The following is a 144,179-nucleotide window of genomic DNA, read 5'->3' as shown; positions in this document are numbered from 1 at the left end:
TTTCCAAAAGTTTTTAAAATAACGTGTTTTTTTTGCTTAACAACTTTAGGGACTTTAAATGTATCTTAATTTGTTGGTTTATTAAGTTGAGTGTCCAAACATTTTAACCAATAAATGTAATCATCACCATATTTGATAATTTTGTGTGTAAGCATTGGGGATGTACATTAATTTACCAGCAATTGTCTTTTCCCTTTAGTTCCCTGTGTTTATACTGCCTATAAAAATATGACGTTATACAATACAAATGACCAATAATCGGCTGATAAACAGACAAAATGACCAATGGCAGACCAGTACAAATTTTAATTGACCAGTGGTAGGCCAATATTTTCTAGGGAGGGTTATGACATTGGGCTGTTTATTTCACTAATCTTCAAAATTTTGAATTAACATATTTTTTTTGTTTGCACAAAACTTTGGGGACTTTTTAAAATTAAGGTTGGTTCGTTCCAGGGATCTAAAGGGATAAGACAATGATTGATAAATTGACTTACATATCCAATAATGATATATAAAATTACCCCTTCTGTAGATGAATACTAGTGGTTAAAACATAGGGACACTCAACTAAATCAACTAACCAATGAAAATTCAATAAAAGTTCCTAAAGTTGTTAAGCCAACAAATCAGAAAAACCTTATTATAAAACTTTGTGGACCAGTATATTAAACAGCCCAATGTCTCCTCCCTCCATGGGATCGAGTATTAAGTTGGGTGTCCAAACATTTCAACCATCATCATTAGTGATGTACATCAATGTATTGTCCATTCTTTTATCTCTTTAGATTCCAGAGTTTTTTTTTGCTAAGAAGGGCTACATTGTAACATAATATAAACTGACTTATAGTAAAATCCAATACCTCGTCTTTTTTTTTCATTTCAAGTAAAAAGAGGGGGAGGGTTAAAATGAACGTATGGACATTCTGCTAAAGAACATAAAGTTGCTATACTTTATAAATAGTACCTAACTACTACAGGAATCACCATGCAAAGATTTAAATCAATAGGAAAATTTCAACATGCCTAAACTAACAAAGAGAGCTAACCTACCGATTCTAATTATAGAAAAGCTTCGCTTTAAAACATATCATAGCAAGGAAAATAAAAACAACTCTTTAATGCAAACAACTTTATTCAAAACAATATAAAAAATAAAAGAACAATTAATAATTCCTAAATTACTAATTGTGGCCAAACCATTATTCTTAAATCTTATATCAATCAATTCTGGGTCGGTAAAGCATGCCTGTGAAAAGATCCAGGTTTTTTTTCCAAAATCAAATTAAAATCTTTACATAATAGTTATTGGATGTTTGTCTGTCTGTCTTTTGAATGAGGGAGGGTTAATGGTTCTCCCCCTTTCTTCAACCCTTTTATCTTGTATATTTATAAAGATCTTAAGGGATAAGACAATGGACAATAATAATAATAAGAACCACGTACATAAGTTTTCAAAATTGTATTTGATAAATAATTTAACAAAAATCACGCAACCTTCATCAAACTAAAATCTTCATATAAGAATAATAGGATGTTTGTCTGTCTGTATTTTGAATGAGGGGAGGTTGATATCCCACCCTTCACCCTTTATCTTGTATATTTATAAAGATCTTAATGGATAAGACAATGGACAATAATAATAATATTAATTTGTTAGTGGCGGAATCATCTAATGAAAACTGTTTGAAATATCAATCTATATTTACTTAAAGTACCCAAAGTTCTGACAGACAGACACATGCACAGACATCCTGTTACTTTTATATAAAGTTGCTTCACTCCTCCCAGTCTTTAGGGGAGGGTGAGGGAGGTTAGAAGAATATCCTTAAACCAACCTCAAGACATTGTTAAAGCCTACCTGAAAAGTTAAATTATTCTGACCAACGTTTTTAAAGATTTTAAGCTTAAGATTCAAACAAATAGTGCCAACGCCCCTTAAGGTATAATGAAAACTTTGGAAACTGGCAGTTACTAGAAATATCAATCTAGATTTAATTAAAGTACCCAAAGTTCTGACAGACAGACACGTGCACAGACATCCTGTTACTTTTATATAAAGTTGCTTCACTCCTCCTAGTCTTTAGGGGAGTGTGAGGCACAGTTATAGAATCTTGACCACAAAGATTTTTTTATCCAATCTTAACAAGTGAGGTATTTTTGGAAAGAGGAATATATATAGAAAACGCCTTTGTAAATTAGAAAATGCATAATGGTCTACTGCATTATGAAAAACGCCTAATTGTTGATTTGAATTTATTTTGTTTAATAACTTAATAAAAAGAGTTTTTATGTGCAGCTTTGGTAATGAGTAAACCTAAAAGTGCATTTTAATCAATGATAGGGTTGAAAAAAGTTTTAACTTGTTTTATAGTTTTTGATCACTAATTTTATATCCATTTATCTGGTATGTATATCAAAATCAAAAAGAACTATTTTCTTTAGATTTTTATACTTTGCAAAAATGTCTTGATAAACCTTCCCTTGACCATAATGGTTCAGCACTTAGCAAGCTCTTTTAATACACACAGACAGACAGACACAATACACAGACATATACAAAGACTCAGAGATATCCTGTTACTTTTATATTAGTATACCTAGTATTGTTTTTTTTAACACATTTTTAAAAGCGAAGCTTTTCTATAATTAAGGTTGGTCCCTCTGTTTTCATTAATTTAGGTATGTTAGAATTGTCCCATTGATTTCAAACTTTGCTTGGTGATTTCTGTAGTTAGGTATGATTTAGAAAGTGAAGCAACTCTATAATTGTGTCAAGAATGTCTGTACGTCCATTTTGAACATGATTTTTAACTTTTTTAATGTTAGTGCGATATAATGATCCGATTAATCTGAGATTTGGAATTCCTTAGACAACAAAATACAATGTTATTAGCAAAGCATCTCTATAATGAAGTTCTCAAAAAGTAATTATGTCCTTAAATACAGTGTGTTTTTTTTTAAAGCAATTTTACCCCACTTATAGTTATCAGAATTTAATGATTAATGGCTCAAATAATCAACCTTTTGCAAGAATGGCTGCTAAACACTTCAAAGTTGAGATAAAGAGCTAAAAATGTATACAGATACTATTAGGGACATGTACTAGAACATATCAAAGTTTGAAGGTCATATCTCAACCAGGGAGGGAGTACAGCCCCCCCAAAGTTGACTACAGAAAATCCATTTTTTTAAGAAAAATGCGCTAAAACCATTTTTATATGTTGACACCTAAATTTTGAAATTTAGATTTTACTGTACTTTTTAAATAAAAACTGAAATATTTTTTTGTTGTTCTATTAATTGCCTTAAAAACAAAGAAAATAAGCCATTAATCATTAAATTCTGATAACTATAAGTGGGGTAAAATTGCTTTCAAAAAAGTTCTCATAAAAAAAAAACACACTGTATTATACTGCATTTAAGTATTTTTTCAACAAATTTACTCACAATTTTGTTTCAAATTTTATATATATATTCAGTTCTGACACTCTACAAGTGTTAATGTTTGTTTGTCATACCGTTTCAGAGCTTTGCTTTTGTGGATGTTGTCATCCTTGTTAATTATAGAAAAACAACTCTATAATGCAAAGAAATGTATTTTAAAAACATATTTATACAGAGAACAATTAATAATTCCTAAATTACCAATTGTGGCCAAATCATTATTCTACAATCTTTATATCAATTAATTCCGGGTCGGTAAAGCATGCCTGTGGTAATATCCAGGTTTATTTCTAACTCAAACCCAAATTTTATAATTTGGGGGCTAAATTAACAAAAATCTTAGAGGGAATTAAACTTTTTTATAACAAAAAAAACTAATTTTATAATAACACTTTAAAGAAATTTTATCCAAATTTAGCTACAGGCTTGCTTTGTACACAAATCAAATCAAAATATTTACAATAAGTATTCAAATCTATCTTTCAATCTATGATTATCATGAAATTTGAAAAAAAAATATTTCATTTTTTTAAGGAATTAAAAGTAGATTTGAATACTTATCAAAAATATATATAAACTTATATGCTAAATACAAGAGGGGGGTAAGTTTTGACACATTTGCAGAAACAGTGTGTATTAGGGTGGGCCCATTTCCCCCTTTTTTTTAGATTTTACTGTTATCATAAGTTGTGGCAGTAATATATGTGTATGTTAAGCCCCATTCAAGTTTCAAAAGTGACTTGGCTCTTATGGCTGCCTGCAAGCGGGTGTATAAAAAGTGCCCACCCCCTTATAAAACAAAAAATTTAAATTCCTTCAAATACAGGCATGTTGCATATCAAAATGACCGCATTGAAATGCTGATTACGAATCTGAAAACTGTTTTGAAAAATATTCCTCCTAGTTCGAATAAGATCTTATCAATTACCTAAAAACAGCTGATTTGTTAAAAATTGTTCATTTTAGTAGGTTATTTGAAAATCATTTTAGACTGAATCAATATTTTTCAAAACGGTTTTCAGATTTGTAATCAGCATTTCAATGCAGTCATTTTGATATGCAACATGCCAGTATTTGAAGAAATTTCAATTTTAGGTTTTATAGGGGGGCACATTTTATACCCCCCGCGCGCCTGTTGTTTTTGGATTAAAAAACATCTTTTAAGTTTCACAGGTTTTTATACTTGCATATTAACCCTTGCCTATGTCTACTTATGTGAAATTCCAAAATCGACCCACCCTAGTGTGTATAGGCTTTGTCTTTGGACAAAGAGGATAGGTTATTAGGGATCAAATCGTTCTTATTTGATAGATTTCCCCCAACTTTAGGATTTTTTTGATGGGCCTCCAGGTTCAGAAGCTGCAGGCCTCCAGGTGGTGTCTGGACAGGTAAATATAAAAATTAAATTTTTTTTTGAAGAGTTAAAGGTCAACTTATAAAACAAGATATGCATCTTTTTTCTTAAAGTATGTAAATAACATTGAAAAATATGCAGATTTTAAGTTTTATAAGTTGACCTCTAACTCTTACATTTTTATTTTTGCCTGTCCAGAGACCACCTGGAGGCCTGCAGCCCCTGAATCTGGAGGACTGCAGCTCCTGAACCTGGAGGCCTATAAAAAAAAATCTCAAAATTGGGGGAAATTTATCTTATAAGAATGATTTTATCTTTAATAACCTATCCTCTCTGTCCTAAGATAAAGCCTATACACACTGTTTACGCAAATGTGTCAAAACTTCCCCCCCTCTTATATTTAAAAGTTATAAATAGCGCAGCATTAAATAGACTATCTTTTCATAAATAATCTTTTAAAATTTCAATATCTTCAATACTTAAGTAGATTAAATAATGTTTCCTTTTTTGAAATCCTTCAATAAGAAAGTAAGATACAATCAACCTTATTGTTGGCTGTATGTTAGTTGGACAAACCTGACAACATTATTGACACCCTAGCTATAGAGTTGCAGCACTTCATATCATATTAAATATCTATAGTATTGTTTTATAGATCAAATAGTTAAAATTAATAAAAGTTTAATTACTTTAGCCAAAAAAGTAATAAATTCTTTAAATTTGGTTTTATAGATAAGATTGTAAGAATTTATAAAAAAAATGTGTTGAATTCCAATGGCCAACAAATAATAATAATTTTTTTTTTTAATTTGGACAATTTCTATAAAACAATACTAGATATGTATTTCCATCATGGTTTAGAACTTGTTTGAATACAGCTCAGATGAATTAGATTCTAAGCCATGATGGAAAAAGTTTACAAACATACATATAGGACAGTATAGAACATAACTAAAGAAAATAAAAGTAATTAAATATCATGAATATCCACACCTTACCAAAATCCAATCAAGAAATTTAAACAAGAAAAAAATCTAATTAGATAGTAAACTATTTCTCCCTCTAAAGTAAGTACATTAGATATTCAAAAAGCTACTTTTTTATATAATCATAAAAAAAAATTTATTCTTAAGTTTTTCAATTTACAGTGTGTTAGAAATAGTCAATGTTTAATCTTACTTAATTACTATCATTGATTAGATTAAAGGACGCCTGCAAGAAATAACACGCTTTAACTGCTGAAAGACTGCCACAAGAAGATCCAATACCCCAAATTATAAGCCTTCAGCTTCAATAACAAAAAAGTTCTAGGCATTTCAAAATAGCATTTGAAAGATTTCCAATGCTCATAAAAGAAAAAAACAATATTAAATTACGTTGCCTAGACATAAAATTATAACCTTATCTTTGTCAGAAACTTAGATTGCCTGTAACTGATTACATTTTTACAATAAAAACACCACATTTCATAGTCAAAATCTATGAAAAAAATTCGATTTAAATTGCATTTTTAAACAAAAATCGTAGCGGAAACAAAGGGGTAAACTAATACAAGCTTAGCTGTGATTGGTTGTTAAGCTGATTCAGCCTTCTGATTGGCTACAGTACATTCCGTACAATGCAAGTAAAACTTAATTTTTTTTAATGATTTTGACTATAAAAATGGGTATTTTTATTGTAAAAATATAATTAGTTACTGGAAACCTAAATTTATGACAAAAATAAGCTTATAATTTTGTTTCTAGGCCATGTAGTTTAATTTTAAAGTTTTCAACATGAGCATTGCAATTCTTTCAAAATTATCATTGTACATAAAATGTCATTTTAAAATGCCTAGAACTTTTTTGTTATAGAAGCTGAAGGCTTCAAATTTGGGGTATTTGGTCTACTTGTGGCAGTCTTTCAGCAGTTAAAGTGTGGTATTTCTTGCAGGCTTCCTTTAAGGGAGAGTATGTTGAATATTCATGAGAAGTTATTCAAATTTTTATGTATTAATCTTGGTAACTTTTATAGACACAGAGCAAAGGACTGTGATCAGGAAAGATTCTGCGAAAGGAAGATTCTGATCAGTCCTGAAATATTATTTATTTTATAACCTCTCTTGCATTTCCTAGAAGCTAAGGTTGAAGCAACTAGTTTATGTATAATAAAATAGATTAGTAAATTAATCAATTAAATTATTTTTTAAAAATTTTCTTAACTAATAACAAATAGATAAGTAGAATGATTAGGATGCAAATAATTAGAAAGCTAAGAGAGAAATATTTGATTAATGAATAAAAAAAGTATTTTTCACTATTGACCTTATACTATCTTTAATACAAAGTAAAATGATGTCTGTCTGTCTGTCCCTTAAGATCTCAATAACAACTGAACCGATCGGATTCTACTCTTCAGGGTATATACCTATTGGTCATGTGGTGGTTTAAAAATATTTTTTTGGGGGGTGAGACACCCCTGACCCCCCCCCTCCCAAAAAAAAATAAAAAAATTCCCCCCCCCCAAAAAAAAATAAAATTTCTTGGGAACACAATAGACTATGAGCAGCACCAGTAGTACTTTTTTTTTTATTAAAGGGTAAAGCTCCTAGAGGCTAGGGGCAAAGCTGCTAATTAAATTATATATTAGTTAAAATAGATATATCTGACATATAGATAGATATAAACTTTTTGATATATGCATAGATAAATAACCTACCAACCTTTATGTTGTAGATTATTATATCTCACTTCCTCTCTTGGCTCCTAAAAATATTATGTTTTTAAAAATTCATTTGAACTAGAACATTTATTGTTTATATGATACTAGAGTTTAAGAATAATGATACTAATTTTTAACCTTCAAAGAGTAATCTATAAACCTTCATATCCTTTACTAGACGGACGGACGGATGTCCGTTTGGACAGACAGACATCAAACTACTTTGTATTATTGATATAAATGTTTATGCTTTTAATAGACTGTTAATTCATATAATACATATTTTGACTGTATATACTGCTACATAATAAAATAATATTATTGTATTTTGTTTCTTTTCTTTTTTTGTGATCATTTACTTACTGATCAAAATGTTTTTTTTTTTATTTTCTGAAATTTAGATAGACAGACACATAATACTATATAAGAATAATCAAATTATATTTATAGATTAATTTAGCTTACCAAGTCCCCTAAGTATTTCTGCTACTTTAGCTTTTCTGGTTTTCTTTTCTTCAGAGTCCCATAAACTTTTTTTAAGAGTCCCATCTAGAGCTGTTTTACCTAGAAATTTGATAATTTATTAGACATGTAAATGATATGACTGTAGATCAAATCTGCAATACAAATGGGGCATTAAAGAATAAAAGTCAAGAAGATGAATATTGAATATAAAAAACTAAAGTCTCCTTTACAAGGAGCTTCTTTTCATAAAGTATAAAGGAAATACATCTCTCAGAGGTGTGTACTAGGGTTTGAAGGGGGATAATCATTTAGAATATATTTTAGAAAATAAAAATTTTTAAGTTGAAGGGCGAAGGAAACAAAATAAGACAGAACAACTTATATCAAACAGGGGACATGCACATTTTTTTTGGGAGCTGAGGTGTTAGGAGGACCCTTTCCCCCAAACAAATTAAAAATGCAGAAAGGGGTCTGACTTTTAAGAGTTAAGTTTTAAAGGAAAAGCGCATCACAATTGGCAAGGAAATACATAATGTAAGTTAAAGAGATTTAGTAAATAATTTTTTACCCTGTAAAAGAGGGTTTGTGATTGTTTTATATTCATTATCATGGATATTATTTCCACCCTCCCAAAGATATAGATAGATAGATAGATAGATAGATAGATAGATAGATAGATAGATAGATAGATAGATAGATAGATAGATAGATAGATAGATAAATAGATAGATAGATAGATAGATAGATAGATAGATAGATAGATAGATAGATAGACAGATAGATATATAGATAGATAGATAGATATATAAATAGATAGATAAATAGATAGATAGGTAGATTGATAAATTGTGTAATTTAGAGTAGAATTATAGATACACAGGGAAATAAATATAGAAAAGTATAATTTTGTAATATATGTATAGTAAGTTAGATAGATAGATGTATGTGATGGAAATATAGTGTTATAATAATATTATGTAACTAACCAAATATATTCTTGGCATTGATATCAGCTCCATGTTGTATTAAGAGCTTCACAACATCAGTACGTCCATACTTTGCTGCCCAGATAAGACTTGTCCCTCCTAGAAATAAATATATTAGATTTATTATATTGTGTAGTTTAGAGTAGAATTATAGATACACAGGGAAATATAAATAGAAAAGTATAATTTTGTAATATATGTATAGTAAGATAGATAGATAGATATATATGATGTAAATATATTATTATTATAATATTATGTAACTAACCATTATTATCCTTGGCGTTGATGTCAGCTCCATGTTCTAATAAGAACCTCACAACATCAGTATGTCCAGAATATGCTGCCCAGATAAGACTGGATTGTCCTAGATATAAATATATTAGATTTATTATATATTGTGTAGTTTAGAGTACAATTATAGATACACAGGGAAATAAATATAGAAAAGTATAATTTTGTAATATATGTATATTAAGATAGATAGATAAATAGATATTTATATGATAGAAATAAAGTATTAACCCTTAACGGTCGGGGGGGGGGCGTTGAACGCCCCCCCCTCCGGTTTTTTCTATCTCATTTTCTGTGTGTGAAAGATAAAGAGCCCAAACTGCTTGACTTTTTAAGTTTGGGTATGACACATAACTGAGAGTTGAAATTTTTTGAATATCTCCATCCTGGCGGGCACAGGATGCCAGCAAACCTGGCAGGGTCATTCAGGTAAAGATCAAAAATATTTTTTTGACTTAAACAAAGCATTTTACCTTACCAAAATACTAAAATATCCTCTAGTAGTACATTCTTATATTAAATACAGGTGTTCAAGTCAATTTCAGGTTCCAGGTATGATCCTGCAGGTCCTGATCCTCCAGGTCTCCAGAAATCTTTAAAAGGCTCCTGTGGCCGCAATTTTTGACTTAGAGACTTCAAATTTTAAACTTAAGCTTTTCTTACATGTCTACATAATGTATTAAAATTTCATAAAGATCCGCCGCCGTTTTCCCGCCGACCGCCGACTGCGGCAGCTGGCAGCTGTTAAGTACAGCTGCGGCCGCTGAAATTTATGTTTTGATATTTCAAACATAAAATTTACATAAAAATAAACATTTTCTGCAAAAAAAATTTTCTTCTAGCTTCAAAAATAAAAAAATTACAGCCGTTTGAAATTTTTAAGTAAAAAAGGACCTAAAAACAAAGGTTGTTAAATAAAAGGGTGAAGGAAGCGAAAATTGACCTTGACTTACTTAAGGTCGAAAATTCATCATAACACAGGGGACTTGCACAAAAATTTTTAGCCCTCTAGCACTAATAGGAACTGAGATAATAGGGGGGGGCGTTGAACGCCCCCCCCCCCGACTGATTAAGGTGCGGCAAGGGGCCCGACTGTAAAGGGTTAATATAATAATAATATTATGTAACTAACCATATTTATGCTTGGCATTGATATAAGCTCCATGTTGTATCAAGAGCTTTACAACATTAGAGTGTCCTTTCCATGCTGCCAACATAAGACTTGTATATCCTAGATAGATATAAATATATTAGATTTATTATATATTGTTTAATTTAGAGAAGAATTATAGATACACAGGGAGCTATATATAGAAGAGTATAATTTTGTAATACATGTATAGTAAGATAGATAGATAGATATATCTGATGGAAATATAGTATTATAATAATATTATGTAACTAACCCCATGTATCCTTGGCGTTGATATCAGCTCCATGTTCTAATAAGAGCTGCACAACTTTAGAGTGTCCTTTCTGTGCTGCACCCATAAGACTTGTATATCCTAGATAGATATAAATATATTAGATTTATTATATATTGTTTAATTTAGAGAAGAATTATAGATACACAGGGAGCTATATATAGAAGAGTATAATTTTGTAATATATGTATAGTAAGATAGATAGATAGATATATGTGATGGAAATATAGTATTATAATAATATTATATACTAACCAGATACATCCTTGGCGTTGATATCAGCTCCATGTTCTAATAAGAGCCTCACAACTTCAGAGTGTCCATCCCTTGCTGCCCAGATAAGACTGGTCCGTCCTAGATATAAATATATTAGATTTATTATATTGTTTAGTTTAGAGTAGAGTTAGAGATACACAGGGAAATATATATAGAAAAATATAATTTTGTAATATATGTATAGTAAGATAGTTAAATAGATATATGTGATGGAAATATAGAATTATAATAATATTATGTAACTAACCACTATTAGCCGTGGCGTTGATATCAGCTCCATGTTCTAATAGGAGCTGCACAACTTCATAGTGTCCTTTCTCTGCTGCCCAGATAAGACTTGTATATCCTAGATATAAATATATTAGATTTATTACATTGTGTAGTTTAGAATAGATTTATAGATACACAGAGAAATAGAAAAGTAATAAGTATATGTTCGTGGATAAGTTGGGTAAATTAACTAACCATGATTATTTGTAGCTTTTATTTCAAAGTTTTCAGTTAATTTTGTTGTTACCTCAATGTACTTAAAATATTTACCCAACACCCCCCCCCCTCTACTACTAATATTTCAAAATTAAATTGAAAAAATGAAGGTTAGCCATAACTCTTGTATTAAATGTCTGCAGAGGATTCCTAAAACTGAAGGTCCTACCATCAGGGAGTAAGGGAGGGGACAATGGGCAATTAATTCAATTTAAGATCGATCACTGAAAAGCAATGAAAACCAGATTTATCAAGAAAATATTACCAAAATCGTAAAGGGATCATGGTAACCTAATTTAGAACAAAATTAGTTCTAAGAAAAAAATCATTTACTTGAAAATTAGATTATCAATACATCACAATGTAGTAAACATTCTGAATAAATCACTAGAAAAATCTTGTTTAGAACTACCTCAACCCTTCTCATATATTTTTAACTGACACCTAAATTCAATCGGTTCTTAGATTGTATAATACATAAATATCACAGTAGAGTTTCTATACATGAAATGACATTTTCTTTTGGAAAAAATATTTATAAAAACCGGCCATTAATAACAAATTTTTCGGTCTGCATATTCAAAACTAGCTCAGCTAGTTAGCAGGGCATTGATGCGCAAGTACCCAAAGTCAGCCAAAATCTGCTGTATTTGTGCACATTCCCATTAAGCAAGTACCCAAAGTCTGAGACTCCTAAAAATTGAATATTTGATCCATTGTCCCCTCCCTTACTCCCTGCCTAACCATACAGGGCTAACCTATAAAAACTAACCAAACAGGAGACCAAAAATTAAAAAAAACTAACTCAAAACCAACCCCCTCTCTTATATTCAATTACATAAAAATGGTTGGATTAAGTGGTCCCAGAGGCAATTTTGGGAAACTACTGAAATTTAATTCTTTGATATTTTATTTCAACTAGTTCTAGAGTAATAAGTTTTGGTATTTTACTTAACCCTTTACAGTCGGGCCACTTGCCGCACCTTAATCGGTCGGGGGGGGGGGGGGGGCATTCAACGCCCCCCCTAATTATCTCAGTTCCTATTAGATCTAGAGGGCTAATTTTTTTTGTGCAAGTCCCCTGTTTTATAATGAATTTCCGACCTTTTATAAGTCTAAGTCAATTTTCGCTTCCTTCACCCTTTTATTTAACAACCTTTGTTTTTAGGTCTTTTTTTATTTAAAAATTTCAAACAGCTGTAATTTTCTTATTTTTGAAGCTAGAAGAAAATTTTTTTCCCAGAAAATGTTTATTTTTATGTAGATTTTACATTAGAAATATCAAAATATAAATTTCAGCGGCCGCAGCTGTACTTGGCAGCTGCCAGCCGCCGCAGTCGGCGGCCGGCAGGAAAACGGCGGCGGATCTTCATGAAATTTTAATACGTTATGTAGACATGTAAGAAAAGCTTAAGTTTAAAATTTGAAGTCTCTAAGTCAAAAATTGCGGCCACAGGAGCCTTTTAAAGATTTCTGGAGACCTGGAGGATTAGGACCTGCAGGATCATACCTGGAACCTGAAAGTGACTTGAACACCTGTATTTTATATAAGGATGTACTACTAGAGGATTTTTTAATATTTTGGTATGATAAAATGCTTTGTTTTAGTCAAAAAAATATTTTTGCTCTTTACCTGGATGACCCTGCCAGGTTTGCTAACATCCTGTGCCCGCCAGGATGGAGACATTCAAAAAATTCCAACTTTCAGTTATGTGTCATACCCATACTTAAAAAGTCAAGCAGTTTGGGCTCTTTATCTTTCACACACAGAAAATGAGATAGAAAAAACCGGATGGGGGGGCGTTCAACGCCCCCCCCCCATACCGTTAAGGGTTAAATGTAAAGACTGAGTTAAAGGAAGATATTGATGTAGGATGGTCAGTTAATTTACTTACACTAATATGTGTCTCAATAACTTATGGACAAAAGAATGGACATGCAGATACAGATATTAGAGGTTAAAAATGTTAGTAACTTACCTTTTTTATCCTTTAAATTGACATCAGCACCATTGGATATATAATACTTTACTTTCTCAAATAATCCTGCCTTGGATGCATCAAGAAGATTGCCAAGATTTATTTTTTCATTCAACAGATCTAAATATTTATAATTAAAAAATATTGTTCGTTACTTTAGGATAAGTTAATTTTAGAAAGATCTCATTATTATCCCCTTTGGATTTTTTTCAATTAGGAATATTGTGGTAACAACCCCCTTCACCCCTACCCCCCCCCCCTCCACCTCCCCCCCAAAAAAATATTAATCAGGCTCTCAGCACAAAAAAAATTTTAAAATCTTGTAAAAATGTATAAAAAATGATGTAAATGATGTAAATGATATTCATGGTACCAAAAAAAGACAAATATAATTTGCACTGTTAACCTGTTATAATGTTCTTGTATTCTTCGTACTTCTCCTGAAATAATTAAGTTGGTTTATAATATTTATTTTCTTTGGTATTTAATAGGAATATGATAAATTAGTAAATGTTTCAATCAAAACTTATCTACACCTTAATTTAGTAAAAATCATTTCATTAAAAATAAAGTAAATCTTACATTCATTTCATCAGTCACATTACAGTTATAGGCTCTGAAAGAAAAATAAAAGATAAAATTACAAATAATCTGATTTTTAAAAGAGTTATGACTGAGAAAAAATTTCATGGAATATTTATAATACTGTTCTACTTTTCTAAAGTAATATGTAATAAGTTTTAAAAATCTTAATTTCATCCATTTTTAATTAAAATGTGTACAGCTGTAGAATTGACAATTTGTCAACACTGAAAATATCTAACTTCATATGTCTAAAACAATTTTTGTCCCATTTAGCATAAATGGATTTTTTACATTCCGAGGCATTAAATGATGGAGTGATAGCCCCAGGGAAATTAGAATGACTTTGTTTTTGTTTGTTGAACCATTCCTTTAAATTTTAAGTTGTAAACATTTACTTGTTTCTTTTGGATTTTTCAATTTTGGTTCCTGTGACATGTGTACAGAGAATGTGTCAAACATTTGGTAACAATCATTAAAAGTTATTTTGTCAAATTAATTATTTAAAGTTGGACCTCTTTGCTCACCTTAATTGGTTGGGGGTAGCAGATGTTCCCCTGATATTTCAGCTTGTTATACAATTTTATGTATGTCCCCTGTATGAATTTCCAACTACAAGTCAGTCAAAGTCATAATTTGCTTTTTTCACTCTCTAATATATTTCTAAAAAAAACCTACCTTGATATCTCAACCACATCCACTGGAGATAGGTGGCTCTGAAAATAGGCTTGTTTAAGCTTTAAAGATATTATTTAAGGTCAGTGTAAGTTGGCTGGTCTCAAGAAGGTTTAGACTATAAGGCAAGCATTAATTTTAACTTACATGCTGGAAAGGTCTCTGATATAAACAAAACAAACTCTTTTGAAACAAAATAACTTTTTAAATGCTTATAAATAGAGTATAGATATAAAATATTCATAATCAGACTAAAAATAAAAACTCACAGGATATTGTTTGAGCAAATCAGTGTCTTTGAAGTAGGTTCTAAAAGGCTCCTTGACAATAATACAAACAGTCCCCATTTTGCATCCTAGGCTTTCTGTATAATGGGTGATGGAGAAGTAGTCGTAAGGAGTCTAAAAAAATTTTAATGAAAAAAACAAGATTTTGAATAATAGATTTTGAAGACTAATGAAAAGAAGACAAAAAATTTATTAAAATAACTACCCCATTTGTTTCATTATATTTTGTTCTTATAGTCATTGTTTTTCCTATATTTTCAACAAATTCCTTCTTTATTTCAACAAATTGGTCGCGATCAGGTCTAAATATAAATCATTAAAATTTAAATGTCATCTAGGAAGATGTATTATACCAGAATTTGGAGTACTTTATCACTATTTGAAAACGTATATAATTTTATCCATTCGCTTACAAAAGTAGACAATAAAAATAAAAAGTTTTAATAAAACATTACAATTTAAAACAAACTTTTTACCTATTTTGCTCATGTACAAACCCAAGAACATGCACCAATTCATGCAATATGATTCTACCTAAGAATATACATTTAACTTTTGAGTTAAGAAAAAAAACATTTTTTAAAGCTAAAGAAAAAATAGAAATCTCTTCTAAAGTAATTGAATTATTTGTCTAGATAGATATTATTGAAAAACATTTTATCCATCATGTATCATTTCATCTAAAAGAAAATACCAACAGTAGTTCTTTTTGACCTAATGTAAAGAAAATCAAAGAATTTCTTAGCCTTTATTTAAAGATCCAGATTCTATCCTAACTTGCTACTTTAGCTGACAGTTTATTATAACCTTCTTCACCAAAGCAGCCAGGCTCTCCAAGATTTAGTCCACTGTATGGATGATTATATCCTAAAATTTTCCAATATTAAGTCTATATTGTAATATAAGATTGACATTCATTATCTTAGAAAATTTAATTAACTCTTAAAGACCAGACCCTTGGTAAGACCTTGTAACATATTATTCCCTCCAAAACCTCTATGAATATTTTGAAGATTGTAAGGAAAATTTTATAATAAATTAATAGTTTTTTTCTGGTTAAAAATTACCAATTGAACCAAAGCATTCATATTTATTCTGTTTGTGAATTTTCAACTCTTGTGTAAATGTCTGGTTTGCCAATTCTTTATCAATGAATTGTATGCAACCTAAATTAAACAACTATTGATGATATCCATCCAAATTTTGCTTATTATGATTTTGTTTCTATAAAAATTTTGAACATTTAGAATATTAATGATTAACAACAACAAAAGAAGAGCATATAAATCAATAAAAACAATTTATTTATTTGGTGTAATTTTTGCTGAACAGACAATTTTTTAAAATGTACAATGCACTATGGCCCACTTTGTGTGTTAATGTCAGTCAATCAAAGTTTTATAAGATAGCAAACAATTAAATTGAAACATAGTACTATGGAACCAAAATAAATATTTATGTATAAATGACTATATGGTTTTTATAGTATCAATTTAAAATTTTACCTTTAGGTAATTGATCCTCTATTATTTTCATTTTTGACTTTATTAGGTTCTTCTCATTATCTGTATACCTAGGTAAATAATTATGCAAACAAATGTTTCTACCAGTAAGAAATTTTTTGTTTGAATGCTTACTAGTTTATTTTCTTCATATTAATGGAATAAAAATGTTTGGCAGCATATTATTTAACTTTTTGAGCTTATTCATTATTATCCCATAAAACAGCCTGTAGTGGGCTGCCAAATATATTCAATTGTCTAAGTTCAAATATTAAGGAAGAAATAAGCATCTTATAAACAATAGCAGAGACTGAGAAGGTAAGATTGTTATTATCAAACATTAACATTATCTTAATTGTAATATCTCAAAAATCTCTTTTTAATCTCTCTGTCCTCTACAAGTTGTTAATCAATTGAGCAGGGGGAATTTTCAACCAAATTTTGTAACCCCTATTTAATCAAATAGAGCTAGAGAGCTAAAAAAAATTTAATATATAGAAGTTACAGTGCCATTGCAATTTAGCCCACTTAGGATTCAATCTACAATATTCAGACCAGTGAGATGTAACTCAACAGAATTCAGCCCACTTGGGATTCAATTTATGGAATACGTCCCAAACCGGATTTAAAACACAGAATACAGCCCAGGTGAGAAATTGCTTTGGATCCTTAGAACCTGAATCAAATAAAACTGCATCCTGAAATTCCTCAGGTATTTGAAACACCCTTGTAAGAGGGTTTGGTCACAGGATTTGTAGGCTCTCCTCTTGGCATGGCCTTTGACATTAAAGGTGTGTTGTATCCATGCTTGTTGCTGCCTTGGTGCACTCATCAGACTGAATCTTCTTGATCATTGAATAATGATTGCCTGGGTGGGAGTGTCATTTCTTTTTTCGTCCATAAACTTCCCCATTAAAGGTTTTAAAAATTGCAGGACATTTGTATTTGGACCCATCTTTGCCTCCTCTTCTCCCCTTGAATTCCTTGTTGGCTGAATTCAGTTGGGCTGAATCCAGCTTGGCTGAATTCAGTGGGGTGAATCCTTTGTTTGGGCTGAATTCCAATGGAACCATTAATAAACTTTTTTATTATCTTTTATTGGTTTATATTTTTACCTTCTTCCATAATCCCATTCATCCATAAATTGGAATGGTATAGTGCCATTATACCATCTGTAACTTGTATTCCTATAAAAGAAATATTAACCTTATTCATGGGGGGCTCCAAAATTTCTTAGATTTCAATAAAACAAAAAATGGTATTTGAAAATTTAGTACATTGTACATACAACTAAAATGAAGGCAAAACAACCTTGTATTCCCTGATTTATTTCTATAAAATTAATCTTACCTGACAGCACTATAACCAGAATCATAATCAAGATCACCTATTTCATTAAAGCAATAAATTATGTTGTGAGCAAAACATCATATAAATTAATATTTACAGGGGCTTATTAATCAGATTTATTGTGATAAAAAAATTTTACTATTTGACAAAATTTGCACACATTTATATAAATGCACATTGTTTTTTGTATTAGATAAAAAGTAAATGATTAAAAAGTTAAAGGACATTTATGGCTAGAAGTAGTCATGGAATCAAAATGATGCTAAATTACTTTTATTTAAGTCATTCAATTAGCTAAATATCATGGAGGAGGCAAAACTTATAATCCTTAGTAATAAATCAAATAGCTAGATTATAAAAAAAAACAAAAAATAATAGATATCAAATATATTGTTTTGAAAATTCATTAAAAATAATTTATTAGTAATAACCTAATGATAAATCATCATAGTCCTGAAACTCATCTTGTCCAAAGTTATTTTCATCACTTCCAGCACTTTCATTACTACTTTCATTTCTAAATGTTTTAAGAATTAATTATTATAAATCCAATTATAAAATCATTAAATATTTAGCAATGAAATAAATGAATATGGACTATAAACATCTGTTCTTTGATATGATTTTTGTATACAATCCAAAATTTGAATGCTACTTCACTGAATTGGTTATGGTAGCCCTTACAGATTGGGGGGGGGGGGGGGTCATAATGAAGCGGCTAAGGAGTGGCCTGACTGCTATGACTAGAAAAAGTAATTTTCTCTAAAGATACACATGAACCACCAGAAAATTTTTTTACATCTTTATCTGTAACAAAAGCCGAGATAGAGGGGGTGGGGTCAATATGCTCCCCCCCCCATCTATTAAGGTGGGAATTGGGGCCCGATCTGTAAGGGTTAAATGATAGGATAAATAGAATTTATTATTCTTATTTCATATTGCTGGAGAGTTGGGTTACTTTCTTTCATTCCAGTGCATTTGATTTTATTAATTTTAACTTCTAAACAATATTATGACAAAACTTTGAACATGAATGTTAAACAATCTAAAGGGTGTGCATAAAAAAATTCAGACCTTTTTAAAATTTAAGATTGCGCGGCTTGTGTTAATAGTAGAAAAACGTTATGCATACCATTAGAACAGTTATGAAGTCTATTTTTTGAAAATATAAAAACGATTTCTATGCTACGTCTAATTTAGGAGCTATGTAGTAAAATGTCCCAATTGGCTTTAAACTTGACTTGCGAGTAAATCATTAAAGATTAAATTAAAGGGTATGCAAATAAAAATGCGTACATTTTTAAAATTCTATTTGCTCAGCTTGTGTTAATAGTAGAAAAACGTTATGCATACCATTAGAACCGCTGTGAAGTCTATTTTTTGAAAATATAAAAACAATTCCTGTGCTACGTATAATTTATGAGCTATGTGGTAGAATGTCCCTACTGAATTAAAACTTGACTTGCGAGTAAATCATTAAAGATTAAATTTTTCCACTTTTCTCACATTTATAAAGCTCCTAAACTAAAAATAGCACAAAAATCGTACTTATATTTCCAAAAAATAGTGCTTATGACGGTTCCAACGACATACATAGCATTTTTCTACTATTCACACAAGCCGAGCAGTTTGAATTTTAAAAATGTCCGCATTTTTGCACACACTTTCTTTTTATCTTTAATGATTTACTCTCAAGTCAAGTTTTAAGTCAGTTGGGACATTCTTCTACGTAGCTCCTAAACTAAAAGTAGAACAGTAATGGTTCTTATATTTCCACAAAATAGACTTCATTGCGGTTTTAATGGTATGCATAACGTTGTTCTACTATCAACACAAGCTGGGCAATTTGATTTTTAAAATGTACATATTTTTTTATATACTTTAATCTTTAATGATTTACTCGCAAGTCAAGTTTTAAGGCAGTTGGGACATTTTACCACATCACTCCTAAACTATGCGTAGCACAGGAATCGTTTTTATATTTCCAAAAAATAAACTTCATAGCAGTTCTATTGGTATGCATAACATTTTCTATTATTAACACAAGCCACGCAATCTAAATTTTAAAAAGGTCTGCATTTTTTTTTGCACACCCTTTATAACCATTGTTCTTAACCGTATTAAGAAGTACCTTATTTGTTTTGGTCCAAGTCCTATAACCTTTAGAAGTTCTTGCAACATTGAAGGTCCTGACATTTAAATTAGTTTAGAATTAAAAGATTTTATCAGTGCAATTAAAATATCATTTATAAATAATAATTTTAAAACAACTTTATTAACCCTTACAGATCGGGGGGGGGGGTCATATTGACCCCCCCCCCTCTATTTTTTCAATGTCATTTTTTTTGTAGGTATGATAGAGAGTTGTGACTTCATGACTTTTTAAGCTTAGTAATTATACGTCAACAAGAGTTGATTTTATTAGGATATCTGGTCTGTGTCGGTCGTGGTGTCCGGTCAAAGTCGGTTGGGTAGCACCAAAATTTAAAAAAAATTCTAAATAAATCTCAATTTCTACATTATGACTTTGTATGTAAGGTAGAAACCTAAATTTTTTTTGGTGAACGAGAAAAGTGGTGTTATGACCGTTTGACCACACCCTGACCGACTTTATGACCGATTTTTGTCCAGCTTTTACTACAGACATATATCATGAATATTGTGGCTTCTATTACAGCTAGAGACCTATAAATTTTTTTAGTAAATCCTTGAGCAATAATTAACAGATAAAAATATTAATCTGTAACAGAAGCCGAGATAGAGGGGGGGGTCAATATGACCCCCCCCCCCCGATCTATTAAGGTGGGAATAGGGGCCTGATCTGTAAGGGTTAAATAATATAATTTTTTTTAAGTTTAAAAAATCACCATTGGACTGAAAACAGGCTGGGTGTCCAAGTGTCATAGATGCATTACATTGACCTAAAATAATATATTTATAAAAGATATGTTAGTACAATGACAAATTTACCAGAGGACAAACATACTAGAGGGACATCTCTAAAGTTTTTTTTGATTAGGAGATTTTATTTAAATATTTAAAGACTATTTTTATTATGAAAATTAATGTTGGACAAAAAATCTATCTAGGTGAAACAAATGTTTATATAATTAAATATTATAAAGCGACCTAGGCCATCTCAGTCAAATCAAGAATGTTTATAAGGGTGATTCACTGATGGACATTTTTATAAAAAACAATTGTTGGAGATATGCACATGATTAAATTAGAAAGGCAAAAGAAAAATATTACATTCAAAAATTCATTCCAGTTATACATAAATTATATTACACACTACTTAAAATTATGCAGTCATTCTAATTCTAAGGATCTTTTACTCTTAGAGTTTAAACTTTGTTTGCAACAAAATAAGCAATTCTATATTGTAACCTAGACTATATGAAAGAAACTTAAAAATCCTAGAGTAACTTAAACCCTACTAGTATTTTGTTCCTTTGAAAGTCTTTACAAAATAGTAACAATGTGTAAGACTATATCTCTCTCTTAATTAATGCAAATTTTTAAATTTTTAAAAAACTTACTTTACCATCCAGAAAACTTTGCATATTTGTCCCTTAAAAGTTTTAAGTTTGACCTAAAAGTATTTGTTGCACAATTGTGAGTGTACTGATATTTTCTGTGTATGACTTGATTTCTTAAATAATTTGGAAAGTTTAATCTTTAAAAAACTGTATCAATCCATCTACTTACTTTTCCATCCAGAACACTTCATTGAGATATCTTTCTTGTCAAAAAACAAACAGTTGCCACAATCTTTCATATCCTCCACTTCAACAAACTTAATGGTGTCTGAAAATTTAAATATTAATTAAAAGAATTAAGGCTAATATGAAGTAAATAAATTTTGTAATAAATATAAAGTTTATGTTTATTATAAAATCAAGATTATGATCTATCACCAGTGAACAAAAAACAAAACCTTGAAGAGCTTCTATTAGTTCCATTTGCTTTTTAACAAATGTTTTTTCCTCATCTGAATAACTACAAAGAAAAAATTTAGATAAAAAAGGACAAATAAAAGGGATGTACAAACTTTTTAAATTTGATATTATTGAGAAATAAAATATTACATTTAATGATAGCATATTGGGAAGGAATACTTCACAAGATCTTATTATGGTGCATTTCTAAACTAAATCTTTCTCAATAGTTGTGCATGGTATTATGACAACCAACCCTTTAGTTGCATGACCTTTCTCTGTGCATGGTATTGAGTTGCACCTTTTATTGATCAAGACATTCCCCCTATTCCAACTATTCATGACACACATCTGATTCAGCTGCAGATTTAGTGTCAAATTTACACTCTTTATTTGCCACATTAACTTTACCTCCGACCATATCCATGTTCATCCATAAACATATACATCACTTTTCCGTCAGACAACAAAGTTGTGTTGGACCTATAATAAATGTCTAACTTAAAGGAAGCCTGCAAGAATTACACCATTCAAACTGCTGAAAATAAGGTAGACCCTACAAATTTTTTGCCTCTCATTCCAGTTGTGTGGAATGTAGAGTTTTTTTCTTTCAAATAGCACAGATATGTTATATTGGAATATCAACCATTATCTTTTTCTAGAACTGTTTTACAGATACAGCAGTTTTTGCCAACAATTGGTTTGTGCCAACAATGTGTTCATAACTATTTTAAATATCTTTTATAGAGAAAATGAAATTTTTTACTGATTTTTACTTTTTACAGTGGGTGGTTGGTGGGAAAATAGTGTAGCTGTAAATGTATTATGTAGACATGTTAAAAAGCTTAAGCTTAAAATTTTAAATCATAAATTGCAGTCACAGGAGGCTTTAAAGATTTCTGGAGACCTGAAGGATTGTACCTGGAACCTGAAATTGACCTGAACACCTATACTTTATATGGATTTACTACTAAAAGATATTTTAGAATTTGGTAAGATAAAATGCTTTGTTTAAGTCAAAAATAAGTTTTGCTCTTTTAATGTATGGATGGTTTGCTGGCATCCTGTGCCTGCCAGGATGGAGATATTCAAAAAATTCCAAATCTAGGAATACCATATTTAAAAAGTCACAATATAAGATTTTATATGATTTTTGGAATAATGATTCCTATTACAACAATAAGAATATTATAAGGAGAGCATTTCTATAATCAAGTCCTAAAATGTAAGTATGCCCTTTAGACAGAGTCCTGTATCTAACAGTTTTGCAACAAATTTACAAGCATAAAACATATCACCTTGTACAGTTTTCAGGTAAATCAGGAATCAGAGAATCTAAGATTTGAAAGAAATTAAATTATTATTTTTTATATTTTTGCTGAAAAATAATAAGTTCTTAACTTTTGTTTTCATAAATACTTTTTATATATCTAGTCAATGATGTGTAAAAAAAACTGTTTATTTGAAAATTTAATTCAAAGCAGAATAAGAAAGCTTTTAACTTAGGTTTAATTTGAACAAGTTAAACTTTCTAGTTTATAAACTAAAAACCTGTTCTGATTGGAGTTTTCTTGGAAGCAAGAACATTTCCTCCTAAAATTCATAAAGATAAGTGTATATTTAATCCTAAAGTAAAATCCTCTCCCATCCTCTCCATTTCTTAACAATTCAAATTACAGCCAAAATGTTTTTATATTTCTAAAATAAAATTGACATAGAAGACATTTTCTGGAAATATTTTTTGAGCTTATAAAATAAAATAATTCTACAGTAATTATTTATCTAAGGAATTTTTTATCAAACTTAACAAAATATTTTAGCCTTCGAGTTTTAATAGGATTTGGGATAATAAAGGTGAGCATTTAACACCCCCCCCCCCTTGACCAATTAAGGTGCAAAAGGGGTCACACTTTCAATAGTTAAAACCTAAAAATGTTGTTATTTTTACCATTTAAGATATTACACTTTCCTAATTACAGACCAAACATGACAAACGTAGTCATGAAGTAACTTTGCTACTCAAATTATACAAACCTTGGTACAAGAGTAAGCATATTATGTTAACCCAAAGTGGGTGAAACTGTTTCATAGTTTTTTTTTCTTCTGAAATAATATAAAAAGTGACATATCAACTCAATTTAATATCAAATCAAAATTTCTACAGTAACTCAATGTCAAACAGCAAGCCACCTTTATAACATAAACAAATAATTGTAATATGTTCTTCAAAAATTTTTATACCAAACCCCCCCCCCCCCACCCAAATAATTAATTGTAACATTAGAACATGAATATATTATATACTTTTATATAAAAGTAATATTTTGTCTATGTCTATGTTTACCAAACCTCTGAACCAATATGATTCTCCTTTACAATTCATAAGTACTCTCTCATAGGCACATAGGGCACCACCACCCTCAAAAGGTTAATCATCTCTAGAAAGCAATGCAACCCCCCCTCCCCCCTCCAATAAAGGTGTTTTACTGTATACTTTTGAAATCAAAATTTAAATTGTTAGGCTAAACTAACACCTCTCTCCCCCCTCCTACATTCACATCTTGGGAAAAAAGATATCATTGCAAGGTTGTTCATTTATAAAATTCTGGATACAAGAAGAGTAAAGTAGTACACTTTGATAATGCTTGCTTAGATTTTCTGAATTAACAAGCTTTAGATAAGTTTTTGATAGAAAAGTTGCATAATTTCACATTTAAAGGCATAAAATTTTGTAACTATCTTTCATTAAATTAAATTCAGAGGCACAAATTGTTAAGGACAGGGAGGTCATTTAACCCCCCCCCCCCTGAAATAAGGTTAGAAAAAATACAGTTAACAACATCATTGTTCACACATGCTTAGAAAGCTAGTTCTCAATAACTGAGACATAAACACTAAGTCATATGAGAAGAGAATCTTGTAATAGACATATTACTTTAGAGATATTTTTAAAGAACTGTACAAATATATTTTTTTTATATCAACTTAAAAAATTGATGTAAAAATAGTTTCTCGCATCATATTAAAGACAGCTTTCCACAGATATGAAAATTAAAAATTCTGAGATTAATAATTATACTAATAATAATTATATTGGTTCTAATAAATATATAATACAAAGTAGAATGATGTCTGTCTGTCTGTTTGTTTGTAACAAAGGATCTATCTAACTGCTGAATTGATTGGGTTCTCCTTAACAGGGTAGCTTCTTATAAGAGCCCCTAGAGGCATCTAGGGGCGTAGTTGCTAGTATGATATAATAAAGAACTGCATGTTTAATTTAAAACATGTTTTTGGCCTAAAGTTTGTGCTTTTTTATTAGTTAAATTTTTTTTTTAAAATAAACTACTCTAACAAATCTCTATTAAAATATATGCTTGAAAAAAACTGGCCTAAATATAAGTAGACAAAAACATATGCACTCTTAAAATAATTATAAACAGAAAATAATATGAAGTAATAAACAGGAAAGAAAAATCAAGAAACTTATTTTTATAGTTTTATATTTACATTTTTAATGATGATTGACAAACTGACTGTCAAAGTAAATTACATATTGAATGCTTAGAAAAACAGGAAATTTATTATAGATATTATTATCAACAAAATTTTGAAAATTTGACCAAAATCACCCAAGAAATATGTGAAAAATCAAAAAAGTACTTGTTTTCTCATCTACAGATACAATAATCTCTTAGAACGACAGAATATATAATTTTGATTCCCTTTTCTATAAAAAGTTTTAAGATTATATCAAAAACACCAAAGAAATAGAGAAAAATTTGAAATTATAAAATAGCCAAAAACGGCTTTAAAGAAGTCTGACCACCATGGATGTTTTTAATTAATTTAAGTTAATTGATTATGGTCCATAATAATGGTAATGACTGACTTACATTCAGAATAAATGAATTATAGAGCAGCTTCACTACTAAAAAAAATCTGAATAACTTGATTTGTAGTAATCACAACTAAATTTCCTAATAATATCATTGCTTATCAACAAAACTTTACTCTACAAAGATCTTCTTAAAATTAATATATTTCATAAAATTATATTGAGTGAAATATAAAAATTATTAAAATTTACATAATGAAAAAAAATTTAGGTCATTATTAGTAATTACCCCTGAAAGTAGTTAGATAAAATGTATATTTGCTGACACAATATGGGGCAATATATGTTATGACCCCAATAGATCACACTGTATACACATGATTGTTTTATTCCTTGCTTCAAAACAAGATCCTATCCCATCCTAAATAATACATGTATAATTTGTGATACAAGATAAAATTATGCTAGATGTTTCTGCATAATTCCAATTTTCTCTCATTCATTAGAATTTTAATTATGACCTTGTCAACTTAAGGTAATTTACATTCACATACGAAATACTTTTAGTTAGTTTATAAAAGATTTTATAGTATTATATTTATATTCCTTCCCAAATATTAATCAATTAACAATAAACAAAAATTTTTTTTCTTCAAAAAAAGGGTTATCAAAAAGTAGTCTCACTCCCATTGTTCAATTGACCACATATATTTCTTTCCAACAAAATTATCACAATTTCTTAACTGTAGATACTTGCCCTGTGGGGTTCTCTTAATATTTACTTAACTAAAGCATCACAAGAAAGACTATTTAAAAGTTATAAATAAGAGGGTGGCATTGTTTGTCCCACTATCAATTATGAAGAATATTGCCACTGTATGTAAGAGTACAAATCTAGCTTGAAAACATATGTGAAGCTTTAATAGGACACATCACATAGTAAACCCTTTAAAATAAAAAAAGTTCAAAGAAAAAAAGATGAATATATTTGTATACATTATTCTACAATAATTCTTATAATTTCCATCTTTGTGAATACAATTCTAAATGTCTCAAAATTAAATTAAACTATAAATATACAAGTACAAAAAATTTATGCAGTTTATTAATATTATTTGTAGGAGGAGGGAAGGGTTTTTTTTATCTCATTTTCATCTATCTCTATATTTATATATCAATCCATATATCTGTATATCTCTACATCTATCTATCTATTTTTCTATCTATCTATATATCTCTCTGTCTATATATCCATCTATCTATCTGTCTATCTATCTAAATAAATGCTATTTACATTTTCGTTTTTAGGGCCTTTATTTGATTAAAGAGGGGGGGTTGACTTGGACATAAACCCTTAACAAGTGCTATCCGGTTTTTTCTATCTCATTTTCTGTGTGTGAAAGATAAAGAGCCCAAACTGTGTGACTTTTTAAGTTTGGGTATGACACATATCTGAGAGTTTGATTTTTTTTAATATCTCCATCCTGGCGGGCACAGGATGCCAGCAAACCTGGCAGGGTCATCCAGGTAAAGAGCAAAAAAATCTTTTTGACTTAAACAAAGCATTTTATCTTACCAAAATACTAAAATATCCTCTAGTAGTACATACTCTTATGAAATATATGTGTTCAAGTCAATTTCAGGCTTCAGGTATGATCCTGCAGGTTCTGATCCTCCAGGTCTCCAGAAATCTTTAACCCTTTCAGATCAGGGGGGGGGGCTCAAAGAGCCCCCCCCCCCCTCTAGTTTTTCCAATCTCATTTATTTTGTAGGTAAGATGGAGAGCTGTAACTTCATGACTTTTTAAGTTTAGTAATTATACATTGGCAAGAGTTGATTTTATTAGGATATCTGGTCTGTGTCTGTCGTGGTGTCCGGTCAAAGTCGGTTGGGTAGCAAAAAAAATTTGAATAAATTCTATATAAATCTTAATTTCTACATTATGACTTTTGTGTATAAGGTAGAAACCTAAAATTTTTTTGGTGAATACTTAGATATCAATGACCATCTGAGAAAAGTGGTGTTATGACCGTCTGACCACTCCCTGACCGACTTTATGACCGATTTTTGTCCGGCTTTTACTACAGACATATATAATGAATATCATGGCTTCTATTACAGCTAGAGACCTATATTTTTTTTTGGTAAATCCTTGAGCAATATTAAACAGATAAAAATATTAATTTGTGCCGCCAATCGCCATTTTACCGCTGTAACCACCGAAAATGGCGGTTTCCATTATTTGCCGTTTTTTTGGCGATGATCAGAAAAAGTAATTTTTCTGTTATGAAAAATAAAAGTTCGTCCAAAAATTTGGTCATCCTAGCTGCAATATTGGCCGCTCTACAGCTGTTTTAAAATTTAAAATACGGCTAAGGAGCGGTCTGACTGCTATGACTAGAAAAAGTAATTTTCTCTAAAAATACACATGAACCACCATAAAAAAATTTTACGTCTTTATCTGTACCAGGAGCCGAGATAGAGGGGGGGAATCGGGGCTCGATCTGTAAGGGTTAAAAGGCTCCTGTGGCTGCAATTTTTGACTTATAAACTTTAAATTTAAAACTTAAGCGTTTCATACATAACGCAATAAAATTTCATAAAGATCCGCTGCCGTTTTCCTGCCAAACGCTGACTGCGGCAGCTGGCAGCTGCCAAGTACAGCTGCGGCTGCTGAAATTAATATTTTGATATTTTTAATATAAAATTTACTTAAAAATAGATATTTTTTTCTGCAAAAAAATTGTCCTTCTAAATTCAAAAATAAGAAAATAACAGCTGTTTGAAATTTTTAAGTAAAAAAGGACCTAAAAACAAAGGTTGTTAAATTAAAGGGTGAAGGAAGCAAAAATTGACTTTGACTTACTAAAGGTCGGAAATTCATTATCAAACAGGGGACTTGCACAAAAATTTAGCCCTCTAGCTCTAATAGGAACTGAGATAATAGGGGGTGGGGGTGTTCAACCCCCTCCTGACCGATTTAGGTGTAGCAAGGGGCCCGACTGTTATGGGTTAAGTAGAGTGTCCAAACATTTCAACCAATAATTGTAATCCATAGAAGGGATATTTTTGTGTATCATCATTTGGGATATACGTCATTTCATCAGCTATTGTCTTATCCCTTGTAATTTTCATTGCTTGAATAGTTTTTATTTTCCAAATTTGTATCTAGTTTTTTCTTTGTAATGAATTTTTATGCTTTTAGTATTTTTGTATCTTTTTGCTCTTTTAACTCTCTTTCTATCTCTCCTTCTCTTTTCTCTTAATCTCTTTTTCCCTCTTTCTTACTCATTCTCTCTTTCTCCTTTTTTCTCTCTCTCTTGGTCTCATTCTCTCTTTATCTATCCATATAAGTCTCTCTCTATTTCCCTCTTTCTTTTTCTCTATCTCCTTTTCTCCTTCTCTCTCTCTCTCTTTCACTTTTTCTCTATCTCTCTCTTTTTCTCTCTCTCTCTCTCTCTCACTTTAACACTTGTTTCAGGATCCACCAAGAGTCCATGGTCAATCATCTGTAAATATACGCTGCTAAAATTTATATAACACGATATTTAAAAAATCTATTATAAAATCAAAAATACTTCAGAAATATTAGTAATCATATAATTAAAAAATTACAAAGCAGAAAATTCAGACACTGAAACACACCAAAACAAAGTCAGTTGCAATATACTCGCTGGAGCAGGAGCACATCCCTGTCAGGTGAGTGTCACATATTATTTTATTTGAAATATTAATGTTTTATAAATATGATAAGTGATTTTATTGTTTGAATTAGTTACAAATATAAAGTTAATTAATTGTTGTTATTCCTGTTTAGTAAGATTATATACTTATCTGTCGATACCACCAATTAGCACATATTCAGAGGTAATATATTATTATTGTAAGTCTATGTATTAAAAGATATACAGAAATGGTGAAATTGGCTTTTAAATACACCATAATATATCGTTTGTGTAATAGAAGTAACCTAATATAACTTTTGCCCACTAAAATGGAAAATTATTAATGTTTGTCCTACAATTTAATTAGCACAGTGTGAATAGAACAATAGAGTTATTAGTGTAGACTACACATGGTAATTACAAGATTAGAGTGTACAGGTAGAACATTTTTGCAGTTAACTAATAACTCTGAGCCCTTCTGGTGGAAGATATAATCCATATTTATATAGGTTATTTGGGCTGGACTGGTCGTTGCTTCCCTGGAAAGCGCAGCTAATAACATTTATTTATTAAGGACAGCTAAATCTGTGGATTGGGCTAGATTGTTTACATAATATTTACAACTATTATCACGGTTTGAGCACAACCAGGAAGATTGTTCACTAATAGTTTTGTTGGATCCTTCCTAGCATCTAAATACCTAATTCTCTAGTGGCTTTTTGTGGCAGTTAAAGATATGTACATAATGTACTGGATAGAAGGATAAAATTAGTAGATTAAGGTGTCATACTAGTTAAATAGTTAAATAGGAAAGTCACCTAACTTTGCCCGAAATCCAGGCTAGAGCCATTTGTATACACCAATAGAGTAAAATTAGAGTCCGTTGCTCCTCAGTTTAATCACAGAAATTGTGAAATAATAGTTGACTATGATCTGATTTGAAACTCCAATAGAATAATACTAGAATTTAGTTTGTAAGATATTAGTCATAACCCTTTGGATAGAGTACAGAATATTAAAAAAGATGTATTCATAGTCTTTATAATTTCAGTTTCAAGCTTGAATTGAATCACTCCCACAGAGCAAAAAACTGCATCAATATATCAAATTTTAAAAATGTAATATTAGTCTGATTTAACTCTATTATATAATATGTACTCAAATATTGGCACCACCAAAATTCGGCGCCCTACTTGGGCTTGATCTGGCACCTAGTTAATTTAGAACCGGCGCCTCGTTCTGTCAGCTGTAGCCGGCGCTTCGTATTATGTTCCGGCGCCCCTTTAAGCCGTAACCGGCGCCTTTAAACTGTTGCCGGCGCCCTTGTTAAGCCGTAGACGGCGCCTCGTATCCTATTTCGGCGCCTTTAAACTGTTGCCGGCGCCTCCTATTATATTCCGGCGCCTTTAAACTGTTGCCGGCGCCTCCTATATATTCCGGCGCCCTTGTTAAGCCGTAGCCGGCGCCTCGTATCCTATTCCGGCGCCTTTAAACTGTAGCCGGCGCTTCGTATTATGTTCCGGCGGCCCTTTAAGCTGTAGCCGGCGCCTCGTATTATATTCCAGCGCCCTACTGATTAAGCACCGGCGCCTAAAGCAGATCTCAATATCGGCGCCATCTTTATTGGCTACTTACAGCTTAGCATCATTGATTTATTGCTAGCACATTTGAGTAAGTAAAAGCCAGCGCCTAATGATATCATATATATATATAAATAATTTATGTTGATGATAATATATGTGTAATGTTTAATCTTTAATATGATATATGCTATGATCTATGTTTAGTTTAATCATAATTTGCTGTTAATAAATTGTGTTTTATTTATATGCATGTTAATTTATTAGCCGCGACTCGCAACAACACTCTCTCTCTCTCTCCCAATCTCACAATTTTTCTTGCCTGTGAATCACAGAAAATATTCATGTTTGTAGTATGTACATATATACAGGGAAGAAGTGGGCATTGGATTGTTTATCATACTAGTCCCCAACGTTTTATATTGATGTTTTCTCAATTGTTCACTTAATAACTTTGATTGAATATTGATTTGTTGGTTTATTGAGTTTAGTGTCCAAATGTTTCAACCACTAATTGTAATCTATTGGTCAATGTCTTATCCCTTTAGATCCCTGACAGATATTGGTACTGGCTTGATGGGGCCCTGTGCAGTCATACAATGAGATGATGTCCAGGGATCTAAAGGGATAAGACAATGGCCATTAAATTGATGTGCATCTCCAATGATGATACAAAAAATAACCAATTCTGTTAATTACAATTAGTGGTTGAAATGTTTGGACACTTAAGTTTATAAACCAACAAAAAAGTCCCCAAAGATCTTGGGCCAATAAATAAGAAAAAATTAATATAAAAGTTTGGGGACTATTGTAATAAACAGCCCAATGTCCACTCCCTCCCTGACAAATATACTTGGGGCCCTGTGTGATACAATAGGATGATGTAACACATTAATTTGGGATAATTTTATTTATCCATGGAACAAATAATTCTCCCCCTTGAATATTATTTGAGTCCCCAAAGTTGTTAAGCCATCAAATAAGAAATCTTTTATTTCAAAACTTTGGGTACAATTGTAATAAACAGCTCAATGTCCCCTCCCTCCCTGACAAATCTAGTTGGGGCCATGTGTGATATAATGGGATTGCCGTAAATTTATGTGCATTTCGAATAATGATAGACAAAATTACCCCCTCTGAAGATTCCAATTAGTGGTTGAATATAACCCTGATAGATACATTTTTACTTGAGAGGGGGGGGGGGCTTGTGATGCTCAATTAAACATTAAAGGCTTAGTTAAAAGAAAAATTATTATGTCATAGCTATAAATGGACAAATGGATTTATTAAAACTTGGATATTACGCCAGAATTTCATGTTTTATAGTAAAATTAACTCTGTAGTGGGCTAAAATAACAATCTCCCCCATCTAATTCTTTTACCCCTTCCCTCCCTCTTACTGGATAAATGGCCCAACCAATAAATGTGAGGGAATATTGGAGGCTAAATTGACAACAAGTTTTCTCCTGTCATAATATCCATGTATATTTTACATCCATTTAGCTACATTACTGAAACTGGGTGCGGCTTTTACTAAGATTGGATACACAGATTTATATCTATAATACAAAGTAGCTTGATGTCTGTCTGTCTGTCTGAAGCTTAAGATCTCAGTAACCACTAAACTGATTGAGATCTACTCTTCAGGGAATATACCTAATGGTCCTGTGGTGGTTTTAAGCTATTATCTTGAGGGTTGGGACACTACCACAATCTTCCAAAAAAATCCATCCATGTCTTTTTGTATCATCTGTTTTCACAAAAAAAATTCTGTATTTTTTTGGTGGGAGGAGGTGTTAAAAAATGAGAGGCTAGGGGCGAAGCTGCTAGTATAAAACAATGTAATACAGAATAATTTGGGGCCCTACATTATTGCACTGATCAAAAATAAAAAAAATCCTGCTTGGGGCCCTTTATGAGCCAAGTAAAACGTTGCATAAGTTGGAATTTTTATCTTACAAAACAAGATTTACAGGGGACATGGAATTGTAATATTCAAAGAATTTTTCTTCATTTTTATGTTTCTTAAGATATTGACAAAAATAAGAATAACTGAGTTATAATAATTATTTCTTGCATTGTATTATAAACAGCTTTCCGCAGATATAAAATATACAATTATAAGATTAAAACAAGTTTTTTTAGCCCAAAGATGCTGAACCCACAGGCTAAAAAATTGGTTCTAATTTTTCATATTTTTATATTCATAGAAAACTAAATATTTTACATATGGCTGAAAACAGGTTCTAATCCACTGGATATTAATCGGTTTTGAAGTGATATGGTAAAACTTTGATAGTTTTATATTAGAAACCCTCTCTCTTGAGTAAAGAGAAAATTTCCATTTTTTATCAATTAGTTCTTTTTATATAAACTTTATCTTTTGTTATAAAATACATGTCTTCATTTTGGAAAATAATTTTCTTGCCATACTAGTTTTCTCTTTCTAATTGAGCTGAGGCTCTAGTTACATAATCATCAGGGATCTACAGGGATAAGGGACAATGGCCAATGAATTGATGTGCATCCCCAATGATGATAAACAAAATAACCCCTTTTTTTAGATTACAACTAGTGGTTGAAAAGTTTGGACAATCAACTTAATGAACCAACCATTAAAAATTTGATTAAAATAAGAAATCTTTATTTCAAAACTTTTGGGACTAGTGTAATAAACAGCTCAATGTTCCCTTCCTCCCTGCATAACCATGCATTATTGCTAGATACAAGTTTTAGTAATACATCATCTGTGAACCAGCCAACTCTTAACATGAGAAGACTTAATTTTGTATGTTAAAGTTAATTATTTAGCAAAAGTGAAGGTTTTCTATAATTAGAGTCAGTCCATCCGTTTGTCCATAAGCCCATGGAATGGTTAGCTCTTTTGATTATTTTGGACAGGTTAGAATTGTCCTATCCAATTCAAACTTTGCATGATGATTCCTACAACAGTTAGGTATGATTTAAATAGCATAGCAACTCTATAATCATTATCAGAATGTCCATACATCCATTTATAGTATGTTGATTTTTAACTTTTTTTGACAAAAAATTTTCATGTGATGTAATTGATTTTTGAAATACTGATTCCTAGGACAACAAAGTACAATGCTATAAGCAAAGCATCTCTATAATTAAGTCCTAAAAATGTAAGTATGTCTTGAACAGTATCCTTTAATTAAGTAATATTGCAACAAATGGTTCTGAGAAAATAAGTATCATATTTTAATAAACCTTTGGAAACTTTAAAAAGTTTGAAAGCGGTTTAATTTTAAATTATTAGGTGGAAAAGTAGATTTTTAAAAGTTATATACCTAACACCTGTTGGGGGCTGTAACCTTGTTGGGTCTATATTTGTGGTTCCCTAAACCTGCAGGGCTAATATCTGCTTTATTATGAAGTATCCAAATATGTAGCACTAGCAGCTACACCCCTAGAGGCCATTAATGCCCCTTGCAATAGAGGGAGGGGAGGGATAGGGGAAGGTGATTTTCACTTTCAATTTTAGTTTTGAAAAAAAAAAGTTGCAGCACCCTATTAGGAAGGTAAAACTAGTAAGTCATACAGTGGATCTGCCTAGCAGGACTTTTCTGTTTTTTTTGGCAATTTTTTTAAAGAGGTTTGTGTTTCCAATAAAATAAAAAAAGAACTGTGAAGTAGAACCATATTTGTTCAGTGGTTAGTGCAACCCTTTAAACAGGCAGAAAGACTCTTACCTTTGCATAAGGATTAAAGATGAGTTTACCTTTGTAGCAGAATTTTTACATTTAAACTTTTTTGACCCTTTAGAATTCTTTAGAATGTTTTAAAACTTTAGTTTCAGGTATTTTAGAATTTATGTTATTGAATGTAAATAAATTTATGAAAAAGAAATTATCATATTTTTAGTCAATGCTAAATTTTTTTCTCTCTTTATAAGGTTTTCCTGTTGGTCCTTGCACATCAAAGTATATCCTGTTCAACAACTTCTCCTCCTCCTGATGGTATACCAACTCCTGAAGAAACAACTATAAGTGAACTAGAAGCAAGAGCTTTAGAGTTAGGTAATGATTTTTTTTATTTATTTCAAAAATCAATTCTAGATATCAATTAAAAACTTGCATATGGTCGAAATAAGAGTAATTGTTTATTCTTACCTAAATAAAATTTTATTATAAAATTAAAGAAAATTAATTTGTAAATGTATAAAACTTATATTTTATTCCTAAAATTGCATACATATGTATGTCACACAAAAGAAATTGTTAAGAGTAGGAATAATTTTTATAGCACTTTTTCATGCTTGTTTCAAATAAAAAGATTTGTTGCCCTCTTATTTTGGTATATACCCTGGTTTATTGTTTTTACTTTAAGATTTGGTTGAAGCATCTAGAAATGGTGAAATCAGTAGAGTCAGAGAACTAATAAGAAAAGGTGTTAATGTTGATGCTTATAATAATGAAGGTAAAGATTTAAATTTCTTTATGTGCAAAAAAATGTTAAAATTTTGTTTAAGATAGCATAATTAGTATTGCAAATTTTATATTTTTCTTTTTTTTAAGTTTATTTTCTTTTTAAAAATTTTATTAACCCTTTAATAACAACTCCAAGAATTTTTGACATACTCTATGCTCTACTTACTATAGATAGTTTGCATGGAAATCAAAAGATTATTTTGTTATGACCACTTTGACAAAAAAATGTGACTGCATATAAATGGACATGTCAACTTTCTCATCCATTATTAAATGATATGAAATAACTCACATTTAAGAAAAATATTGTTAGAAAACTTCATTTGTTTTCTTAATTTAAATGTAAAAGTTATTTTAAATATAATCTCGAAAAATTGTAAAAATTTGTTTTTTGTAAAGTTCTTTATCTAAAAGCAGAAATACAATTTAAGTTAATTAATTTTGACCAATAGGATAGGTGGACTAGAAACTACCTGCACTCTAATTGGGTGAATGATGTACAACACTTAAGTTTCTCCAATCAGAGCGCAGAGAGTTTTCAATCACAGATATCAAAATTAATTAACTTAAATTGTATTTCTGCTGTTAGATAAAAAAAATTACACAAAAAACGAATTTTATAAAAAATCCTTAAATTTTGATGCAGTTTTCATATCTTCCCCTAACATTAAAATTCCTTCCAACTTATATATCCTACTGTACACTCTAAAAAATATTTTTTGTGTAAATTCTTATAATAAGGTAATGTCTATTTGTCTTGCTGTACTGAGGGATATAACTAACTGCTGAACTGATATGGTACTCCTGTGAAAGATAAAGCTCCCAAACTGTTTGACTTTTTAAGTTTGGATATGACACATAACTGAGAGTTGGAATTTTTTTAATATCTCTATCCTGGCAGGCACAGGATGTTAGCAAACCTGGCAGAGTCATCCAGGTAAAGAGCAAAGATGTATTTTTGACTTAAACAAAGCATTTTATCTTACCAAAATACTAAAATATCCTCTAGGAGTACATCCTCATATTGAATACAAATGTTCAAGTCAATTTCAGGTTCCAGGTATGATCCTGTAGGTTCTGATCCTCCAGGTCTCCAGAAATCTTTAAAAGGCTCCTGTGCCCATTTACATAAAGATAAACATTTTCTGCAAAAACAATTTTCTTCTAGCTTCAAAAATAGGAAAATTACAGCAGTTTGAAATTTTTAAGTAAAAAAGGACCTAAAAACAAAGGTTGTTAAATAAAAGGGTGAAGGAAGCAAAAATTGACTTTGACTTACTTAAGGTCGGAAATTTATTATCAAACATTATTATTTTAGCCCTCTAGCTTTAATAGGAACTGAGGTAATAGGGGGGGGGGAGCATTGAACCTGACTGATTAATGTGCTGCAAAGGCCCCGACTGTTAAGGGTCAACAAAATTTTACAAAATAATTTACTTTAATTGTAACTATCTTTTATTCTTACTAGAAAATGGGGCTAGGATAATGATGGTTTTGCTAAACAATACTTTTATTGAATAATATCTATAATCCAAAGTAATACAATTGTAGCGTAGCCGAGGCAAAGAGAAACAGATCTTTTACTAATGATTATATATTAATTAAAATACAAGTTAAATGATAATATAGATATTAATAGTTCACAATATAAACTGAATACACTTTTGTCTGTGTCAATCCCAGAGCAGTAACCTGCTTCAGGAAGTAACAACACTAGACTGAGCTATATTTAATAATATACATATATTCTCTGGGAGAGAAATGTACTTTTTACAACACAATGTCTGTCTGTCTATCCGTCTGTCTGTCTGTTTGTCTGTTTGTCTGTTTGTCTGTCTGTCCGTCTGTCCGTCTGTCCGTCTGTCTGTCCAGTGATGGTTTTAAGCTATTTTTTTAGGGGGTGGGACACCTCCAACACCCACCCCCACCCCAAAAAAAAATCCACCCCAAATTTTTATTTTTTTTTTATTTTCATTTTTGAATTTAAATAACACAAAAATAGGTTCATCGAACTGCTTGGGGCACAGCCCCTAGAGGCGAAACTGCTAGTTTTTATATATTAGACAAATATATGTTTATCTAGGAGAAACCAGTCTTATGCATGCAGCATTTCAAGGACACACTGATATCATGAAGATTCTTCTAGAAAATGAAGCTGATGTCAATATACAGGATAATAATGGTTAGTTACACAATTCATTGTAATAATATTTGATATTTATTAGAACATGGAGCTGATGACTCTTCATAGGAGAATAAATGTTAGCTACACAATAGTTTTATTATATAATATTTTTATATATTAGACAAATGTATGTTTATCCAGGAGTAACCAGTCTTATGCAGGCAGCATGGAATGGACACACTGATATTGTGAAGATTCTCCTAGAAAATGGAGCTGATGTCAATTTACAGAATAATGATGGTTAGTTACACAATTTATTTTAGTTGTATTTATCCATCTACCTGTTAATTATTTATAAGAACATGGGGTTGATGACTATTCATAGGAGAATAATGGTTAGCTACACAATACTTTTATTGCTTAATATTCTTATATATAAGACAAATGTATTTTTATCTAGGAGTTACTAGTCTCATGTGGGCAGCATTTCAAGGCCACACTGATATAGTGAAGATTCTTCTAGAAAATGGAGCTGATGTCAATATACAGGATAATGATGGTTAGTTACACAATTTAATTTAGTTATATCTATCCATCAACTTTTTAATTATTTATTAGAACATAGGGCTGATGACTATTCATAGGAGAATAATTGTTACCTACACAATACTTTTATTATATAATATTTTTATATATTAGACAAATGTATGCTCATCTAGGATATACCAGTCTTATGTGGGCAGCAAAAGAAGGCCACACTGATATTGTGAAGATTCTTCTAGAAAATGCAGCTGATGTCAATTTACAAAATATATATGGTTAGTTACACATTTTTTTTTAGTTATATCTATCCATCTAACTTTTGATTCTTTATTAGAACATGGGGCTATTCATAGGAGAATAAATTTAAGCTCCACAATACTTTTATTGTATATTATTTTTATATATAAGACAAATGTATGTTCATCTAGGATATACCAGTCTTATGGCTGCAGCAGAAAATGGTTACACAGATATTGTGAAGACTCTCCTAGAAAATGGAGCTGATGTCAATATACAGGCTAATAATGGTTAGTTACACAATTTATTGTAATTGTATCTATCCATCTACCTTTTAATTATTTATTAGAACATGGGACCAGAATATTCATGGTTTAGCTACACAAAGAGTTTTATTTTTGGGGATGCTGCTTTGGGGGTTTCTCACCACCAACACTGGATTTGTTTCCAAAAATTAAAAAGACTACACATTTAGTATATTAGTATAAAATATTTTTATATATAGGAGACAAATGTATTTTTATCCAGGAGAAACCAGTCTTATGAAAGCAGCAAGGGAGGGCCACACTGATATTGTGAAGACTCTTCTAGAAAATGGAGCTGATGTCAATTTACAGAATAAATATGGTGAGTTACACAATTTATTTTAATTGTATCTATCCATCTACCTTTTAATTATTTATTAGAACATGGGGCTGATGACTATTCATAGGAGAATAATTGTTAGCTACACAATAGTTTTATTTTATAATATTTTTATATATTAGACAAATGTATGTTTATCCAGGAGATACCAGTCTTATACTTGCAGCAGGAAATGGATACACTAATATTGTGAGGATTCTTTTACAAAATAGAGCTGATGTCAATATACAGAATAAATATGGTTAGTTACACAATTTCTTTTAGTTGTATCTATCCATCAACTTTTTAATTATTTATTAGAACATGGGGTTGATGACTATTTATAGGAGAATTATTGTTAGCTACACAGTACTATTATTGTATAGTATTTTTATATATAAGACAAATATATGTTTATCTAGGAAGTACCAGTCTTATGTCTGCAGCATTTCAAGGACACACTGATATCGTGAAGATTCTTCTAGAAAATGAAGCTGATGTCAATTTACAGAATAATGATGGTTAGTTACACAATATACTTTAGTTATATCTATCAATCTACCTTTTAATTATTTATTAAAACATGGGGTGATGACTATTTACAGGAGAATAATTGTTACCTGCACAATACTTTTATTGTATAATATTCTTATATATTAGACAAATGTATGTTCATCTAGGATATACCAGTCTTATATGGGCAGCATGGAGAGGACACACTGATATATTGAAGATTCTCCTAGAAAATGGAGCTGATGTCAATTTACAGAGTAAATATGGTGAGTTACACAATTTATTGTAATTATATCTGTCCATCAATCTTTTAATTCTTTATTAGAACATGGGGCTTATTATAGGAGAATAATTGTTACCTGCACAATACTTTTATTGTACAATAGTTTTATATATAAGACAAATGTATGTTCATCTGAAAGATACCAGTCTTATACTTGCAGCATATAAAGGCAACACCTTTAAGTTTTTATTAGAACAGGAGACAGAAAATTATTCTTAAGATACACAATACTATTATTGTATAATATTAATAGATAATAATATTATTAGTTTCACAATATTATTTATTCTTCTACAAAATGGAGCTCATGTCAATTCAAGGAAAAATACTGGTTAGTTACACAATTTATTGTAATTGTATCTATCCATCTACCTTTTAATTCTTTATTAGAACATGAGACCAGAATATTCATGGTTTAGCTACACAAAGAGTTTTATTTTTGGGGATGCTGCTTTGGGGGTTTCCCACCACCAACACTGGATTTGTTTTCAAAAATTAAAAAGACTACACATTTAGTATATTAGTATATAATATTTTTATATATAGGAGACAAATGTAATTTTATCCAGGAGAAAACAGTCTTATGTTTGCAGCATTTCAAGGCCACACTGATATAATGAAGATTCTTCTAGAAAATGGAGCTGATGTCAATTTACAGGATAATGATGGTTAGTTTCTTAATATTATGTTGTTGTATTTATCCATTTACCTTTTAATTCCTTATTAGAACATGGGGTTATTTACTATTCATAGTATATATTTTTTGTATTTTAGAAGCTAAAAGAACCATGATTTTAGAAAATTTGTACTTTTGTATCTATAAACATAAATTTCAGTGGCAGCAGCTGTACTTGACAGGTCCAGCAGCAGCTCTGGTAGTCAGCTGAAAATTTTTAAATGTCATATAAGCATGTTAGAAGTTTAAAATTTGATGTCTCAAAATTATTGTTACAGGAGCCATGACCCGGAGGATTAGGACCTGAGGATTTTACCTGGAACCTGAAATTGGCTTGATTTCCTATATTTCATAATAGGATGTTCTGTGCTTTCTTTTATCTTCTAAACAAAGGAGCTACAGCTTTGATTGTAATCAGAATTTTCTACTATTACCTCCCACCCTGTATGTATCTGTTTACAATTCATCTTTTCTGTTCAAACTATTTTTGGTCAAATATTTAGTTGTGAATCTAAAATGTGTATTATAGAAATTAATATCTCTAGGTGACACAGCACTTGACTGGGCAATAATTGGAGGGCATACTGAAACTGCAGATGTACTTATAGAAAATGGTAAGTTTACATAAAGTCCCATTCTTTTTAAGAGTTGGTTTGTAGAGGAAGGAAGGGTGGCTGGTTCTAAAATAACCGTTTAGCTAGAGGGCTTTTTTATAGTTCTGACTTGCCTCCTTACCCATATTATCTAGCAGCCCTAATCTGTAGGTCCTTTTTGTACTTAAAGAAACCTATAAATTGGCTCCAGGTAGATAAAGAACAAAATTTTGTTTTTATGGTTTCTTAATTTTTAGAGAGGTAGACAATCAGAAAGACAGATAAAAAAACAAGGAGTGTTGAGGCTACACATTTTAAGATTAACATTGACAATCTTTTTTTGTACTAAATTCTTCTAAAATTCTATTCTCTATGCACCAGGATCTATTAATAGTTTTGTGACACTTTGGTAACTTTAATTGGTCACAATGACCACTGACATGTACATAATCTCTCAAACAATTAGAATCAAGAAGCCTTGAATAAAGGGACAAAATATATTTTCTTACTGTGTAGTCTACTGTGTTACTCTAGCCGCACGTTTTTTGTAATGAATATTTCAGGAGCTAAGAGAGGAAGTGATATTGAGTAACTTAACAACAATAAATGTAGGTAAATCATGACATAAATATGACATATGCAATTAGCAAGAAAAAAACCTTAAAGGTGGAATATTCTCTTTAATTATTCAAGATGAAATTCCATACTATGTTTAAACAAAGATTAATGTACAAAATCCCCACATCCTTTTATTATTCATTTTCTGTTGTAGAATAATTAAATCTATGAATAAGTTAAGCCCAGCAAATCTTTTTTTTGTTGATTTATGTGCTATTTTCTTATAATATTTAAAGTTAATACTTCAGAACTGTCAACTGCAGCAGATAAAGATCCTTCACAGAACATATTTTGGGTCATGTGAAGTAAACAAAGTAGCAGGATTCGTCATATTTTCACAGAAGCTTTTCTGCTCTTTGTAGCCCCTGCGGTGGGCTCTTACCCTGCAGGACAATCACCTGATTAAATCTAACCTAACCTGAAATAACCTTTTAAAACCTACTTTGAAAATATGACTACTATATAAACATGGTATATGGAGCAAATTGGCATGAATTTTGACTAAGTAATAAAAAATTGATATTAAATATATAATTTAGTTCAGTTTACCAAAAAAATAATCTATATTTGTGGGTATTAGAAACTTAAAATATCAAGTATTAGGATCCAAGCATAAGAAATTTAAAAAAATAATACTTTGAATTAAATCAATATTGTTTGTACTTTCAAGATTTTGCCAGTTTGATTTATTATCTGTTGAATATATATTTTGTATCCTTTTTAAGTTAACTCACAAACAAAATATGAATTTTAAATATTTATTCAGACATTACAAATTGTTTTGTGCATGTTTGCACTCTTCAGATGTCAATGTAAAACTAAAATTTAATATATATTTAAATTTAAAGGATTTTTACAAATATTTTGGAAATTTTTTTTGCACATAATAATTAAAAAAAAATTGTATCATATATATTCAACAGTATCGTGTTGTGTTTTGCTATATTTCATATTATTATATATACTTAAGTTGATTTTAAAAAAATTATTGCAAATAAAATTAAACCAGCCCAACATTCAGTTTTAAGATTGCAGTTTCTATACAAATCTCCTTTACATGAATTTGCATTTTTTTTTATACTAAACCTGGCTATCAAAATATTTCTAATACTTATCTTATTTTTTATATAAAAAAGACCTATCATATTGCCATGATATTTAGATTTTTTTCCTTTATTTCCAAATATATTTAGACTCCTGTGTAATTGTATTACTTTTGAAACAAATTTTATAAAAATTCCTGTTATTTAATTGCATTTTTATCTAAACATCATATAGCTAGTTATTTATAGATATAATAATCATTATAACATATTAATTTAATTTGTAAGTTTATATTTTGTTAATTTGTATCAATTCAAATCTATATTTTTATTTGAATTTGTATAAAGTAATTTTTGATTCAATGTTATTCTGAAACAATATTTCAAACGATTATAGATTTGGATACTCTAAATTTTTTGATTATTAACATTTATTATAATGGATTAATTGACCTTGATATATAACCAATAAAACGATAAGCATTCAATGCTTTAAATATCTTTTTTTAAAATTAACTTTATATGTCTGTAATGAGTCTACTTTTTTATTATTCTGTTCATGTTATAGAAAGTTTTCTGCTTCCTCTTTATTTTATACTAGCGGCTTTGTCCCTAGGATTCTAGGAGCACTATTTATTTAGATTTTAAAAATAAGTAAAAATTAAGAAGAACCCGATTGGTTCAGTGGTTAGTGAGATCCATTGGTACAAAGAAACAAACAGACAAACATTGTTCTACTTTGTATTATAGACTAGCGGTAATGCACCTAGAAGCCTCTAAGGACAATTAAAGTGTAGACACCCTCCCCATAAATAGCTAAAAACCTTCTCTGGATATATAAGAAGCTTAGTTGAAAGGAGAACCATATCAGTTCAGTGATTAGCAATATCCTTGGCTTCAGACAAAAAAGCTTACTACTTGAGATAATAGGATTATATTTCAAGAATATTGTTATTACATAAAAAATCTAACATAGTCATTAAATTAAATCTGAGTAAAATTGACAATAAAAATCATTAAACCTCTTTAACCCCTTTTATAGTTATCAGAATTTAATGATTAATGGCTTATTTTCTTCGTTTTTTAAGGGAAATTATGAAACAACCAAAAAAAATTACTGTTTTTGTTGAAAAAGTACAGTAAAGTTGAAAATTAAAAACTTAGGTGTCAACATCTAAAAATGGTTTTAGCGCATTTTTCTTATGTTCAAATATTCTACCTTTTGCAAGAATGGCTGCAAAACGCTTCAAAAATGATATAGAGCTATAAATTTATACAGATACTATTGGGGACATGTACTAGAATAGGTCAAAGTTTGAAGGTCATATCTCAATCAGGGAGAAAGTACTGGCCCCCCAAAGTCGTCTACTGAAAATCCAATTTTGAGCATAAGAAAAATGCGCTAAAACCATTTTTAGATGTTGTCACCTAAGTTTTTAATTTTCAACTTTACTGTACTTTTTCAACAAAAACTGTAATTTTTTTGGTTTTTTCATAATTTCCCTTAAAAAAGAAGAAAATAAGCCATTAATCATTAAATTCTGATAACTAAAAGTGGGGTAAAATTGCTTTCAAAAAAGTTCTCATAAAAAAAAACACACTGTATTAAGAGAAAATATTTTAATCACTAAACCTTTCTCAAGTTTTAGGATTAATATTAGATAGATAAATAGATAGATAGATAGACAGATAGATAGCTAGCTAGATAGACAGATAGAAAGATAGACAGATAGATAGATAAAAAGATAGATAGAAAAATAAATAGATAGAAAGATAGAAAGATAGATAGATAGACAGATAGATAGATTTATAATAATTTTACCATTCATCCATTGTCATATCTCTATATGGAGAATAAGGGGGGGGGGGGCATTAGTCTGTAATTAATGTATATAGATAGATACAAATAAATTCTTAAACTTTAGTTAGATAAATATATCATAAATATATATATATTAACAAAAAATATTTTAATCACTAAACCTTTCTCAAGTTTAATGATTAATATTAGATAGATAAATAGATAGATAGACAGATAGATAGATAGGTAGATAGATGGCTTGATAGATGGATAGATTTTCATATTCCTTTAGGCAGAGGGGGGGCATTGAAATGTAATTAATAAAGATTGATAGATACAAATGAGTTGTTAACTTTAGTTAGATATATATATATTAACAAAAAATATTTTAATCACTAAACCTTTCTCAAGTTTAATGATTAATATTAGATAGATAAATAGATAGATAGACAGATAGATAGATAGGTAGATAGATGGCTTGATAGATGGATAGATTTTCATATTCCTTTAGGCAGAGGGGGGGCATTGAAATGTAATTAATAAAGATTGATAGATACAAATGAGTTGTTAACTTTAGTTAGATATATATATGTTAACAAAAAATATTTTAATCACTTAACCTTTCTCAAGTTTTAGGATTAATGATAGATAGATAGATAGATATATATTTAGTTGGATAGATTACTATAGGAAGAGGGGGGGGGGATTAGACTATAATTAATAGATAGATAGATACAAACAAGCTCATGAGCTTTAGCTTGATAAATATATTATATTATCATATATATATATTTTAACAAAAAATATTTTAATCACTAAACCTTTTCAAATTTAAGGATAATATTAGATAGATAAATAGATAATAATTGAACCATTCATCCATTTTCATATCCCTGTAGGGAGAAGGGGGGGGGGGCATTAGACTGTAATCAATGTATGTAGATAAATACAAATAAGTTCTTTAGTTAGATAGATATATTGTATATATATATTATAATTATGCTGCTTTCTATCCCAAGCAAGGTCCTATGTAAAGTTATTTTAAACAGAATTGATGAGAAAATTGACAATAAACTAAGAGAAGAACAAGCTGGATTCCGTGCTGGAAGAGGCTGTGTTGACCAAATTTTCACCCTTAGGACAGTTATTGAACAATGTGTTGAATTTAACAAGCCACTCCATGTAAATTTTGTTGATTTCTCTAAGGCCTTTGACCCCATACACAGACAAACACTCTGGAAAATACTAAGAAGTTATGGTATACCTGAAAAGATGATAGTTATGATAACTAAATTTTATGACAACTACCAAGCCTGTGTTTCAGTTGGAAACAATAAGACATCTGTTTCTTTAAAATAAGCACTGGAGTTAGACAGGGATGCAGTTTATCACCTATTCTATTTATATTGGTCATTGACTGGGTGATGAAGAAAACCCCACAGAGGACAAAAAACGTTGTCTCCAGCTGGGCATACTAGGACACCTAGAGGATCTGGACTTTGCTGATGACCTGGCACTGATTTCAGAAACAATTAAACATCTACAAGCTAAGACAGATAGACTAGTCAAATACGCAGGACAAGTCGGGCTCTTTGTTAATGTCAAGAAGACTGAAATTATGAATATACCTACAAACCCTGATCAAACTATAACAATAAATGGTGAACAATTGAAACAAAGCAACAAATTCACCTATTTGGGGAGTGTTATCAGCAGTGAAAATGGCTCAAAAGCTGATATTAAAACCAGGATTGATAAGGCTAGGGTTGCTTTCAACAGTCTACACAACGTTTGGAATTCAAAGAAACTTGCTCTGAAAACAAAAATCAGACTTTACAACAGTAATGTGAAATCAGTTCTTCTCTATGGAGCGGAATGCTGGAGAACTGTGAAAACTGAAACAAATCAACTTAATGCATTTCACAATAGCTGCCTAAGAAGAATTTGCAAAATATTCTGGCCAAACAAAATATCAAACATTGAGCTGTATGCTAAGACCAAGTGCAATAGTATTGAAGCAGAAGTGAAATTTAAAAGACTAAGGTGGCTAGGACATGTGCTTAGAATGGAACAAAATAGGTTTCCAAAAAAGTGCTTAAAATGGAACCCCACCACTGGTAAACGTAAACGGGGACAACCAAAAATGACCTGGAGGCGGAGCACTGAAAAGGACCTCTTTAATTTGGAATTAACATGGGGAAAAGCTGAAGCACTTGCCAAAAAAAGGAATTCATGGAGTATTCTCTGGACTCCACAGTCCAAAAGAGAGACGCGCCTGAACTGAAATAAATATATTAACAAAAATTATTTTAATCACTAAACCTTTCTCAAATTTTAGGATTAATATTAGATAGCTAGCTATCTATAGTCAGATAGATAGATAAATTGATAGACAGATAGATAGATAGACAATAATTAATGTAGATGGATAAAAATGAGTTTTTAATCTTTAGTTAGATAGATGCATTATAGTATCATAGACTGCAATCAATGTATATAGATAGATACAAATAAGTTCTTAATCTTTAGTTAGATAGATATATTGTATATATGTATTGACAAAAATTATTTTAATCACTAAACCTTTCTCAAGTTTTAGGATTAATATTAGATAGTTAGATATATAGATATATAGTTGGATAGATAGATAGATAGATAGATAGATAAATAGAAAGATAGATAGATAGATAAATAGAAAGATAGATAGATAGACAGATCGATAGATATATAATAATTTTACCATTCATCCATTGTCATATCTCTATATTGAGAATAAGGGGGGGGGGCATTAGTCTGTAATTAATGTATATAGATAGATACAAATGAATTCTTAAACTTTAGTTAAATAAATATATCATATATATATATATATACATTAACAAAAAATATTTTAATCACTAAACCTTTCTCAAGTTTTAGGATTAATATTAGATAGCTAGATAGATAGATAGATAGTTGGAAAGATAGATAGATAGATAGATAAGTAGGTAGATAGATAGGTAGTGGTAATTTATATATTTAAAATCACTAAACCTTTCTGAAATATTTGTATTAATGAAAATAACCACTGCATCTATAATAGACTGTCAGCATGTCTGTAATGCACTAGATTCTTCGAGAGACAATGGGCTGTTTATTACACTAGTCCCCGAAGTTTTGTTTTCACGTTTTCTTATTGGTTTGCTCAACAACTTTTGGGATTTTTGATTCATTAAGTTGAGTGTCCAAACGTTTCTACCGCTAATTGTAATCTTAAAAAAGGGTTTATTTTGTGTACCATCCTTAGTAATGTACATCAATGAAAATGACTAAAAGTACCAAGGGTTGGTACTCCTCTGCTCTCTCTCTCTCTCTTTTTATCTATACTATGATATCCACGGAAAGCTGTCTATAATACAATGATATATTCTGGGTGAGTAACACGTGTGTGAAACAGTGGAATCCAATTGATATCCGCTGGATTAGAACCAGTTCTCATACATACTATCCGAATAATATCCAGTGGAAAGCTGTCTATAATACGATGTGTGAAAATATGGAATCTGATTAATATCCACTGGTTTAGAACCGGTTCAATCAGCTATACTATCTTTTTTCTTTCTCTCTCTCTCCCTCTCTCTTTCTCCCTCATTCTTTCTCTCTCTCTCTCTCTTTCTTTCTCTCTCTTTCTCTCTCTCTTTCTCTCTCTCTTTCTCTTTCTCTCTCTCTCTCTCTCTCTCTCACTCTCTCTCTCTCTATATCTATCTATCTCTCTCTCTCCCTCTCTTTCTCTCTTTTTCCCTCATTCTCTCTTTCTCTCTCTCTCTCTCTCTGTCTCTCGCTCTCCCTCTTTTTCTCTCTATCTCCCTCTCTTTCTCTCTTTCTCCCTCATTCTCGCTCTCTCTATCTTTCCTCTTTCTCTCTCTATATCATTCTCTCTCTTCTATATATATATATAAACCTTCTATAATACGATACAATTTTCTCTCTCTCTATCTCTCGCTCTCCCTCTCTTTCTCCCTCATTCTCGCTCTCTCCATCTTTCCTCTTTCTCCCTCTCTATCATTTCTCCATCTCTATATATATATACTAGGGGCTTCGCCTCTAGCCTCTAGGGGCTTCGCCCTATGAAATAATGGTAAGTCAACCCTCCTAAATATAAATAAAAAAAATAAATTATTCTTTGTTTAATTACTCTGTGGTAAAGTTAAACCCAGGTTGTGCACTGTTTGCACAAAAATTTCAATTCGTAAAATTCAACCAGGTTGTTTGCTGTATACACAAAACATTTTAATTAGTAAAAATTACACCCAGGTTGTTCATATACAAAAAATTAAAATTTGAAAAAAAAGATTTAAAATTTTTAGGGGGGGATTCATGGGGGCTTCGCCCCATGGTGCAGTGGGGTTCCCCCATCCAAATTACTGGTTTTTGTTTGCAAAAATAAAAATAAAAAATTTTGTAAGTGGGGATTTTTTTTCGGGGGGGGGGGGGTGTTCCAACCCCAAGAAAATAGCTTAAAACCACCAGAGGACCAGTAGGTATATTCTCAGAAGGTTAGAGTCCAATTTGTTCAACAGTTACTGATATTTTACAAAAAAATGTAAATTATTTTTTTGGGGGGGTTGGGTTTTTATAATTTTTTGGGGAGGTGGGGGTGTCCCAACCCCCAGGAAAATAGCTTAAAAATTGAGCCCAATCAGTTCAGTGGTTACTAAGATCTTGAGCTTCAGACGGACAGACAGACGGACAGACAGATGGACAGACATCAAGCTACTTTGTATTATAGATGTATGATGGTGTTTGAGTTGGTCAATTAAATCAAAGATCATTTTCCTACATTCAGCAGGCTTTAAAAGAAGTTGGATTTCTGGAGACCTGGAGGATCAGGACCTGCAGGATCATACCTGGAACCTGAAATTGAGTTGAACACCTGTATTTCATATAAAGAAGTACTACTATAGTATATTTTAGTATTTTGGTAAGATAAAATGTTTTTTTTTTAAGTCAAAAAATATATTTTAGCTCTTTACTTGGATTACCCTGGCAGGTTTGCTATTTGGGCTCTTTATTTTTTACACACAGAAAATGAGATAAAAAAAACAGAGGGTTTGGCGCCCCCCCCCCCCCCCAACTGTTAAGGGTTAAGTTTTAAAAACATTTCTCTTGGAACACCCTGTATATTTGTATTGTTACTCTAAAAACAATAATATACACATGTTTAAAAAAACTTAACTGCATAGTAATAAGTAAAATTTTCAGCATTTGTATATTTTTAGTTTAATATAACTTAAAAATTTTATAAAAAGAAAACATTTTGCAGAATAATGTATATTCATATCTATTACTATTTCTTTCAACTTGTTTTATGTGATGTGTCTTTAATAAAGCTCCACATATGTTTCCAAGCTAGATTTATACTTTTACATACAGTGGCAATATAATTGATAGTGGGACAAACAATGTCACCCTCTTATTTATAACTTATCTCTTGTGATGATTTAGTTAAGTAAATATTAAGAGAACCCCACAGGGCAAGTATCTACAGTTAAGAAATTGTGATAATTTTGTTGGAAAGAAATATATGTGGTCAATTGAACAATGAGAGTGAGACTACTACCAAAAAAAAGTCTTTGTTTATTATTATTTTATCAATATTGGGGATGATTGTAAATACTGAAAAATCTTATAAAACCCAACCAAAAATATTTCCTATATTCATGAAGATTACCTAGAGTTCATGATTAGAATTTATATGAATGAGGGAAAATTGGAATTATGCAGAAAAATCGAGCATAATTTTATCTTGTATCACAAATTAAACATGTCTTATTTAGGATGGGATGTGATCTTGTTTTGAAGCAAGGAATAAAACAATCATGTGTATACAGTGTGATCTATTGGGGTCATAACATATGTTTTTGTCTACTAATATTTAGGCCAGTTTTTTTCAAGCATATGTTTTAATAGAGATTTATTAGAGTAATTCATTTTAAAAACTTTAGGCCAAAACATGTTTTAGATTAAAAATGCAGTTCATTATTATATCATACTAGTGACTTCCTCCCTAGAGGCCTCTAGGGGCACTTATGAGAAGCTACCCAATCAGTTCAGCAGTTAGCAAGATCCTTTGTTACAAACAAAGAAACAGACAGACAGACATCATTCTTCTTTGTATTATATATTTATTAGAACAAGTATTGTTATTATGATATTGTATTCTATGAATATCAAAAATATAATCTTAATATTAATACCAGTTTTCTTAGCCTCAGGGCAAACAAAAAGCTGTAAAAAGCTATCTTTAATATGATGAGATAAACTATTTTTACATCAATTTTTTAAGTTGATATAAAAAATATATTTGTACAGTTCTTTAAAAATATCTCTAAAGTAATTTGTCTATTACAAGATTCTCTGCTCATATGATTTAGTGTTTATGTCTCAGTTATTGAGAACTAGCTTTTTAAGCATGTGTGAACATTGATATTATTGTTAACTGTATTTTTTTAACCCTATTTCAGGGGGGGGGGGTTAAATGACCTCCCCTCCTTAACAATTTGTGCCTCTGAATTTAATTTTATGAAAGATAGTTACAAGATATTATGCCTTTAAATGTGAAAATATGCAACTTTACTTTCAAAAACTTGTTTAACCCTTACAGATCGGGGGGGGGGGGGGTCATATTGACCCCCCCCTCTATTTTTTCAATGTCATTTTTTTTGTAGGTAAGATAGAGATTTGTGACTTCATGACTTTTTAAGTTTAGTAATTACACACTGGCAAGAGTTGATTTTATTAGGATATCTGGTCTGTGTCGGTCATGGTGTCTGGTCAAAGTCGGTTGGGTAGCACCAAAATTTAAAAAAATTCTAAATAAATCTTAATTTCTACATTTTGACTATATAAGGTAGAAACCTAAATTTTTTTTTGTTAATATCAATGACCTTATGAGAAAAGTGGTGTTATGACCGTTTGACCGCACCCTGACCGACTTTATGACCGATTTTTGTCCGGCTTTTACTACAGACATATATCATGAATATCGTGGCTTCTATTACAGCTAGAGACCTATAAATTTTTTTGGTAAATCCTTGAGCAATAATAAACAGATAAAAATATTAATTGGCGCCGCCAAACGTAATTTTACCGCCGTAACCACCAAAAATGGCAGTTTCCGTTTTTTGGCAATGATTAGAAAAAGTAATTTTTTTGTTATGAAAAATAAAAGTTCGTCCTAAAATTTGGTCATCCTAGCTGCAAAATTGGCCGCTCTACAGCTGTTTTAAAATTTGGCGGCTGGCCGCTAAAAAGCGGCTAAGGAGCTGCCTGACCACTATGACTAGAAAAAGTAATTTTCTCTAAAAATACACATGAACCACCAGAAAAAAATTTTACGTCTTTATCTGTAAGAGAAGCCGAGATAGAGGGGGGGGTCAATATGACCCCCCCCCCCGATCTATTAAGGTGGGAATAGGGGCCCGATCTGTAAGGGTTAAAGCTTGTTTATTCAGAAAATTTAAGGAAGCATTATCAAAGTGTACTATTTTAATTTTCTTGTATCCAGAATTTTATAAATTAACAACCTTGCAATGATATCTTTTATCCCAAGATGTGAAGGTAGGAGGGGGGGGTGGGGTAGAGGTGTGAGTTGAGCCTAACAATTTAAATTTTGATTTCAAATGTATACAGTAAAACGCCTTTATTGGAGGGGGGAGGGGGGGTTGCATTGCTTTCTAGGGATGATTTTGTGGGTGGTGGTGCCCTTTGTGCCTATGAGAGAGTACTTATGCATTGTAAAGGAGAATCATATCGGTCAGAGGTTTGGTACACATAGACATAGACAAAATATTACTTTTATATAAAAATATATAATATATTCATGTCCTAATGTTACAATTAATTATTTGGGTGAGGGGGGTTGGTATAAAAAGTTTGAAGAGCATATTACAATTATTTGTTTATGTTATAAAGGTGGCTTGCTGTTTGACTTTGAGTTAATGTAGAAATTTGGATTTTATATCAAATTGAGGTGATATGTCACTTTTCTATTATTTCAGAAGAAAAAAAAACTATGAAACAGTTTCACCCACTTTGGGTTAACATAATATGCTTACTCTTGTACCAAGGTTTGTATAATTTTTTGTAGCAAAGCTACTTCATGACTACGTTTGTCATCTTTAGTCTTGTTATTAGTGTAATATTTTAATGGTAAAAATAACAACATTTTTAGGTTTTAACTGTTGAAAGTCTGACCCCTTTTGCACCTTAATTGGTCAAGGGGGGGGGGGGGGTGTTAAATGCTCACCTTTATTATCCCAAATCTAAGCTAAAATTTGTTGTTAAGTTTGATAAAAAATTCCTACTATATAGTTACTGTAGAATTATTTTATTTCATAAGCTCAAAAAATATTTCCAGATAATGTCTTTTATGTAAATTTTATATTAGAAATCTAAAAACATATGTTTTTGCTGCAATTTCAATTGTAAGGAAAGCCAGATGGGAGTGAATTTTGATGCCTCCATACTTTAAATAGACACTCATCTTTATGAATTTTAGGAGGAAATGTTCTTGCTTCCAAGAAAACTCTAATCAGAACAGGTTTTTAGTTTATAAATTAGAAATTTTTAATCTGAAAGTTTGAATTAATCCTATGGTAAAAGCTTTCTTACTCTGCTTTCAATAAAATCTCTAAATAAACAGTTTTTTATTGACTAGATATATGGAAACAACAGTAAAGAACTTACTTCATTTTTTAGCATAGATATAATAATCAATTTCTTCTAAACTTTAGGTTCTCTGATTCCTGATTATTCTGAAAACTGTACAAGGTGATATGTTTTATACTTAAAAGAGAAACGGTAGGACAAAAAACATTAGCTTTTTGTATATAGGATGATTAAAGGGCGAATATAGGTTGAATATGATATGGGCTCAAAAAAACGTGCCATTCCATAGATTATAAATAACCTAATAATATTTACATATTCAATTGTATAAGTCTGTTTATAGCTTAAAGCCTGTCAATTTGAAGAAATTATTATGTAATTAGTGTGGTTCCCTAAGAACTCAAACACCCTAGCATCACACAAGGCTTCATGGCAAGGTTGAATTAAAAAGCTTTCATTAAATGATAGTTGTAATAACGTGGAAACCAATCAATCAGGGGTAAAAATACCCTCCTTCTACCTTCATAAAGTAAATTATTTAAAAGTTAAAAAAAACATCAAATAATGTAAAAAGTAAAAAAAAATAATCGATAAAATTTTCTTGGAGGAAGAATGATTTCAAATCCCTGTTTTTTTTGTGGCCGTTTGTGTGTGTGTTGAAAATGCATACTCAAGGGTGTTTATATCATCATGAATTAATCAAAGATCTCTGTACAGAAAATAAACTTTAAGACGTATTATTTACCCTGTTAATACTCCTGATGCCCTTCTACGCAAATTATTTTTACGCTTTTTTAAAATTAAATAAACTAGTATATAATCTAAAATAATAAACATTTAAATTATCTTTTAAGGTGCGTGCCAATGTAATAGTCAATCAAACTTAAGCAAAATAGTCAAAAAAAGTCTTGTAAAGGGCTAAAATAAATGATTTTGTCGGCAATCTGATTTATTATATGTTCAATTGAAACAGAAAATTGCAAAATCTACTTAAGGATTTTTTTTGAACTTTTAAATTTGGCATAGATATTCTAAAAGTATGTAATGGCACCTTTGATATAAGCTCATATCATATCAAACCTATATTCCCTCTTTAACCCTTAACAGTCGGGCCCCTTGCCGCACCTTAATCAGTCGGGGGGGGGGGGGCGTTCAACGCCCCCCCTCATTATCTCAGTTCCTATTAGAGCTAGAGGGCTAACATTTTTTGTGCAAGTCCCCTGTGTTATGGTGAATTTCCGACCTTAAGTAAGTCAAGGTCAATTTCCGCTTCCTTCACCCTTTTATTTAACAACCTTTGTTTTTAGGTCCTTTTTTACTTAAAAATTTCAAATGGCTGTAATATTTTTATTTTTTAAGCTAGAAGAAATTTTTTTTTTGCAGAAAATGTTTATTTTATTTAAATTTTATATTTGAAATATCAAAACATAAGTTTCAGCGGCCGCAGCTGTACTTGGCAGCTGCCAGCCGCCGCAGTCGGCGGTCGGCGGGAAAACGGCGGCGGATCTTTATGAAATTTTAATACATTATGTAGACATGTAAGAAAAGCTTAAGTTTAAAATTTGAAGTCTCTAAGTCAAAAATTGCGGCCACAGGAGCATTTTAAAAATTTCTGGAGACCTGGAGGATCAGGACCTGCAGGATCATACCTGGAACCTGAAATTGACTTGAACACCTGTATTTAATATGAGGATGTACTACTAGAGGATATTTTAGTATTTTGGTAAGATAAAATGCTTTGTTTAAATCAAAAACAAATTTTTGTTCTTTACCTGGATGACCCTGCCAGGTTTGCTGGCATCCTGTGCCCGCCAGGATGGAGATATTCAAAAAATTCCAACTCTCAGTTATGTGTCATACCCATACTTAAAAAGTCAAGCAGTTTGGGCTCTTTATCTTTCACACACAGAAAATGAGATAGAAAAAACCAAATGGGGGGGCGTTCAACGCCCCCCCCCCCGACCGTTAAGGGTTAAATCACATAAAAAATTTTGTCCAAAACTTAAACGAATGTACAGACATTCTGGTAACAATTGTAGAGTTTGTAAAATTTATAAATCACAATCTCACATTTTCTTAGTATCCAATGCATACAAGTTGGAAATTTTACACAAACACAACAATTCCCTTACTCATTACGGTAATACAGAATAAAAGATCAATTTACTTGGAGTTAGCCTCACATAAAACATTTGATATAGTGAATCTTTTTTAACATGTTATTTTATTCGCAAGATATTCATGAAAGCTGCATATTTTATTAAGGATAAATCAATTTATATTAAAAGGGTTTAGGGTTTCAACCTATTCCAGGGAACCCTTCAGATAAGACTTATTCTTTAATGATATGACTCACTACTGTGATCAGGACGATAGGAATTGATTTTACCGCCAAAATTTACTTGTAAAAAAGCTTCATATCTAGATTATCTCTATAAACTTGAACTTGTTTACTTTAATATCATAACAACAGAATGTGAATAATATCTTCTGTATCTTAAGAATGGTTCTGGAAAAAGATATTGGTTGATATTTCATTGTAACATATATGATAATGCATATATGTGCCCTTTTGAAAGTAAAAAAACTTTACCCACCACACAACTTGAATACAAGGGAAAAAATATTAGGAGGGTCTATCTTATTTTCAGCAGTTAAATCAGTGTATTTCTTGCGGGCTCCCTTTAAGTTAAACATTTATTTTAGGTCCAACACAACTTTGTTGTCTGATGGAAAAGTGATGTATATGTTCATGGATGAACATGGATATGGTCGGAGGTAAAGTTAATGTGGCAAATAAAGAGTGTAAATTTGATAATATTAAGATTTAAAGCTAATTATTGGTATGTGACCTACGAATGTCACAACATATAGAACATTGGGAAGGTTCAAAACTGGGCACATTATTTAGTCATAACAAAAGATACTGCAGCTGTATCAGATGTGTGTTATGAATAGTTGGAATAGGGGGAATGCCTTGATCAAAAACAGGTGCAACTCAATAACATGCACAGAGAAAGGTCATGCAACTAAAGGGTTGGTTGTCATAATACCATGCACAACTATTGAGAAAGATTTAGTTTAGAAATGCACCATAATAAGATCTTGTGGTGTATTCCTTCCCAATAGGCTATCATTAAATGTAATATTTTTTTTCAATAATATAAAAGAGGGAGGTAGGTTTCTGGTAAAATCCGTAAAGGTGTTTGTTTTAAGCTGTAAAAATAGTAGTAGAACAATAATATTCACTAAATATGTGTATTTCTTATTGAAAAGAACTACAGACAAATTTTTTTTTTAAAGTTAACATAAATTTTTATTGTTCTACGACTGTTTTTAACTTATAGCACATAACCTTTATGGATTTTACCAGAAACCTCTTTAAAAGTTTTTACATCCCTTTTATTGTAATATTGTCCTTTTTTATCAAAATTTTTTTTTGTAGTTATTCAGATGAGGAAAAAACATTTGTTAAAAAGCAAATGGAAGTAATAGAAGCTCTTCAAGGTTTTGTTTTTTCTTCACTGGTCATAGATTATAATCTTGATTTTATAATAAACATAAACTCAGCTCATAAAATTTATATTTATTTACTTCATATTAGCCTTAATATCTTTCAATTTACTAAATTAATATTTAAATTTTCAGACACAATTAAGTTTGTTGAAGTGGAGGATAGGAAAGAATGTGGCAACTGTTTGTTTTTTGACAAGAAAGATACCTTGATTAAGTGTTCTGGATGGAAAGGTAAGTAGATGGAAATCAGCTTTCAAAAATTAAATTTTCAAATTTAAGCATTCATTAAGAGTCTTACTCAGTGTGACAAACACTATTTGGTAAAACCTTTATAAGGGATAATATACTAGGAGGGTGTAAGTAAAGATAATTTTTAAATTTCATTCAATGGACTGCTTATCCTATTTCATTGCAACAAAAAGAAGTTTTATTAAATTGAAATATAACCTTTTAAATTAATCCAGATATCTAATAATTTGGCGTTACCCCCCCCCCCCCCCCCTACTAAATGACTGGGTTAGGTAAGGCTAGGTTAGGTTATATGGCTAGGGGGCTAAGCGCCTGCGGCTAGGCAGGCTAGGGGGCTGAGCGCCCGCTGCTAGACAGTCCAGGGTGCTGTTTTTCTGTGTGGGGGGGGGGGGGTATAAAAATTGTCAAATTTTGAGAAAAATTTCCAAAGAGGATAATACCAATAATTTTAATGTAAAAAGTTTTAAATGTGGCTAAAATAAACAAATAGTAATAACAATATACCTATTTATAAAGAAAATTTGCTGTTTAAAAAAGTCTTAGGTACATAAATATATTATTTTAGGTCAATGTAATGCATCTATGACACTTGGACATCCAGCATGTTTTCAACCCAATGGTGATTTATTTAAACTAGTAAAAATCATGATATTTAAATTGTACTGATAAAATCTTTTAATTCTGAACTAATCTAAATGTCAGGACCTTCAATGTTGCAAGAACTTCTAAAGGTTATTGGACTTGGACCAAAGGAAACAAGGTATTTTTTATTAAGGAGTCGATAATAATATTATTATTATTGGCAATTTGACATTTATGTTCAAAGTTGACTGAATAAAGAAAGCAAACCAACTCACCACCAAGATTATATGACATAAGAAAAACATAATCTATTTTAACTATCATTTTATAAAATTAATTCATTGCAATAGCTCAGTTTATTGCATTTTTTATTTATTGGCAGTTGTATTTTGTATTTGTATTTTGAATTTGATAAGTTGAAGTATGAAATATATATTATGTATATAGTCCATATTCATTTATTACATTACTAAGTATTGAATGACTGTATAATTGGATTTATAATAATCAATTCTTAAAACATTGAGAAATGAAAGTACAAATGACAATGCTGGAATTGATGAAAGTAACTTTGGACAAGATGAGTTTCAAGACTATGATGATTTATCCTTAGGTTATTACTATCTTTCTATAATTTATTGGTTTTTCTGTAAAATAAACATAAAATTAATTTTGATGGATTTTAAAAACCATTTATTTGTTCCAAATTCTTATTCTTAATCTAGGTGCATAAATTATCAATGATAATTATAATTAGATTAGAGTGTTTTTTTTAATTCAAATAAAAAGTAATTACATTTTTCACCTAGAATATATAATTAAGAATGTAAGATATAGACAGTAGGATTTTTTTTTATTTAAAAAAACATGAATAATTACAATTATTTGATTAATGCAATAATTTATTTTTCAAATGTTGGTGAAATAAAAATTTGCTTCTATTTAGCTCATTGAATTACCAAAACAAAAATACATCATTTTTATTCTAGGACTCCTACAAGCCAATTTAAATATCCTTTTCATAATTGTTTACTTTTAATCTAATAAAAAAACACCTGTATAATTATATTAAAATTTTATTGAGAGTAAATGTATTGCAAAAATTTATGTAATAAAAAACTAATGAATAAGCAACTATCCAATAATTTATTGTTTTAATGAAACAGGTGATGTTGATTATGATTCTGGTTATAGTGCTGTCAGGTAAAATAAATACCAGGGATTTAATATTATGGGGTTTAGGTTTGTTATGGGCCTTCACTTTGGTTGTGTTTACAATACAGTTACAAAATTTTCTGACTTTTTAATACCACTATTTTTTTTATCAAAATCTCAGTATCTTTTTTATAGTAATACAAGTTACAGATGGTATAATGGCACTATACCATTCATATTTATGGATGAATGGGACTATGGAAGAAGGTAAGTTTAAACCAATAAAAAAATATCAAAGATATAAAAAAAGTTTACTTAGTATAACAAATATATATATAAACACATATTTTACAAAGAAAGCTTGAATATGAAGGGATTAATGAGCATATAACAAAACATTTTACTTGTATTTCTTTGCAAAACTATTTACCTAGGTATACAGATAATGAGAAGAACCTAATAAAGTCACAAATGAAAATAATAGAGGATCAATTACCTAAAGGTAAAATTTTAAATTGATACTATAAAAACCATATAGTCATTTATACATAATATTTATTTTGGTTCCATAGTACTATGTTTAAATTTTAATTGTTTTTATCTTATAAAACTTTGATTTTTAAATTTTAATCTTATAAAATTTTGATTGACTGACATTAACACACAAAGTGGGCAACAGTGCATTGTACATTTTAAAACTGGAAACAGTTTGGATTGTCTTTTTCTACACATGACTTATTTTTATTGAAACAAAATTATAGGTAATATCTTCTTAGAAATTTTTTTTTCAATTTTGAAAACAGAACTATGAACTCTGGAGGAGAACGCCAAATTATAATATTGATGGATATCATAAATAGTTTTTTAATATAGGTTGCATACAATTTGTTGATAAACAATTGGCAAACCGGACATTTACACAAGAGTTGAAAATTCACAAAAAGAATAAAAATGAATGCTCTGGTTCAATTGGTAATTTTAACTAAAACAAGCTAGAACATTATGAAAAACTAATTATAGTTTCCTAATATTCTTCAAAATATTAAAAATATTTTCTATTAATTCAGTTTTGTGAAGGAACTAGAAGGAATAATATTTTTAAAGGGCGAATATAGGTTTGATATGATATGAGCTTATATTAAAGGTGCCATTACATGATTTTAGAATATTTATGCCAAATTTAAAAATTCAAAAAAATCCTTAAGTAGATTTTGCAATTTTCATGTTTACTTCAACATATAATAAATCAGATGTCCTACAAAATCATTTTTTTTAGCCCTTTACAAGACTTTTTTTAATTTTGTTAAGTTTAATTGATTATTTCATTGGCATGCATCTTAAATGATAATTCAAATGTTTATTTTCTTTAATTATATATCATTTTATTCAAATTTTAAATAGCGTAAAAAATTTTGCTTTATAGTGCATCATAAAGATAAATATTATGTTTTTAAATTTATTTTCTCTACTAAGATTTTAGATTGTTTCATGATGAATACAATATATTTATATAGAAATATATAATATGTATAATATATTTACCCTATGGAGGATGCGTAACACGAACACACACACACAAACATGATGCAACTTTTAGCAAAAAAAATAATATTTTAATTTTGAAATATTTTTTTTAAATTAGTTTTTAGCCCTCCCTTTTTTAAATGTACTTTTACAAAATTATGTTATGAAAAATTTATTTGATCAAAAGTAAAAGTTGCAGCATCTTTCTTTTTTCAAATCCTTTCGTCTTCATTATGACTATGATTGAATAAAAGCTTTATAATACAACCTTCTGATGCAGCCTTGTGTGATGCAGGGATGTTTGGATTTCTTAGTTATGCGGAAGGACGTAATTTTATCGCAGAATCGGTTCGGTTTTTGGCTATAAACGGACTTATACAGTTAAATATGTCAATGTCTTTAAGTTATTTATAATCTATATAATTGCATGCTTGAAATAAGCTCATATCATATCAAACGCCCTATATTCCCCCTTTAAGGTCTGGTCTTCTAAAAGATTATTGAATGTCAATCAGATATTTCAACATAGACTTTATATTGAAAAATTTTAGGTTATAAGGATCCATACAGTGAATTAAATCTTGGAAAACCTGGCTGCTTTGGTGAAAAAGGTTATGAAGAAGGTTAGAAGAGATTTTTAAAAGCAAAGTTTTGCTATAATTAGGGTCGGGCTGTCTGTCTGTTCATATGTCCATCCGTACATCGGTCCGTACGTTCATCCGTACGTCCGTCCGAAATAGTTAGTTTTTATTTGTTAATGTAGGCATGTTAGAATTTCAAATTTTGCATGGTGATTCCTGTAGTAGTTAGGTACGATTTAGAAAGCGTAGCAACTCTATAATTGTTGCCAGAATGTCCGTATGTCCATTTTAAACATGTTGATTTTTTTACTTTTTTAATAACAATTTTTTATGTGATAAAATCATCCAATTGATCTGATTTTTTTATTACAATAAGGTACAGATTATGAGCAAAGCATCTCTATAATCAAGTATTAAAATGTCAGTATGTCCTTAAACAGAATTCTGCATTTAATAAGTTTTGCAACAAATTACGTATAATTTTGTCAAACCTTATATTTTCATATTTTGTATATTCAGTTCTGACACTCAACAAGGGTTAATGTTCGTCTGTCATATTGTTTCAGAGCTTCACTTTTATGAATGTTGTCATCCTTGTTATTTTATCTTTAGCTTTAAAAATCTTTTTTTTTCTTAACTCAAAAGATAAACAAATATTCTTAGGTAGAATCATATTGCATGAATTGGTGCATGTTCTTGGGTTTGTACATGAGCAAAATAGGTAATATTTGCTTTATATTGTAATATTTTATTAACACTATAGTTTCATTGTATACTTTTGTAAGAGAATTGATATTAAATGATTAGTAATAAATTTGTATACCTTTTTATATAGTAATAAAGTAATCCAAATTTTGGCATCATACATCTTCCTGGTTTACTTTTGATTTTGATTTAGACCTGATCGTGACCAGTTTGTTGAAATAAAGGAGGAATTTGTTGAAAATATGAGAAAAACAATGACTCAAAGAACAAAATATAATGAAACACATGGGGTGATTATTTAATCAATTTTTATGTCTTCTTTTCATTAGTCTTGTAAAATTCACAATTATAAATATTTTTTTTTTATTATAATTTTTTCAGACTCCATACGACTACTTCTCCATAACCCACTATACAGAGAGCCAAGGATGCAATGGGACTGTATGCATAATTGTTAAGGAGCCTTATAGAACCTACTTCAATGACACTGATTTGCTAAAACAATATCCTGTGAGTTTTTTTTTTTAGTCTGATTATGAATATTTTGTAATTATATTCTATTTTTAAGATTTAAAAAGTTATTTTGCTTCAAAAGAGTATATTCTGTTTATATCAGTGACCTTTCCAGCATGTAAGTTAAAATTAATGCTTGCCTTATAGTCTAAACCTACTTGAGACCAGCCATTTATTAATTCTCACTGACCTTATATAATATCTTAAAATATTTCAGAGTCAATTATCTCCAGTGGATGTGGTTGAGATTTCAAGGTATGGTTTTTTTAGAAATATATTAGAGAGTGAAGAAAGCATAATATGACTTTGACTGACTTGTAGTTGGAAATTCTTTATCAAACAAGGGACATACATAAAATTGTATAACAATCTGAAATATCAGGGGAACATCTGCTACCCCCAACCAATTAAGGTGAGGAAAGAGGTCAAACTTTTAATAATTAATTTGACTAAATAACTTTTAATGATTGTTCCCAAATGTTTGACACATTCTTTGTACACATGTCACAGGAACCAAAATTGAAAAATTCAAAAGAAACAAGTAAATGTTTACAACTTAAAATTTAAAGGAATGGTTCAACAAACAAAAACAAAGTCATTCTAAGTTTCCTGGGGCTATCACTCCATCATTTAATGCTAAATCCATTTATGCTAAATAGGACAAAAATTGTTTTAGACATATGAGAAGTTAGATATTTTCACAAATTTTTTAACAAGTCTTGACAAATTGTCAATTCTACAGCTTTACACATTTTATTTACAAAAGGGGTTAAATTAACTTATTACCTATTACTTTTGAAAAGTAGAACAATATCATAAATATTCCTTGAAATTTTTTCTCCTTCATAACTCTTTTAAAAATCAGATTATTTGTAATTTTATCTTTTATTTTTCTTTCAGAGCCTATAACTGTAATGTGACTGATGAAATGAATGTAAGGTTTACTTTATTTTTAATGAAATGATTTTTACTAAATTAAGGTGTAAATAAGTTTTGATTTATCATATTCCTACTAAATACTGAAGAAAAGAAATATTATAAACCATCTTAATTATTTCAGGAGAAGTATGAGGAATACAAAAACATTATAACAGGTTAACAGTGCAAATTATATCTGTCTTTTTTGGTACCAAAAATATCATTTACATCATTTTTTATACATTTTTTACAAGAAATCAATCTAATGTTTTGTGCTGAGCGCCAGAATAATAGTTTTTTTTTTGGGGGGGGGGGGGGTAGGGGTGAAGGTGGTTGTTACCATGATATTCCTAATTGAAAAAAAATCCAAAGGGGATAGTAATAAGATCTTTCTATAACTTAACTTATCCTAAAATAATGAACAATATTTTTGATTTATGTTCTTATTTATAAATATTTAGAATTGAATGAAAAAATAATTAATCTTGGCAATCTTCTTCTTGATGCATCCGAGGCAGGACTATTGGAGAAAGTAAAATATTATATATCCACTGGTGCTGATGTGAATTTAAAGGATAAAGAAGGTCAGTTACTAACTTTTTATCTCTAATATCTGTATCTGCATGTCCATTCTTTTGTTCATAAGTTATTAAGACACATATTGGTGTAAGTAAACTAAATGACTGGCCATACCATCCTACATCAATCTCTTTCTGTAACTCAGCCTTTACATTTAAGTAAAATACCAAAACATATTACTCTAGAACTAGTTGATATGAAATATCAAAGAACTGAATTTCAGTAGTTTCCCAAAATTGCCTCTTGGACCACTTAATCCACCCATTTTTATGTAATTGAATATAAGAGAGGGGATTTGTTTTGAGATAGTTTTTATAATTATAGGTCTGATGATAGGTTAGTTTTTTATTTGTTAGCCCTGCATGGTTAGGGCACCACAGTTGTATGCCCTGTAGTTATAGGACTCCTCTGCAGAAGATAGAATAATAAAATAAGATTTTTGTCCAACCCCCTTATTCTTAAAATATCAGTAATTAGGGGAGTGGGTTGGGTAAATGTCTGAAGTATGTAACAATGTCTGAAATAACAAAAAATTAACTGAAAACTTTAAATTTCAAGCTAAAACTAATAATGGTTAGTTAAAGTGATCGCGAATTTAATTTTTCAAAATGCATTTTCGTTTACCTTTTTTTATATTTTAAGTAATTTTCAAAGAATTATGCCTTAAAAGTTCAGTTAAGTTAGAAAAAAATCAGTTTAAAATGCGGAGAGTGTTTCCACATGAAAATAATGTTAAAATCTGAGCATCAATTAAACTAAGAGAAAATAAGTTATTTCTTCGCTTGCAGATAAAAACAAAAAAATTGATACTTAGAATATATTTTTGTAATATATCTCTTTTAATATTTATCTTTGAACTTTCTCTAAAATGTAATGAAAAAGTTTGGTTTATTTTAAAAAATCATTAACCAAATACCGCTTTGTTTATGCAGGTATAGTGACAAAAGAAAAATTGATTAAATCTCTAGAATCAATAACATTTAAGAATTCATTTGTTTAAAAACCAAAGATCTATTATATTTGCTATATATTTACAGCATAAAATATAGCAGTCTTTCTATAGTATTTACATAAAAAAAAGCATTTTATAATCGTAAAATAATCTCGTAATGTGTCGAATTTAATTAAATACACACACACACACACACATACCTTACCTATCTTGCCACACACACGCACACCCACACTATTGTAGTGTAGCACTAACACACACACACACACACACACTATCGTAGTGTAGCACTAACACACACACGCACACACACACTATCGTAGTGTAGCACTAACACACACACGCACACACACACTATTGTAGTATAACACACACACACACACACTTAACGCCCCACCCACGAACCCACTTACTACCTAAATAACCAGGGAACTAGAGGCATAAGACAATGGCCGATAAATTAATGGATATTCACAATGAAAATATACACAAATTTACCCATTTTGTAAACAATATTTGGTGGTTTAAACATTTGGACACTCAAAGTAATAAACCAACCAATTAAAATTCTATGAAAGTCCCTAAAGTTAATTAGCCAACTAACAAAATGTCATTAACTTTGGGAACTAATGTAATAAAAAGCCAAATATCCATTTCCTCCCTGCATACAATTACGTACAGAAGGGTTAGTTTTAAATGAAAAGATTTAACAATATCCTAATTTATAAAGTTGAAAGCTTTTTTTATCTGTAGAGAAGGGACCGCTGAAACGATATGGTTCACTTTTACAGTGAAGCTTTTTATAGTTTTTGGGAAAGGTTTTAGGCTATTTTATTTTTATCAAAAAAGTCGTTTGTTGGTTTTAAGCTATTTTTCTGCCCTTTTATATCCCTTTGAATATTAGAAAAATATAAATTTAGATTTGGTTTCTTTTTATACATTAAATAATACTAGCGGCTACGCCCCTAGAGGCCTCTAGTGGCACTTTGAATGTTTTTTTTTATTTAAAATATCTAATTACAGAAATAATTGGTTTATGTTTCGTTGGAGTCTCTTTTTCGAGAGGGGTAATTTTTTTCTAGGGGCGATTTCTCCTGATAGGGTGGTGGTACCCTCCCCCAAAATAGTTATAAACCTTCCCGGGACTTATGAGAAGCTACCCTGTTAAGGAGAATCCGATCAGTTCAGCGGTTAGCGAGATCCTTCGGTACACACAGACAGACAGACACACAGACAGACAAACATCCTGTTACTTTAGTATAAGGATTTATTTAAAAACTAACCCCCCAGGTAAAAATCTGAATGTGTGAGAAAGAAAAACAGAGAGAGAAGGAGAGAGAGAGAGAGAGAGAGAAGAGAGAGAGAGAGAGAGAGAGAGAGAGAGAGAGAGAGAGAGAGAGAGGGGTTATACTCAACAAATGCCTATCTTAGAAAACGCTTATAATAAAAACTTTGGTTCATGGAAAGAATACAAAGGATACAAATACAACAAAACCTGCAAACTTGTTTCCTTTCCATGACCTAAAACTTATAAATTATTTTGTGTTTTAAAGCTTATTTTGAATATCTACTATAAGTAGCCCTCTTTCTGTTTAAGTTAATAAATTATATTTAAGTAATACACACATCCTAAATATAAATTGTTAGAATAATGTAGCAGGATGTCTGTATGTTTGTCTGTTCTAAAGGATCTTGCTAACAGCCGAACCAGTATGGTTCTCCTTTACAGGGTAGCTCGTCATAAGTTCTTGAAATGTTTATAACTATTTTGGAGGAGAATACCACCACCCTCCAAAACGATTTATACATTATACATTAAAAATTTTAATTTTTTATGGAAGTTTGAAGCTTTTTTAGCAAGTAGTAAATATTGAGATAGGATGAGGATTCTATGTTACAATCGACAACTATAAATCAGCTGACCTTATATCCATATTTGGTAATATCTTTTCGATTATCGATAAAAATCGTTTAATCTCCCCGTAAAAAGAAATTATAAACCTTTTTGGTTAGTTTGATATGTATGTAACAAAAGAATTTATTCTACTCTAAATTTGCAAGTAAACCTTAACAAAAAGATTGTTATTTGTCGATTTTGATAGGTTTTAAGATATGTATAATAAAACACAAAATACATCAATGTTTTCAAGGGAATAAATTCGTTTTTTTAAAGTTTGATTTATTTTTAAATGGGAAGTAATTAAGACTTAATTCTCAAAATAGTACTCTTAAAAAACATTAATCAGTGACATATATCAACTTTTTCCCAGCTTCGTGAACACTTTAATTTACCCAACTTACCCACTGATAGAAGTTGAATATTATATCTTATTTTCTAGTTTTATATCTAAAAAAATATTTCATGGTTAATTTTAAAAAATGCTCCAACTTACTTAAAACTTTTCAACCTCTCTCACATTTTTTAAGTACCTAAACTACAAATTGCACAAAAATAGTAATTATATTTCCCAAAACTAGAGTTTATGACAATTCTTACAGTTGAATTTTCTATCTCATTTTCTATTTGTGAATTATAAAGAGCCCAAACTGCATGACTTTTAAAGAATAAGTATAACACATAACTGAGAGTTGGAATTTTTTTAATATCTCCATCCTAGCGGGCACAGGATGCCAGGACACCTTCGGTGGGGTGTGATAAGCATTGAACAAAAGGGTGGGTTGATTTTGGAATTTTTCATTAGTACACATTGGCAAGAGTAACTGAACTGATATAAAACCCTGTGAAACTTGAAAGTGGTCATTTTGATATGCAACATGCCTGTGATTGAAGGAATTTCAATGTTTGGTTTTATATGAGGGTTGGCACATTTTATACCCCCTGTCACCTGGTGTTTTTGGATAACAAAATCCCTTTCAAGTTTCACAGGGTAACCTTTTAACACATCAAAAAACATTTTTGTATACTTTTAATTATTTATTCAAACATGGGGCTAGGACACTTTTATTGTATAATAGTTTTATATAAAAGACAATTGTATGTTCATCTAGGATTTACCAGTCTTGTGTAAAGACTGGGATAATGATGGTTTAACCACACGATACTATTCATAGGAGAAATATTGTTAGCTACATAAAACCCGCGACCGTGGCTCAACACGTAGCGCATCCGCTCGTCGTCGGGAAGGTGATAGGTTCGAATCTCGGTCCGACACCGCGTCATAACTAAAGACGTTAAAAATGGTTCCTACTGCTGCTATGTCAGGTGCGCGACATAAATAGTTAGAGTAGGGGGAATGCCTTGGCCCAAAACAGGCGCAACTCACTACCATGCACAGTTAGGACTTCTCAGACAAAGGTCGTGCAATCAAAGGGTTGGTTGTCTGATGGCAAATGGACGCTTTACACCGCAATCATAGGGCTTAGAGCTGACAACCCTATCCCATATCCATAAGCCACATTGTTACAGAAACACTGACGAATTGTCAGCGGCCTATGCTCCCCCCTGTGGAGTGAAAAGGGCTTGTTACTGTTTTTTTACATAATACTTTTATTGTATAATATTTTTATATATAAGACAAATGTATTTGCTTCCAGGAGATACCAGTCTTATGTATGCAGCATGGGGAGGATACACTGGTATATTGAAGATTCTTCTAGAAAATGGAGCTGATGTCAGTTTACAGAATGAATATGGTGAGTTACACAATTTATTTTAATTGTATCTAACCATCTACCTTTTAATTCTTTATTAAAACAATTGTTAGCTACACAATACTTTTATTGTATAATATTTTTATATATAAGACAAATGTATGTTTATCCAGGAGAAACCAGTCTTATGTTTGCAGCATTTCAAGGCCACACTGAAATAGTGAAGATTCTTCTAGAAAATGAAGCTGATGTCAATTTACAGAATAATGATGGTTAGTTACACAATATACTTTAGTTATATCTATCCATCTACCTTTTAATTATTTATTAAAACATGGGACTAGGACAATCATGGTTTAACTACACAAAGAGTTTTATTTGGGGGGGGGGGGTTGTTGTTCATCATTTGATTTGTTTCTAAAAAAATGTAATAGCTACACAATTCTTTTATTGTATAATAATTTTATATATTAGACAAATGTATGTTTATCCAGGAGAAACCAGTCATATGGCTGCAGCAAATAAAGGCTACACTGATATCGTGAAGATTCTAATAGAAAATGGAGCTGATGTCAATCTAAAGAAAAATAATGGTTAGTTACACAATTTATTGTAATTGTATCTATCCATCTACCTTTTAATTCTTTATTAGAACATAGGACTAGGATAATGATGGTTTAGCTACATAATACAATTATAAAATCCTATTATATGAAGTATTAAGCATTTTTTGTCTGTCCCAAAGGATCTCGCTAACCACTGAACTGATATTGTTCTCTTTTACAGTGAAGCTTCTTATCAGTCCTGGGAAGGTTTTAAACCTTTTTTGGGGAGGGTGCCATTACCCCCCCCCCTCCCAATAAAAAAAATTTTTTTTTACATTTTTGAAACTCAAATATAAAGTGCCCCTAGAGGCTTCTAGGGGGCGTAGCCGCTAGTATGTATATAAGACAAAAGTATTCTTATCTAGGAAGAACCAGTCTTATGTATGCAGCATATAAAGGTCACACTGATATAGTGAAGATTCTGAAAGAAAATGGAGCTGATGTCAATTTACAGGATAATGATGGTTAGTTTCTTAATTTTATGCCATTGTATCTATCCATTTACCTTTCAATTCCTTATTAGAACATGGGGTTTTTTACTATTCATAGTATATATTTTTTATATTTTTGAAGCTAAAAGAACTATGTTTTTAGAAAATTTGTACTTTTATGTAGATTTAATGTTAGAAATCTGTAAACATAAATTTCAGTGGCAGCAGCTGTACTTGACAGGTCCAGCTGCAGCAATTGGTGGTCAGCAAGGAAATTATAAATGTTATGTGAACTAATGCTAAAATTTAAAATTTAATGTCATTAAGTAAAAAATTACGTTCACATGAGCTATGACCTGGAGGATATAAGAACCTGTAGGATTGTACTTGGAACCTGAAATTGGCTTGAATTCCTATATTACAAAATATGATGTTCTATGCTTTTTTTTATCTTCAAAAAAAAAGGAGTGTCAGCTTGAATTGTGATCAGAATTTTATACTATTACCCTCCCACCCTGTATATATCTGTTTACAATTCATCTTTTCTGTTCAAACTATTTTTGGTCAAATATTTAGTTGTAAATCTAAAATGTGTATTATAGAAATTAATCTGTCTAGGTGACACAGCACTTGACTGGGCAATAAGTGGAGGGCAAACTGAAACTGCAGAAGTACTAAGAGAAAATGGTAAGTTTACATAAGGTCCCATTTTTGTCTATGTTTTATTTTTTCTTTCACATTTTTTGTTTTACCCTAATAAACTTAACCATAAATGAGGTTTCAATGATTTGTAGAGGAAGGGAGGGGTGGTTTCATCCACAATGACGACAATACAGTTGAGCTAGATTGCTGAATATGTATGTGCAGTTCCCTGTTTCATAGTTCTGACTTGCCTTCTTGCCCATACTATCTAGCAACCCTTATCTGTACATAAAGAAACCTATAAATTGGCTCCAGGTAGATAAAGAATAAAATTTTGTTTGTATAGTTTCTTAATTTTTAGAGAGGCAGACAACCAGACAGACAGATAAACAAGTAATGAGTAATGGGGCTACAAATTTGAGATTGACATTGACAATCTTTTTTTGTACTAAATTCTTCTAAAATTCTATTCCCTATACACCAAGATTTATTAATAATTTTGTGAATCTTTGGTAACTTTAGTTGGTCACAATGACCACTAACAGAAATACAGATATTATGAACTAAATACTTTCTGTTATTTTAATTAATTTAATGTTCATAAACTCTCAAGCAATTAGAATTGAGAAGCGTTGAATAAAGCGACGAAATATATTTTCTTACTGTGTAGTTAGCCATGCGTTTTTTGTAATTTAAATATGTAATGAATATTTCAGGAGCTAAGAGAGGAAGTGATATTGAGTAACTGAACAACAATAAAAATAGGTAAGAAATTATATAAATTTGACATATGCAATCATGCAAGAAAAAAAAACCTTAAAGGTGGAATATTCTCTTTATATCATTCAAGCTGAAATTCCAGACTTTAATTAAACTAAGAATAATGTACCATATCCCAACATCCTCTTTTTATTCATTTTCTGTTGTAGAGTATTTAAATCTATGGATAAGTTGTGCCCAGCAAATCTTTTTTTGTTGTTTATTTATTTTTTACTAGCAGCTATGCCCCTAGAGGCCTCTAGTTGCACTTTAAATGTTTGGTTTAAAAAAATCTATTCGAGAGAAAAAAATTTTTATTTATTGTGATTTCCCCCAAAATAGTTATAAACCTTCCCGGGAACTATGAGAAGGTACCCTGTTAAGGAGAACCCAATCTGTTCAGTGTTTAGCTAGATCCTTTGGTACAAACAAACAGACACACAAACACACAGACAAACAGACATTCTCTTACTTTAGTATAAGGATTTTCTTATAATATTCAATAATACTTCAGAATTGTTAACAGCAGCAGATAAAGATCCTTCACAGAACATATTTTAGGTCATGTGAAGTAAACAAAGTAGCAGGTTTCGTCATATTTTCACAGAAGCTTTTCTGCTCTTTGTAGCCCCTGCGGTGGGCTCTTACCCTCCAGGACAATCAACTAATTTAACCTAACCTAACTTGAAATAACTTTTTAAAACCTACTGTGAAAATATGACAAAACTCGCACCTGTGTTTCCTTCACATGACCCCATATTTTTTTATTAACTATATATATTACTATTTACTCAATTTATATCCAGTTACAAACATTCTCCCTTAATGTAATAATAGTTATTTCTTGCATCATATTACAAACAGCTTTCTGCAGATATAAAATGTACAATTATAAGATTAAAACCAGTTTTTTTTTATTCTATGCTTTCAGCATCTTTGGCCATAAATAAAAATGGTTTAATCTTATGATTGTAAATAATCTTAGTAAATGGGATATAATACATTGCTTGACATAAATTTTCATAGATATCAAACTAAACCACCATCCGAGTAATGATTTGAATATTGGTTATCCTTTTTTAATATTTTAGATGAAAAAACAATAATTGTATCTGAAAGGAGTTATCAAATAAACAATTTATAAAATGTAGAATATGATCCATTTTTGCTACTTCAAGTTTGATTTTGAAAAGGATTTTTTCTTTGTGTTCTCGGATAGTCTGAATATTTCAAATTAAGAAAAATCACACATCAATGTAAGATCAAAACATCTCTGAAGACAAAGTTTCAATATTCTTAATTTTTTGAAGATAATAATCTAGTTTACTGACTAATTGGTCTTTTATGACTTGTTGAATATCTTAATTACATTAAGGGACTGAGTGTCTACTATATAAACATGGTATATGGAGCAAATTGGCATGAATTTTGACTAAGTAATAAGAATTTGATATTAAAGATATAATTTGGTCCAATTTAACTATGAAAAAATTTAGATTTTTGAGTTTTAAAAACTTAAACATCAAGTATTAGGATCTAAACATAAGATATTAGAAATACTTTAAATTAAATCAATAATATTTATACTTTCAAGATTCTGCCAGTTTGATTTATTATCTGTTGAATATATATTCTGAATCCTTTAAGAGGTTAACTCACAAACAAAATATGAATCTTAAATATTTATTAAAAGTTTGTATCGTAAATATATTCAACCGTATCATGTTGTATTTTACTATATTTTATATATATTATTATATATACTTATGTTGATTTTAAAAAAAGTATTGCAAATAAAATTAAAACCAGCCCAACATCTTCCGTTTTAAGATTGCTGTTTCTATCCAAATCTCCTTTACATGAATACTTTTGTATTTTTTTATTCTAAAACCTGACCATTAAAATATTTTCTAATAATAATCCTTTTTTTCTATAAAAAAAAACTTATCCAATTGTCAGGATATTTATATTTTTTCCTTTTATTTCCAAAGATCTTTAGACTCCTGTGTACTTTTGAAAAATTCCTATTTATTTGCAATTATTTTTATCTAAACATTAAATAGCTAGTTATTTACAGATATAATAATCATTATAACATATTGTTTTAGTATGTAAGTTTTGTATTTTATTAATTTGTATCAATTCAAATCTATAAATTCTTCTTCTTATAAAAATATATAAAGTGATTTTTTGATTCAAGGTTAATCTAAAGCAATATTTCAAAAAAAAAATATAGATTTGGATACTTTAAACTTTTTGATTATTAACATTTATCATAATGGATCAATTGTCCTTGATATATAACCAATAAAATTATTAGCATTCAATGTTTTTAATTAACCTTTTTATTACTTTGTATGTCTGTAATGAGTCTACTTTTCTATTATTCTGTTCATGTTATAGAAAGTTTTTGCTTCCTTTTCATTTCAAAAATATCTAAAAAAGCTTCTGTAACTCACATTAAATTGGAGTAAAATTAACTAAAACTCTAAAACTCTAAAAATATTTTATGCAACATATAATATAATTAATGATAGATTTAAGGCATATCCATTCATTTATTACACCAGTCACCATAGTAAAGTAAAATTGGAATATACAAACGGGCAAAATGGGATGTTGGAGCAGTTGTTCAGTTGTCAGTCATAACAAAAGAGAGAGAGAGAGAGAGATTATGGAAAAACTCAAAAAAATCACAAAACCTCTAAAAAATGAGACTTATGTCTTTTTAAGAATGACCGACAGATAAACGTACAAAATAATGTATAGAAATCTTCACTACAGCTGAGAAAATCACATTTCTTCTATGGCGATACGGACTGATATGTTATATTTATTAAGATGTTTAAAAAGTCATATATATGTATAAAAAAAACGTTAGGTAGAAATCATAAAAATATACATAAGCTATAATACTTTTTGTTATTGATAATATGATCTAGAACAACACTCTTAGATATCCTATAATATAACCTAAAGTTTTTTTGTCTGAAGCTTAAGATCTCAATAAATACTGAAATTAGGTTCTCTAAATTAGTACCTTGTTGGTTTTATGCTATTTCATTTTTAGATTTAAGACTTTAGGGTATTTTTCTAGCCCTTCTCTGTCTCTTTTAATACAAAGCTCCTTGACTTTTAAAGTAGATTCATTTGATTTGAAGAATATTCTTACTATAAACACCATGAATTAAAATCAGTTTATCGATTTGAGAACGTAAGTAAAATCATAAACAACATCACCTATTTTTTTCTATTTTCATGGCATAATAGGGCTCGGCAGCCTGTATGCCTCAGGAAAACTCTTTACAATTTTAAAAATCAACTGAAAGTTTAAACTTGACCCAACTTGGCATTTCCTCTTATAAAGAATTTTTTTAAAACATCAAAAAGGATCTAAATTTGTGGCTTAGACACGGCTGACGCGCGGTTGCCGAGCCCTGTATGATATTGTTGAAAAACTATGTATATTAATCGTAATCACCTTAATAAGACCTAAAAGTTATAATAAGTTATAATTGAGGTATAAGTCAGTGCTAAAAAACTTTTCTCTCCAAAATGAATTAAATTAGAAATTTTAAATTTTTAACCATTTGAGTAGGTTAGTTCTGGGGACATTTTTCTTATCCAGAATCACAATAATATGTGCATGATATGTTATATTATACAAGCCATTAACTGTATGTGATAGGTTTTAACTTTATTTTCATTTAATATAAGCTTTTGTTGGCATTTGTGACTAGTAAAGTTAAAAAATCCCCAAAACCGACAAAAATTCCACTGAGGGGGGGGGGCATTAGACTGTAATTAATGTATATAGGTAGATACAAATGAGTTGTTAAACTTTAGTTAGATAAATATATTAACAAAAAATATATTAATCACTAAACCTTTCTCAAATTTAAGGATTAATATTAGATAGCTAAATAGATAGATAAATAGATTGATAGATAGATAGATAGATAAATAGATAGATAGATAGATAGATAGTTGGATAGATAGATAGATAGTTAGATAGGTAGATAGATAGATAGATAGATAGATAGATAGATAGATAGATAGATAGATAGATAGATAGATAGATAAATAGATAGATAATATATAGTTGGATATATAATCAGATAGATAGCTATTTGGATAGATAGATCGATAGATAGTTGGATAGATTGATAGATAGTTGGATAGATAGTTGGATATATATATAGATAGATAGATAGATGAATAGATAATAATTCTACCAGTGCAGTGGTAAGTTTGTTTTTGATAATTGGGAGATTTTATATTAGTCTAACATCCATTGTCATATCCCTGTAGGGATAGGGGGGGGGGACTGAAATTAATGTAGATAGATAGATACAAATGAGTTCTTAAACTTTAGTTAGATAGATATATTATTTTATATTTTTATAAAATATTTCAATCACTAAACCTTTCTCAAATTTTGGGAATAATATAATAGATAGATAGTTGGATAGATAGATAGATATACAGATAGATAGATAGATAGATAGATTGTTATATGTATAGATTTTCATATACCTGTAGGGGGGGGGGCATTAGACTGTAATTAATGTGTATAGTGTAAATACTATAGAAGGAAAAAAACCTTTTTTTCTTTAATGCTTTTATTATTGATACAACAATTACAACATTTGATATGGACTAATTCCACAGGACCCCTAATAGTATTTTCCTCTACTTTCAAGGCAAAATTTAAGAGGGGGGGGGGGGAAAGGACAAGTAACTTTTTTCAATTCTTTTAAACCATACGCCTATCCCTCCATTACTGCTATTTAAAGCTCAACCATAACAATGATAATTCTCACACATTAACATTCATTTTTGATAGGGCAGCCCTTTCGGGTGATTTTGTGCATCATTGTTGGTAATGTACATCAATTCATCAATTTATCAATTAAGATCCCTGTTTAGTATAAAATATTTTAATCACTAAACCTTTCTAAAATGTTAAATTAATTTGTAAAATTCAAGTATATTATTGAAAACAAGATGAAATCAGACTATGGTAATAATTTTTAAAATTAATGAAAGATAGATAGATAGATAACAAGATAGATAAATAGATAGATAGTTAGATAGATAGATAGATAGATAGTTGGATAGATAAATAGATAGATAATAAGATAGATAAATAGATAGATAGGTAGATTGATAGGTAGATTGATAGGTAGATAAAAAGATAGATAGTTAGATAGATTTAAATTTCAATTATCTATTTTACACTACAGAAGGGGTAATTTTATGTTCATTGGGGATGTATATCAATTAATTGGCCATTGTCTTATTATTGTCTTATCTATCTATCTATTTATCTATCTTATTATCTATCTATCTATCTGTCTATCTATCTATCTATCTATCTATTTATCTATCTGTAGGGAGGAGAGGGAGGGGACATTGGACTGTAATTTGAACTGGTACCCAAAGTTTTATAAACACATCTCATTTGTTACTTTAAGTATAAAATAGCAGTGTCATTAATTATTCTACTAAAGGGGTAATTTTGTTGATGATAATTGGAAGAGTTAACATCAATCTATTGTCAGGAAAGGAGGGGACAATGGACTGTAATTTAAACTGGTTTCAAAAGTTTTGTAAAAACATCTTGTTTGTTACTTTGGGGACTTAATTGGTTGGTACAAAATAGCTTTTGGGGTAAATCTATCTATGATGATTGGGATAGTTCATATCAATTTATCCATTGTAGTTTTGAAAAAAATTATAAATAAAATATGTGTTAGGTCATTTTTCTAGGGCCGATTTATGTTAGTAGGGTGGTGGTACCCTCTCCCAAAATAGATATAAACCTGTCCATTCTGTAAAGGAGAACCATATTGGTTAAGTGGTTAGCGAGTTCTTTCAGTACAGACAAACATCCTGTTAATTTTATAATAGGTAACTTATATTTCCAGGACCTATGACAAGCTACATTGAAAAGTAGAACCATATCGGTTGAGTGGTTACAGAAATGCCTAGGTACAAACAGACAGACCAGGGATCTAAAGGGGTAAGACAATGGCACATAAATTGATATACATCCCCATCTTCTGTAGTGTAAAATAAGTAATTGAAATGTTTGAACTCTCAAAAAAAACTAATCAAATTTTAGTAAAAGTCCCCAAAGTTGCTACAATTAAGAAAACGTTTGTGTGAAAATATGGGGAATAGTGTAATAAACAGCCCATGGTCCCCTCCCTCCCTGAATTTTTACTCGAATGCGGTGGATGGCAGTTGCCAAGTACAGCTGAGGCTGGGTGAAGGAAGCAAAAATTGATTTTGACTCACTTAAGGTCGGAAATTCATTATCAAACATGGACTTGCACAAAACTAGGTGAGGCAAGGGGCCGGATTTTTTAAGGGATAATTGGCCATTGTCTTATCCCTTTAGTTCCCTGATATATATATATTTATCCATTATTAAAAGCACATTACAAACAATCATAGAGGGGGGGGGGGAGGACATTGGACTGTGGATTACACATGTTATCTGATATGTAGGCTTAACATTTTTGGGTACTATTTTTGTTTTGATTAGTTGGTTTCAAACAATGTCCATACTTTTGATCTACAGTAAACTTGTTTATCATCATTGGGTTGTTTATCATTTCATCAATAGGTAGATAGGTTGATAGATAGGTTGCTAGATATATATATATAGATAGGTAGATAGATATAGATAGGTAGGTAAGTAGATAGATAGATAGATATAGATAATGAGGTAGGTAGATTGATAGATAAATATAGAAAAAAAAAGATAGATAAATGGACAGATAGGTAGATAGATATTTCGATAGACAGAAAGAAAGAAAGAAAAAAAGCTAGATAGATAAATTAATATTCAAACTACAGAAGGGGTAAACTTTTTAATTTTCAATGGGGGTTGTGTTTATCATTTTATCGATAGATAGATGGATATGTAGATAGTTAAGTAGATAGACAAAAAGATTTAATAGTTAATTTTAGCTAATTTCATGTATAAGCTGAGAAAATCACATTTCCCAGGGATAAGAAGATGGCTGATAAATTGATGTACATTCCCAATGATGATACAAAAAATTACAGAAAATTTTAAGGGGCCTTCACTTAATGAACCATCCAATCAAAATTCAATGATAGTTCCCAAAGTTATTAAACCAACGAATAATAAAATGATATTATAAAAATTTTTTGGTCCATGAATAAAAGTTTTTAAATTAGTTTTGTCATTCGCTGGAATTAAAGCAATGAGGGGTAATTTTGAAAGCTTACTTTGTTCCTAACAAGTTTCATATTTAGGTCTAGGAAGGTTTTTTTTTCAGCATGGCTTTCAAACCAATTAATATCCAGTGGTTTAGAACCGGTTCTCAGCCATACTAAAAAAATTATTTATAGAATTGTATTACAGATAATTTTGCACGAATGTTAAAATAAAAATTATAAAATTAATACCAGAGCTGAATCTTTAAATCGTTTTTATGGTGCGCTGAATCGGGGCGATTCAGAGGTGAACTGTAGGTGCGCTGATGGTGCGCCACAGCACACCTATAAAACATTGATTTTTAAAAGATTTTCGGTGCGGTGTTGTTAGATCGCTTGCGCACTCACTAAAATAGCTATCTTTAAATCTTTATTTTGGCGCGCCACCAAATAAACAAAATCTTAAAATAATAATTTTTGAATTTAATTAATTTTAAAGAAATCTTGATGTTTGTGTGTGTGCATATCTATTATAATTTTTTCATATAATAGTGCCGCGTGACATTCTATTTAAAGTTTCCTTCCCTTTTTTGTTTTACCCTACAACTTGTTACGGCGTGCTAAAGTTAAAGGAGTAGTTCAATTTGTGACCCGCCCGATGCTACTGTTTATATGTCTCTCTCTCTCTTACTCTTTCTCTCTCTCTCTCTCTATCTCTATCTATGTATCTATCTATCTATCTGAAATACACTCTTTCTCTCTTTTGTTGTATCCTTATATTTTTTTCTCCCTCTATCTATCTATCTCTTTCTCTCATATATATCTATTTATCTACCTATCTATTTATTTATCTATATATTTATCTATCTATCTATTTATCTTTATATCTACCTATCTATCTATCTATTTATCTATCTATCTACCTATCTATCCTTCTCTCTCTATCTCTTGCTCTAAAAATATCCATACGAGCAGGGCCAACTTTATTACTAAAGACGGGTCAGTACGGTATTTTATATAAACCAATATATAATTTACTTAAAAAATAACTATAAAAATGTTTTCACAATAGTTTTGCAATAAAATATTAAAGTAATTAAAAGAAAATATTTATTAAATATGATTCACCCCGATTTGGCCCATGCCATTTCGATTTAAAGATTGGTATTAATAATCTGATGGTGCTCTGAAATGAATCGCCCCGGTTCAGCGCACCTATAAACGATTTAAAGATCCAGCTCAGTTTTATTAGCCACGAGGGGCAAATATTACAATAACTGCGGAAAACTGCCTATAACAAGATGTGATAAATAACTATTAACTTTTTGGGTGTAGGGGTTCTACTACCTCCCTCCCCCTCCATTTTAAAAAATTCTCTTTAAGATACCCGTAGGTGCCCCTTGAGACCTCTAGGGGCGTAGCCTCTAGTTGAATATAAAGATGCTAGGTATAGAATGACTGTAGATTTGGAATGACAAAACAAAATAATGCGTAAATCTATGTCTCTTATTATCTCTATTATAGTCTTCTCTATTATAGTCTTCTATATTATTATAGTCTTCTCTGTTTAAGTATAGATTGTTAAATATGTATAGACATACAAACACACATCCTGCTACTTTGGTAGATAGACGTCCAATTACTGCATAAAAAGCTTTGAAATTATATTCTAATACTTAAATTTCAAGCTCGTGAAACGAATTTTCAATTTATGTATATATTCACGCAACCTTGCATTTTCACATTACAGTCACATATTTTTGGAGACCACCGTTTTAAAGGTCCTTAGGGATCTAATTGGATATGACAATGGCCGATAAACTAATCTACATCCCCAATGATGATACTTAAAATCTGTAGATTACAATTAGTGGTTGAAACGTGTGGACACTCAACCAATCAAAATTCAATTAAAGTTCCAAAAAGTTGTCAAAAACATCGTATTTTAAAAATGGCTTTTGATATGGTTATATTGGGTTAGGTGATTGCCCCGCAGGGTTAGAGACCCCCTGCAGGGGCTAGAAATAGGAGAAAAGCTACTCTAAAAATACGAAGGGGCGTTGCCACGAAAGGGACTATACCCGAAATGTCAGCAGTCTATCTTTATTAGGAGCTTAGAAATTCACGAATAAGAAAACTTTATTTTAAATCTTTGGGGACTAGTGTAATAAGCAGTCCAATGTCCCCTCCTTTCCTGGTTTAAATTGCAAGTCAAACCGCCGAGGATAGAGGAATGCAAGGATCTAAAGTGATAAGACAATGGCTGATAAATTGATGTACATCCCCAATGATGATACACAAAATTACCCTTTTTGTAGATTACAATTAGTGGTTAAAAGGTTTGGATCAACTAATCAAAATTTTAAAATGTCCATAGAATTGTTAAGCTAACGATCAAGAAAACTTTATTATAAAACTTTGGGGACTAGTGTAATTAACAGTCCAATGTCCCCTTCCTCCCTGGTTTGAATTTCAAGTCAAACCAAGGGGAGCGGTCTAAAGTGATAAGACAATGGCCGATAAATTGATGTACATCCCCAATGATGATACAAAAAAAGTACTCTAACTGGAGATTACAATTAGTGGTTAATCAACTAATCAAAATTGAAAAATGTCCCTAAAATTGTTAAGCCAACAAATAAGACAACATTATTATAAATCTTTGGGGACTAGTGTAATAAACAGTTCAATGTCCCCTTCCTCCCTGGTTTAAATTTCAAGTCAAACCAAAGGGAGCGGTCTAAAGGGATAAGACAATGGCTGATAAATTGATCTACATCCCCAATGATGATACACAAAACTACCCCTTTTGTAGATTACAATTAGTAGTTAAAAGGTTTGGACCAACTAATCAAAATTTAAAAATGTTCCCAAAATTGTAAAGCCAACGAATAAGAAAACATTGTATATATCAGGGATCTAAAGGGATAACTTTGGGGGATTATAAAACTTTGGGGACTAGTGTAATAAACAGCCCAATGTCTTCTTCCTCCCTAGTTTAAATTTCAAGTCAAACCAAAGGGAGCGGTCTAAAGGGATAAGACAATGGCTGATAAATTGATGAACATACCAAATGAACCTAAAAAAAATTACCCTTTCTGGAGATTACAATTAGTGGTTAATCAAAATTGAAAAATGTTCATAAAATTGTTAAGCCAACGAATAAGAAAACTTTATTATAAAACAAGTGTAATAAACAGCCCAATGTCCACTCCCTGGTATTTAGTATAAATAATCAAATAGATTAGATTAGATTAGATATTTATTTTATGACACACATAACAAGTAAAATTAATAACAGTGTTATAATACAGGTATTAAATATTCATATACAAACAAAAAAATTGAATATGAATAAAATATTAAGGACAGATCAAATAATAATTATGTACAGTGTCAAAGGACTAAACAATCTCGTGAGAGGTAATATTGGATAGCCGTTGCAATAGATGATATACAAGTTTAAAGAAAAAAAAATAGGAATATGAAACAACAACAGAAATTAACTAAAAGGATTATATTTCATTCCAATGTGAAAATGAGGGAGTGAGGAAGGGTGTATGTGAGAGGACTAGAACATTAGATATTAAAATATTTTTTAAAAATAAAATTGATAATAGATGAAGTATGGAGCGGCATAAAATTCTATTACATGTGGTTACAATTCTATTTAGTAGGCACTTTTTAAGCTTGCTTATAAATTGCTTTTTAGTCAAACTATTTCTTATGTTGTCAATATCATTATAATTACTCCATAGAGTTGGTAAGGAACAGTAAGGTAGTCTTTCAACTAGAGAAATGCGAGAAGCAGGTATAGTTAGATTATCATCATTTCTAAGATTATAATTGGCAATTAAATCACCCCTACAGGGCCACATGTTGTTAAAAGACCTAGGCAACAGATCGTTTTTGTATTCATACATAAGCTTAAGTTTAAAAAAGATACACAAAGAGTCAAAAGGTAGAATTTGAAGATTTTTAAAGATCGGACCAGAGTGACTATAATATGTTGCTTGTTTTATACATCTTACAGCCATTTTTTGCTTTATTTTGATGGCATTAAGAATTGAAGGCGATGCACAAGTATATATTTGAATTCCATAAACCAAATGGCAGTGAAAAATAGAAAAATACAAAGATTTCATAGCACTTTCTGTTAAAAGGCTTTGACATTTCCTTAAGCAAAAGAGAGATTTAGATAGTTTTTTGTTTAATTCTTTTATATGAAACTTAAAATTTAGGGCTGGATCTAGGTAAATGCCCAAAAACTTGATTGCAGGGATTTCACTTTCATGGTTTACAAAGTCAATTTTATGTTTAAGTAATGGATTTGGATTCAGTGTATTGGGATCATTTTCATCAAAGTAAAGGTTAATTTCATTCCAAGGTATAAGGGATGGGGATGGGGAAAATATTGTAAATTTGGTTTTGTTGGGATGTAAACACATCTGATTGGCTCTGAACCATTGAGAAATATTTTGAAGTTCAGTGTTAACAAACGAAATAAGATCATTAAGGTTTTTTCCCGAGGCTAAGATTGTTGTGTCATCACAAAAAAGGAGAAGTTTAAGTAATGTTGACTTTGGAAGATCATTAAAAAATATTAAGAACAAGATTGGTCCTAAAATGCTACCTTGAGGCACACCACTATCTACTTCTAATGGTTCAGAGTCAAATAGCCCAAGCCTTACAAATTGAGTTCGATTGGAAAGATAGGACTCAAACCAACTAAGCATATTACCATGAATACCAAATTTACGAAGTTTCATTAAAAGTGTCTGTTTAGGCACGCAATCAAATGCTTTTCTAATGTCACAAAAGATGCCAATTGTGTATTCTTTTTTATTCATAGCTTTACTCACATGATTTTGTAAGTGTATCATTGGATGAAATGTAGAATTTTTAGCTTGAAAGCCAAACTGAAGTTCATTAATCAAATTATTTTCAGACAAATAATCTTTTAAGTGGTTAGCAATGTATTTTTCTAATATTTTAGAAAAGATTAAAAGAAGTGAAATTGGCCTATAGTCATTTAAATTAAAAGGATCACCGCCATTTTTAAATACAGCAGTTATTTTTGCCATTTTAAATTGATCTGGTACATTTCCAGATTCTAAAGATTGATTAAAAATAAAACACAATGGATCTAGAATTGGTGTAATAATTTGTTTTAACAAGAAGGAGGATACTCCAAAATAATCAACAGACTTTTTACTTTCAAAATTATTGACAATTTCAATAATGTTAGCTGGTGTAATACGTGGAATGTTAAATAAAAATTCAGATTCTTCAAGATAACTATCAGGTGGCCTGTCAGTAGGATTGATAGTTTGCCTAATATTATGTGCAATATTTGAAAAGTGCCTATTAAATGCTTGACCCATGTTGTTTTCACCAATAATATCAGTACCATCTATTACAAGTTTATCAGTTGAGAAATTATTTTTTGACTTAAGCCCAGCGACTTGTTTTATAATCTGCCAGTTTTTTTTAAGGTTTCCCTGGTTAGCTAAAAGAAGATTGCTGTAATATACTTTTTTGGCCGTTTTTAAAACTTTGTTGTAAGCATTTTTATATTTTCTATACAATTCTTTATTCACTTCCGACGGATTTTTTGAAAGCTGAGACTGTAACTGAAATTTTCTAGCCCTAGACCTAAGAATCCCCCTGGTCATCCAGGGTTCTATCATGTGATAGTTTTTATTAAAACGAATTTCTTTCAATGGAAAGTTCTGATCAAATGCTTCCTTAAATATTTTCTGAAAAGTTTCATAGCTAACTGTAGGGTTATTATGGTTATAGACTTCAGTAAAAGGTAAGTTAGTTAATTTTTCTTTGAAATTTGCAATATTATTTTCAGAGAAATCTTGACTTGAAATTACTTTTGGGGTTGGCTGATATTTGTTTGTTTTAATAATGTGAAAAGTTGAGAAATGATCACTTAAATAGGTGGTGATTATTCCAGCCACCATTTGGTCTTTAACATCATTAGACCAAATGTGAGGTATTTATACCACGGAAAACAGACGGTAAATAGTTAGTTATAGAGTAGCAATACTTTATATATCAATAATCAACACTTTGAATATTCACTTACTGTATTCCAATTATATCTATGTTTAAATCAGATTAGGTTAGGTATATTAAGATAGTTAATAACTGGGTAAAGCTATGATCAATAAATAGATATATAACAAGCTCTAAAACTCGGAGCTCGTTATAATGTCCAGGCCCCACTCTTGGTGACAACCTGGCTAATAAGTCTTATAGTTTTCACTACATAAGACTTGCAAAACGCAACTGAAGACTAAACTTCTTTTTATCAAACTTATTGCTTATACTTTATTTTTCATAGCTTCATACATATAAATCAAAGGTCATTGTCAAACACATTGAGTCAACTCTACAATTCAGTCATTACGACATTACCCCCCGTTTGACCCAATGTGGATTAAAATGACTGTATACTTACAACAAGGTAAATTAATCAATTATATAAAATTAATCTATAAACAACTATATAATATTAAAACAAACAAACAAGCAAAAATTATTTTAACAGTCAAAACTATTAACTATATGCTGAATCTTCTTCATCACTATCAAAGCTGGCCAGCAGTTCCTCCTCTTCAGGTTTGTAGTCAATGACATAATGTTCCTCAAGATGGACAATTACATGGTCAAGATGAACAGGTTCATTGAACAGATTTCTTCTGGATCAGGTCTGGTGGCAGCAGGCTTCTCTGTGACAGGTTCGTTTGTAGTAGATTCCTCTGGGGCAGGTTTGTTGGCAGCAGGTTCCTCTAGGACAGGTTCATTGGTAACAGGCTCTTCTGGGGCAGATTTGTTGAAAGCAGGCTTCTCTGGGCCAGGTTCGTTGACAGCAGGCTTGTCTGGATCTGTGGATTGACCTGAAATAATGATAGATATGCTAAAATTTTTTACTTAAAACTTAATTTTGTTTTAGTACTATTTTATGCACATCATAGTATATACCCAAATGTATAAATATATGGATGTATTTATATTTCTTTACAGGTACATAATGATAAATATGCTAAAATTTTTTTTACTTAAAACTTAATTTTGTTTTATTACTATTTTATGCACATCATAGTATATACCCAAATGTATAAATATATGGATGTATTTATATTTCTTTACTATTACATAAAATTCAAATATTATTATTATACTTTTTCTTTTATATCCCTTTATGTGTAAATATGGGATTATATGGATGGCATATAAGTAGTAAAACGGAGGTAAGGTTTTGGACTTGGACCCAACTACTTTTTAAGTTAACGTTCAGGACGCATCCCCCCTTCTCTTAGTGTGAATGTCTTCCTTTAAGAGAAAGTGTATTTTGATGCTGTCTTGCTTTGGGATCTAAAGAGATAAGACAATGACAGATAAATTGATGTAAGTCCCCAATGATGATAAACAAAGTTATGCCTTCTATAGATTACAATTAATTAAAACATTTGGTCATTCAACTCAATAAACCAACCAATCAAAATTTAATAAAATTTCCAAAGTTGTTAGATCATAATGTTTTGGTAAATTTTAACCATTAAAATTATTAAATTGTACTATACAATTTTTATGACATAGAACTAGTTCTTTGTTGCTGGTATTATAAGCAGCTTCCCGCGGAATTTAAATAAACTGAAAAATAACACCAACCCCCCCATCTGCCATGCAATGACAGGGATTGATTTCTTGCAAATTATGTACCTTCCCTCAGTGCAGGGATAGATCACTTGCAAGTTATATTCAATTACTTCGCTTATATTTGTCTTTTATCAAGTAAAAATTTGGTGGGTGGGTACGAAATTTAGAGTTGTGACAAAGTCCAATGAAACAAATATTTCGTAAAATGAGAAGACATTTGAAATATAATGCTATATGTCATTTTTCAGTGAGGCTGAAAACCATTTTTAATCCATCACAATTAGTGTTGTTACTTTGATTCTGTTTTATAAATAATTTTAGAAAACAACTTGAGATGATTAAAACTTAACCCATTTTTATCATACAACTATTTATGTGCTTACTGTATAACACTTTATTGTATCTGTTAAGTAGTGCTGATTAATTTTAGCCTATTGGGTCTATTAATTATCTTACTATCCATCCACCCCTGATTTGTGTGAAAACAGTTGTTAATATGAATTAATTGTGCATTTTATTTGTCTTATTTTAAATATAAGAATGATATTGTATAGTAGCCATGCCAAAAACTTATGAATATTTTGCTTTTTCTCAAGAGTAGTAAAAATACCCAATTAGCAATTTTGCTAGGTTATGAATTTTTAAAAGGCTGAAAGCTTTGTTTAATTCAGGGTATATGCCTTCACATCAGGGATCTTAAGGGATAAGGCAACGGATGCTTTATATCAGGGACAATTATTGGTCAATTGGTGTACATCCTCAATGATTATAACCAAAGAATTATTTTAATAGTTAAAGCAAAAGTTGAAATACACCAGTAAAGATTTACTAAAAATTACCAAAAGTTTCTAAGCTAACAAATGGGAGATAGCATGTGTATTAAACTTTTGGTTACGGGTACCAGTATGTTTATGTATACTCTAATGGCCTCTCCCTTCATGTTTTATTATAACATGATCCTTACATTGTTTAATTAGAAAAATACATTTTTGCAAAATATGAGGAAGGCTCTACAGGATTAGACCAATTATAAGGAATAAGGGTAATTTGTGCTGTTGTAATAATGTGCGTTTCTGGTGATATAATCTGGACACCTTGTACCAAATACCAAATGCATATCAATATATTGTTGATACTAAGCTAATCTTAACAATTTTAAGTAATTCATTAAAGTTTGAACTTATTTGGTGTTATATTTAATGTTAAGCTATTAATGTTAAGCATGACTGAATGTTCAAAATTGGACTCTGTAATTTTGCTATTAAAATCAAATTCTGACAAAATATGTTTTATGATTTTATGTCAATGTTTTTGATTTCTTACAAAATTTCATTTATATCCAAATTATCCCCTCCATGGCGGAATTTGATCAAGTACGGGAGGAGGATTGTGGTCTCCCTATTTGGGAGATGTGATATCTTCCCTCCCAACTCCTGGTGACCCTGTACTTGTAGTTTCAGAATTGAAGTCATTGTTAATAAAGTTTATGTAAGAAAACTTTTCAACTTTGAATGAACTATCCCTGAAAGATTTTTTTTTGTATTTTAATACTCTTTTATTCAATATGTTATAATTAGAAAATCTGCCATTGGTTTTATAATAGTTTTAGAACCACCTGAGTTAGTTAATAATCTTTAGCATAAATAAAGTGACCACTTTACCATCAACTATAGTTTATTACACATTAACTAAAAACTTTTATTAAGTGGCAAAGGGAGGTATTCTAGATTTTCCATACACATTATCTTAATGATTTGATTTAGTCAAAATACATGCCTGTAGCAGTATGGATTTTTAACTTTCATCAATAATGATTGCCATTGATTAAAAATCAAATGAAGTGGTTATAAATTTATTTTAATGTCCAATATCTAGGAGGTTAGCAAACACCACGAATCTGTACATTTTCTATTAGCAAAGGTACAATCACATAACAGTAGTATAAAGGTACAATAGTCAATCAGATGAGTGTACAATATTTGTAGATGAATACAAGGATATTTTAGTCCCATCAAGTGGATAAGACTAACGTACTCCTGAATCTTAAAGGAACAAGGCTGTTTAACTCTAGCAACTGTACCCCTCCATCTGTAGTTAAGGTTATTTAAACCCTGCACCCACTTGAAGAAATACATGAATATGCATTAATTCAAGATATCATTGTTTCTTAGGCTGCAAAAGCTTTAAAGTTACTACCCAACTATTACAGGTTGCAGAGTACAATATCTTTGATACATCAAAATTTGTCTGTTAAGTAATTTACTACTTTAGCATAAAATTGCTTACTTGTTGCCTTTGCCTGTCTTCTAACTGTAAGATTTCCCTCAGTTGCACATAATGGTGACCAATACTGTAGGTTAATTGACAGTTTAACACCCATACATATGAGGTACAGTAGATTGTTTTTGGTTACTGTAACTTGTGGTAATTTAGTCAGCAAAGCAACTATTACTGCATTTCGAGTTACAACTATTTAAATTTGTTGGAAATACATTTCATAAGCAAATTTATTTATTATTCCTATATCCCAATGATTAATAGCAAGGGCCCTTGAAAGCTTATTCCTAATGAACTGATTAGGTTTCATAAATATATATCTTCCATTTGAATACCAGGCTAAATATGTAGAAGCCTTGCTGCTGGTATAAATTAGAATTGACCACTTATCTATTAGTTTATCATAGAAATGACCGGGAGATGTAGCAAATAGACATATTGGACTAATGTTTTTGGGCATGACTATAGAGATTATAAATCCCTTTATAGAGCAGTGTTTGTACTCATTTATAGATATTGATAAGTTATCATAAAACTTATAAACAGACATAGGTATATATAATTATCTATATGTCTGAAATTCAGGTATTGTTATGTACCAGTTGAGTATACCTTCTGGAATAGTCACCAATTTACTGTAAGTATATATATCTACATATGCTTGTGTTTATGTAGTGACGGCGAATCTTCCTCTATACATATGGGGTCTGGTCGTCAGTCCCACATTACTACATTTACACTTCCAAAAATATAATTCAAAAACTAAATCACTGAATCCAAAATTCTATACTTTGAGAAACTTATAAAGTAACCATATGTATGTATTGAGGTTACAAGTTTAGATGAGGATATTTACATTTACCTATAGCATCTCTACTTTAGTTTGAATTTGATAATTGTTTGGATAATATAACAATAAAATTGGTTTGATCCAAATCATCTTTTCATTTGAATTTGTTAACATCATATTATTATTTTAAATTTAGCATAAATTAGAATAACGGTATCATGATTAGATACATTACCAGCATAACAGCATAATGAATAGGAGTTAATTGACTCTTATAATATTAGCGATTGCGCCCCTAGAATTTAAGGGCTTTATAGCCACAGTGGAGGACAGTAAATAGCCTAAAAACTAGACTGAGAATCAAATCAGTTCAGTGGTTACCTATATTCTAACTGACAATAAAATCAACATAAAGAAGTGTGGCTCACCTTCATGGTATTATAGGCTTAATCCACTGGGAAATGCATCAGCCAATTAGAGATCAGTCATACATCATCAAATGAACAATTGTAATAACTTTGTCAATAGATCTACTGCCAATTTAGTCTTGATCTTCATTTAAATCTTCTATATTATATATCTTGGCAGCTAACCTTTTTCATTATTTACTTTAGCCATATATGATCTTGATTGTTGGAGGGAATCTTCTATTCTTGTTTTCTAAAAATAATAATGTGTAGTTTGGTGTCAAAACTTAAAACTTTATGAAAAAAAAGACATAACTCCATTATCAAAGAAGCATTATAATTCAAGCATCTTGGACTGGTTCCTGGGGTGGAACAGAGTACTGTATTTGCTTGCTATACACCCTATCTAACTTTGTCATATTACGACAGCTCTACAACTGACAACTAGGAATAGTGAATTTTTAATCCGGCTAAACGTTATCAAAACTACTAGGGTGTGTAGTGGTGAGAGACATTTTGATTTCTTTGTTACAACCCTAATAACAGCTGATGATGTGGATTAGTCTCCATAAATGCTTTATGAATCTAAATGTTTAATATTACACAATGGAATCCTTAAGAGTATCAGTTTAAATTGCGCTGATATCCATTAAAGTAATAGTTCCATAGTGTTGAAGAAATCTAGCCTCTAAGTTCATTATTTTAAACATATGTAAATTTACAGAAGCATTTCTTTAAAATCCTTTTATAAGTTATAATAATTAACTTGAACGTTTTTTTTTTATATTTATTATATCATAATATTGTCTTTCCAACATCCACCGCCCTCCCCCTTAGACTATTGGCATAGCCACAAGTCCCAATCCTATAATATAAAGTATAAAGTAGTAAAATGTTTTTTTTTGTATGTAGCAAATGATCTCATTAACCACTGAATTAATGTGGTTCTGCTTCACAGTAGAGCTTTTCATAGGTCTTGGGAAGGTTAATAACTATTTTGTGGGAGTGTCTTCCCACCCCCCACCAAAAAAATAAATTCCTTCTCAAAATTTGATTTAAAAAATTTAGTTGGCGGGTATTCAAGCCCTAATCACTGCAAGTGCATCTAGAGGCGTAGCCACTTGTATGTATATAAAGCAGAAAAAGGTCTTTGTTGTATTTAACTCAAGATTTTAATTAACACTGCACCCATTGTGTTTTCCTTTTTAGGGAAGATCTAAATAGGTACCATATTGGTGCAAATTATAACTCTTAAGAACTATATATTAAGATATTTTTAACTTATACCCATTTCAATTTATAAGTTATTTAATTGTCCTCCCTTACTAATTTTTTGTACTAAGCCTCTAAAATGCTGGAGGTGAAACCTCAGTTTTACTTTCTTGTTTAGAGCAAAGCATTTCTATAACAGGGAAAGTTAGTTCATATTTAAAAGCTACCAGTTATCAGTAGTTTTGACATGTTGAAATTGTCTTATTGGATTGGAACATTTCATGATAATTTGTGAAACAGAAAGGTACAATATAGAAGCTTAGAAACTCTATAATTATTGATGGAAAGTCTGTATGTTTATATTTTTCAAACAAGCTAATAAAATAATTAGAATAACAATTATTATGTTAACCTTTTTTGTCCTATCTTGCAAAAAAAGGAATGTTTCTAATTTTTGTATATTCTTTCCCCTCCCTGGATATACTGTTATTATACTACTATTTCAAATGTAGTAATGTATCACAATCTTATATATAATGAATACTACTTAAAAATTTAAATTATATTTCAGAACATAATTTCCCCACCTCCTGAATTTTAGCAAGATTGATTTTAATAAGTGGAGAAGTATTTCATAAATATAGTCCTTCACTATTAAAGATAAATTTCATTCAGCTTTCTTTTTACATATGTTGTTATAGGAATCTTTTATAATAGATTACCTATTTTTAACATTGTATTATAGAAAGATGAATTTTAGAATTAATTTAGAGATTTTTCTTATGACTTTTGAATAGAATCTAGAAATATATAATTTAATAATGGTCAAATATTATCTAAGATAATTTGAAATTTATATTTCATTTTTACAAATAAATTCAGTTCCTTTTTACACATGTTGTATAGGAATCTTTTATAATAGATTACCTATTTTTGACATTGTACTATAGAAAGATGAATTTTGAAATCAATATTGAAATATTAATTTAGATTATTACAATATTATTATTTACATACTAGAAAGAAATTTCACTAAATTGTCTTTTTTTTTAAATAGTGGTTAATTTATAGATTTTTCTTATGAATATTGAATAGAATCTCTACATATATAATATCCTAATGATTAAATATTACTTAAGATCATTTGATATATATATATATATGTGTTTTGTATTACACATACATAAAGAGATTTAGAGAGAGAGATATATAATAGGATAAAATTATTAGTAAACAGATGGAAAAATAAAAGTGAAGTAAAATTACCTGAAGTAAACGATTTACTTTGATTGTTTTATTATAATCTAACACTGTATTGGAATTCTAGTTACTTCCTCAATAATTAGAGTTTATAATTTCAATTTATAATTTGTAATTTCAATTTTAATGTGCTTTTGTTGGGTGGGAGCCGAGAACTTATTTAAATTTAAAATACCTAGTAAGGCAAGCTTTTGATATCCTTATCAACAATTTTTTTTTCTCTCTCTCTGTCTCTCTCTCTCTTTTTTATATACAATTTATTGTCACCCCCCTTATATGAAATCAACATCATATAAATTTCTATTTTATATGTATATAAGTGGCTACAGAAGGGGGGAAAGGGGGTTTCTGAGAGGTTTTAATTCCACCTTTATCATGCACAGATTTTTATAACATTCATGTACTTTTTGATTATAATTTTCAATCATATGATTTTAGATAGACATTAGGTAGGCTGTTATTGTTTATACTAATATTTTATTTGTTTATATGTTAAACACAAAAAACAGAAACAAGGTCATTTTATTTTATATTTTTATTCAAATAGAATTTAAAATACAAATATAACATGTTTATGAAAATATCTTTTATTATGTTTCAATTAACAAGTACAATTAATAATGGGCTTTTATCTATATTAAGCCATTGATTAGAAATATGGAACGCTGTCTAGATTATGTTTCATATGTTGTTCAGCATTGTCCATTAACATTGCAATTTGTCTGTCTGTCTTGTTCTGTATGGTTTCTTTTAAAGTTTATTGTATTTTTGATACTATGACCCCATTCATATGATTTAAATGGAACTAAATACATGAATGGATGTATATATATATGGACATATGCTTAGGATGATAGGTTCCCCCCATTTCTTGTTTCTTTTTTTATTAAAAAAAGTAAACAAAAAAAAGTGTGATTATTTTTGATATCACATGGATATTTTTAATCATATGACTGTTAATTAGAACATTTTTAGTTAAATGTTTTTTCTTTCTATTTATATATTTCAAAACAATGTAATTAACTGTATATCAATTAACATATGATGTGTTTTGTCTAGTCTGGGTTTGTTTACAACAAATTTTATTGATATGTCTCGAAACAAAATCATTAACTATATGTCAATTAACACATTTGATTGTAACAAATTTAAACTATAAACACAACATATTCATTCATAATAATATTATATCATATAATTTTTATTTCTATGTATCAATCAAAAGTAATGTTCAAGTATGACCTGCCATAGCACAATACCAACAAATCATAGCTTTGGATTTACCATTAAAAGCCCTTATTATATCTTATATAGTATTTTCATCCCATTCATCCTTATTTTGTAGATGAGGAACGGTATAGATTTTTTGCAATGTTGTGTCCCTTGTTATTACATCCAATTTTTTTTGTTTGGATATTATTGATTTGAAGTCGGGTAGAGACAATTGTAGAACTTTTTAAACAGTGATTATATTCAATTAACACACCTTATATTAGCTGCTAAAGATAGATCATTGAAAATCAATAAATAAGAAAAATTAGCAAACTCACTATTAGCAAATTATTCTTGTATATTGTTTAAATATATAATTATTGCTACTATTCAATTATAATTTAGATGAGCTTGATTTTATTTTCTATTAATATTTTGGTAAAGTAGTATATTAAATCAAACGAAAATATAGATATTAAAACTGGTAATTGTTTACAGTCAAAATTGTAGAAATTTACATTTTTAGGACAGGCTAATAAATAAACATTGTCCCTGTTTAGTGTGTTAGCAGGGAGAGAGGGAACAAAGGCTGTTTTATCAATCAATAATCATTTCGAGTCCACAATTTACTTGCCTTCAAATATTGACTGAAATCTTAAAAGGAGATTAATTTATCAACCATTGGTTAATCCTGTGTCCCTGGTAGTATATATGTAAAGTTCCGTCAGATTCATACAAAACTTGTGTCACAATTTATACAAATATACAGGGGCGTGCCTTAGCAGGTTGCAACACCCCTATGCAAAAATGTAGTGTTTGAATAATTGCCCTGTTTAAACGCAACATATGATAGTTTATATTTATGACACTTGTAATATTAAACAAATTAATTTGAATCAAAACATGCAATATAAAATCAATGATATATTTGTACTTTTCAACATTAAAGAAATGTTAATTGTTGTAAATATCTCATGATAAAAAATATTTTAACAAGTCGTCATTTTTTGTTTTGTTTACTTTAATACAAAATAAATACTTTTGTATTTATACTTTTTAGACTTTCTTTAATTTGAAACAATAAACAAAATAAAACTATAATTAGAATTTAGACAAATTAGAACAATTTTGATTCAAAAAGGAACCTTATTATCTTTGAATATATTTATCAAATAATGCATCTAAATTTTGTTTTAAGTCCTTATAATTCTTTTGATTATTCTCGATAAGATAATTTTTAAAGAATATGAACCAAAATTATTTAGATGGATAGATATGTTTTTTTGTGAGACTAAATTATACTAACAGAAGGACATATCTTTAGATATATTTATCAAATAATGCATCTAAATTTTGTTTTAAGTCCTTATAATTCTTTTGATTATTCTCAATAAGATAATTTTTAAAGAATATGAACCAAAATTATTTAGATGGATAGATATGTTTTTTGTGAGACTAAATTATACTGACAGAAGGACATATCTTAGTTGTCAGTTGGTTGTCAATCAGCCACTTAAACCTCCCCCTAATTTAACCAAGGGGGCGCGCGACGCCACCATCTGAAATCTGCCCCTGTGATTGTGATTGCGCACCATTTGACTAGAGACTTTATGAGAAGGAAGGAATACATGCAACAAACATTTAAACTTTGCATTCTGTTAATTATAAAATCTGTATTTTTTCTGCAATTAAAGCAATGAAACATAAATGATGTTAATGGTTGTTGTTCATTCTTAAAGGTTCCACGGGATTTTACTAGGGTGACTTTTATGCACTCTTTACCTTTTATTGAAGAGGATAATAAACTATCTTCACTTGGCCTATCCTTGATTTTATGATTTATAGTAGCTGTTTTAGTCTTTAAGGATGAAATCTTGTCAGTTAAGGCCTGTTTGTTGGTGTCCAATTTTTTATCGAGTGTATCGACTATTGTACCAACACTTACCTTCTCTTGTTCATGTTTTTCTTGAACAATCATTAGAGCATTATGTAAGAGTGTGTTAATAGCATGAGCTTGGGCTAAGGCATTTCTAATATTTTCATCTTTTATTTGTTCAATGCGTTTACTCATTATTTCCTGTGCGTTGAACGCCCCCCCATCCGGTTTTTTCTATCTCATTTTCTGTGTGTGAAAGGTAAAGAGCCCAAACTGCTTGACTTTTTAAGTATGGGTATGACACAGAACTGAAAGTTGGAATTTTTTGAATATCTCCATCCTGGCGGGCACAGGATGCCAGCAAACCTGGCAGGGTCATCCATGTAAAGAGCAAAAATATTTTTTTGACTAAAACAAAGCATTTTATCATACCAAAATACTAAAAAATCCTCTAGTAGTACATCCATATATGAAATACAGGTGTTCAAGTCACTTTCAGGTTCCAGGTATGATCCTGCAGGTCCTGATCCTGCAGGTCTCCAGAAATCTTAGAAAGGCTCCTATGGCCGCAATTTTTTACTTAGAGACTTCAAATTTTAAACTTAAGCTTTTCTGACATGTCTACATAACGTATTAAAATTGCATGAAGATCCGCCGCCGTTTTCCCACCGACCGCCGACTGCGGCGGCTGGCAGCTGCCAAGTACAGCTGCGGCCGCTGAAATTTATATTTTGATATTTCTAATGTAAAATTTACATAAAGATAAACATTTTCTGGAAAAAAATTTTCTTCTAGCTTCAAAAATAAGAAAATTACAGCCGTTTATAATTTTTAAGTAAAAAAAGACCTAAAAACAAAGGTTGTTAAATAAAAGGGTGAAGGAAGCGAAAATTGACTTAGACTTATAAAAGGTCGGAAATTCATTATCAATTAGGGGACTTGCACAAAAAAATTTAGCCCTCTAGCTCTAATAGGAACTGAGATAATGAGGGGGGGCGTTGAACGCCCCCCCCCCCCCCGACCGATTAAGGTGCGGCTAGGGGCCCGACTGTAAGGGGTTAATATAGAAAATTTTAAGGATTTGTTAATGTAAAAGCCAACCCCGCCACCTACAAAAGTTTTCCTTGTTTTGTTTAAAACTGGATGGTAATCATACATGGATGGCATAATTATGGAGAAAGTCTCTTGCAAACAAATTAAGTCAAATACAACCCCTTTACTTTTCCAGAATGCAATTAAATCGGATAAACTAGAAAATTTTGAGTTTAGAAATTGTATATTTATACTTAGAAGTGAGATATTTTTAGAATTTTTAAATTTTTGGCTAAAACTTTCTGGGCAATAATATAAGGAATCAATATCAATGTCTTTGTATATATCTAAATCTACATCAAAGTCAGAGTTTTCTGAAAAAAGAAGCCTATGCCAATTTTGATTATGTAATGCATTAACTCCATTTTGATGAATTAATTCCTCCATTTAAACATATCCAATAAGATAATATTTCTCACATACACACAAAAAAAAGGGGAGGAGTTGCTTTAAATTAACCATGGGAAAACAAAGATATGAAATGGGGCCGGCAGAATAAAAGGGAAAGGGGAGGAGTTGGTTTAAAAGATTCATGGAAACACGGAGATATAAAATTAGGGCGGCAGAATAAAGGGGAAGGGGGATGTTAATCAGTGCAGAAAGGAGAAATTGATCCAATGGATGTGAATGAGCACAGGTAAAAATTGTGAATGTCAAATGGTCAGGTTAAAAGGGATTTATAGATATATTAGGGTGCCTTAAATAATCATTAAATTAAAAAAAATAAAAAGGGCTTTGAGGATTTCTAATAAAAAAGAAAATGAAAACCAAACACAGTAAGAAATTTAAGAAATGTAAAAAAAAAACCTGCTAACATCTGTATGATTATGAAAATTTAAAGGTAAATTGTTGAAGAAACAAACTCATAGTTAGAATAAGAATACTAAGATTAGCAATACAGAAAAAAAGCTAAATAATATTTTATATAAGTTTTAGCATTGTTCATTCAAATTTGCAGCATTGAATTTGTTGATTAAAATATCCTGGTCAGTAGGTAATTTTCCAAAATTAGATTCACCTTTAAATTTATCCTGAGATGATTTAGAATTGGAATTGATTGGGGCTGCCTGCCATCTCTCTTGGGGGCTTCTTGATGGTGCTGGACTGCGGGCTCTTGTATCTGATCACACTCCAGAAGCTCCTCCATGGCTATTTGGGGCTCTACTATGTCCAACAGACTGACCTCCACGACCTTCAGATTGTCTCCCACGTCCTCCAGATTGACCTCCACGGCCTCCTGAGTGTCTACCACGTCCAGCAGATTGTCCACTGGGGCCTCCAGGTTGGCCTCCACGCCCTCCACCATGGTTTTTGTCAGCTTTTTCGGTTGGTTCTCCATTATGCTTCTCTGCTACATAGGATCTAGTATAACGCCTATCATAATCTTTCCTGCTTCTTCTGGGAGAAAATTCAGTTTTATTTGCTGCAGCCTGGTCAACACAGATAGAGGGTGGGACTCTAATATCCTTAACTCTGTGAACTTCAGGGTTGACAAGATTAGCCGCAGCACCAGTAAAGGCTTTGTCAGCCTTTAGTGTAAACTTTATGTGACCATCAAATGCCCAGGCAGCCTTAACTCTTTGGTCCTCCTTCAAACCCATCACATAGGCACGGTTTCTGTGAGTTAGGTCTGGGTAGGCAGCATAAAACCGAATGCCTTTTGTAATTTCAGATGCTGATGGCTCAGGCATTTTTTCAAATTTGTGTTTGAGGAAGAGGTTTCTAAGGTATCTGGAGGTAAACCGGATGATTATTGTCCTAGGTTTACCTTCAACTTGTTTACCAACAAAGTGACCATTGCTCAAACAAAATTTATAGAGCACCCTACACTATAAATCCGGCCGGAAGGATTAATACATAACCTGTCTCTAAGCTAGGGTGAGACACGTCTTATCACTTCTGATGTTTACTGATTATTTCAAGAATATTCTTATTACATAAAAAATCTAACATAGTCATTAAATTAAATCTGAGTAAAAGTGACAATAAAAATCATTAAACCTCTAAAAATAAAAAAATATTTTATGACACACATAATTTAATTAATGGATTTAAGGCATATCCATTCATTTATTACACTTGTCACCATAGTAAAGTTCAGTAATATAATATCTAATTAAAATAAATAGGTATTTAAAAATAGGGATATACAATTAAAATAAAAATGAAATTAAATTTGCTTTTCAATGGCTGATGTTCAATGTCAGACACACAGCAAGGATTCTAGAGAAGCTCCACTACTAAAACTAATATCTAGAAACATATAACTGTGAACAGCACTAGATCCAAATGTTTTAATCACCAAACCTTTGTCAAATTCATATGATTTTTCATAGATAGAAAGGATTAAATGGATAGATAGATAGAAGGGGAGGGGGCATTAGACTTTAATTAAAGTATATAGATAGATACAAATGAATTCTTAAGCTTTAGTTAGATAAATATATCATATATATATTACAATATTTTAATCTCTAAACCTTTATCAAGTTTTAGGATTAATATTAGATAGATAGATAGATAGATGGGTAGATTTTCATATCCCTATAGGGAGAAGGGAGGGGGTGGGCATTAGACTGTAATTAATGTATATAGATAGATACAAAAGAGTTAGATAAATAGATAATTAGATAAATATATTATAGTATCATATATTAAAAGAAAATATTTTAATCACTAAACCTTTCTCAAATTTAAGGATAATATTAGATAGATAAATAGATAGATAAATAGATAGATAAATAGATAGATAGATATATAGATAGATAGATAGATAGTTGGATATATAGATGGATAGATCAATAGATAGTTAGATAGATAGAAGGATAGACAGATAGATAGATAGATAATAATTCTACCATTCATCCATTGTCATATACCTGTAGGGAGAAGGGGGAGAGAGGGGCATTAGACTGTAATTAATGTATATAGAGTTATTAAACTTTAGTTAGATAAATATATCATAGTATCATATATTAACAGAAAATATTTTAATCACTAAACCTTTCTCATATTTTAGAATTAATAATAGATAGCTAAATAAATAGATATATAGTTGGATAGATAGATAGATAGATAAATAGAAAGATAGATAGATAAATTGATAGATAGATAGACAGATATATAATAATTCTACCATTCATCCATTGTCATATCCCTATAGGGAGAAGGGAGAGAGGGGCATTAGACTGTAATTATTGTATATAGATAGATACAAATGATTTCTTAAACTTTAGTTAGATAAATATATATTAACAAAAATATATTTTAATCACTAAACCCTCCTCAAATTTTAGGATTGATATTAGATAGATAGATAGATAGATAGACAGATAGATATATAGACAGATATATAGATAGATGATAATTCTACCATTCATTCATTGTCATATACCTGTAATTAGAATTAGAATGTAATTAATGTATATAGATAGAAACACATGAGTTGTTAAACTTTAGTTAGATAAAAATATCATAGTATCATATATTAACAGAAAATATTTTAATCTCTAAACCTTTATCAAGTTTTTGGATTAATATTAGATAGATAGATATATAGTTGGATAGATAGATAGATAGATACATAGAAAGATAGATAGATAGACAGATAGATAGATATATAATAATTCTACCATTCATCCATTGTCATATCCCTGTAGAGAGAAGGGGGGGGGGGGCATTGGACTATAATTAATGTAGATAGATAGATATAAATGAATTCTTAAACTTTAGTTAGATAAATATATCATATTATATATATTAACAAAAAATATTTTAATCACTAAACCTTTCTCAAATTTTGGGAATAATATAATAGATAGATAGTTGGATAGATATATAGACAGATATATAGATAGAGATATATATATATATTTATAGATAGATAGATAGATAGATAGATAGATAGACAGATAGATAGATAGACAGATAGACAGATAGATAGATAGACAGATAGATAGATAGACAGATAGATAGATAGACAGATAGATAGATAGAAAATAATTCTACCATTCATCCATTGTCATATCCCTATACGGACAAGAGTGGAGGGGAGGGGGGGGGAATTAGTCTGTAATTAATGTATATAGATAGATACAAATGAATTCTTAAACTTTAGTTTATTAGATAAATATATCATATATATATATATATATATTAATAAAGAATATTTTAATCACTAAACCTTTCTCAAGTTTTAGGATTAATATTAGATAGCTAGATAGTTGGAAAGATAGATAGATAGATAGATAAGTAGATAGATAGATAGATAAGTAGGTAGATAGATAGGTAGTGGTAATTTATATATTTAAAATCACTAAACCTTTCTGAAATATTTGTATTAATGAAAATAACCACTGCATCTATAATAGACTGTCAGCATGTCTGTAATGCACTAGATTCTTCGAGAGACAATGGGCTGTTTATTACACTAGTCCCCGAAGTTTTGTTTTCACGTTTTCTTATTGGTTTGCTCAACAACTTTTGGGATTTTTGATTCATTAAGTTGAGTGTCTAAACGTTTCTACCGCTAATTGTAATCTTAAAAAAGGGTTTATTTTGTGTACCATCCTTAGTAATGTACATCAATGAAAATGACTAAAAGTACCAAGGGTTGGTACTCCTCTGCTCGCTCTCTCTCTCTTTTTATCTATACTATGATATCCGCGGAAAGCTGTCTATAATACAATGATATATTCTAGGTGAGTAACACGTGTGTGAAACAGTGGAATCCAATTGATATCCGCTGGATTAGAACCAGTTCTCATACATACTATCCGAATAATATCCAGTGGAAAGCTGTCTATAATACGATGTGTGAAAATATGGAATCTGATTAATATCCACTGGTTTAGAACCGGTTCAATCAGCTATACTATCTTTTTTCTTTCTCTCTCTTTTTCTCTCTCTCTCCCTCATTCTTTCTCTCTCTCTCTCTCTTTCTTTCTCTCTCTTTCTCTCTCTTTCTCTCTCTTTCTCTCTCTCTTTCTCTTTCTCTCTCTCTCTCTCTCTCTCTCTCTCTCTCTCTCTCTCTCTATCTATCTCTCTCTCTCCCTCTCTTTCTCTCTTTTTCCCTCATTCTCTCTTTCTCTCTCTCTCTCTCTCTGTCTCTCGCTCTCCCTCTTTTTCTCTCTATCTCCCTCTCTTTCTCTCGTTCTCCCTCATTCTTGCTCTCTCTATCTTTCCTCTTTCTCTCTCTATATCATTCTCTCTCTCTCTATATATATATATAAACCTTCTATAATACGATACAATTTTCTCTCTCTCTATCTCTCGCTCTCCCTCTCTTTCTCCCTCATTCTCGCTCTCTCCATCTTTCCTCTTTCTCTCTCTCTATCATTTCTCCATCTCTATATATATATACTAGGGGCTTCGCCTCTAGCCTCTAGGGGCTTCGCCCTATGAAATAATGGTAAGTCAACCCTCCTAAATATAAATAAAAAAAATAAATTATTCTTTGTTTAATTACTCTGTGGTAAAGTTAAACCCAGGTTGTGCACTGTTTGCACAAAAATTTCAATTCGTAAAATTCAACCAGGTTGTTTGCTGTATACACAAAACATTTTAATTAGTAAAAATTACACCCAGGTTGTTCATATACAAAAAATTAAAATTTGAAAAAAAAGATTTAAAATTTTTAGGGGGGGATTCATGGGGGCTTCGCCCCATGGTGCAGTGGGGTTCCCCCATCCAAATTACTGGTTTTTGTTTACAAAAATAAAAATAAAAAATTTTGTAAGTGGGGATTTTTTTTGGGGGGGGGGGGTGTTCCAACCCCAAGAAAATAGCTTAAAACCACCAGAGGACCAGTAGGTATATTCTCAGAAGGTTAGAGTCCAATTTGTTCAACAGTTACTGATATTTTACAAAAAAATGTAAATTATTTTTTTTGGGGGGTTGGGTTTTTTAATTTTTTGGGGAGGTGGGGGTGTCCCAACCCCCAGGAAAATAGCTTAAAACCATCACAATATCACTAAGTATATTCCCTGAAGAATTGAGCCCAATCGGTTCAGTGGTTACTAAGATCTTGAGCTTCAGACGGACAGACAGACGGACAGACAGATGGACAGACATCAAGCTACTTTGTATTATAGATGTATGATGGTGTTTGAGTTGGTCAATTAAATCAAAGATCATTTTCCTACATTCAGCAGGCTTTAAAAGAAGTTGGATTTTTTTTACATGTCCCCTGTATGATAATGAATTTCCAACCTTAAGTAAGTCTAAGTCAATTTTCACCTTCTTCACCCTTTTATTCAACAACCTTTGTTTTTAGGTACTGTTTTACTTAAAATTTCAACCGGCTGTAATTTTCTTATTTTTGAAGCTAGAAGAACAATGTTTTTGCAGAAAATGTTTATCTTTATGTAAATTTTATATTAGAAATTTCTAAATAAATATTTCAGCGGCCCTGCTGTACTTGACAGCTGCCAGCTGCCGCAGTCAGCGGTCAGTAGGAAAACGGTGACCGAGCTTTATGAAATTTCAATACGTTATGTAGACATGTAAGAAAGGCTTAAGTTAAAAATTTGAAGTCTCTAAGTCAAAAATTGTGGCCACAGGAGACTTTTTAAGATTTCTGGAGACCTGGAGGATCAGGACCTGCAGGATCATACCTGGAACCTGAAATTGAGTTAAACACCTGTATTTGATATGAAGAAGTACTACTATAGTATATTTTAGTATTTTGGTAAGATAAAATATTTTTTTTAAGCCAAAAATTATATTTTGGATCTTTACTTGGATTACCCTGGCAGGTTTTGTTGTTTGGGCTCTTTATTTTTTACAAACAGAAAATGAGATAAAAAAAAACAGAGGGTTGGGCGGCCTCCCCCCCAACTGTTAAAGGTTAAGTTTTAAAAACATTTCTCTTGAAACACCCTGTATATTTGTATTGTGACTCTAATAACAATAATATACACATGTTTAAAAAAACTTGTTTTATGTGATGTGTCTTTAATAAAGCTCCACATATGTTTTCAAGCTAGATTTATACTTTTACATACAGTGGCAATACAATTGATAGTGGGACAAACAATGCCACCCTCTTATTTATAACTTTTAAATAGTCTTTCTTGTGATGCTTTAGTTGAGTAAATTTTAAATAAGAGAACCCCACAGAGCAAGTATCTGAAGTCACAAGACATTGTAATAATTTTGTTGGTAAGAAATATATGTGGTCAATTGAACAATGAGAGTGAGACTACTATCAAAAAAAGTCTTTGTTTATTATCAATTTATTAATATTGGGGATAGATGCAAATACTGAAAAATCTTATAAAACCCAACCAAAAATATTTCCTATATTCATGAAGATTACCTAAAGTTCATGATTAGAATTTATATGAATGAGAGAAAATTGGAATTATGCAGAAACATCAAGCATAATTTTTTTTTGTTTCCCAAATTAAACATGTCTTATTTAGGATGGGATGTGATCTTGTTTTGAGGCAAGGAATAAAACAATCATGTGTATACAGTGTCAACTATTGGGGTCATAACATATATGGCCCCATATTGTTTCAGCAAATTTACACTCTTTTTTATTTAACTACTTTCAGGGGTAAATACTAATAATGACTAAAATTATGTTTTTCTTTATAATTTAAATTTGTGTTTCAATTTGAATTTCTACTGATCCAAATTACATTTATTTCATAAAATTTCACTAATTATATCTTGTTCTAACATGTTGACAAACAGACATTAGGAATTATAGACTTGCTTTTAAACACATAAGATAAGGAAAAGATGTCTAAAGAGAACCCCCCAACCCCCTACTTATTTTCAAATAAATCCAATATTAGAGGGGGGGGTGGCCCGGGGGGGAATATTTTTTATCTATGCCTAGCCCATACAGCTGCAGTGCCTTTAATGCCCTAACCCTGCGGGGCTAAGTACCTTAAAAATTACCTTACCTAAACATGACCTAAAGAAATAAACAAAAAAAATCTTTTTTTAAATGGGGGGTGTTTGATGTTCACCATGCCATGTTAAGGGAAAATGCACGTGTGTGTGTGTGTCTACTTTAAGCTTGTTTTTTTTTCAAGCATATGTTTAAATAGAGATTTGTTGGAGTAGTTTATTTAAAAAATTTTATTTTAACTTATATTTCAATAAAAAAAACGTACAAAATTTAGGACAAAAACATGTTTTGGATTTAACATGTAGTTCACAAATAACTCTAAGAGGTCTACCAATTTTTTCTGTAGGTCAACCTATACAATTACAACCAACAAATACCTTTATGAAATAGGTCAACCAAAATATTTCAGAGGTATATTATGAACATTTCCACGAAAAGCTGTCTATAATATGATGCTATAAATAACTCTTCCTATATAAATTTTTAGTTTGATAGGAAAAGTATATGAGTTAAGTTCCCTAATAAAATATCTCTAAAATAATATGTCTATTCAAAGATGCTCTGATCATATGTTTTAGTGTTTATTTCTCAGTTATTAAAAACTAGCTTTCTTAGAATGTGTAAACTAGGATTTTGTTAAGTCTATTTCAGGGGGAGGGGTGGGGTGTTGCTCAATAAACAACCCACCCTTAATGTTTTTGCCTAGAAATTTAATTTTATGAAAGATGGAGTTACAAATTTTTCTGATTGTGCTATTTTTTAATAAAAATAGTTATAAACCTCCTACCCGCATTGAAGGGAAGGGACATTGTTCTATTTATTACTCTAGTCCCTAAAGTCATATCATAACGTTTTCTTATTCATTGGCTTAACAACTTTGGGGACTTTTATTAAATTCCAACCATAAATTGTAATCTACAGAAGGGGTAATTTTGTGTGTTATTATTGAGGATGTATATCAATATACCATTTATTGTCTTATCCCTTTAGATCCCTGGATATTTTTACAATTTCCTATACCTGTAATATATTTCAGAAGAATTGCACAATGAAACAGTTTCACCCACTTTGGGTTAACATAATATGCTTACTCTTGTACCAAGGTTTGTATCATAAAAATTTTCATCTTTTCTAACTTAAATTTAAATGAGGGGAGGTCGATTCTCCTGTGAATGAATAGAGACTTAATATATCACCACTCTCCCCACCCAATCTAAGTGGCCCTAGAGTTTTATACAGGGCATATCCACTAGTTAAAATATATAATATGAAAATTTTGACCTTATGATAATATTTAGTGTCCTGTCAAGAGTATCTGCATTATTATGGAACAGTTATAGTAAAAGCAGGTATTATAAATTCATGTATCAAAAGAGGTAGTTGCATGAAATGCATTTGAACTTATATTTATAAATATATATATAATTTTCCTGTTTAATTGTTTAAGCTATATTTGTAAGGCATTCGTATGAATTTCAATTTTCTGCTATGTATAAGTCTAAAAGACATCAAGGCTTAAAAATCGTTCTCTTGTCAATGTATGCAACTTAAACAGGCATTTTATTTTCACTATATCATCAAAAACGACTTTCTAACTCATAAACCACCAACTAAAAGATATTTTTATTTTATTTTTCTTATTACTAACCCATGATTATCATATTCTAATCCTACTTTGTAAACACAGTGGTTCATTCATTCAGAGAATTGACATGTTTAGGTGAAATGAACACATTTGAATGTATAGTTGATAATAATGATGGAAATCATTACTGGACACTCGGAGAAAGGTAACCACATACAACTAGTTTAATCATTTGCAAAGCTACTCTATAATTCAAAATGTCAATTTGTCTGTCTATAGAAAATGTCTATTCATAAAAAGTTTTTTTTGTAATGATTATTTGTACTAATGAATTCTTGGTATGTAAGTCCGTCAAGCAACAAAAAGACATATTATACACATTTATTTATATGGTTGGATAGGTGCAGATACCTCCCCCCGCCCCTTTTCCAATTTTAAAAAGTGAGAGAGAAAAATAGCGTATAGTTCCTCTTGTGGTAATGCTTCTTAAGAGGAGTTTCTTTGTAATTTCACAGTAGCTTTTCTCCTATTTCTAAAAACTGCGAGGGCCTCTAACCCTGCAGAGCCCTTCTGGGCAATTACCTTACCTAATATAACCTAACCTAAACAAACATAAAATAATGAAAGCCATTGCGAAAATACGACAAAATGCCTCTTTTGCTTTACATAGTTGATACATGGTTCATGCTACAACAGACAGACTCACAGATAAAATCAAACTTGTTGATATAATTAATTTTCCTAGGAATTATTCAGCAGAATTGAAGGATGATGGGACAGAAAAGTTGATGATTATACACTTCATATTTACTCTTCAAGATGATGGCCAGGAATTGAGGTCATTTTTGTTTGTTAGAAAAAATAAAATTATAGTACATTTTATAAACATATTTTTTACAAACTTTTCATTTAAGGTAAGATGAAGAGCCAATATCTAAAAATATCTTTTTTTAGATGCTGGAAAGATGAAAATTTTGATTTTATACAGATATCTGTCCTTGAGCAGGTTTATTAAATATTCATTTTTTCTTGTTACAAATGTTACCAAATATTACCTAACTATAGATATTGTCAATTGTGTTAGTAACCAATAATTTATCTTCTTAATAGTCTTTTATGTATATGCATGTAAAAGATGTGTATAATGTGTGAAGTGTATGAGTATATTTTTAAAATGGATACTTTTTATCTAACTTTTTTGCTTTTTTACTTTTTATGGGATCATTGCAAAATTTGACGATTTTTATTTATCATTAAAAAGTTTGTGCTTAATAAAGATAACTAGATTATGCCTCTAGGGGCACTTGAGAAGGGGAGAGTCAAGTTTGATAACATAATTTATTATTTTAGATTTTTAAAGAAAAAGAAAAAAAAATTGGGGGGGGGGGATATTTTGGAGGGTATTTTTCTTCTAGAGGCGATTTCTCTGGGGAGGGTACCCTTACCCAAAATAGTTGTAACCTTCCCTGGACCTATGAAAAGCTATCCTGTTAAGGAGAACAGATCAGCTTAACGGTTAGCAAGATCCTTCAGTACAAACACACATAGACAAACAGACATCTGGTTACTTTAGAATAAGGATTGAATAGTTGCTTTTATCTATTGCATCATATTTTAAACAGCTTTCAATAACAGCTATAAAAATGTACCAATTATAAGATTTTGTTCCAAATGCCAATGGCACAGGCTAAAAAAATGGTTTTAATATTGTGATTGTACATTTTTATATTCATAGAAAACTGGATATAATACAATGCATGGTTTTTCAGTGTGTTTGAGATTTGCTTCTTATCTATTGGATATTAATTGGTTTCGAAGCCATAATGGAAATAAAAATTTAGACTTCACCTGGGTTGAGACTTGATGATGGCTTAGTATATGCTGGACAAATTCTGAATGGTAAACCTCATGGCTATGGACAAATAATCAAGAGTTCAGGAGAAAAGTACTCTGCTGTTTTTAAAAATGGAGTTGTAACAGGTATATTTCCTATTATTTTTAAGTTTTACATTTCTTAGCTCAGGTTAGCTCCCCAGAGTTGTATTTATTGCTATGATAAGGTTTAGATATCTTGCAGGAACTGGGGGGTTCAGGTAGTTAGTACATGTCAAGTGGAATTTAATAAATATAAGTTTTGGTGGACCATATTCTAATAAATATTGGTTTACTAAAAGATTATTGATGGAGCCATTTCATCATTTGGAGATAATCTAGGAAATTATTTATTAAAACAACAGTTAAGAATCATTTTCCAGTATAAATATAATAATTTAATTTCTTTTAAATCTTAGGTTCTCTGATTAATGATGTATCTGAAAACTGTACAAGGTGATAAGTTTTATATTTAAAGATATGCTAAAAAATGATAGGACAAATAGATATTAGCTTTGTGTAGATATATGAACCAACCTTTGTAAAAAAGGTAATAATCAGTAAAAGCTTCATTGTGCTTCCTATAATTTTCTCTATGAACCAGATTAAAGATAATTAAAGTAGTTATTAAAATACTTTTATTTCAATATCAATAACAACAGATTGTCACAGCCAATTGTTGGCAAAAACTGCTGTATCTTACAAGTAGTTCTGGAAAAAGATAGTGGTTGATATTTCAATAAAACATATTTGTGCTATTTGAAAAGAAAAAAACTCTACCTTCCACACTCCTAAAATGAGAGGCAAAGAAGATTAGTAGGGTCTACCTTATTTTTAGCAGATAGAACAGTGTATTTCTTGCAGGCTCCCTTTAAGTTAGACATTTATTTTAGGTCCAACACAACTTTGTTGTCTGATGGAAAAGTTATGTATATGTTTATGGATGAACATGGATATGGTCGGAGGTAAAGTGAATGTTGCAAATAAAGAGTGTAACTTACATATCATTTTTATTGTGATTTTAGCTAATTATTTTTATATGACCACTGGGCCCAGACTTTAGCAACATATAGCACAGCAGCTTGTTGTTGGGAAGGTTCAAAACTTGGCACATTATTTTGTCATAACCAATTTAATAATTTAGTTCCTAATGCAGACACATGACATAAATAGTTGGAGTAGGAAGAATGCCTTGGCCAAGAACAGGCGTAACTTAATACCATGCACAGACAAAGGTCATGTAATTAAAGGGTTGGTTGCCTAAAGGGAGTATGACCATATTATCATTCATAGCTATTGAGCAAGATAAAATCAAATTTTAAAAGTTTGTAAACCCCTTTCATTATAATTTGACATTTGTTTAATACAAAAAAATTTGATTTAGTTATTCAGATGAGGAAAAAGCATTTGTTAAAAAGCAAATGGAAATTATAGAAGCTCTCCCATTTCAAGGTCTTGTTTTTTCTTCACTGATGAAGAATTATAATTTTAGATTGTAATCATAAACATAGTTTAGATTGTATTTATTTACTTCATAATTGCCTTAATTCTTACAATTTGCCAAATTTAAATTTAAATTTTAGACACAGTTAAGTTTGTAGAAGTGGAGGATATGAAAGACTGCGGCAACTGCTTGTTTTTTGACAAAAAAGATACATCAACAAAGTGTCCTGGAAGAAAAAGTAAGTAGATGGATGGAATCAGTTAATTTAAAAATTAAACTTTCCAAATTATTTAAGAAATCAAGTCATACACAGAAAATATCAGAACACTCACAAATGTGCAACAAATACTTTTTGGGTCAAACTTAAAACTTTTAAGGGACAAATATGCAAAGTGTTCTGGATGGAGTAAGTTTTCAAAAATTAAAATTTCAAAATTTGCATAAATTGAGAGAGATATATAATCTAACATATTGTGACAAGCACTATTTCATAAAAACTTTAAAAGGAACAAAATACAACTAGGGTTTAGGTTACTCTAGGATTTTCAAATTTCTTTCTAGGTTACATATAGTCTAGCTAGGTTACAATATAGAATTTGTTGCAAACAAACAAAGTTTAACCTCTTCAATTGGTTAACTGCCATGATTGGAACAAAAATATTTATATCCTTCAATAAAAAACAATTGTGTCTGCATACTTGTAAATTCTAAAGTGTGTAATATAATTTATGTAGAACTGGAATGTGAATGTAAAATTAGTTTTTTTCTTTTGCCTTTCTAATTTAACCCATTAGTGCCGAGCGCCACTTTTATGGGCCGATCGAGCTGTAAGTTTCAGGGAAGCTTTATAATGGTCAAAACGGAATTCGTATTTTTTTGTTTTGCTCTAGTGGCGTGCACAGGAAAGTTGCAAAAAAACCCGGTTCGGCTTGGCCATAAATACCAACCAGGCATTAACACCCATTTTTGGTGCTTTCCCCCAGTTTTAAAACCCGGTTATTTTGACCAAAAATCGAAAAATGTAATTTTTGAACACCAAAAGTGAGATGAACACTTTTTAGAACTTTGATACGATCCGTAATTGAAAACTACACAACCTCATGTAATCTAAAGAGCTACAAGTATAATACGAAGCGATTTATTTCAAATTTCGTGTTTAGCTGGCGATTTCGGGTAAAAAAACCCTGTTTGTTGTTGTTGTCAAAAAAGATCTATTAGTGAAACCGGGTAATAAAAATTTCAGACTCAAAATGGAAATGCCGAACCGGGCCTATATAGGGCGTAAAAAAACGATAAAAAAATCATATAAAAAATAATAATTTAAATAAAACGAATTCACAAATAGATGTACTTGTCAATAAACTTTAGATTTAACGAAAAAAATCAGCAACTTTACTATAAAAACAAAAAAGTTAGATGGGGTATTTTGAATTTTCATGATTTTCAAACTTTGTTGCTCTATACCGGCAAACGGAAGTAAGAAAAACTACCTGCTCCAGGGGGAAATGAAAGCCAGAGTAGTAGAGGGGGGATTCATAATGAGAATGATGCAATTATAAAGCCGAAAACCGTTTTTTTTACATTTTCTGGCACCGGGTTTTAAAACCCGGTTCGGCACTAATGGGTTAATCATGTGCATATCCCAACTATGGTCTTTTATAAAAATGTCCAACAGTGAACCACCCTAATAAATATTCTTTATTTGACTGAGATGGCCTTTTATAATATTTAATTATATAAACATTTGTTTCACCTAGATAGATTTTTGTCCAACATTAATTTTCCTAATAAAATAGTCTTTAAATATTTGAATAAATCTCCTAATTAAAAAAAGAAAGGGCATTCAACTTTAGAGATGTCCCTCTAGTATGTTTGTCCTCTCCTAAATTTGTCATTGTACTAACATATCTTTTATAAATATATTATTTTAGGTCAATGTAATGCATCTATGTCACTTGGACACCCAGCCTGTTTTCAGTCCAATGGTGATTTTTTAAACCTAAAAAAAATCCAGTTTTTTAATAAAGTTGTTTTAAGATTATTATTTTAAATGATATTTAAATTGTACTGATAAAATCTTTTAATTCTAAATTAATTTAAATGTCAGGACCTTCAATGTTTCAAGAACTTCTGAAGGTTATAGAACTTGGACCAAAGCAAATAAGGTATTTTTTATTAAGGAGTCCATAACAATGTTATTATTATTGGCTATTTGACATTCATGTTCAAAGTTTTGTTATTAGAAGTAAAATTTATTGAATAAAGAAAGCAACCCAACTCACCACCAAGATTATATGTCATAAGAAAAACATAATCTATTTTAACTCTCATTTTTAAAAAAACATTTATTGGAATAGCTTAGTTTATTGCATTTTTTTTATTTATTGGTAGTTGTATTTTGTATTTGTATTTTGAATTTCATAAGGGGTTGAAGTATAAAATGTATAACATGTACATAGTCCATATTAATTTATTTCATTACTAAATAATCAATAAATTTATAATAATCAATTCTTAAAATATTGAGAAATGAAAGTACAATTGAAAGTGCTGGAAGTGATGAAAATAACTTTGGACAAGATGAGTTTCAGGACTATGAAGATCTATTGTTAGGTTATTACTAATAAATTATTTTTAATGAATATTAAAAATCATATATTTGTTATCAATTATCTTATACTTTTGTTTAAACTAGCTGCATAAATCATAAATGATAATTATAATTAGATAGAGTTTTTTTTTTAATTCAAATAAAAAGTAATTACATTTTTCACCTAGAATATATAATTAAGAATGTAAGATATAGACAGTAGGATTTTTTTTTATTTAAAAAAACATGAATAATTACAATTATTTGATTAATGCAATAATTTATTTTTCAAATGTTGGTGAAATAAAGTTTTGCTTCTATTTAGCTCATTGAATTACCAAAACAAAAATACATCATTTTTATTCCAGGACTCCTACAAGCCAATTTAAATATCCTTGTAGGTTTCATAATTGTTTACTTTTAATCTAATAAAAAAAACACCTGTATAATTATATTAAAATTTTATTGAGAGTAAATGTATTGCAAAAATTTATGTAATAAAAAACTAATGAATAAGCAACTATCCAATAATTTATAGTTTTAATGAAACAGGTGATGTTGATTATGATTCTGGTTATAGTGCTGTCAGGTAAAATAAATATCAGAGAATTTGATATTATGGGGTTTAGGTTTTTTTGGGCCTTCACTTTAGATGTGTTACAGTTACAAAATTTTCTGACTTTTTAATACCACTATTTTTTTTATCAAAATCTCAGTATCTTTTTTATAGTAATACAAGTTACAGATGGTATAATGGCACTATACCATTCCTATTTATGGATGAATGGGACTATGGAAGGAGGTAAAATATAAACCAGATAATTAAAAATATAGTGAGATTTAGTAGTAGTAGATTTATTTTCCAATATAATAAAAAAAAGACAATAAAATAATTTCATATTTGTGTTGCTTCTGTATTTACATTGGCAGCTAAGATGTTGCGTGAGCGATGTTGTCTCTAGCTGTTGAACTTACTTAGTATAACAACAATTTGGAAATAAACACATTTTCTAAGCATCAAAGTTATATAGAGCATCAAGATAAGTTCCATCAGCAATAATAATAACCCTTAAAGTGATTAAGAATTAATTTTTTCAAAATGTATTTTCATTTACCTTTTCTTATTTTTTAAGTAATTTCCATAGAATAATGCCTGAAAAGTTCAATTAAGTTAGAAATAATTCTGTTTAAAATGCCGAGCTTATTTGCACATAAAGTTCACATTAAAATCTGTGCAACAATTAAACTATGAAATAATAAGCCATTTCTTCGCTCACAGATAAAAACAAAAAAATCAATACTTAGGAAATATTTTTGTAATACATCTCTATTAATATTTGTCTTCGAACTTTTTTAAAAATGTAATGAAAAAAGTTTGGTTTATTTTAAAAAAACATTAACCGAATTTCGGTATGTTTGAGCCGGTATAAAGACAATAGAAAAATTGTTTATATCTATAGAAAGAATGATATTTAAGAATTAAATTGTTTAAAAAGTAAAAATGTATTATATTTGCTATATACTTCAGCAAAAAATTCAATCATTTTATTAAAGTTGTTCCATAAAAATAAACATTATTTTTTTTATTCCAATGAATAGTTATTGTAATTCGTCACACACACACACACATACCCCACCTATCTTGCCACACACACACTATTGTAGTATAACACTAACACACACACACACACACACTATCGTAGTATAACACTAACACCCACACACACTTAACGCCCCAACCCACGAACCCCCTTGCTACCTAAATAACCAGGGAACTAAAGGCATAAGACAAAGGCCGATAAATTCACAATGAAAATATACACAAAATTACCCATTATGTAAACAATATTTAGTGGTTTAAACATTTGGGCATTCAAAGTAATAAACCAACCAATTAAAATTCTATGAAAGTCCCCAAAGTTAATTAGCCAACTAACAAAATGACATTAACTTTGGGAACTAAAGTAATAAACAGTCAAATATCCATTTCCTCCCTGCATACATCTACATAGGGAGGGTGAGTTTTAAATGAAAAGATTTAACAATATCCTATTTTATAAAGTTGTAAGCTTTTTTTATCTGTAGAGAAGGGACCGCTGAAACAATATGGTTCACTTTTACAGTGAAGCTTCTTATAGTTTTGGGAAAGGTTTTAGGCTATTTTATTTTTATTAAAAAAGTCGTTCATTGGTTTTAAGCTATTTTATGCCCTTTTATATTCCTTTGAATATCCCTAGATATGCTAATGTCGTATGGGTTAGTTGCACTTGGACTGAACAGTCAACTTGTCAACTCAAGGCCAGACTCTTGGTCCTTCACCTCATACCCGCGGTACAGTACATTACAGACAACCAACTCTCTGTGATGCAAGACCTTTGTCTGAGAAGTCCTAACTGTGCATGGTAACGAGTTGCGCCCGTTTTGGGCCAAGGCATTCCCCCCACTCTAACTATTTACGTCGCGCATTTGACATAGTAGCAGTGGGAACCATTTTTAACGTCTTTAGTTTTTTACGCGGTGTCGGACCGAGATTCAAACCTATCACCTTCCCGACGACAAGCGAATGCGCTACGTGTTGAGCCACATGTTGAGATACTAGAGACGCAGTTGCTTGTGGATTAAATAGAATTTAGAAAAATATAAATTTAGATTTGGTTTCTTTTTATACATTAAATAATATTTATTTAACAACTAACCCCCCAGGTAAAATATGAATGTGTGAGAAAGAAGAGAAACAGAGAGAGAGGGAGAGAGAGAGAGAGAGAGAGAGATATATATATATATATACACGGTGTTTTAGAAAAAACTGCGTTTTCCGTTTTTCTAACACAACCAGAAGGAATACAGTTATTCTCTGTAAAAAAGTACATCAAATTTATAACAGGTGTTTTTCATTATCTCTAAAAATATGGCCTCTATGATAGGTACATAGTTTCAAAAATGCTTTATGTGAAAAATGTTGTGCAAGAAAAATTAAAATAACTCTTTTATTATGTATAAAAAAAATGTAGAATTTCAATATTAATTTAGAAAAAGGTATAAGAAAAGTACCTTAATGAGTTTTAAAGTTGAAATGCTTTTTAGCTCCTCACAAAAGCATTTTTAAGAAACTGCAATTTGTCATTTTTTCACATTTCTTGATTGTGATGCATTTGCAGTAAAAGAATCTTCTTTCATAACGTAGGTTATAGTAAAAAGAAAAAAAACACCTTTTTATTTGACAAAAAAATCTCTAAAGATAAAAAAGTTATTGAAGTTTGAATTTTTTTTATTAAAGAATTTAATTACAAATTATGGATAAATTATGAGTTTATATCTTAACCTGTCAATCAAATTAAAGGATTATAGGAATAAATGAGGGGTGGGGATTTACGAACATGAGCAATTTTTAAGGTCATGTTTCTTAAGTATACAAAAAGAAAACTGAATATTTGTTTTCAGTGAGGGAATTTTAAGTGAAATTTTTAGTGTAATTGGTAGAAAATTGTATTGGCCGTATTAAAATGTTGTTTTCAAGTGAATAAATTTTTGAAAACCAACCTTAAGGCACAAAATTCTACCAGAAAAAAAGCATCATACGCATCTTTTGAAATATTTATGCTTTAAAATGCGCCGTTATTTTCAGAGATATTAAAAAACACCTGTAACAATTTCGATGCATATTTTTATAGAGAATATTGACATATAATTATTTTTTTTGTACTCCTAATGGTTGTTTCCCAAATTTCGAAAAAGCAGTTTTTTTTTAAACGCCCTTTATATATATATATAGAGAGAGAGAGAGAGGTAATACAAATACTGAGACAGTAAAATATATTTTAAATTTTGACCTTTAACTAATTTTAGTTTTTGGATTTTTTTATAATTAAAATGATTGTCAAGTGTGTTACTATTAAATGATAAATAAAAGAAACACACAATGTTTTATCGATTTTGAATGCAATTCTCTATAAATGATTACAGTTGTTTGTATTTAATGCATTTATTATTTAATTTTCATAAAAATGACGTGCGCGGTATTGAACTGTTCAGAAAATTTGAAAATTCTTTTTCATCTAATTAAATAGTTGAAATAGGCAATTTTCTTCAATTTTATCTTCAATTTTCAGTTATCTACCTATATATATAACGTTATTTGCAAATTCACAGCCACTTTAAGAGGCATGCACCTTTCCACATCAGAAATTGATTAAAGCACCTATTTTTCTTATTTTAGTCTAACTTATTAACCCTTACAGATCGGGGAGGGGGCCCCCCCCCCTTTTTGTTTTTTCAATCTCATTTTTTTGTAGGTAAGATGGAGAGCTGTAACTTCATGACTTTTTAAGTTTAGTAATTATAGGTTGGCAAGAGTTGATTTTATTAGGATATCTGGTCTGTGTCCAGTCAAAGTCAGTTGGGTACCAAAAAAAATTAGAAAAAATTCTAAATAAATCTAAATTTCTTCATTATGACTTTTGTGTATAAGGTAGAAACCTAAAATTTTTATGGTGAATACTTAAATATCAATGACCTTCTGAGAAAAGTAGTGTTATGACCGTTTGACTGCTCCCTGACCGACTTTTTGACCAATTTTTGTCCAGCTTTTACTACAGACATATGTCATGAATATCGTGGCTTCTATTTTTTTTGGTAAATCCTTGAGCAATAATAAACAGTAAAAATATTAATTTGCGCCACCAACTGCCATTTTACCGCCATAACTGCCAAAAATGGCGGTTTCCGTTATTTGCCATTTTTTGGCAATGATCAGAAAAAGTAATTTTTTTGTTATGAAAAATAAAAGTTCGTCCCAAATTTGGTCATCCTAGCTGCAAAATTGGCCACTCTACAGCTGTTTTAAAATTTAGCGAATAGCCGCTAAAAAGCGGCTAAGGAGCGGTCTGACCACTATGACTAGAAAAAGTAATTTTCTCTAAAGATACACATGAACCACCAGAAATAAAATTTACCTCTTTATCTGTACCAGGAGCCAAGATAGAGGGGGGGGGGGGCTCTTGGAATAAATTTGTTATATACATTAAATAAATAATTTAGATTTAATTATTTTATTTTATTAAATTAAACAATTATCTTTGGACAGTACAAGTTAAAAGGTTTTACCCCTCTTTCCTATTGAAGCTAAGGTACTCAGGGGGGTTGAGAGGAAGGGAATAATAATTAGTAATAGGACGTTTCTGGTTGATCAGTGTAGTGAAATGTGCTTAGAAAATGTTAAGATTTGATAATCAGATGAGAAATTTTTACGTTCACACTCCCTTTAAGTTTCGGAAATTTTATTGTTTTATACTCAGTGAAAAAGTGGTATCTTAGGATAAGGCAATAAGTTCTTTCATTTCATATTTTTTTGAGTATTTTTGAGATATTTGGTTACTTTAGCTGTCCTACCCACCTCTCCCTTTATTTTATGGGACTTTAGAATAGTCATTTTTGTTTTACTATTGTTGGGGATATAAATTGGATCACAAATTTAGCTGCATTGATAAATTCATAAAGATCTTTATGGGTATTGGGAATTTCTTTAGTCACATTATATGTGTTATTGGGTGCTAAGGGGAAAAGGGGTTTTATTGATTTAAAAAAATGAATTTTGATAAAATTAAATTAAAAATTAAATTAAAGCAACCTGATCAGTTATCCTCAATTCCTTGTTTTCTAGTTAGACTAAGTAAGTAAGAACTGCTTAATAGGGGTTAGATATAGGGTGAAAATGCCACCCACTTGATCAATTAAGTACTCTCAGAGGGCCTGATCTTTAAGGGTTAAATAACCTGGTAATTTATTTTAACCCTCACAGATTGGGGGGGGGGGGGGCTCCAGGAGCCCCCCTTTAGTTTTTTCAATCTCATTTTTTTTGTAAGTAAGATGGAGAGCTGTGACCTCATGACTTTTAAGTTTAGTAATTATACGTCGGCAAGAGTTGATTTTATTAGGATATCTGGTCTGTGTCGTTGTGGTGTCCGGTCAAAGTCCGTTGGGTAGCACCAAAATTTTAAAAAAATTCTAAATAAATCTTAATTTCCACATTACGAAATTTTTTGGTGAATACTTAGATATCAATGACCTTCTGAGAAAAGTGGTGTTATGACCGGTTTACTGCTCCCTGACCGCCTTTATGACCGATTTTTGTCTGGCTTTTACTACAGACATACACTTTGAATATCGTGGCTTCTATTACAGCTAGAGACCCATAATTTCTTTTAGTAAATCCTTGAGCAACAATGAACAGATAAAAATATTGATTGGCGCCGCCAACCGCCGTTTACCGCCGTAACCGTCGTATTTCGTTATTTGCCCTTTTTTGGCGATGATCAGAAAAAGTAATTTTTTGGTTATGAAAAAATAAAAGTTCGTCCTAAATTTTGGTCTTCCCAGCTGCAAAATTGGCCTCTCTACAGCTGTTTTAAAATATAGCGGCTGGCTGCTAAAAAGCGACTAAGGAGAGGTCTGGCCGCTATGACTAGAAGAATAATTTTCTCTAACAATACGCATGAACCACCAGAAAATTTTTTTTATGTCTTTATCTGTAACAGGAGCCAAGATAGAGGGGGGGCTCTTGGAGCCCCCCCCCCCTCGATCTATTAAAGTGGGAATTGGGGCCCAATCTGTAAGCGTTAAATTTTACATAAATGATTCTCCACATATGGTTAGTTAGTTTTTGTATAAATTGGCCAAAAATTTAATCTTTAAATTAATAAAAGACTTTTGAGATATTATGTATAAGAAAATGTTTATGATTTATAAGCACAGAAAACCATCATACCTTTACAGTCCCTAACAGTCTTGATATTTGTTGGCATGGTGTCCAATGCAAATTTTTGTTTTTTAAAATGCTTATTATTTTACTACTTTAGCTTCAAAAAATTAAAAAGAATTTGGCCGTCAACTACTGGCTGTTTTATGGGATAATATTAAAGTAAGCTGCTGTAAAATTTCACCAAGCTAAATTCAATAGTTAGCTGCCAATCATTTCTATAAGCATTTAATAAATTAGTTTACCTTGGACACACCGTAGAAACATTTGTTTGCATAATTAATTATTTAGGTATACAGATAATGAGAAGAATGCAATAAAGTCACAAATGAAAATAATAGAGGGTCAATTACCTAAAGGTAAAATTTTAAATTGCTACTAAAAAGACAACATAGTCATTAATACATAAATATTTATTTTGTTTCCATTGTACTATATTGCAATATTAACAGTTTGCCATTGTATAAAATTTTGATAGACTGACATTAAGATATAAAGAGGGCCATAGTGCATTTTACATTTTTAAAATATAAATGGTTTGGAAAACAGCAAAGCAATAAATTGTTTTGTTTATTTTAAAGTTCTCCTTTTGTTGTTGTTTGATATATATACTAGGGTGGGTCGATTTTGGACATTTTTTTTCTGAGGCCAAAGCGGGGATCTGCACTCAATTTATATAGATATAATACACCTCTGGATGATTTAAATTTATCCTAAGTCTTACAACCGCTGACGACCAGACATTCAATTGTATAGCTATTTGTAAATGGGAGTCAAAAATTTATTGAATCAGAACTATGGCTTCATGGTGCTCCCTGGAAATGCCTTGAGGAGCTGAGTCAGGAACTTTTGTCCGTTTCAAAAAATCTCGTTCCTAGCCTGAGAAAATCTAAAAAACCTCTACAAATTGGACAATTCTTAATAAACCTTAAAAAATTTTGTTTTTTTAGTGATTTCTAAGGCTAGGAATGAGATATTTTGAAACGGACAAAAGTTCCTGATTCAGCTCCTCAAGGGAGCACCATGAAGCCATAGTTCTGATTCAAAAAAATTTTTGAATGTCGTCTTTGCATACTAATAAGTAATGAATTATATTTTTAAGTGGTTGTGTTCTAAAACTCAATTTTTTAAAATTCGTTTTTGGTCAGAAATGTTTTTAAGGTTAATTTCATCTGTTGCATATCCCCGCTTTGTCTAATTCCGATATGAACCCACCCTAATATATACATAATGTTCATTTATGATATTTTTATAGAAACCAAATCATAATTATAATTAATGTCATGAAAGTTTGTTTAATTTAGGTTGCATACAATTCATTGATAAAGAATTGGCAAACCAGACATTTACACAAGAGTTGAAAATTCACAAAAAGGATACATATGATTGTTCTGGTTCAATAGGTTATTTTTAATTAGAATTTACTTTTAAAAACTGAACATAGTTTCTTATATTCTTGAAAAGATTAAAAATATTTTCAAAATTAATTAAAAGTTCTAATATTTGAATGTCATTTTTAAATTGAAAAATAAACTTTATATTTAAAAATTTTAGGCTACAATGATAAACAATATAGGGGACTAAATCTTGGAAACCCTGGATGCTTTGGTGAAGAAGGTTATTATAAACTGTTAGCTAAAGTAACCAGTTAAGATAAAATCTGGATCTTTATATAAAGGCTATGAAATTCTTAAATTTTCTTTGTGTTAGGTCAAAAGAACCACTGTTGGTATTCTTTTTAGATAAATGATACATGATGGATAAAATGTTATTCAAAAATATCTATCAAGACATAAAGTATGATTACTTTAGAAGAGATTTCTACTTTATCTTTAGCTTTAAAAATGTTCTTTTTTTTTAACTGAAAAGATAAATGTATATCCTTAGGTAGAATCATATTGCATGAACTGGTGCATGTTCTTGGGTTTGTACATGAGCAAAATAGGTAAAAAGTTTTATATTGTAAATTTTATTAACACTAGAGTTTTGTTGTCTACTTTTGTAAGCAAATAATATTAATATGATTAGTAATAAAATTGGATACTTACTTACATGTTGTAGACTGGAGCACCGAACCCCCCCCCCCCTTCTTAGTTTTGACAAAAATTCAAAATAAGGCAGGGGTAGTTTTTTACCCCCCCCCCCTCTTAATTTTAAACAAAAAGCGAAAATAAGGGGGGTAGTTTTTAACCCCCCCACCTCAATTTTGAAGAAAATCAAAAAAAGTGGGGGGTAGTTTTTTCACTGTACAACATGCCAGAAAGTTGAGTGAGGTAAATCAAGTAAATCCAGTATACCAGAGGGGAAACCTTATTACAGGGATATTCATGTTTTGGGGCATAATTTCTTTATTTAATGACTGATTTTAGTAATTGATGTATCCCTGAACAGGTAGTCTTAAGGGGAATATATCAGAAGTGTTTTCATGGGGAATGAGGGTGTTTTGTGAATTCTGAGACCTGGTAACCCTTAGATTTTCAGTCAACAATTTAAATTTCCAGTTATTAATTCTTACATCAAATAAGAGGGGTTTACATTTAAATCTTGTATTTCACAAGTATAAATAATAACAATTAACATAATGTAATATATTAAATATCAGATGGAATCTCATGTAGCTTAACACGGGGTTTTACTGAAATAAAATATAATATTAACCTAAATTACATTAAATTAACTTGATTTTACTACTATTTGAATGAAATTATACTACAATATGATCAATCTTATCTATTCTGAGCTGAAGACTTTGAATTAGATAAGAATGATAATATGTTTTAAAAGTATGGAAGGTCAAAAAGCAGAAATTAAGAAATAAAATAAATAAAAATTAGATAATATATCTTACCAAACATTGAACTATCCAGGCTGAAAGGTAGAATATCTTAGAAATTATCAAAACATCAGTCAAATCTTCTAATGCTGTATAAAGTCTAAATATCTGATATTAATAACATAGATTAGGTATATCAAATACTACATTTGATATACCCAACCATAAAACATAAAAAGGGATTGGTTCTCACATCTACAAATAAAAAAAGAATCTAAGCTTAATTGAAATCACTTAAATTGTCTATGAATTAGAGCCCTAAGATAAAATGAAATTAAATTAAATCTACCACTTAATTACTTTATGAACAAGAGTAAAAGTAATAAATGTACAATTAATAAAGCTGGCTTCCATGCCTTTATTATGATAGGACTTACCTAACCAAGCTTTTGAACTTGATAGCTGAGGGTTTGTGCCTAGTGTTACTACTAGGACTTTACTGGTCAGACTACAATTCGAATTTGAATGCTCTATGCTTTTATAGTAAATGTTTCAGACTAGAACTGGTTCCATTTGTAAACAAATGTGAACAGCACATTTATTTATCTATTTATTATTGTTTTTTTTATACAAATACCAACGTAATTTTACATATTTTAGGCTAAAAATAAAAGTTTTAAATAAATTTTGCCCTTTACAGACGAAATTAAATAATTCTAAAAAGAAAGAAAGTTTTATGTTCAATTTTACTCAGAACATCCTGAAATCTACAAAACAGAGGGGGAAAGGGGGGAAAAGGGAAGGAAGGGGACAATTTCTTTACTTTTCACCATAGATTTGTTATATAGCAAAATGGGTAAAAAGTTTGTTATATATTGTAATATCTTATTAACACTATAGTTTTATTGTCTACTTTAGTAAGTGAATGGATATTAAATGATTATTAACAAAATTGTATACCTTTTCAAATAGTAATAAAGTAATCAAAATTCTGGTATAATACATCTTCCTAGATTACATTTAAATTCTAATGATTTACATTTAGACCTGATCGTGACCAGTTTGTTGAAATAAAGAAGGAGTTTGTAGAAAATATGAGAAAAACAATGACTCAAAGACCACAATTTAATGAAACACATGGGGTGATTATTTTAATCAATTTTATGTCTTCTTTTCATTAGTCTTCTAAAATTTATAATTCTAAATATTTTTTTTCTATTAAAATTTTTTCAGACTCCATATGACTACTACTCCATAACCCATTATACAGAAAGCAAAGGATGCCAAAAGGGGACAGTATGCATAATTGTTAAAGAGCCTTTTAGAACATACTTCAATGACACTGATTTGCTAAAACAATATCCTGTGAGTTTTTATCTTTAGTCAAATTATGAATATCTAATATTTATATGCTATAAGCATAAAAATAATTATTTTGCTCCAAAATTATTTTTTTTATATCAGAGCCCTTACCAGTAGGAAAGTTGAAATAAGCAATTTCCTTACACATTCCTTTACCAGTAACTTAACCGAGACCAGTTATTTGTTAAATCTAACTGACCTTATATAATATCTTTAAATTTTAAATAAGCCTATTTTCAGAGCCAATTATCTCCAGTGGATGTGGTTGAGATTTCAAGGTATGGTTTTTTTAGAAATATATTAGAGAGTGAAGAAAGCATAATATGACTTTGACTGACTTGTAGTTGGAAATTCTTTATCAAACAAGGGACATACATAAAATTGTATAACAATCTGAAATATCAGGGGAACATCTGCTACCCCCAACCAAGTGGGGAAAGAGGTCCAACTTTTAATAATTAATTTGACTAAATAACTTTTAATGATTGTTCCCAAATGTTTGAAGTTATTCTAAGTTTCCTGGGGCTATCACTCCATCATTTAATGCTAAATCCATTTATGCTAAATAGGACAAAAATTGTTTTAGACATATGAGAAGTTAGATATTTTCACAAATTTTTTAACAAGTCTTGACAAATTGTCAATTCTACAGCTTTACACATTTTATTTACAAAAGGGGTTAAATTAACTTATTACATATTACTTTTGAAAAGTAGAACAATATCATAAATATTCCTTGAAATTTTTTCTCCTTCATAACTCTTTTAAAAATCAGATTATTTGTAATTTTATCTTTTATTTTTCTTTCAGAGCCTATAACTGTAATGTGACTGATGAAATGAATGTAAGGTTTACTTTATTTTTAATGAAATGATTTTTACTAAATTAAGGTGTAAATAAGTTTTGATTTATCATATTCCTACTAAATACCGAAGAAAAGAAATATTATAAACCATCTTAATTATTTCAGGAGAAGTATGAGGAATACAAGAACATTATAACAGGTTAACAGTGCAAATTATATCTGTCTTTTTTGGTACCAAAAATATTATTTACATAATTTTTTATACATTTTTTACGATAAATCTAATTTTTTATAATGAGCGCCAGAATAATAGTTTTTTGGGGGGAGGTGGGAGGGGGGGGGGGGTAGGGGTGGAGGTGGTTGTTACCATGATATTCCTAATTGAAAAAAAATCCAAAGGGGATAATAATGAGATCTTTCTATAACTTAACTTATCCTAAAATAATGAACAATATTTTTGATTTATGTTCTTATTTATAAATATTTAGAATTGAATGAAAAAATAATTAATCTTGGCAATCTTCTTCTTGATGCATCCGAGGCAGGACTATTGGAGAAAGTAAAGGATTATATATCCAATGGTGCTGATGTGAATTTAAAGGATAAAAAAGGTAAATTACTTATTATATCTCTAATATCTGTATCTGCATGTCCATTCTTTTGTCCATAAGTTATTAAGACACATATTAGTGTAAGTAAACTAACTGACTGGTCAAACCATCCTACATCAATATCTTTCTCTAACTCAGTCTTTACATTTAATTAAAATACCAAAACATATTACTCTAGAACTAGTTGATATCAAATATCAAAGAATTGAATTTCAGTAGTTTTCCAAAATTGCCTCTTGGACCACTTAATCCACCCATTTTTATGTAATTGAATATAAGAGAGGGAATTAGTTTTGAGATAGTTTTTATAATTATGATAGGTCTGTTGTTAGGTTAGTTTTTTATTTGTTAGCCCTGCATGGTTAGGGCACCACAGTTGTATGCCCTGTAGTTATAGGACTCCTCTGCAGAATAATAAACAAGATTTTTGTCCAACCTCCTTATTTTTAATTGAATTTTAGAATATCAGTAGTTAGGGGAGTGGATTGGGTAAATGTCTGAAGTATGTTGAAGTAACTAAAAAATTAAATGCAAACTTTGAAATAAAAGCTAAAACTAAAAATGGTTAGTTAATTTACCCAACTTACCCACTGATAGAAGTTGAATATTAGTATCTTATTTTCTAGTTTTATATCTAAAAAAATATTACATGGTTAATTCTTAAAAATGCTCCAACTTACTTAAAACTTTTCAACCTCTCTCACATTTTTTAAGTACCTAAACTACAAATAGCACAAAAATATTTCCCAAAACTAGAGTTTATGACAATTCTTACAGTATGTATAACGTTTTTCTACTATTGACCCGTAGCCCCTAATGGTTAAGGGGGGGGGGGGTTGAACTACCTTTACCTAACCACCTTTATTGTCTTATTTTGTCTTTCATGTTTATCATGCAAATTCGCTCACATTACAGTTGAAATTACAAATATTGGAGCTTTCTAAAAAGGTCTCTAACATTTTTCTAGATCTAATACTTTTTGAGATATCTTATTTCAAAGTATTGCTGTAAAATCATCTTTTATACAGCAAAAAGTTGAAACATAAAATTAGTTATTTTAGGGTAAATTACAAGTATCTTCATATAAATCTCTCTAATATTGCTCCAAATTGACCAAATTGAACATTTACCATTTACCCTCTAATTCTTTATTAAAACATGGTGCTGATAACTATTCATAGGAGAATAATTGTTACCTGCACAATACTTTTATTGTATAATATTCTTATGTATTAGACATATGTATGTTCATCTAGGAAGTACCAGTCTCATGTGGGCAGCATGGAAAGGCCACACTGATATTGTGAATATTCTTCTGGAAAATGAAGCTGATGTCAATATACAGAATAATGATGGTTAGTTACACAATTTATTGTAATTGTATCTCTCCATCTACCTTTTAATTCTTTTTGAGAACATAAAGATGGTGACTATTTAAAGGAAAATAATGGTTAGCTACACAATACTTTTATTTTATAATATTTTTATATATATGACAAATGTATGTTCTTCTAGGAATGACCAGTATTTTGTATGCATCAAAGGCAGGACACACTGAAATAGTGAAGATTCTTCTAGGAAATGGAGCTGATGTCAATATACAGAACATTTATGGTTAGTTAAACAATTTATTTTAAATGTATCTATCCATCTACCTGTTAATTATTTATAAGAACATGGGGTTGATGACTATTCATAGGAGAATAATGGTTAGCTACACAATACTTTTATTGCATAATATTCTTATATATTAGACAAATGTATGTTTATATAGGAAGTACCAGTCTTATAAATGCAGCATACAGAGGACACACTGAAATAGTGAAGATTCTAATAGAAAATGGAGCTGATGTCAATAAACACGATATATATGGTTAGTTTCTTAATTTATTTTATATGTATCTAACCATCTACCTTTTAATTCTTTATTAAAACAATTGTTAGCTACACAATACTTTTATTTTATATAATGTTTATAGATTAGACAAATGTATGTTCATCTAGGAAAAACCAGTCTTATACTTGCAGCATGGAAAGGATACAATAATATTGTGAAGATTCTTCTAGGAAATGGAGCTGATGTCAATAAACAGGATATATATGGTTAGTTCCTTAATTTATTATAGTTGTAACTACTGGATTAGGGTCAACACCCCTCTTAGCTCCTATTAGAGCTAAAACATTTTGTGGATGTCTCCTGTTTCATATTTTGCTTTCTTTGCCCTTGTATTTAACAACCATTAGTTTTAGGCAAGGAAAAGTGAATGTGATTATGACAAACAATTCTGAGTGACAATTTTTCTACAACCCCTTCACATTTTTCTCCCCTTTTTTTCCCTCCCCTTCCGTTAGATAAAAAACAATTTTTACACCTAAATGCCAACAAAATACTTTCTTAACTTTTGGCAATTTCAAATGGAATTAATTGGCTGAATAGCAGTTCCTGGGTTTTAGGTGCTTTGTAACTTTGAAAAATTTAAATGGCTGTATTTTTTTTATTTTTGAAGCTAAAAGAACCATATTAGAATTCTCTAAACAAAATTTTTGGAAGCATCAGCTGTACTTGGCAGGTCCAGCTGCAGCAATTGTTGGTAAGCAGGGAAATTTAAAATGTTATGTGAACTAATGCTAAAGTTTAAAATTTAATGTCCTTAAGTAAAAAATTAAGTTCACATGAGCTATGACCTGGAGGATATGAGAACCTGAAATTGACTTGAATTCCTATATTACATAATAGGATGTTCAATGCTTTCTTTTATCTTCTAAACAAAGAAGCTACATGGAATTTTCCACTATTACCCTCCCACCCTGTATATATCTGTTTACAATTTGTCTTTTCTGTCCCAACTATTTTTGGCTAAATATTTAGTTGTGACTCTAAAATGTTTATTATAGAAATTAATGTGTCTAGGTTTAACAGCACTTGATGTGGCATTTCGTGGAGGGCATACTGAAACTGCAAAAGTACTCAGAGAAAATGGTAAGTCCTATTCTTGTTTAAGCCTCAGCTGTTGCAGGAAACATGTTTTCTTTCTCATTTTCTGTTTTCGCTCTAATACACTGAACCCTAAATGAGTTCTCATTGGTTTGTGGATAAAGAGAGGGTTGACCATCTTACAGTTGAGCTAGAGTGCTGAATGTGTATGTGGAGTTCCCTTTTTTATAGTTCTGGCTTGCTTCCTTACCCATATTATCAAGCAGCCCTTATCTGTAGGTCCCTTTTGTACCTATAAATTGGCTCCTGGTAGATAAAGAATAATGTGGTTTCTTAATTTTTAGAGGGCCAGACAATCAGACAGACAGATAAAAAAATAAAGAGTCGAGTGTTGAGGCTACAAATTTTAAGATTGACATCGACAATCTTTTTTTTGTACTAAATTCTTCTATAATTCTATTCTCTATGAACCAAGATTTATTAATAATTTTGTGAATCTTTGGTAACTTTAATTGGTCACAATGACCGCTAACAGAATTATAAATTTCTAAATCCTGTTATTTTATTTTATTTAAACATGTAATGAATATTTCAGGAGCTAAGAGATGAATTGATATTGAGTAACTGAACAACAATAAAAGTAGGTAAATCATGACATAAATTTGACATATGCAATTAGCAAGAAAAAAACCTTAAAGATGGATATTCTCTTTAATCATTCAAGCTGAAATTCCATACTTTAATTAAACTAAGAATAATGTACCAAATTCCAACAGCCTTTTTTTTTATTAATTTTCTGTTGTAGAATATTTAAATCTATGAATAAGTTCAGCCCAGCAAATCTTTTTTTGTTGTTGTTGATTTATTTGTTATTTTCTTATAATATTCAATGTTAATACTTCAGAATTGACAACGGCAGCAGATAAAGATCCTTCACAGAACATATTTTAGTGTCATGTGAAGTAAACAAAGTAGAAGGTTTCGTCATATTTTCACAGAAGCTTTTCTGCTCTTTCTAGCCCCTGTGGTGGGCTCTTAACCTGCTGGACAATCACCTAAATTAACATAACCTAACCTAAAATAACCTTTTAAAACCTACTGTGAAAATATGACAAAACTTGCACCTGTGTTTCCTTCACATGACCCCATATTTTTTTATTAACTATATATATTACTATTTACTCAATTTATATCCAGTTACAAACCTTCTCCCTTAATGTAATGATAGTTATTTCTAGCATCATATTATAAACAGCTTTCTGCAGATATAAAATGTTCAATCATAAGATTAAAACCAGATTTTTTATTCTATGCTTTCAGCATCTTGGTCCATAAAAAAATGGTTTTAATCTTATGATTGTACATAATCTTAGGAAATGGGATATAATACATTGCTTGACAAAAATTTTCATAAAGATCAAACTAAACCACCATCCGAGAAATGATTTGAATATTGGTTATCATTTTTAATATTTTAGATGAAAAAACAATAATTGTATCTGAAAGGAGTTATCAAATAAACAATTTATAAAATGTAGAATATGATCCATTTTTGCTACTTCAAGTTTGATTTTGAAAAGAAATTTTTCTTTGTGTCCTCAATCATTTCAAATTAAGAGACAATAAAAGATCAAAATATCTTAAAAGAAACCATTACAATATTCTTATAGACAGACACACAGACAAACAAACAAATATATAAACATCCTTTTACTTTATTATAAGGATTTATTAAAGATAATAATCTAGTTTACTGACTAATTGGTCTTTTATGTCTTGTTGAATATCTTAATTACATTAAGGGACTGAGTGTCTACTAAACATGGTATTTGAAGCAAATTGGCATGAATTTTGACTAATTTATAAGAATTTGATATTAAAGATATAATTTGGTCCAGTCTACTAACAAAATAATCTAGATTTGTGGGTATTAGAAACATAAGATATTTAAAAAGCAAAATAAAATACTTTCAATTAAATCAATAATGTTTGTACTTTCAAGATTCTGCCAGTTTGATTTATTATCTGTTGAATATATATTTTGTATCATTTAAGAGGTTAACTCACAAACAAAATATGAATTTTACATATTTATTCAGACATTACAAAATTGTTTTGTGGATGTTTGCACTCATCAGTTGTCAATGTAAAACTAAAGTTTAAATAAATTTAAATTTACAGGATTTTTACAAATATTTGGAAGATTTTTTTGAACATACTAATTAAAAAAAGTTTGTATCGTATATATTCAACAGTAACATGTTGTGTTTTACTATATTTCATAAATTATTATATATACTCATGCTGATTTTTAAAAAAATATTGCAAATAAAATTAAAACCAGCACAACATCTTTAGTTTTAAGTTTGCTGTTTCTATCCAAATCTCCTTTACATGAATTTGCATTTTTTTATACTAAAACCTGGCTATTAAAATATTTTCTAATACTTATCTTATTTTTTATATAAAAAACCTATCCAATTGCCAGGATAATTTAATTTTTCCCCTTATTTCCACAGATCTTTAGACTCCTGTGTAATTGTATTACTTTTGAAACAAATTTTATAAAAATTCCTGTTATTTATTTGCAATTTTTTTTATCTAAACATTATATAGCTAGTTATTTACAGATATAATAATCATATAACATATTAATTTAGTTTGTAAGTTTATATTTTGTTAATTTGTATCAATTCAAATCTATAAATTTTTTTCTTATAAATTTGTAAAAAGTGATTTTTTTATTCAAGTTTAATCTAAAGCAATATTTTTAAAAAAATTCTAGATTTGGATACTCTAAACTTTTTGATTATAAACATTTATTATAATGGATTAATTGTCCTTGATATATAACCAATAAAATTATTAGCATTCAATGCTTTAAATATCTTTAACTTTTAACTTTGTATGTCTGTAATGAGTCTACTTTTTTATTATTCTGTTCATGTTATAGAAAGTTTTCTGCTTCCTTTTTATTTCAAAAAATATTTTAAAAAGCCCCTTTAACTTCATGAACTTTGTTATTTCATAAAATGGTTAAAATATTATTACATTAAATCTGAGTAAAATTAACAATTAAAATCACTAAACCTCTAAAAATTAAATAAATATTATTTTACAACACATAATTGAAATCAAAATAAGACAAAAACATAATATGATAGAATTAAGGCGTATCCATTCATCTATTACACTAGTCCTCAAAGTATTTTTAGTAAAGTTTTGTTATTCATTGGCTTTACAACCTTGGTGACTTTTTACTGGTTGGATCATATAGTTTAGTGTCAAAATGTTTCAAACACTAAATATAATCTACATAATGGGTAATTTGTGTATCATTTGTGTATAATTATGGAGCTTTCAATTATGGTTCTATTGGCGTTTTGTAGCTGAATGCATTTTAAGTTTGGTCAGAAGAACAGACAGACAGTCATGTGGAGGGAGAAACAGATGGACTGACAGATAGACAAATGAACAGAGTTATGGACAGACAGATGGACAGATATACAGTAGGGCAGAATTAGACAAAGAGTTGTAGAACACCAGCACTTAAAAACGTATTTCATTAATAAAAATATGCAAAGACGACATTCAAGTTCTAACCTCTTATTATCTCAGTTCCTTTTAGTGCTAAAGTGCTAAATATTTTTGTGCATTTTCCAAGTTTAATAATGAATTTCCAACTATAAGTCAGTCAAAGTCATATTTTTCTTCCTTACCCTATATTTACCAACCTTTTACCAACAACCAGACATACAATTGTATAGCTATTTGTAAATGAGAGTAAAAATTTATTGAATCAGAACCATGGCTTCATGGTACTTCCAGGAAAGGCCTTGATGAGTATAATAGGAACTTTTGTCTGTTTCAAAATATCTCGTTACTAGCCTTCAAAATGACTAAAAAACCATCATTTTTTATTGAGAATTGTCCATTTGTAGAGGTTCTTTAAGATTATAGAGATAGATATATTATAGTATTGTATATTAAAAATCACTAAACCTTTCTGAAACTAGGTATATTAACGAAGAGATAGGTAGATATATATATATTTTAGAAATATATTAAAAAAAAATTTAACCACTAAACCATTCTTAAATTTTAGGATTAATATTAGACAGATAGATCGATAAATAGAAAGATAGAAAGATCGATAGATAGAATATGGTAATTTATATATTTAAAATCACTAAACCTTTCTGAAATATTTGTTTATCAATTCATCAACCATTGTCTTATCCCTTAATTATATAGAAAATTTCCCCCTTTGTAGATTACAATTAGTGGTTGAAAAGTTTGGACATTCAACTATAAATGATCCAAGCAATCATAATTCAATTAAATTCTCCAAAGTTTTAACTTGAACAAACAATTATAGAGTAGCTTGGCTACTAAAAAAATTAAAAGAACATAAATATATATTAACCCTCGTTCTTTAGTTGTTTCTTATAGTTAACTAGCGGTTTCGCCCATAGCCTCTAGGGGCTTTTCCCCAAGGGATTTGATAAAACTTTTTTTTTTTTTTTTTTGGGGGGTGTTGGGGTTGGGGATGACTCACCCCCAAGAAAATAGCTTAAAACCATCATAGGACTAGTAGGTATAATCCCTGAAGAGTAGAACCAAATCAGTTCTGTGGGAACTGAGATTATAAGCTTCAGACAGATGGACACACAGACAGACATCATTCTACTTTGTATTATAGATATACCAAATTTTTTGTTTAGGGAATAGAGAAGTATTGGTTATGTCCAACTGAACCTTTTCTAAAAGTAAGTTAAAACAAGGATGACAACATCTATAAAGTTCTAAAATCAGAAGGAATTACAAATGAACAATAACTCTTGTAGAGTGTCACTAAATTGTGAAGCACTAAAAATATATGGAAGGACAAACTGACAAAATGAATTATAGAGAATATGTTCAGTTGATAAATGTGCTTTAATTTTAAGAAATCACGAAACCTTTCTGATATATTAATAAAAGATTTTTTAAATGTTTTTTTTTTATGTTTGACTGACAGACAAAATTGAGAAAATTGCATTTCCCCAATTACACAGTAGCAATGCTACTAAACAATTAAAAAAACAGAAATATATTAACCCTCAATGGTTGGGGGGGGGGGGGCGTTGAACGCTCCCCCATCCGGTTTTTTCTATCTCATTTTCTGTGTGTGAAAGATAAAGAGCCCAAACTGCTTGACTTTTTAAGTATGGGTATGACACATAACTGAGAGTTGGAATTTTTTGAATATCTCCATCCTGGCGGGCACAGGATGCCAGCAAACCTGGCAGGGTCATCCAGGTAAAGAGCAAAAATATTTTTTTGACTAAAACAAAGCATTTTATCATATCAAAATACTAAAAAATCCTCTAGTAGTACATCCTTATATGAAATACAGGTGTTCAAGTCACTTTCAGGTTCCAGGTACAATCCTGCAGGTCCTGATCCTCCAGGTCTCCAGAAATCTTTAAAAGGCTCCTGTGGCCTTAATTTTGACTTAGAGACTTCAAATTTTAAAGCTATTCTTACATGTCTACATAACATATTAAATTTTCATAAAGATCTGCCTCCGTTTTCCCGCCGACAGCCAACTGCGGCGGCTGGCAGCTGCCAAGTACAGCTGCGGCCGCTGCAATTTATATTTTGATATTTCTAATGTAAAATTTACATTTTCTAAAAAAAGACCTAAAAACAACTTAGACTTATAAAAGGTCAGAAATTCATTATTAACCCATTAGTGCCAAACCGGGCATAAAAACCCGGTTCCGAAAAATGGAAAAAAAACGGTTTCCGGCTTCATAATTGCATCATTCTCAGTATGAATCCCCCCTCTACTACCCTGGCTTTCATTTCCCCCTGGAGCAGGCAGTTTAGCTTACTTCCGTTTGCCAGTATAGCTCAACAAAATTTGAAAATCATGAAAATTCAAAATACCCCTTCTAACTTTTTTGTTTTTATAGTAAAGTCGCTGATTTTTTTGTGAAATCTAATGTTTATTGACAAGTACATCTATTTGTGAATTCGTTTTATTCAAATTATTATTTTTTATATGATTTTTTTATCGTTTTTTTATGCCCTATTATGACCCGGTTCGGCTTGGCCATAAATACCCAACAGTTTTAAAACCCGGCTCGGTTTCGGTTTTTATTACCCGGTTTTAACTTTTCAACCAATAAAAATAACAGTTTACGTCATTAGTAAGGGTTTGAGCCACCCTAATAACCCTAGTAATCTCTGTAGGTGTCACCCAATAGTTTTATTCTCGTTTTCTGGTATGTAACACCCAAATTTTATATGTTTCTTTTTTTGTAGTGTGTGTCTTTTAAAACTTCGAGCAACGGGTTTTTTTTACCCGAAAACGGCGGCACCTATAGCCGAAACACTAAATTTGAAATAATTCGCTTCGTATTATACTTGTAGCTCTATAGATTACATGAGGTTGTGTAGTTTTCAATTTTGGATCGTAATAAAGTTCTAAAAAGTGTTCATCTCACTTTTGGCGTTCAAAAATTACATTTTTCGATTTTTGGTCGAAATAACCGGGTTTTTACTGCAAAACCGGGTTTTAACGCCGGCGGAAACCGCCCAAAACGGGTAATAATGCCTGGTTGGTATTTATGGCCGAGCCGAACCGTTTTTTTTTGCAACTTTCCTGTGCACGCCACTAGAGCAAAACAAAAAAATACGAATTCCGTTTTGACCATTATAAAGCTTCCCTGAAACTTTCAGCTCGATCGGCCCATAAAAGTGGCGCTCGGCACTAATGGGTTAAACAGGGGACTTGCACAAAAAAATTTTGCCCTCTAGATCTAATAGGAACTGAAATAATAAGGGGGGCCGTTGAACGCCCCCCCCCCCCCCCCCAACCGATTAAGGTGCGGCAAGGGGCCTGACTGTAAAGGGTTAACCCTCTTTAGTTGTTTCTTTATATGGTTAGTTAACCCATTAGTGCTGAGCGCCACTTTTATGGGCCGAGCGAGCTGAAAATTTCAGGGAAGCTTTATAATGGTCAAAACGGAATTCCAATTTTTTGGTTTTGCTCTAGTGGCGTGCACAGGAAAGCTGCAAAAAAAACCGGTTCGGCATGGTCATAAATGCACAACTGGTATTTAAACCTGTTTTGGGTGGTTTTCTGCCGGCATTAAAAGCCGTTTTTCCTAAATACCTGGTTATTTTGACAAAAAAATGAAAAATGTAATTTTTGAACGCCCAAAGTGAGATGAACACTTTTTAGAACTTTGATACGATCCGTAATTGAAAACTACACAACCTCATGTAATCTATAGGGCTACAAGTAATATACGAAGCGATTTATTTCAAATTTAGTGTTTCCGCCGAAGTCGAAGTTTTAAAACCTGACATACACAAAAAAGAACATATAAAAATTGGATGATACATATCAGAAAAAGAGCATAAAACTATTGGAGGACACATATAGAGATTACTAGGGTATACTGATTAGGGTGGCTCAAGAATAATAAATCATAAAAAAATATTTAATAGTTGAAAATTTAAACCGGGTAATAAAACCAAAACCGAGCCGGGTTTTAAAACTGTTGGGTATTTATGGCCATGCCGAACCGGGTCCTAATAGGGCGTAAAAAAATGATAAAAAAATTATATGAAAAATAATAATTTGAATAAAACGTATTCACAAATAGATGTACTTGTCAATAAACATATGATTTTACAAAAAAAATCAGCAACTTAACTATAAAAACAAAAAAGTTATTAACGTTTTTCTAAAGCACCATTTTTTTTCGTGGTTGATCCATATTATCCATATCATAGATCCATATCTGAGACTTCTCTCTGGGGACAATAGATAAAGAACGGAGTAAAGAGGAGGCTCACAAAAGAATGATGAAATTTGAAGACTGGAAACCGTTTTTTTTTCAATTGTCGGAACCGGGTTTTAATACCCGGTTCGTCACTAATGGGTTAATGGAGAAAGTTGCTGAACAATCAGACATGTGACGTCATAAAAATGAGTGATTATCCATCCCTTGTTCAGGGGGTTTCTTCTCCACTTTTCCTCTCATCTCCCCCCATTTTTATGACGTCACATTGAGCGACTTTCTCCATTAATTAGAACATTAATTTCTAAGTCTAAAAATTCAAAAAATCAGATAATCATATTGTACAACTACAGAGTTGCTGCTGGAGTAGTCCGCGTTTTTAGTAAGTAGTAGATAAAAAATGATCCTTAGAATTTAGATATGCAATTAATTATTTTTGAAGTAATTTAAATTTAAATAAATTATGCTTGTTTTAAGGTACTAAAACAAAACAAAAAAAGAAGAAAATTGCCATTATAAACAAAAACAGTAAAATCTTTAATTTGACACCTTACTTTTTAAATTCTGTTGAGTAATTATTGAAAAATCTATTTTGTTGAACCCCGTTGAATCAAAACTTTTAACTTTGGGAGCTTGTCACTAATGGGTTAAAAAAATCACAATAGTTAGGACATGTTCCTTATAAAAAAAAGGATTTAAAGGCATCGAAGGCTTATTAACATAAGATTTATTTGATATTTTTAGATTTTTTAATGATTTTAGAGGATTTTCACAAAAACAAGTAGCGGCACAAAGTATCTGAAAATCAGCCATGTGACGTCATAAAAATGAGGAATTATCCATCTTTTTTTAGGGGTTTCCCACTTCTCCTCATGTTTATGATGTCACATGGCTGATTTTTGAGACACTATGACAAAACCTTTTCAAAATGTTTAATGGTCTTTTGAAGCATTAAGATAATAAGAACAAGTGAAAATCTAGGAATCAATCTGGCACCCCAATTAACAGACAGACGGACAATACAATGTATAGATTAGATGAGTATGTGTCATAGGAGTTTTCACAAAAAATTTCAGCTGTCTATCTTTAATAAAAGCCGAGAAAACCACGCTTTCCCCATAGCGTTACAGACTTACTGACGGACAGACAAAGTGAAATATAGAGTAGCTTTGCTTCCAAAAAATTCTAAATTAAATAATTTATTAGCTAAGTTCTTTTTTTTAACAAAACTACATACATTTTACATCTAAGTATCTAAATTTATTTTCTCTAAAAATCAAAATAAATTTAAATCATAACTTTAGGTACATTATGTTAAATAAAAATAAATAAATAAATAATAAATGACTAGGTTGTTATAATAATGTTATTTAAAAAAAACTCAAAAATAAATGCCCTAATAATTTGTTAAAAAATAACATTATATTTTTTTTACAAAAAAAAACAATAAAATTGAAAATTAAATGAAACAGTATAAAACAATATAAATATAAAAAACTTAATAAAAAAGTATTTTTTTAATAATTATTTTTCTATAAATACAAAAATGGCTATTAATATGGGGGTATTTTGGGCGGTTTCCACCCTCCTTTCAATGTCTGACTATAAAATCATAGAATAATAAGATTCAGAAGAAAAATTAGGCTTTTCTATTCTATTACTTCATATTCTATGATATCTATGATAATATCCAAAATGTTGTTTAAAATTAAAAGTTTCCATTCTTAAAAACATAGCAAGAGTTATAAAATTACAGACAATTGTCCTATTATGTAAGGTAGCATATTAGGTCCTATAATGTTTCTATAATTGTAGTGCTCCAAGGTAGCATATTAGGTCCTATAATGTTTCTATAATTGTAGTGCTCCAAGGTACCATATTAGGTCCTATAATGTTTCTATAATGGAGTGCTCCAAGGTAGCAAATTGGGCCCTCTGGTGTTTTTTAATGGGGTGCCCCAAGGTAGCATATTAGGTCCTATTATGTTTTAGAATGGAGTGCTCCAAGGTAGCATATTAGGGGTCTTCTATTTTCCGAATCCATGGAAGGAGGATGGGGGAGGGTGGTAGGTGGCATCCTTCCACTTGGACAGGTCTATCCTGGGCAGGACGCCGGACTTGCACGGGATACGTGGGTTGATCTCGTGGTCAGGCAGCACCATAGCGTACACCTGGATAGATAGATAGATTGATAGATAGATAGACAGAATGACAAACAGACACTCAAACAGACAGACAAACTGAATGACAGACAGAAAAACAGCCAAACAGATAGTCAAACAGACAGGCAAACATATAGATAGACAGACAGTTAGATAGATAGATATACAGACAGACAGACAGACAAACAAACAAACAGACAGACATATAGATAAATAGATAGATAACTGGATATTTTACAGATCATCAGAGTTGTTGCACAAAATCCTGTACAGCTTTACAGACAGACAGACACACGCACAGACAGAAAGACAGACAAACAGACAGACAAATACACAGACAGACAAACACACGGACAGACAGACAAACACACAGACAGACAGACTGACATACAGACAGATAGGATTACCTGCACATTTTCCAGATCATCAGAAAATTGTTGCACAAGATCCTGGACAGCTTTACAGACAGACAGACAGACAGACAGACATACAGACAGAAAGACAGACAGACAGACATAAAGACAGATATATATATGGACAGACAGAAAGACAGATAGATAGATAGATACCTGGACATTTTCCAGATCGTCAGAGTTATCACACAAGATTCTTTACAGCTTAACAGACGGACTGACACGCACACAGACAGACAGACAAACACACAGACTTATACACAGACAGACAAACACACAGACAAACAGACAGACAGACAGATAGATAGATAGATAGATACCTGGACATTTTCCAGATCATCAGAGTTGTCACACAAGATTCTTGACAGCTTGACGTGTCTGATCTCATTCAGCTGCTCCAGGGTGAAGCTGCTGGGCCAGCCACCGTTCTCATACCAGAATCTGTCCCCATACCTAAAATATTTGTTGAAAAGTTTGGACACTAACAATGTAGATGGATGTAGAATCAGGGATCTAAAGGGATAAGACAATGGCTGATAAATTGATGTACATCCCTAAAGATGATGAACAAAATTACCCTGTCTGAAGATTAAACACTCAATTTCATGAGCCAACCAATCAAAATTCACTAGAGTCCCCAAAGTTGTTATGCAAATGTATAAGAAAACGGTATTATAAAACTTTGAGGACCTGGCCAGCTTCAAGTATCACTTTATTAGAGAACATGAAAATCTGGTGTAAGGTCCAAGTAATAAATAAATCCATTATTTGAATCTTATCCCATTAGATCACCAAGTTTTATATATTTATCTAATCCAGCGGATTTTTACCTGTAGATGGTATTTACCCAAAGTTTTAAACTAGTACCCAAAGTTTTATACTGGTACCCAAAGTTTTAAACTGGTACACAAAGATTTATACTCATACCTGAAATTGTGGAACTGTTTGCCGATGATGCAGGCAAAGGTTGGACCGACCATGGAGCCGGGCAACGGTTGTTCGGTCACTCCGGCCGTCCACAGGTCAATGTCCTCGGGGGTGGCGTACTCGTCTGCGTAGGCCTAGGATAGATAGATAGATAGATAGATAGATAGATAGATAGATATATAAATAGATAAATAGATAGATAGATAGATAGATAGATAGATAGATAGATAGATAGATAGATAGATAGATAGATAGATAGATAGATAACCTACCTTGATAGATTTATTAGCCATAACTCCGTGGAGATCATCCCAGGTTGTCATAGGCTTCATTCCGCACCATTCTCTCCATCTAAATAAAAGAGTTATTAGATAGTTATTCTTGGTACCTTAAGTTTTCTAGCTACCTTAAGTTTTTTTTGGTACAGATAGACTGACAGATTAAGAAAGATAGATAGATTGAACGATTTTAATATAGATAGGTTGATAGATCGATAGTTAGATAGATAGATAGAAAGATAGAAAGATAGATAGATAGTAAGATAGATAGATAGTTAGATGGATAGATAGATAGATAGACTGACAGATTAAGAAATAGATAGATAGATAGATTGACAGATAGATAAATAAATAGACTGACAGATTAAGAAATAGATAGATAGTCTATTTGCAAATCTGTTAGTTGTCTTTTATCCTTTTAATTAGAAAGAATTCAAAATATTTTAATAGATCTCTAAATTGTCTCAAAGAAAGTAAAGTAAAGTCTTTTTATTTTCAACTAGCGGCTTTGCCCTTAAAAGCCTCTAGGGGCACTTAAGGTGGAAGAGGGAAAGTCAATCCCCTCCCCATTTTCAATTTGAGTTTTCAAAAAAAAAGTAAAAATAAAACTTTTTTTTCGAGGGGTGGTGTCATTTTTTATTTAAACGGTGGGGTTACCCTCCACAAAACTAGTTAAAAACCTTCCCTGGACCCATAAGAAGCTACACTGTAAAGGAGAACCATATTGGTTTGGCGGTTAGCAAGATCCTTTTCTACAACTTTAAATGATAGGATAAGGCCTTATTTTGGAACCTCGATAACCTCTAGAGGACAGGTACCAGAAACAGACAACAAACTCTTTGATTATCCAACCTTTGCCTTAAAGTCCTTAACCATGCATGGAAGTTGAACAAATTTATAAGTCAAGGTATAACCCCTATTTACATGAATAGTCAAGTGCTTCTGTGCCTCAATGACCAATAAATTGATGTACATTCCCAATGATGATACACAAATTACCAATTCTGTACATTAAAACGTTTGAATACACAACTTAATGAATCAAAAATTCACTCTTCCACAAAGTAAGTTGTTAAGCCAACGAATAAGAAAACGTTATCATAAAACTTTAGGGACTAGTGTAATAAACAGCCCATTGTCCCTCTCTCTCTCTCTCTCTCTCTCTCTCTCTCTCTCTCTCTCTCTCTCTCTCTCTCTCTCTCTCTCCTCCCTCCCTCCCTCCCTCTCTCTCTCTCTCTATCTCTCTCTCTCTCTCTTTCTCTCCCTCTCTCCCTCCCTCCCCCCTCTCTCTCTCTCTCTCTCTCTCTCCGTCTCTCTCTCTCTCTCTACAAGTGCCTGACATAGCAGCAAATCTTTTTCTTTGTATTATAGACAGCTTTCCGGGGACATTATCCGCAGATAGTATGACTGACAACCGGTTCTAATCCAGCGGAATGTAAGCGGATTTGTATTTCTTAGCTGCTATGTTTACACTCTAGATTAAATCTTTGTCAAGTGTTGAAATATTTCCTGACATTTTGACCTGAAGAATTAAGTGAAATCCTATTATTTTAAAGTGGGCCATCTCGTCTCATTTTTTTTATTTTTTTTCTTACTAGCGGCATTTAAATTTATTTTTTTTAATTTTAAATATCTAATTTAAGAAATAATTTGTCTATGGTCAATCAGCTGTTAAATTCATGTCTCTACGCAGCGCCACTACGCTAGCGACACTATGCGGTGGGAATATTTCAATTTTTTTTCGATTTTATTGTGATTTCTCTTGGAAGGGTGGTGGTACCCTCCCCCAAAATAGTTATAAACCTTCCCGGGACCTATAAGAAGCTACCCTTCATCCTGTTACTTTTGTATAAGGATTATGAAGGGTGAGCAAAAAAAATGCATAGATTTTTAAAATTCAAATTGCACGGCTTGTGTTAATGGCTATGAACTCTATTTTTAGAAATATAAAAACCATTCCAGTGCTAGGCATAATTTATGAGCTACATGTAAAAACTTCTTTAACCTTTAATGATTTACACACGAGTCAAGTTTCATGTCAGTTGGGAAGTTTTAACAAGTAGCTGCTAAACTATTCAAAGCTGGTTCTTATAGTTTAAAAAAAAATAGAGTTAATAGAGGTTCTATTGATATGCATACCTTTTTCCACCATTATCTCAAGCCCCGCAATTTTAATTTTAAAAATCTTTTTTTTTGCTCACTCTTTATAAGTTTATTTGTATGTAACATAAGATTTCAATAACTACTGAACTGAATAATGTCTACATTTTATGAACGCCTTTATAGGTGGTTTTAGGCTATTTATTTTTATATCTAAGTCTAAAGTTTATGCAATTTTCCTTCTTTCCTAAGTCTTTCAAAGCGCATTAGTTAGTGTAGAAAAAAACTAATGTAGCTGAAGATTTCAATAACTACTGAACAGAATAATGTCTGCATTTTAAGAACGCTTTTATGGATTTCTGGGTGGTTTTAGGCTATTTATTTTTTATCTAGCCGCTAGTGTAGAAAAAAAATCTAAAATTTTTGGATCATAATGATCAGACATTTATAACATACAGGCAGGTTGCATGATATGTCGATAGATAGATAGAAAATAAGATGGATAGATAGATAGATAATTAGATATATAAACAGACAGAAAGGCAGATAGATAAATAGATAGATAGACAGATAATTAAATAGATCGACAAATAATAAATCGATCCAACAGATAGACTGATAGATATGTAGATAGACAGATATATAAAGAGATATACAGAAAGAAAAATCAAAAGATAGATAAATATATTTTAAACAGATAGGGGTTTGAAAACTAGCTTTTTAAGTCCTGCACCTGGGAAACTGCACAAAAACAGTATATCTTTTAATCAAACGATTAATTGAAATATTTTTAAAAGCTAAGCCTTTTCTTCAATTAGGGTCGGTCAATACATCTGTAAATTTAAGTATGTTAGTATTGTTCTATCGGCTTTAAAACTTTGCATGGCAATTCCTATAATAGTTAGGTATGCTTTGAAAAGCGTAGCAACATATTGGTCAGTTTGTTCATCCAGTAGGAGGGGAGGGGGGATGGGGTAAAGAATGGTGAAAAGGGGAATTTGTTATTTTAGCCAGCTGCAAGTTTAACATTATTAGAGAACATGAAATTCTTGTGACTGACGTATATCCATGACTTGTTAATTTTAGGGTAGCTTCGCTTCTAAAAAGCCACATTGTAAGTAAGTAAACTAATTCTTGTCAATTGACAGTTTAACCCTTTTTGGACGAGACAAATATTTGCTGCAAAAAAGTTTAACAAACCATGGATCTAAACTTCTAAAGGGATAAGACAATGGCCGATAAATTGATATACTTCCCCAATGAAGATACACAAAGTTACCCCTTTTGTAGATTATAATTATTGGACATTCAACTAAATGAACCAAACAATCAAAATCAAGAAAACGTTTATTATAAAACTTTGGGGACTAGTGTAATAAACATCCCATTGTCCCCTCCCTCCCTAAAATATATCCTATATTTTAAAATGTGTACGTTTGTATGTCCAATAAAATCTCAAAAACGGCCAAGTCTGACTCAAAGGGTTAGAATGACATCTGTTTAGTTTAAATGTCTCTGCATGTTTGCCCAGGGAGTGAGGGGACATTGGGCTGTTTATTACACTAGTCCCCAAAGTTTTCTTTTTCCTTAGCTTGACAACTTTGGAGATTTTTAATAAATTTTGATTGGGTGGTTCATTAAGTTAGGTGTCTAAACGTTTCAACCATTAATTGTAATCTACAGAAAAGGGTAATTTTGTGTATCATCATTGGGGATGTATGTCAAATTACCGGCTATTGTCTTATCCCTTTAGATCCCTTAATAAAAAAAACAATCAAAATTCACTAAAGTCCCCAAAGTTGTTAAGACAACGAATAAGAAAACGTTATCATAAAACTTTGGGGACTAGTGTAATAAACGGTCCATTGTCCATTTATCTCAGAGAGAGGGGACAATGGGCTGTTTATTGCACTAGTCCCCAAAGTCTTAACGTTTTCTTATTCATTAGCCTAACAACTTTGGAGACCTTTCAATTTTATATTTGTTCAGTGTTCAAACTTTTCAACCACTAATTGTAGTCTACATAAGGGGCAATTTTGTAAATCATAATTGGGGATGTACATAATTTAATCGCCCATTGTCTTATCCCTTTAGATCCCTGGATGCATGTCACTTGAAAAAATTTCATCAACTGACAGTATTATAGACAGCTGTCCGCGGACATTATCCGCGGATAAAATGGCTGAGAACCGGTTCTAATCCAGCGGATTGTAAGCGGACAAATGTCACTTGAAAAAATTCCTCAACTGACAATACTCGAAGTTTAAACACATTAATTCTTATTTCACAAAGAAAGTCTGATAAAGTTTTCAATTAAAGATTTGCGCATTTTATGCTAATCGTTGTTTATTACACTAGTCCCCAAAGTTTTATAATAATGATTTCTTTTATGGCCTTTTCAACTTTGGGAACTTATTCAATTTTTTGATTGGTTGGTTCATTAAGTTGAGTGTCCAAACATTTTTAACGAAGGGGTAATTTAGTGTTTTTGTACTTTTCTGAGGACACACAGTATCCTTGAATATTTGCATGTTTTTTTGGTGCACCCTTTAGCTCACTGCATGAGTTATTAGTAAGTTTTTGCAGGGAGTAAGGGAGGGGACAATGGGCAATTAATTCAATATAAGAGTTATCAAAGAAAGGGCCTGAAATCCAGTTTAATCCAATAAATTTGTAGGAAATCATAAAGGGATTGTTAATTGAAAAATAGATTTCCATAGCGTCATGTAAAGTAAAATCACAACTTGTTTTTGATGAAATATATTGAGGTTTTTTTGGTGTGATTTTTATATTAAAAGATTATTAGACCCGGCCAGCTGCTAGCAAGAATATGACTGCCCCTTTTTATTCTGTTTATTTCCCTTGCCCCATCCCCCCACCTCCCTTCTCCCTTCTCCCCGTCTGCTACATTCCAAACTAACACAACGAGTGTTTATTTGGTGAACTGAAATTAGTTTCCGAATGTGAACACATTTTCCTAGGTGTTTCCCAATCCTATCTCAATATTTGCTACTAGCTAAAAAACCTTCAAACTTCCAAAAAAAAAATTAAAATTTGAAAAATTAAAACTTTGAATGTATAATGTATAAATCGTTAATACATTCAAATTTTGATTTTTTTTTGAAGTTTGAAGGTTTTTTAGCTAGTAGCAAATATTAAGATAGGATTGGGAAACACCTAGGAAAATGTGTTCACATTCGGAAACTAATTTCAGTTCATCGTTTATTTCCCTTCCCCCCACTTCCCTTATCCCTTCTCCCCGTCTGCAATATTCAAAACATACATAACAAGTAGCGGCATTCTATGCGCAAGTCCCCAAACTCAGTTAGAAACTGCTAAATTCTTGCACATTCCCTTTAAGCCAGTCCCCAAAGTCTGAGACTCCTAAAAATTGAATATTCGATCCATTGTCCCTGAAGTTTTTGAGATATCCTTTCTTGCTCCATAGATTTACGTCATTTTTCTGGAACACCCTGTTTCTTTCTGATTAGAACCTTTGTATTTTATTTGGGACATCCTGTATCTTACAGTTTTCTTGGTACCCAAAGTTTTCTTGGTACCCAAAGTTTTCTTGGTACCCAAAGTTTTCTTGGTACCCAAAGTTTTCTTGGCACCCAAAGTTTTCTTGGCTTCCAAAGTTTTCTTGGTACCCAAAGTTTTCTTGGTACCCAAAGTTTTCTTAGCACCCAAAGTTTTCTTGGTACCCAAAGTTTTCTTGGTACCCAAAGTTTTCTTTGCACCCAAAGTTTTCTTGGCACCCAAAGTTTTCTTGTTACCCAAAGTTTTCTTGGTACCCAAAGTTTTCTTGGTACCCAAAGTTTTCTTGGCTTCCAAAGTTTTCTTGGTACCCAAAGTTTTCTTGGTACCCAAAGTTTTCTTAGCACCCAAAGTTTTCTTGGTACCCAAAGTTTTCTTGGTACCCAAAGTTTTCTTGGCAAACAAAGTTTTCTTGGCACCCAAAGTTTTCTTGGCTTCCAAAGTTTTCTTGGTACCCAAAGTTTTCTTGACACCCAAAGTTTTCTTGGTACCCAAAGTTTTTTTGGTACCCAAAGTTTTCTTGGTACCCAAAGTTTACTTGGTACCCAAAGTTTTTCTTACCTGTTGTAGCTGGGAATAGCATGGTCCCGACCTCTCTGGATGTTCAGGGCAGCCAGGTCCAGGCCAAACTTCTTGCCAGGTTCCTAGATAGATAGTAGATAGATAGATATATAGATAGATAGATAGTAGATAGATAGATAGATAGATAGATAAATAGATAGATAGATAGATAGATAGATAGATAGATAGATAGATAGATAGATAGATAGATAGATAGATAGATAGATGGATAGATGAATAGATGGATGTTCAGGGCAGAGAGATCCAGGCAAAACATCTTGCCAGGCTCCTGCACAAAGCTTTTATATATTCTTATGTGGAAATGTATAGAGAACAAGGATATATATACTATGTGACATGGCTCCTGCACAAAACAAGTGGTTGAAAAGTTACAACTAGTTTTCATTAGGTAGATAGATCGATAGATAGATGAATTGATTGATAGATGATACGATAGATAATAAGATAGCAAGAAAAATAGATTGACAGAAAGATAGATAA

General features: G+C 30.6%; 5 protein-coding genes and 2 long non-coding RNA genes across 10 annotated transcripts in view; 4 read left to right on the top strand and 3 right to left on the bottom strand.

The window, feature by feature from the left end:
* Window positions 1-5,547: 5,547 nt before the first annotated feature.
* On the bottom strand, window positions 5,548-9,040 carry LOC145307239 (uncharacterized). The gene is made up of 4 exons (XR_013875360.1): window positions 8,953-9,040; window positions 7,967-8,065; window positions 7,503-7,545; window positions 5,548-6,873 (listed from the first exon to the last, which is right to left on the bottom strand). It is a non-coding gene; the product is annotated as an uncharacterized LOC145307239 (long non-coding RNA).
* Window positions 9,041-9,215: 175 nt separating this feature from the next.
* On the bottom strand, window positions 9,216-23,847 carry LOC145306984 (uncharacterized). The gene is made up of 26 exons (XM_080149325.1): window positions 23,783-23,847; window positions 23,300-23,341; window positions 23,047-23,083; window positions 22,160-22,231; window positions 21,748-21,809; window positions 21,519-21,617; window positions 20,675-20,728; window positions 19,939-19,996; window positions 18,239-18,324; window positions 17,808-17,844; window positions 17,573-17,644; window positions 16,461-16,528; window positions 16,023-16,121; window positions 15,763-15,822; window positions 15,432-15,489; window positions 15,161-15,257; window positions 14,938-15,069; window positions 14,672-14,709; window positions 13,994-14,027; window positions 13,818-13,851; window positions 13,412-13,531; window positions 11,194-11,292; window positions 10,926-11,024; window positions 10,653-10,751; window positions 10,379-10,477; window positions 9,216-9,319 (listed from the first exon to the last, which is right to left on the bottom strand). Exons 1-26 carry the CDS (start codon window positions 23,835-23,837, stop codon window positions 9,216-9,218), a joined length of 1,914 nt encoding a protein of 637 aa, XP_080005451.1. The 5' UTR covers window positions 23,838-23,847.
* A 9,443-nt stretch (window positions 23,848-33,290) lies between these two features.
* LOC145307620 (uncharacterized) lies at window positions 33,291-41,959 on the top strand. Of its 3 annotated transcripts, none has more exons than XM_080150073.1 (16): window positions 33,291-33,619; window positions 34,751-34,874; window positions 35,185-35,274; window positions 37,369-37,467; window positions 37,612-37,710; window positions 37,871-37,969; window positions 38,130-38,228; window positions 38,382-38,480; window positions 38,719-38,817; window positions 38,978-39,076; window positions 39,237-39,335; window positions 39,495-39,593; window positions 40,180-40,278; window positions 40,832-40,900; window positions 41,443-41,491; window positions 41,746-41,959. In XM_080150073.1, the coding sequence occupies exons 1-15, from the start codon at window positions 33,515-33,517 to the stop codon at window positions 41,469-41,471; spliced, it is 1,407 nt and encodes a 468-aa protein (XP_080006199.1). In that variant the 5' UTR covers window positions 33,291-33,514; the 3' UTR covers window positions 41,472-41,491; window positions 41,746-41,959. The 3 variants fall into 3 exon arrangements, with proteins under 3 accessions (XP_080006199.1, XP_080006200.1, XP_080006201.1); XM_080150074.1 differs by having other exon boundaries at window positions 41,443-41,487; window positions 41,746-41,846; XM_080150075.1 differs by lacking the exons at window positions 38,130-38,228; window positions 38,382-38,480.
* Window positions 41,960-55,700: 13,741 nt separating this feature from the next.
* Window positions 55,701-63,440, top strand: LOC145307346 (uncharacterized). Its single transcript, XM_080149726.1, has 18 exons — window positions 55,701-55,768; window positions 56,436-56,497; window positions 56,639-56,737; window positions 57,321-57,374; window positions 57,458-57,515; window positions 57,865-57,950; window positions 58,504-58,540; window positions 58,688-58,759; window positions 58,927-58,994; window positions 59,366-59,464; window positions 60,568-60,639; window positions 61,261-61,318; window positions 61,496-61,592; window positions 61,684-61,812; window positions 62,033-62,070; window positions 62,716-62,749; window positions 62,876-62,909; window positions 63,195-63,440. Exons 1-18 carry the CDS (start codon window positions 55,731-55,733, stop codon window positions 63,341-63,343), a joined length of 1,284 nt encoding a protein of 427 aa, XP_080005852.1. The 5' UTR covers window positions 55,701-55,730; the 3' UTR covers window positions 63,344-63,440.
* Window positions 63,441-68,407: 4,967 nt separating this feature from the next.
* Window positions 68,408-128,778, top strand: LOC145307619 (uncharacterized). Its single transcript, XR_013875526.1, has 4 exons — window positions 68,408-68,469; window positions 125,879-125,947; window positions 126,498-126,546; window positions 126,807-128,778. It is a non-coding gene; the product is annotated as an uncharacterized LOC145307619 (long non-coding RNA).
* On the top strand, window positions 104,212-124,327 carry LOC145307521 (uncharacterized). The gene is made up of 26 exons (XM_080149976.1): window positions 104,212-104,274; window positions 104,470-104,520; window positions 104,892-104,961; window positions 105,502-105,594; window positions 105,711-105,762; window positions 106,598-106,736; window positions 107,048-107,084; window positions 107,522-107,593; window positions 108,013-108,080; window positions 108,212-108,310; window positions 110,004-110,057; window positions 110,180-110,237; window positions 110,600-110,685; window positions 111,215-111,251; window positions 111,393-111,464; window positions 117,708-117,775; window positions 118,721-118,819; window positions 118,971-119,033; window positions 119,304-119,361; window positions 121,235-121,331; window positions 121,423-121,554; window positions 121,792-121,829; window positions 122,362-122,395; window positions 122,522-122,555; window positions 122,845-122,967; window positions 124,224-124,327. Exons 1-26 carry the CDS (start codon window positions 104,220-104,222, stop codon window positions 124,325-124,327), a joined length of 1,893 nt encoding a protein of 630 aa, XP_080006102.1. The 5' UTR covers window positions 104,212-104,219.
* Window positions 128,779-134,868: 6,090 nt separating the features above from the next.
* The window catches only part of LOC145306773 (immunomodulatory peroxidase-like), a 38,074-nt gene continuing 28,763 nt past the window's right edge, over window positions 134,869-144,179 (bottom strand). For both annotated transcript variants that reach the window (XM_080149069.1, XM_080149070.1), the window contains exons 20-24: window positions 143,679-143,761; window positions 137,475-137,553; window positions 137,203-137,336; window positions 136,596-136,728; window positions 134,869-135,871 (exon numbers count right to left, since the gene is read on the bottom strand). In XM_080149069.1, the coding sequence (XP_080005195.1) occupies window positions 135,728-135,871; window positions 136,596-136,728; window positions 137,203-137,336; window positions 137,475-137,553; window positions 143,679-143,761 (573 nt within the window). In that variant the 3' untranslated portion in view covers window positions 134,869-135,727. The remainder of the gene's footprint in view (window positions 135,872-136,595; window positions 136,729-137,202; window positions 137,337-137,474; window positions 137,554-143,678; window positions 143,762-144,179) is intronic.

The sequence above is a fragment of the Acartia tonsa genome, chromosome 15 (genome assembly GCF_053477335.1).
Source record: "Acartia tonsa isolate MP-2025a chromosome 15, ASM5347733v1, whole genome shotgun sequence".
Lineage (NCBI taxonomy): Eukaryota > Metazoa > Arthropoda > Copepoda > Calanoida > Acartiidae > Acartia > Acartia tonsa.
The sequence above is the reverse complement of the archived record's forward strand: the minus strand, read 5'-3'. Positions and strand labels throughout refer to the sequence as shown.

Coding starts and splice junctions, on each gene's coding strand:
- LOC145306984 (XM_080149325.1), bottom strand. CDS start 23,837: ATGAAACAGTTTCACCCACTTTGGGTTAACATAATATGCTTACTCTTG. Junction 20,729..21,518: donor GAAGTGTTCTGGATGGAAAA/GTAAGTAGATGG, acceptor ATATTATTTTAG/GTCAATGTAATGCATCTATG. Junction 15,823..16,022: donor TGAATGCTTTGGTTCAATTG/GTAATTTTTAAC, acceptor GGAAAATTTTAG/GATATAATCATCCATACAGT.
- LOC145307620 (XM_080150073.1), top strand. CDS start 33,515: ATGTTCCCTTCCTCCCTGCATAACCATGCATTATTGCTAGATACAAGT. Junction 33,620..34,750: donor ACATGAGAAGACTTAATTTT/GTATGTTAAAGT, acceptor TCTCTTTATAAG/GTTTTCCTGTTGGTCCTTGC. Junction 39,336..39,494: donor CAATTTACAGAATAATGATG/GTTAGTTACACA, acceptor ATGTTCATCTAG/GATATACCAGTCTTATATGG.
- LOC145307346 (XM_080149726.1), top strand. CDS start 55,731: ATGTATATGTTCATGGATGAACATGGATATGGTCGGAG. Junction 59,465..60,567: donor TGAATGCTCTGGTTCAATTG/GTAATTTTAACT, acceptor GAAAAATTTTAG/GTTATAAGGATCCATACAGT. Junction 60,640..61,260: donor TGAAAAAGGTTATGAAGAAG/GTTAGAAGAGAT, acceptor AAATATTCTTAG/GTAGAATCATATTGCATGAA.
- LOC145307521 (XM_080149976.1), top strand. CDS start 104,220: ATGAAACAGTTTCACCCACTTTGGGTTAACATAATATGCTTACTCTTG. Junction 106,737..107,047: donor TAAAAATGGAGTTGTAACAG/GTATATTTCCTA, acceptor TTTAAATCTTAG/GTTCTCTGATTAATGATGTA. Junction 119,034..119,303: donor TGGATGCTTTGGTGAAGAAG/GTTATTATAAAC, acceptor GTATATCCTTAG/GTAGAATCATATTGCATGAA.